The sequence below is a fragment of the Agelaius tricolor genome, unplaced genomic scaffold (genome assembly GCF_023055355.1).
Source record: "Agelaius tricolor isolate 1412-34295 unplaced genomic scaffold, bAgeTri1.0.p SCAF_4, whole genome shotgun sequence".
In the NCBI taxonomy this organism is placed as follows: domain Eukaryota; kingdom Metazoa; phylum Chordata; class Aves; order Passeriformes; family Icteridae; genus Agelaius; species Agelaius tricolor.
Window position 1 is genome coordinate 34,784,251 of NW_027269264.1, and position 144,179 is coordinate 34,928,429.

The 144,179-nt window shown below is 39.7% G+C and overlaps 2 protein-coding genes across 5 annotated transcripts; one reads left to right on the forward strand and one right to left on the reverse strand.

The window, feature by feature from the left end:
- The first annotated feature begins 17,763 nt into the window (after positions 1 to 17,763).
- PDE8B (phosphodiesterase 8B) lies at positions 17,764 to 88,889 on the forward strand. 3 transcript variants are annotated; one of them, XM_071425242.1, is made up of 22 exons: positions 17,765 to 18,196; positions 47,784 to 47,840; positions 52,495 to 52,685; positions 53,993 to 54,052; positions 55,999 to 56,056; positions 60,352 to 60,440; positions 63,102 to 63,180; positions 63,645 to 63,785; positions 65,136 to 65,224; positions 65,639 to 65,699; positions 72,011 to 72,062; positions 74,857 to 74,934; positions 75,806 to 75,882; positions 77,074 to 77,238; positions 77,994 to 78,039; positions 78,470 to 78,605; positions 79,824 to 80,022; positions 80,972 to 81,189; positions 82,168 to 82,303; positions 84,493 to 84,660; positions 86,184 to 86,313; positions 86,845 to 88,889. In XM_071425242.1, the coding sequence occupies exons 1-22, from the start codon at positions 17,885 to 17,887 to the stop codon at positions 86,958 to 86,960; spliced, it is 2,658 nt and encodes an 885-aa protein (XP_071281343.1). In that variant the 5' UTR covers positions 17,765 to 17,884; the 3' UTR covers positions 86,961 to 88,889. The 3 variants fall into 3 exon arrangements, with proteins under 3 accessions (XP_071281344.1, XP_071281343.1, XP_071281345.1); XM_071425244.1 differs by having other exon boundaries at positions 17,849 to 18,196; positions 47,781 to 47,840; XM_071425243.1 differs by lacking the exons at positions 84,493 to 84,660; positions 86,184 to 86,313; positions 86,845 to 88,889 and adding an exon at positions 82,590 to 84,240 and having other exon boundaries at positions 17,764 to 18,196; positions 47,781 to 47,840.
- A 2,199-nt stretch (positions 88,890 to 91,088) lies between these two features.
- Positions 91,089 to 116,200, reverse strand: WDR41 (WD repeat domain 41). Of its 2 annotated transcripts, XM_071425245.1 has the most exons (13): positions 116,048 to 116,200; positions 111,959 to 112,074; positions 109,040 to 109,088; positions 107,238 to 107,369; positions 106,780 to 106,842; positions 106,209 to 106,320; positions 104,807 to 104,869; positions 102,957 to 103,067; positions 101,455 to 101,639; positions 98,531 to 98,652; positions 97,461 to 97,549; positions 93,821 to 93,954; positions 91,089 to 92,005 (listed from the first exon to the last, which is right to left on the reverse strand). In XM_071425245.1, the coding sequence occupies exons 1-13, from the start codon at positions 116,096 to 116,098 to the stop codon at positions 91,853 to 91,855; spliced, it is 1,380 nt and encodes a 459-aa protein (XP_071281346.1). In that variant the 5' UTR covers positions 116,099 to 116,200; the 3' UTR covers positions 91,089 to 91,852. The 2 variants fall into 2 exon arrangements, with proteins under 2 accessions (XP_071281346.1, XP_071281347.1); XM_071425246.1 differs by lacking the exons at positions 111,959 to 112,074; positions 116,048 to 116,200 and adding an exon at positions 109,301 to 109,368.
- Between the last annotated feature and the right edge of the window lie 27,979 nt (positions 116,201 to 144,179).

Genomic DNA, 144,179 nt, shown 5'->3' on the forward strand with positions numbered 1-144,179 from the left:
AATCCTCAGCAGGTCAAAATGCTCTGGAGCATGGTTTTCTTTAAGGTTGGCCTCATTCTCCAGATCTAAATTGCTCAGTTTTGATGATTTAGCCTCCCAAGATTATTCAGTGTGAACAAATTGAACAAATGTACGTTCTAATAAAGCTACCAGGACTCATGTTGCTGAGGTCCTCCACGAATCTAATGCCTCTTCAGATTGCTTTCAGAAAATTTGGAGAAAGTGAATTCCAAGCAATTGATTAGCACCTATTGTGGCCTGATGTCTGTCACACCTACAACTCCTGGGAGCAGGTGCTGTCTTCACTTAACTGATGTGGGCTAATTAGAGTGCTGTAAGCCTAAATGCAAACTTTGCTTTGGGCTGAATGGCTTATTTCAGCATAAGCCTGTGCTTCTCTGACCCAAAACTGATGAAAATACTGGGTTTAAACTAAGGGACAACTGGTTTTTGCTGGGTTTTGCACTGAAAAAACTACAAGGTTGAAATAACTTCTTTGAAAGAAGGCACCAGAGCTCTGCATGCAGACAAGCCTTTAAGCTTCAGTTTGTTTGTGTGATATACAGACCAGAGAATACAAAGGGCATCCTTATTCTCCCACCAGTTCTGATCCACACATCTCTCTTTACTTGTTGTTCTCTGCTGGACCCATGAGGTCATCTCAGCTTCACTGTTCATTTGTGACTGCAATAATAATATTTTAGAAGATGACACGTGGTGAGAATACCTGTCCTAATACTGTTAACAGCATGGTAAAAGACAGGCTGATCACCTGGCCAGGGCTGAAAGTAGACTCTTGAAGTGCTGTTTTCCTTACCTGGGGCTGATTCCATTCTCAAGTCTGTTTGCCAGCGTAACATGCCGACATGCCATCAGATTTCCAAAATACTCAGAGGAAGGATTTGCACTGACAGCTGCACTGATGAGTGCCCCTTCTGATTCCCCTCCCCCAGCTCATTAACATGCATGTCTTCCCTTATTAGTGTTCGTCATTATGTGAACAGCTGGTAACTGTTCTGTTTTTCTTCTCATCAAAAAGAGGGCTTCACAGCCATGAGGAAAATTAGTATTAGGTACAAGCAATTTTTAATACTGACTCCAGGTTCATTAATTTTTTCATTATCATTCTCATCATCATCATGGCAAGGGTGGGCAGGTAGGCTGCAGGCCTGATTCTCATCTCACTGGGAGGAGTATGAAGGGAGAGAAAGTCTTTCAAAGGCAGCAGGCTTACACCAATGAAAACTGGGGTAAGTGCAGATCAGGGTCTGGCTCTCATTACATTTTTCATGTCTGCCTTTAAAATATGAGTAGTTTCTCTTCCAAATCCATTTTAATTGTAATTAACTGTAATGAAGTTTTTTTTTTTTCTCTGCTTGTATTTCTGAAATACATGCTCCACCAAAGGTTTTAAATGACCCCTCTGCTACATATCTTATAATCAAGGTATAAATTATTCCCCTCATGTATTTAAGAAAAAGATGAGAAACTAAAAGATAATTGGTAACTAGACACATCTGCTGGGGTTCTCACTTTGATTTTTCTCTCAGTAGATGACTGGTTGAGAGGGAATATGCATTTTTAGCGGACCTGTATTCAGGATTCCAAGCAAGGACAGTCAAAATATTTTGTGAACAGTCTGAAATACTCCAGCATTTAGATATCCAAGTTCCAGGCTCTTAATCAGTTTGGAGTGATACTTTGCCCTGGATTTTTAGATTACTTAGGAGGGTTATTGTCTTCCATGCTTTTCATCCAGCACATAAGATATTTTCCATTTTCTCTTCTCAATCCATAAGCCTGAGAAAATAGTAATTTTCCATATGAACCCAAGCAATATACGCATGATTTTTTTTTTCTGTTGTGGGAAACTTAGATAATATGTAGTAGAGGTAAGAGAGTATAAGAGATGGACTTTTGTCTGACAGCACTAGTTAAACTCTTTCTAACTACAAGTGCCTTTATTATGGCAAAGTCTCCAGGAATAATGTCTGGTGGATCTAGAAATGTGGTAAATATATGAAATTTCCATAGGAAAGAGAGGTCTCATGGTATCTCAGGTGATTTTTTTTTCTTTTAATATTGTTTTTAAGTTCAGGTGGGCTTGAAACACCATGTAGCCACTCCCTCAAGACCCTCTCCCTTCTCCTCCCACCCTGGTGGAATGAGAAGAATTGAAAAAAACTTGTATGTTAAGATAAAAACAATGTAATAATTGAAAATAAAGAAGAAAACACTAATAATAGTAAATAATAATGAGCAATAGTAATAATAAGGAAAAAAAAGTGCTGCACTCTGCAATTGCTCAACACCCAATAACGAATGCCAGACTATCCTTCCCAAACTCAGACTGGCCCCTCTTCTGAGCCACTCCCCCCAGGTTATATACTGGGCATGACCTTCTGTGATGTGGAGTACCCCTTTGGGCAGTTTGGGTTACCAGTCCCAGCTATGCTCCCTCTCAGTTTTTTGTTTTTCTTTTTTTATCTCCTCACTGGCAGAGCACGAGACAAGGGGAAAAAAAGAGTCTTTGGCTTAGGATAAACAGGACTTAGCAAAAAGCCAAAACATCAGTGTGTTATCAACACCATTCTCATCTGGAATCCAAAACACAGCACTGTCACAGCTACTGAGAAGAAATTAACTCTACCCTGGCTGAAACCAGGACAAACAGTACACTGTTTTTACACTTCTTGAACATTGCACCCAACTGATAACAGACTGTAAGCCAAATAATTGCAGAAAAGAGCAAACATGACACATATTCTATACATAGGTAAAAATACTCTCATTTGTAAAATTAAGTTTATTTTTTTCTGGAAAAATAAGGAACTACAAAGCTGTGATGTATGAACACGACAGATTAGATCACTCTCCACTATTTTTCCAGGTTAAATACAAGTGCAAAACAGTGAATAGCCTTGCATTGAAACCAAGTAAATTCAGCATGTTCTGCAATTAAATTAAAATATACTTTGATGCCATCAGTATATTGGAAAGCACTTCAAATTTGACTTCTGCTCCCTCCATATTTCCCTCCCAATATTATTATGCGGTCTTATTTTTTTCAGTTGATTCTAATCTCACATTCCAAAGAAAATTAGTTTAAAACAAATTGGTAAAATAGTTTTAAATGAACACAAGTTTTTAACCAGTCAGATGACATGAAAATTAAGGAAATGCTGGGAACAAAATACATGAAGAAAAATAATTAAATTGCATACAGTCATCAATTGTCCAAACAAAGTCGGGGACACACTACGTTCTCCTGCATCTTCCCCTTGCGGGACGGCGTTTTCGTCTCTGGAGCTGCTCATTATGGGCCACCAGAGGGTGCTCAGACAGCAGCATTAGCATTACGTCGTCCTTTCAGGGATTTGGGGCTTTTATGCAGCTAGCCTTGATTTTAATTCTCATGTTCCTACCTGTTTTGGCTGGTTTGTTCATTTGCTTGTTTGTTTTCTCTGTCTCTTTATTTAGAGCTTCTGCAAGGTGAGGGGTTCTTGCTGAATGGCTTAGTTCTTCATCATCTTGGAGTTATTTTAATTTTTAATGATCAGCACAGCACAAATATTCTTACTGCATTCCTCCTCCTATGGCCAGACATGCCTTACTACTCTGCAAATGTGAAATCAGCATTAAACAACAGCTTCCAGATGATTAAAGTAGATGTGAAGAATCCAGGAATTCAGGACCAGGATAAGCAAACCTGTAGTACATGGCTCACTCCCTTCTCTGTCCCCTTCTGAGAAATAAGCATAGATGTCTTCTCCAAACATACCAACTTCCACTTCCCATGCAAGGAGGTATTCCATGTCCTAAAACTATTCACTGTGTCACCAGTACTAAAAAGCCTATGCAAATGCACAGAACTTGCATAAGCCTCATGCATGATGAGTGTAGCCACCCTTCTGTAAGTAAATTTCACTGCATTGTATAATGTTATCCTGTGTTAAAAACTTCCAGCAGGTGGGAGCATTTGTGGTGACTTAAAATACTTTGTGTGTAGACTCTTCTATACTTTCCAGGGTCAAAGATAGGAAATTTTACATAATCAGAATATCTGAGCAGCTAGCAACCAGTCTCACAGATTAACTAGGCTTTGGCAGTAATTGAGTAATCTGTGGAACACCACATACCTAGACAGTGCCAAGAAAACCCAAAAAACATTATTTTTATTCCCCATTTTTGCTTCAGTCTACAGGATAGGTTGAGAAACTGTAAAGAACCATTATTTAATTAAAAATTGGTTTGAGAGATTATAGGTCCAAAAAAACCCAAACCAAAACCAAGCCCAAGGAGATTCCTGGAATTAATGGATTGGAAAGAAAGAGAGCATCCAAAGAGCAAGAAGAAAAGTATGTATGACTGTAGGCTATTGGCAATTTCCAAAGACAGGTGAGGAAAAGGAGATAAGGTCTCTAAAGAAAGCACTCCAGAAAAGTGCCTGACCCGCCTGTGGATACAGAATTGAGTGCCTTTACTGTATACAGCTCTGAGGCATATTGTGGATGAAATTGTTTCAGAGTAAGCCAGAGTTTTTAGTTACTTGGGTTAGAACGTAATTTTGCAGGGACAATGACAAGGAGTTTTCTTAGAGTTTCAATGAATTGACTCCTTTTGAGAACAGATTGTACTTCTGATTCTTTTTTCATTGTCCTGTGTAGAACCGGGTATCACAATTTCTTCAGAGAGGTTTTTCTGACCTGCTGAAGCAAATGTATAATTGTGGTCCTATTAAGTACTGATGCTAAACTACTCCTTGTACAAAGGAGGAGGAGAAAGTCATCCATCTGCCATCAGTATTTTTGATCTCTGTTATTTCAGAGTCATGTGAGTAAAAGAGCAGCAGTAGCTGTAGATGATGATCTTGCAATGGGCAGGAGTATGTAATGTATGCAGCTAGATTAATTTAATTTTGATCATTTTAATTTTGACTCTTGGTTATAAGACAGGATAAATACGTGGTGATGGTCACAGACAGGAGAAGGTAGAAATGCTTTGAGATAATTTTTCTCTCTTGGTTTTATTTTGATAATTTCTTTTTTGATTGATCTTTTTTGTATTTAGAATCCTACTTCTGGTTGTGCTCAATCAACTGGAAATCATGATTATCCTGTGAGTGAATGGTCACTGTCACTATTGACTCTTCCAGCAATATGGAGGACTCTGATAGAGGAGAATATGATCAGCCTTTAAAAGAACTGATTGATGGATTAGCGAGAAAGCAGAAAGCTGATTTAGGGAGTCACCACTTAATTGCAGGAAAATTAGGCAGCGATAGCAAACAGCATAATCCAAAATCTTGAAGGTGAGAGAAAGATGGTGTTAGAAGGTTTTACAAACTATTATTGCTGTGGAAAGGTTTTTTTTTTTGAATAGAAAGTGAAGGTGTGACCCTGTAGACAGGCAGGACAAAAGGGCAAAAACTGCAAGAGAGAAAAAGCTCATAGAGGTGGGGAAGGATACAGGGAAGGGAGAAGCAATGGGATGAATTTGGAATTTTGAAGGGAAACTGAGGCAGGGTACTCTCTGCAAAAGCATATTTTAATAAACACTAGGGGGTACTGTCATAAGTCTAAGGCAGCACAATTTTTTTACTGGGGTTTTTTCTTTCTTTCACTGAAGTTGTGGCATTTGTTAGTATCTGAAATAACCCACAATGGAAAAATAATCCCTCTCATACAATGCACTGAGAAACCCATTATGTTGTTTTAAAGTCAGATTTTAAAATAGATTTGAACTTGGTTTATTGATACAAGCCTGTAAACATTGCACACAGAGATTTGTAGCTGCAAATAAAGAATATTTTACCTACCTGACTTACGGATGAAAATGGTTTGGGTCAGCAAACAAGTTGCAAGGAGTTGTATATTGTTGCAAATGGTCTTGCTTCCCTAGGTTTTTCTAGGAGTGTTTTCCAGAAGTAGGTTGGACTGCCCTCTGATCTGCGATCTCATGTGTTTATTCTGCTACCAGAAATAAGCTGGGGAAGAATGGCAGTGTTCATACCTTTTGTCCTTGCACAAGAAGTTATCACTCAACTGAGTAGTACCTTTATCTATGAGTTCTGTGAGGAGTGCTTTGCTTCTGGAGATCTCACAGTCTGTGTGATGTGATTTTCCAGGCTAGGGGGCCTGTAAGAAATCAGCCTGTCTCTTAAAGAGGAGCTTGTTCAGCTGTTGTAAGCTCAAAAGCCATGCAGAGCAACCCAGCACTATGGCAAAGGTGGTAAGATAGGTAGGACCTGGTTGCCATTCCTCCAGCAATTCATCCATACCCATGTGGAGTCTACAGGCTGGATGAACTGCAGACTGGGAGTTCTTTGCTTGGCAGACAGCGTGTTGCCACTTAGTGAGTAAAACTATTGGTATGCAGCAAGCAGTTCAGTGACTCTACCCCCCAGGTTTATGAAATTTGAGGTTGCCTCCAGGAATGAGGCGCAAAGGGGTAGCTACACCTCTTTGTTGCTGCCCTTAGAGCATTATGCCTTGAACACACCACAGCTTTTTATGCTCTCATTTGCCATGTGCAAAGGACTTCTGTGCCTTTTGTGTAGGTATGTTTTTAATCCGCCTACTACCACAGCTGGGAAGAAGGTAGTGAAGACGCTGCTTGGATGCTTCTTGCAGGGCAACACAAGTCATCTTCATTGCTTGTGGAAATAAACAGATTGCAGCTGTTGTACTAAGGACTGTGCAGCTCAGAGAGAAACGTGTGGTTCTGCCACCACCAGATCCTTCACAAATTGCTATGCTTTATTATGCTCTTTATGGGGTTTTGTTGGGTTTGTTTTTTTGGTTTTTTTTTTTTTGGAAGTGTTGCTTTTGAAGTATTTACAATTCCTGCTCTGGAAATTGTTTTTGTCCAAGCCTGACATAACTACAACTAATATGTAGATACCCTGAGACTACTGTATGCAAAGGATATGCAATTTTAATGTTACATGAAATAGAATGGTTTGGTTGCTTTTTTCCCTGCCAACTGCTGGACCTAAGGAGCCTTCACTGTATTTCTAAGATTAAATCACTTTAGACATTCCTAGAGTAGCTCAGTCTTTTGTGTGCTACACTAATTCATCTAAATGTAAAATAGAAAGCAAAAATGCCAAAAAGAGAGTCAGACTTTCTAAATTGTATTTATTTGTAGAAAGCCATGACTTGCACATCTGTAAACACTATTTTTTGGTGCAATGGTTCTGCGTTAGACATTATAACATGCAACAGAAATTATTCATTTTGCTGTGTCTGTCTCATTAGTTGTTTAGAACCAATTGTATTTGTGCATGTTCATTGCATTATTGCAAAGAGATGAAAAAATTAGCTTATTTCTGCACAATGAGCTGGGTAGTGTTTTAAGCAATAACATTGAAGAGTTTTCAAATGTACCTGTTAAAATATTTGTATTCTAGCAGGTGCAGAAGCATTCATTTGTAACCATAGTATTAACACACATTTTGCACAGGTATATTGTTTTTTGCCCCAGAACTGATGAGTTTTTAAAGAGTCAGTGACTCACATGAAGTTTGTATTCATCATAGTTACCCTGGCATGAGCCCTGTGCCTGTCTATCCATGCATGGGTGTCACACAAGTACATAGTCTGTGATGTAATAATCATCTTTGACAAAGGATTGCTTACAACATGGTCCTGCTGTGGAGTGCTCTAAAATAGTGAATTCATGTTTGTGTGTTTGAAGCGTTACCCTGAGAGATTACAGGCACAGAGTGATTCATGCTGCTTCCTTCTTTTGTGCCCTAGCCAAGTAACAGGATTTTGCCAGGTATTTGTAGCTCTTGAAAGCCATGTTCATGTCTTTCCAGGATGGAAGATATTCTCAGTAAGTACACAGCCTGCCAAAATGAGAAGAAGAATTTCCCTACAATGGCTAAGATGAATACTCCTAATACTATTTTATAGCAAAATTTATGTCAGTGAATACTCAACAGCAAATTCCCAAAGCTATTACTTACTGTTCATTTGTGGGACACAGTAAAAAGTACAGAGAACTTTGCCTGAGCTAGAGAAGATTTTTTATTTTACACTACTTTTAATATGAGTTTTTTCTGCAATTCCTTTTTTTTTTTTTAAGAATACGGTGCAAGTGAGGAATTACTGAATTCCTTTAAACTGTTTCCCAATTAGAGAATGTCTCCTTCATCTGATTCTATTAGTAGTATGGCTTACTACAGAAACAGGAGTGGATCATATGATCCACCAGTGATGCTTAATGATAGAACAAAACAATGTCCTCATGCTGACCAAAGGACCTGTCCTTAGGTGTCCTAAATATACTTGAAAGTAAGAAAAGCTCATCTGAAATATGTAGTGAAATGTTTGTTCCCTATTCTAGACAAAAATATCTTAGAATACTTTATTTTGCTGGTCTGCTCCTTGAATTGGGCATTTCACTATTTGTAGTTCTTCTTCAGTGTTGTGTAGTGTTCTCTTCTGATTTGCACTAAATCTAGAGACAGGTAATATCCCTCATGAGTATTTGCCTTGTGTGATGTTTCTGGCTTTCTAGGTTGTAGTTTACAAATTTTGCTGTGCTATTTCTATACTATTTTTATATTTAATTACTTTTTTTTATTCATAAGAATGTAAAATAGTTCCATTTGACGACATGTGTAACAAAAAATGGATTGTCTATCAACCAATGAACCACTCCAGGGCAAGAAAAGAAGCTATTGTATATATTAACTGATGCAATTTATAACATCAGCTGATAGGTACTTAAAATATTATGGAATTGACTGCATACAAAGATTACACTGTGAAAGGTTAACTATGGCAAATTGAATAATTGATACATTCTGAAGCCTATAGATAAGAGGATTAGTGAAGTATGCTGTAGCCTTTCACTCTTGTTAGCAGTCCTGTCAAAGTCAAATACTATCAGGACCGTCTGAAGTCTGCTGGAAACTCTTTGAACCGACACCCTTCACTCTCAAGTGAGCAGCAGTTCTATTTCATCCCCCAAGTCCAGGCTGAAGAAGATGAACTGGGACTGCCCAAGAACCAGCCATCTAAAAAGCAGCATAAAGCCCACAGCTTTGTCACCTTCATATTTTATATAAAATGGCAGTGAATTGTCCAGGAATGTAAATCTGTAACTATTGTTGCTATTTATTAAAATTATTATTATTATTAGTAGTAGTAGTAGTAGTAGTAGTAGTAGTAGTAGTAGTAGTACTACTACTACTACTACTACTATTACTGAATGACATTTGCTCTCTGAAAAAATTGTTCCTTCTTAGCCACAAGCAATACTTTTCTGAGCATGCCTGACATGATGAATCTCTGTCAGGCAGTGTCCTGTTCATCCAGCTGTGCTCTACTGCTCTACTAGACAGTATTGTTAGATATCTGTTTACTTCTGCTCCTAACATCAACCCTTAATGATATTTTTTTCTGTTTGTTCTTGTGATGGTCTGAAAACCTATGGAGAGATTAAATTCTAGCTGGTGTATAAGGACTGCATTAAAAAATAATGAAGGAGAAATGCAAGGAAAAGACTGTGAGGAAACTGCAAAAAGTCTATGTTGCTGTATCCAAAACTTCATGCTGGGGGCCCTTGGATCCCCTGAGTCCATATGAGCACTCTGCCCTTATTGTGATGCCATGGCTGGGTAAGATACTTCTGGGTTTTTATTGCAAAGATAGCATGGCTGCACAGAATGACAAGATTAATTAATTAATCCCTAATTTGTCCACCTGGGGAAGCAGGGTACCAGGGCAGACTGTGATGCTTTCTTCCCTGACAGTTACTGGAAATAACTGAGCTAAGTTGATTCTGAGATTTCCAGTTGGCTGACTGGTACCTGGTGCTTGTGCAGAGGTTCTGAAGAAAGAAGGTTATGTCTCCTCTGAGACCACATCATGGCTCAAGTACCAAGTATCCAAGAATATGGCTGTGTGCAGCTGAGGCTGTAGCTCCCACCCAGCTCATCCGTGCAGGATAAAGACCTTGAGAGAATTTCAAGGTCTCTGTCACATGAGCTCCCAGACAACAGCTCTTGCAGATGTATGGCCACAAAAAGGGGGATGTTCTGACCTGCTTTTGAGGACATTTCAATATGTGCACTGTCTAGCATTTCTGGGGAGCTCAAAGATTGTATTTGCTGACTGTGTGTCTTTTTCACTAGAAATAGGGCAGATCTTCACAGTCCCTAGTCTTAATCTGACATAACCTGCTGATCAATGCTGGTTCTGTTTCTTCTGTCTAGAACTGATTTTCTGTACAGGTTTAGTGTGTTGGGTTTATTTTGTGTAGTAGTTGAGGGTTTTGGTGATTTTGGTTAGACAGTTGCTGTGACTTGACCACTATTTGTCCCAAAGCTCCCAGTCATCCTTAATGTTGCTCTGCTATTGTGATATGCACATGCTCTCCACTGCCTTGTATGCAAGCCTTTGACTTTTTTGGGGTAGGGATTGTTTTTATGGTGTTGTCTGAGTATCTTATAGAGTTCCCTCATTGAGGCCTTGAGTACCTTTACAAAGCATTGACTATATTAATGAACTCTGTAGAAACAGCAGTATGTCAAATGGAAAAGCAGACATTAGCATTTTTAAGGCATGGGGGGAAGAGTAATAAAGTGAAAGAGTCAAACCCAAAGATGTCATTCCCAAGATGATGCTCTCCACCTACCTCATGCATGCTGTATACTAGGGTATCTCAAAGATTAATATACATGTTTGAAATATGTTTTCAGTCCCACCTCTGGCAGTTTAGATTTGCTCCAGATCATGGCTATTCTATTCCTTCTCAACTCCAGGCAATTTGTGTCCCTTCTCCTTGAGTGTGAGGCTGAGTTTTACTGGAGAATCCTGAAGAGCACCAGCAGCGAGCTATCAGTTCTGCCCGTGGATTTACCACTCTGTCTCAAAGAGAGCTGTGTAACTCTTAGCCATGCGAATCATGCTAGCCTCAGAGCACCTGGCTGGCTATACTTTCCCCGGACGCTTTACCCCATTAGTAAATGTTCCCGATCAGGGCGAACAATGATCCAGTGTAGGGACAAGAGAGGAGGCCCGTGGGGCGGGTAACTCGGGGAAGCCTTTCTGCGCTCCTTCCTCACGGGAGGCTCGGAGGAGAATCTCGTCTTCCTGGAGCGCTTCCAGCAGAGCTGGGCCGGGCGCGGGGCGGTGGCGGGAGGTCCGGGGGCGGGCCGGCCCTGAGGAAGGTGGCAGCGGCCGCCGTGCCAGCACTGCTCACCTGGGCAGCAGCGCCAGCTCTCCGGGGTCGCTCCCTTCCGCTCCTTGGAGGATGAACGGGTCTGGGAAAAAGGTAAGGGAAAGCCGGGAGGGTCAGGGGCTGTCGGGACGACCCCAGGAGCTGCCCCCTGCTACAGGGTGCTCGAAGCTGGGGCACGACAGCGTCGAGTGCTGACACTTTCCGGGCGTTCTCCCGCTCCGGTCGGCGGGACTTGAGGAGATGTGTCCCACCGCCGAGGCCGCCGCGGCGTTTGCCCGGCTCCGCTCAGCACGGCTCAGCTTCGCCGGGAGTTGTGCTCAGAGTGCCCGGAGCCCCAAAGCCGAGGAGTCAACCTTTCCGGTGGTGCCGTGACCACCCGAGAGGGATTTTCTGTGCAGATATTCCCGGAGAGTAATAAATCAAGGGAGAAGAGTTCTGTTGTTGAAGTAATAACGAGCAAAGAACAAGCTGCTTTTGAGGAAACGACTACCAAGTGCTGCTTGGGGGAACTGTTCAGTGCTGTCAGGAGAGCTACAGCTGCATTTCTTAGCTTTTGAGTGCTGTGAAGTATTTGATTCCAGGCAACCCAAAGGCAAACCAAAGGGTCTGCTCGAGAGCAGGAGCCTAAGCCTTTTAAATGTGGTGTGATCCATCTTGTTCTAGAAAATTTGCCCATAACTAGAAGTACGTGGCCATTGTCCTGCCAGAAGTTCAGCTCCTCGGGTAAATGCTGACACCCGTTGCTACTGCTAGGGGCTGAAGACTGTTGTTGCTAAGTGTTTCTATATGTTACTCTTCCTCTTCAAAACGTTGTAGTAAAGGTTTGCTGTGTCTCTCAAAATAAAGCTGATAGTAAGGACAGTACCATTTTGGCCTATTCTAGGGAAAATGACTGCAGGTGCTTGTCCCCCGGAGGGAATCTGCATCCCTGGGGCACCTCATCACCTCTCAGCAGTGAGGAGCAAAATGCCAGGACTTCATCTTCTCCTTCCTGTAGGGAGAAACAAACAACTGCGGACAGAGAAGGGCAGGCACCAATGAACTTCCTTGCTCACACACAAAGGTAGAGAGTAAGAGAAGGCCACCTGCCCCTCTGTTGCACTCTCAGAACAATTTGCACCTGGCAACTCATACAGTGGGGCAAGAGGTGCTAGTGGAAAGGAAACCAGACTCTTTTCTCTTCAGCTTTGCTCCCTTGAAGCAGATTTCTTACTCCACTTGCAAAATATCCATAATGTCAAGTATTTTATTAACTTCTGGGCAAAACTAAGTGAAATGGCATTGTCAAAGCCCGTCAAAATCTGACTGTTAAAGGGAGATCAAAGTCAAGTTCTATAGTGAGATTTGCAAGCAATTCCAGGAACATCATTCTATTGAACAATACCTACCAGAGGGTATATTTTTTGTAGGATTTTGCAACTGGGAGACAATTATTTGCAGCAGTCACAGAGACAGTGTAACAAAATCAAGGTAAATTAAAACACAGTTTTGCTGCTGTGAGTGATTTTTCAAAGTTATGAAATTAAAGGAATTTGGGGCAGGAATTTTTTTTAAAAAGGATTCTTTTGCTTTTTGGTTGAGTTTGAGAGAGGTCATTACTGTTAGTAATGTTCCTCTTCATCTTTGTTGAGAGAATCATTGGATTTGTGGACTGAAAAGCACACTTTGCTCTTTCTCAAGCAAAAGTAACCTTCACCTGTTGTATTTAATATATTTTTTACCTTCCAAGTGGCATGATTTCTTGTATTGTTGATGAGTAAAAGCATGAAGTTAGCATTTGATAATATGTTATACATTATCAAAGTACCATAAAGACGGGGGTGTTTTAACACACAGTGGTGTACCAAGAAAAGTTCTATTCTAGCTGTCATGACTATTTTTCTCATATCTAGTTTAAGTTAAAAACAGTGCATGGAATCTGGATAATTTAAATAGTTTTTAGGTATTGACTTTGCTGCAATCTGAGTTTACAGGATGTTATTTTTTACTGTAGTTAAGAAATTTGTTGGACCAATATGAAAAGACCGAGAAACTGTTGAGCCTAAGAGCCCGTTTTTTTGGTTTTTTTTTTTTGTACAGGCTTACTTATATATTCTTAAACTGGTTTTACAGTAAATGACCCATGAATAGAGTGTAACTGGCTTCAATAGTGGGTTGTCAGGTACCAGATTTTCAAGTCCCTGTAAAATAGGACCTCTGAAGTAGTATATTCTTACTGCAATGAACTGGGATTTATAGATGATACTTCCAATAATACCAACATAAACTTTGCAATCTACTCAGAGCATAAGGCCTTAATATTGAGGTCAGAGTGAAGTCTATGACTGGCTTTGGAAGGGATATAAAGTTTTGGGGAGTATATTTTCCTCATTCTGGAGGGATTTGCTGGTGTAAACACCATAGAGAATGCATATCCACTGCTTTCTCCTGGAAAAAAACAAAAATAGAAGATGCTTCAGGGAAACCTCTGGTTTCCAAAAGCACTCATATGCTTCAATTCATCATGCTGAAATTAGTCATGTGTAAAAAACTGGTTTCCTGTGAGCATAAAATTTGTTAGGATATATATATTTTTGCAGTTAAAGCCAGCAAAAGTTCTTTAGTAGTGGAAAAACTGATACATGTGAATATTTTCCAGTGCCTGGATGCACTGACTTCATTCTGAGGCCATACTAAATATGCATTTCTGCAGGTAGATTCTGCTTCAATATAGCTGTTTCTTCTGTACATCCTTGGCTGGTGCATGCTGCTCACAGTAAAGCCTTCTGCTTAAGTTCTCATCAGTCCAGGCATACTGCAGCAAGAAGACTTCAGGAGCATGACTGGAGTGTGCTGTAAGAGGTGCTAAAAGTGTGCTATAAGTGTGCACCCTCTAAATATTCCCTCTTTCTCCTTGTTCAGTAAATCCATGGCTGTCTTCTCACAGGCAAGATGCAGAAAGAGTACTGATGGTAGGAAAAGGAGTCTTGTCTTTCCTTCAGTTCATACTTCAGTGACAGACATATTTTCCTCTGCAGCCACTCAACTCTGCTCCAGCTTCTGCTCACACTGATCATCACTTACTTGTTCTACATTCTTGTGTCTCTAAGCTCCTTCTGAGCACTGTGCTTCTGAGGAGAGGATGAGTGTTGAGACTGTTGAGCCTGGAGAAAAGCAGACTCAGGGCATATCTCATCAATGTAAAACAGAAGAAGGGTGCAAGGTGGATAGACTCTTTCAGTGGTGCACAGTGACAGGTCCAGAGACAATGGACATGAAAGAAGCTGTGAAATGAGATCCTCTCTGAACATCATCAGGGAACTGTAAGGGTGACTGAGCACTGGAATGAATAGGTAGTCCAGAGCTGTCATCTTCATACTTGGAGATACTAAAAACTGTCCAGTTCAGCTGTCTGTCTCTACCTGGACACGGGTAGGGTGGTTCTTGGGTGGCCCGCGTTTCAAAGGACGAGTCTGGACTCTTCAGTTTTTCGATCTTCAGATTGTTTATTATTTCTTATCTACAAAATTTTCTGTCCGCCCAACAGAGTCTGACTTGCAAGGCAGCCAAGGGCACTCTGACCACCCACAGGGTGGTTGTGTCTTTTTATACTAAAATCTATGTACATGATATTTACCTTTATTTCCCAATACCTTTCACCCATATTAGCAAGTGCACTTTCACCATGGACCAATCCCCAAGTGCCAACATCACCACAGAAAATTGATGACAAGAAGAAGAAAGAAGAAGGACGAGACATGCCCTGATCCCTCCATCTTGTCTCCATAACCCCCCTGTACCAAAACCCTAAAATCTATATTTCACCCTATAAATGTGTCTTTTTTACACCCTTCACTCCCAAGTGATTCTCACGTCCTCAAACTGCTGTCACTTCCGTAGATGGATCAAAATCAAGCCACCAAACACTCCTGGCAACATTCCAGGATTTCCGAGACCCCCAAGGGTTCTCTCGGTAACTCTGGACATCCGGAGTGATGTGCTGAGTTCCCACAAAAAACTACATCCAGATATACCCATCCCAAGCAACCAGCCACACACCCTTCTTGGGTATGTGGGGGATTTGACCTCATGGCCCTTTCAAACTCAACCATCCTTTGGTTCTAGGACTTTTCGATTCTGCTGTCAGGCAAAGCATTGTTACTCTTCACAGTTTCCTGTTGCTTTTCAGCAGTCCACATAGTTCCCCATCCTGCAGCAGACTTCACTCCTCTCAAGCATTCTGGCATGTTGCACAGAGAGGCTTATCCTCTTTAGTTGTGCTCTTTCACCATAAACCTAAAGTAAGCAGCATGGGGGTTGCTGCTTGAGGGCTGCATTAGCAATGCTTCTCCAGAATTGAGACTTCTATTCTTACAGCTTATTTTCTGGCATCAACTCAAATGTATACCTAAGCAAGGGAAATCCATGTGAGAATGGGCAGATTCCTGCAATGCTGCCTGAAACCAATAGCAAAGTTTTCACTGAATTCAAAGGGAGCAAGGCAGAAACTGAAATACTGGGATGTTACGGAAACCTGACTGACTGACTAACAAAATAACTTATCTGATAATTGGTATCAATTCAGAAGAAGGGACTGTGAATAGCTAGCAACACAGTTTAGGATATGACATAATATTTTCACCAAGCTCAGTCTGCAAAGTTAAAATATGGTTTTTGCCATTGATACCTGGGTAAATTCTCATGAAAAACATCTCAAACTAGATAGTCAACAAATCTTAGAGGTCTTTTCGGTAACATCGCTTACCCAAAAACAATAGGTTTTGTATGTACCCTGTAAGTGTATGTGTTCTGAGTGGCATTCCTGAGCTCCTGGCTCTCTTCCAAATCTCAGTTGTACTGTAGGGCAGGCAGCTCAAATCCCCAATTTAAGTTTCCCAACCATTAATAGAAAGGAAGAGAGACTTGAAAGTATTGTGATTAATGCATAAAACTGGCTTCTCCTGTTATTAAGTGAGGTTTTAGGACACATTCATCTGCAACTAAGTGCATTATGCTCTGGGAGGCATTGAGGTCTCATGCAGAACTGCAGTCTAAGCAGCAAAAAAGGCTGCATGGTTGAGTGATAAAGCACAGTCTCCTTCATTTACTTATACTGAGCCTATCTCCAAGGTTGTCCTCAAAGATAGCCCCCAGCAGAGCACTGTGGCAGTGGGCAGACACACAAATATGTAGCATGTGCAGGATGTAAACCACAACTTGACCTGTGAACAGGGACAACTAGTGGGGAAGACAGTTACCTAAAAAATTGTGATTACCAGGGCCGACACGGACTCACTGTGGTAACTGGAAAACTGAAAATACTTTGTCAAACAAATTGATGACCTCAGTCCAGTTTCTTGATGGACTAGTGCCTGTCTATTTGCCATAATTGCAATGATCCATGCACTGCATCAAGACAGGCAGAGGCTAAGGCTCAAAGTCTCTCTAAACTGAGGCATTTTAGCTGTGAAATCATCACTTATAAGTAAACTGAAATCTAATTCATGAAAGTGCTTCAAAAGCATTAAGAACCAAAAACAACATATTCAGACCATTTTGTTGTACATCACCACAATCCTTGCACCAGCCATGCTTCATGTTTCTAGTATTTTTACATCATTCACTAAAGCTAGGTGGACAAAGAGTGGTCAAACATCAGGTAATACTCCAAGAGGAAGAAAAGGTATATACACAAGTGTTCCTTGATGGCCGGTTTTCAGACAAATGCTTTATTAGGCAGTAAGCATACTGCTTGGATGACATTACCAATTCTTGAAGAATTTATTATGTGCCATTTAAAACAAAGGGATTTAAACTAAAATCTTGCAAAGACTTAAAACCTCCATGTTTAGCTTTACACCTCCTACACAGTTTCACTGTGGTCAATGAAACTATTCACTGTGGAAAGCTAAGAAGGTGTGTAAATCTCTGTAGCATTAAACATTTTTCTTGATTATCTCACCAGGGACTGGAAACAGGGATTGGCAGCTATCAGACACCAAGGGTAAAATGGCAACTTGTGTCACTGAATATTGGCTTAATTGAAAAGCAGCATTAAGAATTGTGAAACAATTCTAGCCTTTTTTCCCTGACTTGCAATGGATGCTGTGTGGCTCTAAACTGCTCCCTTGAGTACCCCCAAACAACTGAGATTTGCTCACTCAAGAGTAGGGCACATTTTGACTGTCAAAATAAGTATTTGTAACTTTTTTAAAAAGTATTTAGCACAACCAGGATTGCTGGGGACATATGTTCGTATGTGTATGTGTGTAATGTCCCTGCGGGAGGCTTGAAAACAGACTCTCTGCCTGGGTCATGAGGGGGCTGCACCAGGGATATCATTCTTCTCACCCTTCTTCTCATTCTTCTCTTCACCCTTCTCATGCTTCTCCTCATCCTCCTCCGCTTCCCCCCACCCTAGGTGAACACAGCTCGGTGGTCGCCGGCGCTCCGTAAGACGCTGCCGAAGAGGGGAAGGGGCTTAGCAGATCTGGGGACCCCAGAGGCAGCGCGGGGAGCGGGCGGGGTGACGGGGAGGCGCCGCAGGGGCGGGAGTGGCCGGGGCAGCGCCACCGGCGGGGGGAGGCGCCGGTGCCGGCGGCGCGGGGTGCGCGGCGCAGGGGCGGCGGCCCCGCATCCCGGGCGGGCGGCAGGTGGGAGCGGAGCGGAGCGGCGGTGCAGCGGGGCGGGGTGGCTGGGAAGGGAAGGGATGGGCTGCGCACCCAGCATTCACGTCTCGCATAGCGGTGTGATATACTGCCGGGACTCGGAGGAGTCCAACTCCCCCCACCAGACCACCACGATCTCGCAGGGCACCACCACCCTGCACGGCCTCTTCGTTAAGACAGACGCGGCCGACTCCATCCCCTCCGTCCTCGCCTACCAGAGCCAGCAGCCGCCGCCCTCCGCCGGCCCCCGCCGCAAGGAGCGCAGGGAGTCCGGCGGCGCCTCCGCCCGGTCCAGGACGCCCCACTGCTGCAGCGTCGAGGCGGACACCCAGACCAGCAGCTCCAGTGCCAAGGTAAGAGGTCGCCGCTCCGGAGGGATTTCCGGCGGTCCCGGTGCGGGTCCCCGCCGGCCGCGGCAGAGGGAGGACGGTGTGCGGACCCAGCGCCTCCCCTGCCGGAGGATGCTCGGCGGGCGGGATGCAGCTGGCAGGAGCGGTGCCCTAGTGCCCACTGACTCACCGCAGCTGCGGCGGCCGGGCCGGGCCGGGCTGGCACTGCTGCGGGGGGGCCGCCTCGCCTGGAGCTCGCCGGGGGGAGCAGCAGCCGCCGGGCCCCTCGGGCTCTCTCCGCCTTTCTCCGCCCCGAACCAGAGCCTTGGTGCGGCTCCGGGGCGCCCTGTGCTGGGATCGGCCACGCACACCCAGCGAGCGGGGAAAGGGCTTGTTTTGAGCTCTGTGGCTGATGGCAGAGAGTACTTAGTGCTAGCTTTATTTACTTCATCCCTTTTTCTTCCCGCCGTATCTGTTAAAATGAACTGTTGCTTCTAGGCGTGGGTGTTCGGCTGAGAACCGAACCACTATGATCTGCACACGTACGCTGATGCACCTTGCTGCTGTACGGCTGTGGAGATGCTCCTGGAGGAGCGGGCGGGGGCTGTGTCTGTAGGGTACCTGGAAGACTTGGTCCCCCTCTCAGTGGCTAAGGCAGGCACTGCTGCAACCTGCCTGTCAACGTCTTCACTTAAGTTTAGCACTTGCAAAGAGATCATTGCTCTGGATTTTTTTTCCATGAGGTTTGTTTGGTTTGTTGGGTTGTTTGGGTTTTTTTTAATATCAGAGTAAGTAACTTCCCTGAAAGTCTTTTAGAAATTAAAATTTGTTTTGTTGCCTCCTTCCAAAGTTTATAAATAAAAAACAAAAACAAAAACAAAAACAAAAAAAAAAAACCAAACCAAAAATCAAAACCGGTGTCATGATCTTAGCTGCATCTTAGGTTACTTTTCTGTTTTACTAAGAAAGCAGGATATCATGTCACAAAGTAATCCTAGTATTTTGTTAGAATATCAGTAAGAAATTCCAAAGTTATAAAATGTTCCTTAACTATTTAAAAAATCAGACATATTAGGAAAACTTAAGGAAAACATAAGTGGGAGAAATCACAGAAAAAAACCCCAACACCCCCATGGCCCATTGTCAGTTTGTTAGTTCAAATGCTGAGAAAATTGTAGAATTGTCTGCAGTCATGTTTACTGTTTTACTAACTCAGATGAGGAGCCTGCATCATCAACAACTGGGACAAAATTCAAGCATAGCTGGAGTAAAACAAGTCTTGTATTTCTTGGATTTATAGATTTTTAGTTTTTTTTACTAGTCAGAGTGCAATACTTCAGACAAAACATGATTTCTTTTTTTAATATGATTTCTTTTTTCTCCTGTTAAGAGGAGAACAAAATCAAAACACTTTTACAATTAAGTTGAGAATTGAAAACAAAATAGGGAGAATTGGAAAAAAAAGTTTTTTTAGAGTCATAACTTGGTTCTCAATAGTTGTTTACTATATATTATTACATTACATGCTGTTATAAACAAATATATTTCCCAACTTTCTAGTTATTTAAACTGCATGTATTTCAGATGGTTTGAACTTTCTGATCGGTATTGTAATGTTGTGGGTTCCACAAGGCCCAGTGCTGGATCCTGCCCTTGGGTCACAGCAAGCCCAGGCAGCTCCACAGGCTGGGGCAGAGTGGCTGGGAAGGACCTGGGGGTGCTGGTGACAGCAGCTGAACATGAGCCAGGCTGTGCCCAGGTGGCCAAGAAGGCCAATGGCATCCTGGCCTGGATCAGCAATGGTGTGGCCAGCAGGGCCAGGGCAGGGATTGGCCCCCTGTACTCAGAATAGGTGAGGCCACACCTGGAATCCTGTGTCCAGCTCTGGGCTCTTCACTACAAGGCATTGAGGTGCTAGAGTGAGTCTAGGGAAGGGAAACAGAGCTGTGGAACAGCTGAGGGAGCTGGGTGTGAGAGAGAAGACTGAAGAAAAGAAAGCTCAGGGGGGACCTTCCCACTCTCTACAACTGAAAGGAGTGTGCAGCCAGGTGGGGGTTGGTATCTTCTTCCAGGCAACAAGATACAGGATGAGAGGAAACAGCCTCAAACTGCTCCAGGGAAGGTTCAGGTGGTACATCAGGAAGAATTTCTTCACACAAAGGATTGTCAAGCATTGGGAGTGACTGGCCAGGAAAGTGATAAAGTCATCATCCCTGGAATTGTTCAAGAAATGACTGGATGTGGCACTCTGTGCCGTAGTGATACAGTGGTGATTGGTCAAAGATTGGATTTGAACTTGGATGTCTGTTCACAGAATCACAGCATTAACTAGGTTGGAAAAGACTTTTGAGATCATCAAGCCCAACCTATGACTTAACATCACCTTGTCAACTAGCCCATGGCACTAAGTGCCATATTCAGTCTTTTCCAACCTAAATGATTCTGTGGTTCAGAATTGTGATTATTTTTGATAGCTTCACTTCTTTTTACAAATTATGAGTTTGTTAGGTGTCTGGGGTTTTTGAAGTTATTTAACAATTATTTCAATTATATAGTAGAAATATTTTCATTCTTAAAAGAATTAGGATCTGTAATTTTATTTTTTTTTTAGTTGAGTTAGAGCTGCCATTCTTACTGCCAGTCCTGGCGTAATTTTGTACATCGCACTAAAATATTGGCTACAACAGGGTTGGGTTATTACAGAACTATCATACAGGCAAAATAGTATACTATACTTGACAGATTATAAGTGGAAAAGTGTGGAAACATGTTCCTGCAGTAGTACACGATAACAATATTTATTTCCATAAAAGCTCAAAAGAGAAGAATAATATAATTTATTTTGATATGGAAAGAGTGTCTAGAAATACCACTTGGTTTTAGCTGCTGTAGTGCTTGGTTGCATGCATTAGCAATATTGGATATTCCATACCATACGGCATCACACTTGGGGAAAGAAGGAAGAAGGCACAGGGGACATTTGGAGTGATGGTGTTTGTCCTCCTAAGTAGTCACTGCACATGATGGGCCCTGCTCTCCTGGGGATGGCTTTACACCTGCCTACCCATGGGAAATGATGACTTAATTCCTTGTTTTGCTTTGCTCATGCGTGCACCTTTTACTTTACCTAATAAAGTGTCAAATTCATGTGTTATTTCAATTTCACTCCTCAGATTCCTTCCCCATCCTCTGGGTGATTGAGTGGATGAGCAGCTGCCTGGGGCTTAGTTGCCATCTGGGGTTAAAACACCACAAAATCTCATCTAAGTGAATTAGAAGACAAAACCAATATACTAACTGTTAGCACTATTATATAATAAAATGTATATATATCTGTTCTGTAACTGCTCAAAACACTCAAACTATGTGTCTTGGTTTCAAAAGACACCATGTTGCTTGGTGTGCCTTCATTTTGTGTTCTAAACTGCTCTTTAGTTGTTTACACAATCAAGTATTGCACTTTACATTTGATCCTACTTTTTGTACAATGTTTTAAAACTCATCCACACGATAGTACGAAACTAGCCTTAAAATAAATCAACCTGTAATAATTTCAACCCTATTCAGTTCAAATAAAAAATAAAAGCCAACCAAAGAAAAAATGATCAAATGTCACTTAAAATACATGGCTTATCTAAACCTTACTTTCAAAGTATTTATCTGTATTCATTTGGTGTGAGGTCAGTGTTACAAAAGATAATTTTTTGGTTTTTTCTTTTCTTCTTCTTTCCTTAATGAAAAGTTATCAATTGTTCAGAGCATTGAGAGGTGTTGGTCCCATCCCACTGACACTGTTTATGAGTAACCAGTCAGCAATTTTGGTGGGTAGGTGTGTTTCTTTTGATCTTGAAAGCCTGGTAAACAATTATCTACAGGTTGCCTGACAAAGATCTCAAGTGGACTTGTTACAGGTTGATTTGGGAGAGGACCCACAGTTTCTGGTGCTCAGCCATACACTCTGTTCTTAAAGTACTTGGGCAGAAGCACTCAATTGAAAAAAAACAGCCATTCCCCTTGTACCTTCCTTAACAAAGCAAAACAATGTCATGAAAAGAAAGAGTATTAATATCTCAAATGTTCCATCAGCTTTCTATAAAGATACAAGACATTTAGCTTTCATCACGGAAGCATAACAATGAGCTGGGAAGATACTGACTGTACAATGGCTGCTTGACCCATTGCTCAGTTACTGCTGGTTCTGAAGTGCAGCAGTACCACCTGTTTAGCAAGAAGTAAACAGTCTTTTGGGCACTTCCTTGGGGATTTGCAAATGTAAATCCCTTATATATGTTTACATCTTTTAATTATGGCCAAGTCTTAAGCAGAAGTTGTGAAAAGTTCTGATTTTCTTGATATCTTGAGACTTCAGCATTAACAAAACTTTACAGCAACAGACAAGTTTCAAAGCTCGTGTTGCTAACATATTAGCTAGATGGAAAAAACCCTGCAAACAACTTGCAGACTTCCATTGATTACTTTATCATATTTTTCTTCTTGAAATTACAAGAACAGCAGGTGTAATGATTTGGTTCTTCTTATGCTGTCTTCTTTGTAGAAAAGAAAGACTTATTTATGAGCCTCTCTTGGTCAGTCACAGTAGCAGTAGAATTTGACCATTTTCAGGCTTTTCTGTAGCAAGAAAAGCTCAGAAATAAGCAAAAATACAATGGGACAGTATCTCTTACCAGTGTTGGCTGTGTTAAGTTCCAAGGTGGAAGTGTTGAGACATATGGGACATATCCTTCTCTTCAAAATGTCAAGGACCTAGGTTTTTTTGGTTAGGTGTTTTTTGTTTGTTTGGTTTTGGTTTTGGGGGGTTTTTGTTGTTGTTGTTTGTTTGTTTGTTTGTTTCGGTTTTAGTTTTGCTTGTTTTGTTTTGTCTTGGTTTTATGTGGGGAATAATTCTAAGACTGTAGCTGCCAAATACAAATTGGAGAACATCAAGAAATCCAGCCACTGAGAGAGTTGCATCAAGTTCATAGGTCATGTGTAAATATAGTCATAGGTATTACCTTGATTTCAAATACAATTGTCTTTCAAGCAGTATAAGAAAAGTGAGGGTACTTCTTGCACTTCTGGTTTTGTTTGAGGTGTACTACGGTTTAACTGGCTAGTAGTAAGTTCTGTGGCATGAGGAACACACTAGATGTAGTGTAAACCTAGAAAATAAACCACCCAACTCTGTAACTTAGTGTGATGAAGGTTCATTTCACAACTCAGTAGGACACCTGAGACATAAGGCACCTCTTGAACGTAGCTGAGTACTGCAGAGTTGGCATAAAAAAATTGAGCTGGCCAACAACTGTTGAAATATATTACAATACAGGACCTTGTTATTTTAGGCTAACTGCTCTCTGAGAGGTACTGGCCTGAATAGCTCTTACCCTAAAGAAAATTACTAGTATAGAGGTGTTATTCTGTGACTAAGCCCAGGTATCTTAAATGAATACAGTAAAAGGACTTTTGCTGATCTGTATCTGACCTTTCCATTCCTCCTTCAAATGATGCAGGTGAACTTTGGCAAGCACTGTTGTTATGCTCTTAAGCAATGCTTGACAGAAGAACTGTTACAAAACAGATAAAACCATTTTTTCAGAAAATATTAAACCACCTGGCAAAGAGAAGCCTGATTAATAACTTCACATTGAGTTACACAACATTCTGGACTTCCAAAATTGCTCTGGATGATATGCATTTATATCACTAAATATAAAATGAGCACACGTGTGTGTGCACACACATGTATAAGAAAAGAGAATTGCTGAAGGCTTGTAAGAGAACCATGAACCTCAACAGTTTCATCATTAGAACTCAACAGGTCCAGGACCCCTCTAAGTCCTTCAGTAAACATTTATTTTAAGACTTTGTCTTTCAGTGCCCAAAATACCAAGTGGTGTTAAACTGACCATTAGCAGCATCTGTTTTGCCCTTTTACTGTTTGATGTGCGCAGAATGAGACTGAGGTTTTATCTTCTGAAGAGCTTGGTGTGAATCTTTCAAAATTTTCTCTATTGTCCATGTAACTTTTCTAAAAGTGCCTTTAGTGAACACTGGATGTATCTGTATGGCTGCTAGAAAATAACATGTGAAGTGTTTTATGATGCAGCAGCATTTACCTTTTTTTGGTGTGTCTTGTCAAACCCAGGATTATAGCTTAAGGAAATCAGCAATCACATTTACTCATGTAAAGACCAAAGTACAGAGATAGTGAAGAGCAGCCTGTGTGTTTGAAGTGGTTGAGGGCATGAGCTTACAGCTAACTGCCTCCTGATGATCTCTTGTGTAGTACTGTCTCCCTCTGGCACAGATCAGTAGGTGCATTTCTAGCCCAGAAAGTCACCAGCAGTCACCTTACTGTAAGGCAGCAACACAACATCTGGCTGTCCCCTTGCTTTTTTGAGGGCATCTTTTCTGGGGCAGTCTCACAGACCATAAAGTAGAATGAGCTCATTGTGCAGGAGCTTCCACAGCTCCCCCAAAACACCAGTGCTTTTGGCTTATGAAGCTTGAGTCACCTTTCCCTCTACGTGAGGAAGAAGTTCTGTGCAAAAATACATTGTTAATTCTGAGTTAAGGTGATGTTCTGTACAGTTTTTTGGTGGCAGTGTCTACTCCAGGTAACTTTCTTCACTTGAGAAGACCATTAGTCCATTTGACAGTGAACTTTATTTTTCCCTTTCAGTTCAGCCACTTGTGTTAACCACAGCCCCATCCTTCAGCATCCAATTATTTATAAATGTCTTTCTCACCCTTGTTGTCAGCTGTAAAAGAACAAAATGCATTAGAGACATGATGTTCCTTTGTATTACCTCTGACTCTTTGAATAGCAAGGTACTCTGGAGAATAGTTTTAAAAAATCCATGTATATCTCTACCCTGTAAATCTTTGACTTGGCTATCCAATGCCAAATATTTCATATCTTGGATGTAGAAAGGGTAGAGTGCAGATTTATGCTGAGAAACCCCGCATCTAAATGGTGCTACTTCAGAAACTGTCTCAATATTAAACTCTTAATAACATGAGTTATTCACTTTGAAAATGCATGTCTAATTTTGATGTAGATTTACAATTAATTGACCTTTTATCCTGGATTCAGATTGCATCTGAGGAGGCAGCGTTTGGTCCAAAAGGATGGGAAAACTGGACCAGTGCAGTTGGTTTCATGGCATGGAAAAATAGAGCAGGAATTGCAGAGATCTGGGCCACCTGGATTCCAAGACACAGAATTCACAGACAATACAGCCAGGTGTGAATGTGTGTATAGATATTATTAAACCACATTTAAATAAGAATTCCAAAGGAACAATGGATATTTGAGAGACTCTGCATCAGTAGGGTCAGTAACATCCACTGATGAAATGGACAGAAGAGAGTTTTAAAGCAATATAGGTAGTAAAAATCAAGCTATTCAACATCTGTTTGTAAGCCTAGGAGAAAATGCTCACAGTCAGTTTTCATATAGAGCTGCAGCCTGTCAGATTTAATTACAATTAATTTGTTTATATTTGGAAGAGTGAGGTCTGATTCCTATCTTGTTATATGCATGTTTTCATCAAATAGTGATATAGTTACAGGTGGTATACCTTTTAGTGTTGTAAAAAAAAATCAGTGTAATTGAATGTGGAATTGAACATGAGGTCTCTGGTGTTAGCTTGGGAGCTACTTCCAGCAGTCAATTTTCCCTTTTCTCTTAGGTTAGCCATTTTGCTAGAAGAACAGTGAGAGAGGCTTTCCTCCTCCCCTGCTGCAGATTTAGAAGGCTGTCTGAGGGCACTGTGGACTTGAATGTTGTCAATGATCATTGTTCCCCTGCAGTTATCATGTCCATTATGAAATGCAATTTATCAAACCATTGTGCTAGCCTGAAAATCAAGAAACCTCTTTTAGAAAAGGAGAGAGAAAATTAGGTTTAGCTTTTTGTGTGTGTTCTTTTCCAAAGTTAATCAAATTTCTTCTGAGACCCCGGAATAGGTGTTAATGTGATGACTCAGGTGTTTTCTAGATAGACACCCAAGCTCAAGTCTCTGTTTTGAAAGTCTATAAAAAGGTCCTCCCACGTGAGTACTCTTCTCACTGGACTGTTGGCTGTTGTGGCTTTCTCTTTCTCTCGCTTTTAAGATTGCTTCCCTGAAATCCATGCATCCCAAACAGTCCTGCCTGATGAATCATTACTTCCTCCTTGTCCTAAAGACAAATCTTTCTTAAACAACTGTCTATATTGTGAAAAATCACAAGATTTCAGAAAGGGTGGTTATATTACATTCCAGAATAAATCCATTCACATGTGTTAAATGTTTAGGTCTGTGTTAATGTTCTAAGCAGTGTTGTGGCTCATGGAAGAAGTCAGTAACTGCTGTGTCAAACACCTTTGCCGTGGCCTAAACACCTTTGCCATGGCCTTGTTCAGGCTGCTGCATTTTACCTCAAACTGCAATGTGTAGACTAGGTTAGCAAGACAAAAAAGTTAAGATTTCTTGCATTCTCATGGTCATGGTGTACTGATCTGCAGCTGCTGGACAGCTCTCCTTCCCCTTGGAGCTCTGGATGGCAGCCACAGGGTGCTGGTGGAAACCTGGGAAATCTTTGGCTACTTTTGTCAAAAAGGTCAGCTGGAGTACTATGATGGTGTGGTGGGTGGTTAGAGAAGAGATGGTTGAAGTGAAGATCTGAGATGGACTAAGCAGGTGAGATATCATGGTTCAAGTAGTAAAAAAAAGATCAATCTAGCTAAGCTGGGGTGGTTGTGGATGGGTCCTTTGTTATGGGCTGGAGGAGTTCAGGGCAGAGACATACCAAAGGGAATGGAACTTAAGGGACATGTAGGTAGAGAGGTGTTTTGGGGGGAAATAAAAGTCTTTTCTTGATGGCACTGGATTCTTTGTGCTTTGAGTCTTGAGGAGATGTGATATCTGAATCTAGAGATTTCTGTCCAAATCTTAGAGCTGCACAACAAAAACATATCTTTACCACTCAATGCTGCTGCAACAGGAATTGCCTAGATGATGTTCTGTGTACAAAACTGTACCCACTGCTGCTTAAAGCCACTTGTTAGTCTGTGCTTGTCTCTGTTTTATTAATGAGCCCATCACAGTAGCAGAGGACTCCTTCTGCATCTTATAGTCAAACATTTGAAAGCAAGAAAGAAGTACCTAATATTAGTCTAGACAAACTGAAGATCACTAACCACCTGCTTTCTGAAAGAAGTTTTGACAAAAGAGAGGCAAAGATATTCTCCCCAAAACCAAAATTACAACAACAAAATAACACCAAAGCAAAACAAGTTAACACTAAGAATCATAATTGTTCCAATACGGTGATACTATTGATATAACTGGTTTTAGTATAACTTCTGTGATAACTTTGTTAAATGTCAGCAGGGACTTCTGTATTACCATCCCAATTAGGACAGAATTCACACAATATGTTAGCTCTGTGAGTCTGGTGCATGGGAATCATTTAAACTTAATGGGTTTTGGTTTTTTTTTTCTTTCAAATGTAACTGTATAAATGGTGTCATTTTGTTTGGAGCAACAGTTTCTTTGATACATTCTGGGATTTTTTTGGTTCTGTGTGACAGAGCTTTTACTACTCTAGTCCTTTAGGTGAGATTGAACTGAGCAACAGAACTGGGGTTTTTTTTCTCACACCATTAGTGGGTTAAAAACTATGTGTTTGATAGATTTATTTAAGGCTCACACTCAAGACAAGAGTTGTGCAAGTCTTAAAGACAATATGTTTTAAATGTCATAATTTTAAGTTATATTTTGTGCATCCTGGTGGTAGAGATGTCAGACTTTTTCTTTCAGGTTTATGAAAGTGAAATATAAAATTATTGAGACGAGAAAAACTAGCGGGACTGATGAGTATTACAGTCAACCAGAATGGGTGTCTGATTGCAGATACATAAGAACAGCTGATGCACATACAGATCCCTCTTGGCCCTCTGGCATTGTAGTGGCTTAGGGACTATCCGTACAGTTCAAAGAGTTCAGTAATGAACTGTCTTCAAAGAAGGGAATCTTTTTCATGGGTTCCACTGCATTTATACAAGAGGCTATTTTTAGATGAAGCATTTTTTTGCCCCTTTGGAGCTATAAGACATCTGCGACCTCACCTTAGATTTGAAAAATCTGCTGTGCTGGAAGTAACTCCTTCAAGGCCATCCTTTCATGTTTGCTTTATTGTTATTTTTCATTTAGTTGCAAATATCCACAGACCTGTAGATAGTTTTATACTGAAAAAGGTGCTGTATTTCTGTAGCTCACATGTGAATTCTTGTCAGAGAGTAGTGTTTTCCTACTTGGCTGATGCACATGATTGCCCATCAAAGGATGAACTTTAATCATCTGAATTTTTTGTGTATCATTTCCTACCACTGAAGGAAAGAGAAGCATTTTATTTCAAAATCTAATGAATGAGCTTAAAATACAATGTTTACTGTACAAAACAATGTTTAATGATGCAACATTAAAACTTGGTGCCATTTTGCACTTCCAGCTCCAGCGTAGAAATGTGAAATGCATACATATAGTCCAGCAGTACAAATTCAGAAGTCGCGACTCCATATGTTAGAATGCAAATCTTGCATCTGGAAAGAACACTGACATCAGTGAGATGATGATCTGGCTTTTTTTAGATAGGCAGTGGGCAAAAGGCTATTCAGATTTTCAGAAAATTTCCCCACATTTTATTTTTAATTCAATAGGAATAAATGTCTGGGCTGCAATACATTCTCTTGTGGCTAAAGGGCTAACAGTGATCAAAATAGCTGGCATTATACCTCCTACACAGCCCTTAGCTATTTTAACTGTAGTTGGGCTGTGCTGCTGCTCCAATTGGCTTTTTTATAACTCCCCCTGATAACTGTTCAACATTTCTTGGTAGGTGAGGGAGGTAGTGGCCAGGCATTGGTGCAGCTACAAGATTTGCATCACTTGGAGATGTCAGCAGTGCTTTCTTTCATTGATCTGCTACTCTCCTTGTCACAGGATTTTTGGTTTTCACCTGTTCTTTCAGCACAGGATCACTGAGGAAGTGATCACATAAGAAGAGGATAGTTTGCCTTCTTTGAACAATAGGAGATTTTTTATATGTTTGTGCATATACTTGCTGCATTCTTGTCTGCAGGTTGGGTGTGCCATCTGCTGGCATCTTTCCTCCAGTTTTCATTGACTTTATTCCCAAAATAAATTTTATTTATTTTATTGCCCCTCTCCTTGCCCTTTCGAATGATTGCAGAGGTATTGCCTTTACTGAAAATGGGATCAAAGCAGGATACATTTAAATGTGTGAATTTCTTTGTTCTTTTTGGTCACAGTTCACAGCCTGCTTCTACCAGCTGCCAAGTATCTTCAGTCATTCTTCCTCACTCTGAAGAAGGGTTGTTCTTTGTCTATTCCAAGTATTGACTAAAGTGATTAGTATCTGACAATACAGGTATATCTTCTTTTTTACTATCAATATGCATGCCATGGACAGGAAAAAATCATAGCATAAATGTATGACAGAAAAAAGTACCTTCATGCTGCCTGTCACAGAATTAAGTGTAAAACAGGGAAGAGCCTTCTGTACATCTTCTCTAATCTCCTTTCAAATTTTTCCTGCTTGCCTTCTTAAAAATTCACTCGGCAACTGACTTGTATCTAATGGGAAGTTAGTAAGAATTGGATTTTCTGTTTATTTGAAAATTTTGCTTCAACGAGAGATATATTTCAACCACAAAATTCTGGGAAAAATGTTTCATTTATTCATAAATTAGAACTTACTATAGTCAGTTTGAGATTCTGGTTATACTCTGATAAAAACGTTCACCTGATTCACAGCTTCTTCAAAAGGTTTTATTTCTAATACATTAATATCTTCTATTAGCTGGGAGGATCCAGCTGAAAATTTTCTCCCTGTCTGGTACTGCTAACTTCACTTCATGCTGCAGTGCGGAGGTCCAAAGGCATGTTACCATAGAGATACCCACAGTAGTTTTAAACCAACTTCAGGTTACTAAAGCTTGAGTGCTAATGATAGCTGCAACATCAGCTGCAGAATGCACACTGTCAGGATGGATACACGCTTCAGCAGCTGACTACACCTAACTAACAGCCCAGTGATGTTCCTTTCTGAGGTTGGAAGCATAGGACTGAGACCTTACAGCTCTTGCTGAGACTTAGCCACTCTTGTACTAGGGCACGTCACCAAATGCATAAGCACCTCAGCTCTGCCACTATTATAAGGGTGGTGTGACACTATTATAAGGGTAGGTGGCATTGAGCAGCTAGATCAGATCTAAAAAGGCCCAGTGTCTCCCAAATGGAATTGCAGTGCTTGCTGCTCTTCCTCTTTGCTTGGTAATGGACATGGGGGTATTTTTTTAACTTTTTGTGATGATGTATTTCACACCTTGGGTAGAGGTTGCACTGTTAGATCAATATTCAGGGTGAAAAATAAAATGAGTGATTATTTACTCATCTCACTATCAGCCATAACATCTTGTATGTTTTGGCTGTTTTGGCTCCACTGTTTTGGCTCCACTGTGTGTTTAATACTTGCAGATGTGTTCAGTGAGCACATGCTGAAATGGAAGTTCATTCCCTTTTGAAGAAAGAGATTAAATGGAGCACTAAGGTGAAGAATTTAGCAATCAATCTTTAAATAAATATGGTTTCTTATTTGCTTCTGGTCCCAAATCTGTCAAAAGAAACTAAGCAAGGTAGATGAGTTGGCTGTTGCTGGTTCTGTTGTCATTATGTTTCTTTTCGTGGAGAACCTAGTCATACGAGGCAGCACTTGGATGAAATGCTTTCCTGTTATTGCTGGCAGCAACTGAAGGGTACAGTGTATGACAGTGGGTCATGTATGTTCTGCTGTACATATAAATTCATGAAGACTGCTGTGCTACTTCATACTGTACATATTTCAGTGAGAAGTAAAAATCTCAGGTAGGAACAACTGCAACACTACCTGTCAGGAGCAACATAGAAAATCATTAAACCAAGCCATCTTAAATAAGATGGGCACTCTTGCAGCTGTTTCTTTCTCAGAATCAGTGTTTAGTAGTAAAACATGCTTATAAATATTTTCAAATTAGAGTGTATTTATCCTATTTGTACAGTCACAGCCTCTTCACTAGTCTTCCATGACAATAGAATAATTTGTCGTGGGTACCAGTGAAATTACTGTGTTCATAGTATAATCTAGTTACTTGAACGTGTGTAAAGACTGTGCGAACCTGTGTCTAAACCTTTGTAAATACTGCACTTTTTGGCAAGTGTCTCATGTAACAAAGAAAATTCAAAGTAACCGGTATGCATGAGAAATGCAGGAATAGTTCTTATTTGCTGTAAGCATCTTCATTTTCCCAATGTGGTAACATGATCAATAATGACAAAATTATTGTATTTTATTATATGCAGAAGTAGGGTAATCTCTTTCATGATCTGATATAGGAAAAGGTTGTAATATCAGTGTCCCAGGCTCTGAGATGGCCCAATGCCTTTCATGCCGTGGCTTTTGCCTCCCCAGAGAACACTGAGGAGACAGTTTCTGCTTTGGGATGAGGATTCCTGCAACACCACAGAGGTTGTCTCAGTGTGACCAAGTGGGAGCAAACTCCCTTGGCTGGAAGGGTAGTTTCAAGGCACAGATGAAGATCCCACTCCCCAAAAAGATGGGAACTGTGCCTAGCCTTGCCTTTAGCTTGCCTTTGTAGACTTCCAAATATATATTTCTTAGCTTACTCCTAGTAAGTGTTTTGAGGCAATCATATTTTGAATGTGGTAAAAGTGACTGAATAATTTAAAAAAATCTCTGCATACATCATGATTGAAATTAAAATGCAAGATTAGAGAATGACTTTTCTTTTAATTTTCATTTTTAATGGCATAGTATATTTTTGGGGTGTTTTTTCAATGAAGTGAAATATTAAAAAGCCAGTTAATACAAAGGCATTTCATTTAAACTTTTATGGGACAAACTGTATCTGCAAATGTATGTGTGTCTCTGCTAGAAGCTGCAAGGGGAATTGAAACACAAGAAACTTTGATAACATGAAATATTAAGGATAGGCCAGCACTTCAGACTTTTATGGGGAAATGGCATTTTCTCAGCATTTTGTTTGTATTCGGTACCTCTTTTCATAAAAATTGATGCTGAAATGGGTGTGCAGTGCATGCTTCTATAAACTCTCCATAGTTCTCATGATTTGCAAAATTACTTCTCACCTTCTTTCTCATCTTTCTGCTAACTTTTGTGGGGGCTCTTTTCCTGAGACCTCCTCTTGTCCTCTGGAGTACACAAGGCAAATCCCCATCTCAGAACAGATCTCTCGGCATGGTAAGTACACCATGCTGACTGTAAAATTGCCTTTAAGTCTATCAGAGCTGTTGTCTCTGACCTACTGCAGATTCATACCTACTGCAGTGGTGTGTCAAGGCCACTTGTTTTTTGGAGTACACAAGGCAAATTCCCATTTCAGAACAGATCTCTCTGCATGGTGAGTCCACCATGCTGACTGTAAAATTGCCTTTAGGACTATCAGAGCTGTTGTCTCAGACCTACTGTGGATTCAGGGTATGTTGATTCACACCACCTCTGAAAATACAGCTATATCTACCTAGAGGACTTAAAAATGTCTTTGCTTATTTTTAATGGCAGTTTTCTGAATAATCTGTGTCTGTTACATGGCGGTCTCCATGAAAAACATAATGACTGCAAATTACAGAACATGTCAGGCTGTGCTGTGCTTCTCAGCTATATATAAAAAAGGAGATAGTGTTCTATGGCGCACATAGCATGAGTTCCCAGCAACAGTACAAAAATAAGTAAAAGAGCTTTTTTTGGGAGGATTAATAAGTAAAAAATTACTCCTGTGTGTTTTGGAAATGTCTAAGGCCTTCAGTAGGGAATGGGTGTGGGAGGTGTCACATGTGCTTATGCTGGTCTGGTACAACTTATCCTGTGTTGACCATTCTCAGAGATATGATGTTAGTTTGGTGGCTTGATATGACCCTCTGCAACTGTTATGTCTTTACAATCCTGATCTTCATTGAAGCCTGACCTAGCAAAATATTTAGGGGCACAAGTAGAACCATCCAGCTCGACTGGGAAAACCAGAGCACTCATTTGACTTAACTTTTTCTCAGGGTCATTGCACCCAGAAGTCTAAATAGCCCTGGGGTGGTTATGACACATGTCTGGCAGCAAAATTTGGAGCAGTTGGTTAGGTCCATGCCATTGAGGGGTAAAATGGGATTTCTCCAAGAACTGCAAATGTGAAAATTCATTGTTTTAGTAATTTTATATGGATCTGAAGACTTGAGGTCTAAATTCTGTAAGGGATGATAATGATATATTCGCAATACCATAACTGAAAAGGTATTTGGTGCTCTTTTGTTAGTCAGTGTGAGGATCCAATCTGCATTATCAAATTCATCACAGGGTTTCTACAGGTGGGACTAGTGAGCAAGTGAGAGTGTTCTGTGTGTGCCCAGAAATGAACGTTTTATGTTCTTTGACTGTAACAATTGCAGACATTTTATTACAGAGGAGAAGGTCTCCCAGCCCAAAGTCTCTTATTTGCTTTTGGGAAAGCATTTGATCTTTAACAGCAACTTGCTATGTGAAGTAAAATGTAATTTCTGGACGCTTGGGTCAGAGAGCTGGCCCTTGCAATTGTTGGAAGCCACCTTTTGTATCTTTTTCAGTTTCATCAAAGCCTTGAAAAAGTTTATTTCTGGTCTCTGATTTACTGATGCGAGTCCTAAGTTGTCATGTCTCATGTCTGCATTTTCTATTGTACTCAGCTAAGAAACTTCTAACAGATAGCAACATAGCTCTTTGTATTGTTTGAATTTCACCTAATTTCTATGACTCTTGCAGTTAAGGCTCTCTGCTACCCTACCTATCTTGCAGTTGGTTTTTTTCTCCATTTTTTTTAATAGCTTTGCCTGTGGCATTCCAACAAACCCTTTTCAGCAGTCTTGAACAGGACTAGTTTATTATATTTCTTTCTCTTGAGAATGTATGATTTTATATGGTTTTTAATATATATTTTTATAAATATTTAAATATGGTTTTATCTGCATTCATTTTAGAGTGACCCCATATGTTTTATAAAATTATATTCTATTGCATCTTTTGTTCAATATATCTCAATATTTTTGTTCTACCATAGAACTCTGTTGCAGAGTGACACAGAGTAGTACAAGTGGCCTGAGTGCCCAGACCTCTTTAGCTGATCTCTTGGCATCTCCTTTCCCTCAGTTTATGACAATCAAATATTTCTTAACTTCTTTGAAAACTAGGTGGGACCCAGTAAGAAACTTACAGAAGTTACTGTTTCCTGTCTTGTGACATGCACTTGTAATAAGTACAATATTAACAGGGAATACAAGTTATTTCCCTACAGAGTGCCTCCAAAGATAGCTGTAAAATCAAGAGATATATGAGAGAGATATAAAACTGAAAACTCAGCAATAACTTTTTCTGTTGTAATCTCATGGACTGTAGTGTAACAGTGTGAATAATTTACACATAAGCCGTTATTCATTGGAGTTGTCCATGATACAGGGTCTAATCCACTGAAGTGAAGACATCATGCCTTATAAAATCTGTGATGGTGCAAATGTTTGTCTGTGAATTGAAACTAAAATATTTTATGGCTTTCAGGGGCTGGATTTTTTAATACAGGTGGTTGGAAAGTGTCAGGATTTTAATGTCCATGTGATCTCTTGAAGAGGAGATTGATACTCTTCCACAGTTCATGGCAGGTGTATGGCTCCTGTTGCTTAGTAAGGGCTTAATTCAGTGAAGTCCTGAACGTTTGGACTATGCTGCCTTTAACTGTACAAGAAGCCCTTCTTGTCTCCAGAAATCTTGCTCATAAAATAGAATTAAACAATTGCTGAGCTGGGTTCAACTTCCGCAGTATAAGGTGCATTGAAACTCGGCAATTGCAACTCTTCTTTGGGGAGAGAAAATTTGGCAGTTAACATTGCACACAGCAGACAGAACTTCTGCTTTTGATTCGTAAGGGTGGAAGTTCATGCTGTGGACGTGCAGAAGCCATGGGAGAAAATTGATTGGCAAGACATTTGCAAGAGGGTCGTGCTTCCCTGTGTGTACAATTTTTTTTAATCTTCCCAGTAATGTGTTGGTAGTAAGTTGCATAATTACATCCTCATAATGGACAATCCTAATGGTGGAGAAAAATGACTATATTGTGTTCAAAGAGATGTCAGTACCTAAAAACTGGAGTAGCAGTAAGAGGTCTCTGTAGAGCATTTGCATGAGTTTTGTAATGCTGGTTCTGAACCATGGCACTTAATTTAATGGCGCTTCTCTTTGGTAAGACTGGAACAAAATGTCCAAAAAAAATGCTTTTCCGGAAAACTTTTAATTTCACCCGCACACGCTGTGTAAGTAGTGGTAAGTAATACCAAAATTATTATTGCTTATTGTGTAAGTAATAATTTGCACTGGTTCAGCAGACCAGGTGAAGGTCTATTGTATGCCTTCTTTCCGTGCTTTTGCAGAGCTTATTTGGATTGCAGCTATATGCAAAAGTTAAATCCTAAAATCAGATGCTTGTCCTACCTGCCTTTATATTAATAGAATAATAGCAGTCACATTTTCATGACTGCATTCAAGTTTGTAAGACTGGGTAACTAAGTTTCATCAGAGTATTTCTTGTTTCTGTGAGGTATGAATTCTTCAGGTGCGTCTAACACCTGCTTCTCTGTTCCTCTGAGTCAGAACTTCCCTTTTCTCTACCACTTCATGTATGTCACTTATACCTACCTTGTATAAATACTCCTCCTACTCTTTCTCACTCTTCATCTCTGTTTGGGTAGCCAAACATCTCTGTTTGGGTAATCAGCCCATGTGCCCTATTAGAAAAGTCTTTTGCCTTTGAGAATTGTAAAATAGGTGAGACAACCTTTGTAAACACTTTAGTCTTGAACGACAAAACACAAAGGGTGGAAATGCTGGGTTTGGGTGACCCAGTCTATTGTGGCTTAGTTTGATGACTCACAAGTGGGCAAGGCACTGTGCATATCACAGAGTGTGATATCTGGATATCAGTCTTGGAGTATTTGAGACATGACTGCTGCTGTCTGGATTTGCTGCAGTGGCTTTGTCAAAACTAGAATAGAAACTTGAACTGAATTAAATGTGATCATGAATTATTCAGTCAGCGTAAGAGCCTTGGAGCTGTTTATTTTGATGAGAATTTGGCTTTGATTTTCATTATCTGCACAATTTTTAGTGTGAGACATGGCACAGACTTTCATGTTGATAATTTGTAGTTTCACAATAACAGACAGTGCTAAGCTGGAGGCTTTGTTACAGGAGACAGCATCACTCATGATACTTGAGATGGTAGGGTCTGCTCTGAGAATAATTCTATTTGTGGATTTCTAACTAAAGGGTCAATGGCAAAATAGTTAATTTTGACATATATTTAAATGCTGGTTTTGGATTTTAAAGTCAATGTTAGACTGTAATGGGGAAAGTGTCCATAGATGTCTGTTATCCTATAAACTTGGGAAGGTTTAATTTTTATTGGTGTTTGTACTGTGAATTTGCAATTTGGAGTGTTGTTGGGTTTTGTATTTTTGTGGAGGTTTGGGGATATTTTCAATAGAGTTCCTAGGCATAATTCTAAGACATATCTTGTGGATGCTAAAGTTTTAATCAGAAGCCAAACTAGTTGTTTTCCACTGCCTGCTCCCAAACTCAATAGTCAAGACAGAAGTGCTGCAAAACAAATGCTGTCTGACAGTGTGAAGGACCAGGGAGGAGAGAACATTATGTTTTCAAAGGACATGTATCTGTCCTTTATGCACAATGCCCTGTTCTTTACTGGAGTTTATTTTGGTTTTTTGGTAAAATGTAGATCAAAGTTCAATGCTGAGTTTGTTTTTTTTTTCCTAACTGCAAGACAATTCAGAAAACTTCAATAAATGACTCACTCTCATCAGAACATGCTTGTTCTGGGTTTTGTTGGGGTTTTTTTGGCTTTTTTTCTTCTTTGTTCCAGCAAGAGGAATATAGTGTTTTATAGAGGTTTTAGGCTGAGATAGTATGTAGGTGGCTTTCAGGAGCTGGTAAAAGAAGATAGGAACAGACCTCTTTGAACCAGGAAAAAATTCATTCCAGCAAGGCCCACCCAAGACAAGAAGTAATAGGGACTAATACAAAGCCAACACTCTGATCATACATCATACATCTCTGAAGAAGCAGCCTGGTAACCACTGCAGCCTAGGGCTGGTGTTGGAAGCTAGCAGTATCTACAGTGAATAGTGTTGGAAAAATGGTAGAACAAAACCACGTGTTGGTTTTGCACAGCCTGGTTTTTGGTAGCAGGGGAGCCACAGAGGTGCCTTCTGTGAGAAGCTTCCACCATGTCTGGCAGAACCAATCCCTGGTGGCTCTGAGGATGGACATGCTGCTGGCCAAGCCTGGACCAGTTAGAGATGTTGGTAATGTCTCTGTGATAACATATTTAAGAAGAAAAACAAAACAAAGTGGGCACAATTTTTTCTACCCAGAGAAGAGGAGGAGGTGAGACTGTGTGAGGGAAACAACATGGAGTCTCCCAGGTCAGTGCAGAAGGAGGGGCAGGAGGTGCTCCAGGCACTGGAGCTGAGATTCCTCTGCAGGCCATGGTGCAGACCATGGTGAAGCAGCTGCGCCCCTGCAGCCCATGGGGATCCATGGGGGATGCAGAGATTCACAGCTGCCCATGCTGGAGCAGGTGGATGCCTGGAGGAGGCTGTGGTCCTGTGGGAGACTCCATGGAGAGAGAGGGCCCTGCTTCCAGGCTGGAGCAGCCTTGTCCTTGGAGGACTGCACCCCGTGGAAGAGTGACCATCCCACAGCGGTTTTGGGAGGACTGCCTGCCTGTGGGAGGGACTCTCAGCAGTTTGGGAGGACTGCTGCTCATGAGATTGGAACCATGCTGGGAAAGTTCAGAGAGCTGTGTCCTGTGGGAGGGACCCCACGGCCTCACTGGGGAAGGATTCCTACCCCTGAGCAGCAGAAGAAAACCTCGGGTGATGAACTGACCAAAATCCCCACGCCCTGTCTCCCTGTGCTCCAAGGAGGGAGGGGTTGGGGGGAAAAGGTGCTCTTTAAGGGCTTGGTTTTACTTCTTATTATCCTCCTCTAATTCTGTTAGTAATAAACTCAATAAATTTAATTTTAGACTATTTTGCTCTTGGAGTGTTTTCTCCCAGTCCTTATCTCAACTCATGAAGCCTTCATGAAATTTTCTCTTTTCTGTCCAGCTGTAGCAGGGAGGGTGAGTGAGAGGTTTTTGTGGGTGCCTGGCATTTGGCCAGTGTCCAACCATGACACCACAGCACATGCCTTGAGTCGAATGTTTTTTTTCCCTTTTAAAGTTTGTAATAGAGTCCACAATTACCTACATGTGTACTTGCACACCAAGGATTTCAGGTGCTGCTTCTGACTGCTCTCAGACTGTTGAGGTGCATGATCTTAGTGATTTTGTTTACTTTCAGTAAAATGCTAAATAGTTTATTCTAAACAGTGGAAGCCAAGACAACTACATTTTTCAGGCTATCTACTACTGGAAGAGTAATGTTAATTGAGGAGGTAACTCAGGTGTATGCAGATAACCTCCAGATACTTTTTCTTAATCAGTGTTTGGAAGGCAAAGTAAATTTTGCATTTTAAAATGATTCTTTGATTGCAGACTAGCAGTATGAGTCACAAGTTATGAGTATTTACCAAGGCCAAGAGGTGATGGAAGACTATTATGACTATTTATCTAACCTCTTCCTGCAAATTATGTTCTAGCTGTTTCTGTTCATATTTCTATGATTGTATTACCTGAAATATCCAGTATCAAAACTCACTTATTGGTGTTTTTGTATCATTTTTAATAGCCATGCCCAAGAATTGATCTACTGTATTAAACCATAAGCCTGACTGCCTGTTATCCTGTCTTGGGCAAGTGTAAGGAGCCTCAGGCAACAGAGAGAAAAGAGGGCAGATGGAGAGGGATCACTCCCTGGGCCTCTCTTAACTTGTAACTGAAGGGCCTGTCAGTTGAGGTTATGTCCCTACTGATGTCTTCTGCAGCAGTACAGGGGCCTACCTTTGGTAAGTTTTGTTCAACTGCTCTTTTAACAATGCCCCTTCCAGTGGCCTGCTCTAAGTGCAAGCATCAAATTTCTTGTATTGGGAATGCTCTTGGTGAGTCATTCTTCATTCTGCTCTAGCTGCTCCTGATTTCATAGATACCTGTTCAGTTCCTTAGGAAGCTCTCTTCCTAGAGGAAGCAGCCTGAGATATCTTGAAATTTCATTATTATTCTTGTTGCTTAAATTTTTCTAGTTTTCATTAATTTATCTCAAGGAAAGGAAAAGATTATGTACAACATTGAAAGTGTTGGTTCACCATAAATTTACATGGTAGTATAAAGTTTTTTGTTTGGATCTTTGTTCCTATCCTCACACTGGTTGCTTTTTTGACTACCTCAACATACAAAGATGAAAATACAATTAACTTCTATATCTCTCTGTATCTATAATCTTGGATTTTGCTCTCTCCCAGGCACCAGTGCATGTATTTTTAAACAGCTCAGTCTCAGTTGGTGTGCTTTTCCCCAAGGTAAAGAAATTTGATCGGATTCCCCAGTAATGTGTGTGACTCATGCTTCTGCGAAGTTGAGAATGAACAGTAATGACAGATGGATTTACAGAAAGAAATCTCACCATGCCAAGATCCATAAGTCTGGACATACTCTGTTCACTTGACAGATGTTTGTAAAAGTTTGTTTTCCCTTCACCTCTTCACATTGCAAGGGCATTAACATAACTTACTTGCCAAGCATATTCAGTGAAGTGAAATTTGTGTGCTAACAAAATAAATATACTCTCAGAGAAACTTCTGTTGATAAAGTCAAAAGTATACAAAATAAGCTTGATGCATTCTGTAGTTGTTTTTCCTTCCAAAAATCTAACATAGTAGTTTGGAAATTAAAGCACTTGTCCAAAAAATGGATTTTACTTCCTGTCTTATCAGTACAGGCTGGAATGTGATTGCTGATCAGCAGCCATGATGACAAGGGATAGGTAAAGCCATGGCTGACCTAATCATGCATTGCAACAGCACCACTTGAAGGGACTAGATTCCCTTCAGGGGTCCCTTCACGACAAAAGTTTTGTGATTCTTTATTCATTGGAGTTTCAGTGAACATCTCAAGCCCTTACCGAAACCCTTCTTCTGATTCATGCTCCCAATATCTGGGGGAAGGGGAGGAGACTACCCAGTGCTGTGAGTTTTGAGACACTCTACATGGCCAGTGAAGAAAAGGATGATCTTAATTTACATGTCCTGCTGCTTTGTGAGCAGAAAAGCATAAGCTAAGACAAGCTATAAACAACAAGGTTAAGGGGTGTAAGGGACAATGTCACCCTGTGTTTGTCCTGCTTTTGCATTTTCCAGTTTTGCATCTGCTTTTGGCCACTTGTGAAGACAGGATGTTGGACCAAGATTAGGTGGTTTGACTGATTCTTTTGATTGTTCCTCACAGGTTTTTTTAGAAATGGGGATGTGTTTAGAAATCTCCTTTTTGGATTTTATTAAGGATCATCCTACCCCAATGTGTTCAACCAACTGTATCTCGAATACCAAATTTATTCTATGTTGATACCAAGAATTTTGGTAGTGATCCTAATAGTAGATCATGATCCTTGAATCCATGTAAGAAAAATCTGCATGGTGAGAAATTGTGTGTACAAACTGCATGACTGCTTCCAGATGCTGTTGAACGCCCTAATCTGCAAATTATAGGAATAAATGGGATGTGGACTACCCTCTATGGATAGAGAGTTTCTTTTGCAGCCTTGAAAGGTCTCAGAGTAGCTGCTGCTGTGAGCAGAATTGAGGACTGCTCAACAATGGTAGTTTGTATGCCAAATGTAGCACCATAATGGCTGAGCTAGTGTCTTTTCTGCTTGTTTGTTCTATTGTCCTATTATGATAATGTATTCACAAGGAAGCTGCTACCAAACTGTGAACAGAATGTAAAAAGTCCTAAAATAATATTCTTTCTTCAGTTATCATTTTATATCAGATACATGTTTATTATCTTAAACCTCATAGGATTATTTTACAAGTGTCAGCTTGCTTGTTGAAGTCATCTAAAATCTGTATCAATGGACACTGATATTAATTTCTCAATTTTCGTTTCCCTTTGGGTAATCCACTACTTGTGACCTGTTGGTGCTAACTGCCTTTTGTTTCCTTCTCTCTTCTCCATGTCTTTCAGAGGTTTACCTGCATCCCCCTAGTTTGCTTTTCTTCCCTTGAAACTGATTTTAAATTGAAACAGGAAGATTATATGAGCACTACTCACTCTAGTTGCTTAAAAATGGATGACATCTCCTGGGGACGAAAAAGGGAGTGAGAAATAGAGAAGAAACAGATCTGTGGTTTTGACTATTTATTTTTCTAATTTATTATTGGAAACACAAGCCAGGAAACCATATAGAGAGGAATGAGAATGAAGGAAGAAAGAAATCTTAATATCTGTTCCTGAAGGTGATTCTGAGACAAAACTTCTCAGCATTGCACAAAAGGAGTTTGTGCAAAGGAGAAGCAGAGTTTGAGAACAAAACACAAAAAAACCCAACCAACTTAGCCATTCATTATATTATCAACTGTGTAATTCACAGAAGTTCAATTTTTGATTGAAGCATTTGATCCTTACTTTGAAATTTTTATGAAGGCTTCTGCTTATCTCCAGAACTGGTGACCATCTTATCTCTAAAAAGATATGAATCTTGTCATATGGCTCACACTGAAGAACACATAGAGTTTGCAGAGAGAGGCATCTCTATGGCAGGTCCCCTTAGGAACCCAGGCAGGCTGGTATTAGGAGCACAGGAGAGATGCAGGGACTGCAGTGGGCTCATCTGATATGAGATATTCTATGCCTAGCCATGCTTGGTTTAAAATGCTTCACTGCTAAATTAGTGCTCTCCCTCCAGGTGAAGGCAAGATTGGTAGGGAAGAAGGAGGTGGGAAAGAAAGTTAGGGTCTAATGCTCCCTTTCAGACACAGGTCGCTGCAGAAAAGGAGCTCAAAGGTCATGGTTGAGAGTATGCAACAGGAGCTGAATTTCATCACCCAGAGGTGAAAGTCGTCATGGAAGGAAGGGCTCTTCTTCCTCTTGACTTTTCTGCTCCCTTGTAAATGTCTAATTCTCTTGTGTGCATGACATAGCTTTAACTGGGGGTATTGATATGGCCTCAACCCAATTCTGCTTGGTTTTGAGAGGCAAAAGAACCAGATGCAGGTTTGTGAATGCTACCCTTGACCTACATGCAGACCCTGCCAAACCTACAGGTTTTGGTGATTCGGGGTCCCATGCGTTGCCTGTGGACGTAATATTTTTATGCTGCATGCCTCAGTGTGTGTTGTCACAAATGTTGTTAGCAGGCCACCACTTCCAAATGCATGTGTGTATTTTTTACCTATGCATCTTAAAGGTCAGACTTCTTTTAGGAGTGCTTGCAAAGACTGCAGTGGCTGAACCAGCAGTGATAAAACTTTATTTCTTCTAAGTAGTGTGTGTGTTTGATCATTGTTTTCAGAAAATAAAATAGCGTGACCTTGCATTAACTTCAGAGTTGAGCTATCCAACTATCTAATGCTCCTCTGGACTCTGTGGAAAAGTGGCAGGCGGCTGGCAAGAGGGGAGCAGCTCATGGAGCAGAGTGAGTTGGCAGCCCTCTAGTGGGGCTGAGGAAAATGAAGGGGACCAGCAGCTCAGCAAGCAGATGTAAAAGTCACCTGGAAACCACAGCAAGGAGAATCTGACAGGGAAAAAGAAGTAGAAACAACAACTACAAAACCCAACAGAATTTGACAACAAGGTGGAAGAGAGCTGTCTTTCCTGAAAGACAGTTGCTGTAGTTACTGGGACAGTAGCTGTTCTAGTGGGTGGAGAGGACAAAGAGTCAGTCAAATGTGTGAGGCAGGGAAAGATGGTGTCTAAAAAAGCTGGGGAGGTCAGACCACAAAACCATATAGCTCAGGACCAAGCTCCAGCAGTAGGAATATGTACTGTAGGAGTGATTCATCCTACTTAGTCTCTCAGCCTTTGCCAAATTATCATTTAGGGGTTTTTAGACTCAGAGGTGAAAAGAGCTCTCCAGTTTTCTCCCATAAATCTGCCCCTTCTTTATAAACACAAATTGCTAAACAGGTCAGAGGCTGACAAAGAAAGAGGGAGAGACTCCAAACAAAGAAAGAGTGGCCGAGTGTTAAAGTATACAAAAATGACTGTGGAGTTGGATGGACCAGAAGTGAAAAAAACTAAAAGAGAAGAAAGATTGTGATATTGTTCTATTAAGGAAGACAAGACAAAGAAAAAATGGGGAAGAACAGAGGAGTGTAGCTTTGCTGAACAGCGGAAGGGGAGCTGGGCACCCTTCTCTGGTGTGCTGTAGCAGGCAGAAGTGCAGGACACCAGCTCCAGGCCAAAGGTGTTGGACAACAGCTCTTGGCCCTGTGTCTTGTAAGGGAATTCATGCAAGACTAAGGCCAGGGTTGAAGTCATACATGGTTGTGGACTGCAGTTTGGCCAGGAAAAAAAAAAAAAAAGCCAAGGGACTTGAGATTGAAAATAGTGGTACAATCAAACATGAAAATAGTAATAGCCAAGGAATAGGTTGACCCACAGTCTTCATCAGCAGTGTGGATAGAAGAAACTGAGCTGGAGGGAAGTGCAAAACAGCCCTGGCAAAGATGCAGCCAGGGGAGAACAAGGCTGAGGTGAAAGCTGGGTGAAAAAGAGATTCCTATTACTGGCTTGCAAAACCAAAGAGACAGATGTCTGAAAACACTACAAAGCTGAATGAAAGGGTGCACTAATGAAAGGGAAAGGGAAGAGGGCAGGAAGCCTTCAGGGCAAAAGGGTGTCCAAAGGGACCTTGGCATCTGTATGTTGCTTCTCAACTGGCACATCCATCCTGAGCCTTTTCAGGAGGCTGAATTCACCAACACCTTTGCTTCACTGCTTGGTTGGCTCTAGCTGCTGTTGTTGCTCTGAAGCAGCTGCTCTGTTGCAGCTCTGAAGCAGCACAGAATTATGCAAGAAGATTTTGTTGTACTAATTAGTCTACACTAATTACAGTGGTGTATTGGTAATTATTGATGATTCATAAACTGCATGGGCTGTAAGTTTTCTGCCATATTGGGGTAAAGACTTTTGTACTGGTGACTTAGAAAGGTGAAAATTCAATGAAGCAGTAATGCGTTTTGCTTAATGACACTGCTATGATAGTAAGCTAATTGGTGATCACTGGTTTGCACAAAAGCATAAGAGTTAAGAAAGTGCTATTGACTTTGTCTAATTATTTGTTTCATAGCTGATTCCTGGGGAGAATGCTTAGGAGATTACAATGATACTGAAAATAATATTGGGCAGTTAAAAATGTTAAAACAAACTTTTTTTTTCACTGGTTTTATGCTTTTATTATTTCTAGGTGGTTATTTCTTTGCTTTCAATACAGCGTCTGTTCCTCCGTTCACTGAAATTAGGGGTTTCTCACTGGCCTCTTTGGAATCAGGCTTGTCTCTGCATGTTTTACCAGAAAAGTCTATTATGAGCTACTACACTAATTGATTTAGGTTGCAGATCTATTAGCAGTCCTTCCTGGCAGTCAGTCAAATAATGAGAGCTTTATTTAAATTGGAAATCATCAGCAATGTGCTATTCACTTAAGTGAGGAAATGAACAGAGGTATGGTCATGGTATCACTAATACGCAATGTCCACATGGTCAGATTCTTCTGGGAGTTCAGAAAATGTGGAATTAGTTCCTTCAGGCAAGTGAGAGATCTGTAGGGCATTTGTGAAGGCCAGGCATACATGTCTTTATTTTTGCTGCCTCCTTTAGCTGAGTTTGACAGAGAAAAGTGAGTCAGTCACTTATACCTACAGCAGTTTGGGCATATAAATCGAAGGGTCTGATTCAGGTTGTGAAACAAGACTCAGAACTTAAAGACCAGAAAGGAGGACATCAGACATAGTTTTTGCTATATCTAATGAGAAGGTTTATTTATCCTTCCCATATTCAGGTTCATTACCAACCTTAATTTGTCCCATCTGTTTCTGTGCATTGTATAAGTAATGAAGTTGAGCATTTTAGGAACTCAAAGACAATACATAGCAATCTTTCAGGTAGAACAGCACCTATTCTGCATCCCTCCATGGTTCTGACCCCATCAAGTCTGCACTGAGCAGGACAGGGCATGTTCACCAACATCAGGAGTCTCTGATTTTCTAATTTTCACCTAACTTTCCTGCTGTTAGGAGCACCCTGAATCTGGAAGGAAGGGAGGAAGAGAAAGACCCTGATTTTTTTGTCCTTCTATTCAAGTGTTTTCTATTCATTCATGAGGCTGACACAGAAACAGCCGGGAGAAAAACTCTTGAGTCAGAGTCTGAGTGAGTGGATTATTTTGTTGCTGTTGTTTTAAAATAAACAGGATAAGAAAAGTGGCTAATCTATATAAAGTAATCTCTGTAAAGGACTTGATAGACTTGCCTGCATTGATCTGTGTCTTGGACACAGTTATTCCATTTTTGACAATACAGAGTGACTAACTCTGGATATCTTCTGAAGCAGTAGAAAGTGGAAGGCATTCATTTACAATGTGAGTTCCCTGATATTTCCCTGGCATTAGTAAATAGAAAATAAAATAAATATCTGTTTCCAAACATACATGGATGTGTCTGTATTCTTCTTTTGTACTGGTGACTTCTTTTGTTGAAGAATCTCATGCTTTTGATCCACACCTTCTGAGACAATTTGAGCTATGTATTGTCAAAAAACACGCTTTTGCTCTGAGACTGACTGAAGTCTGTTGTGTAGTCTTACAGATTTGTCTAATGAGATCACTTTGAGACTTTTTTTTTAATCAAAGTGTATGATAATAAAATATTTAAGAGTTTTCTATTGAGTATCACTGGAGTTTGAATGTACTGTTTTTCTCTTTTGGTTGGGGGGAATAGGAGCTGTGAGCTTTCAGAGAACTGTTTCTATAACTTACTCTTAACTCATGGTTGATGATGGGTGCTAACTTCCATTTCTGTTCAGATATGCTTACTGGCACTAAGCTACATTCAGCTACAGCAGGAGCTCAAGTGGGAAGTGAAGCTTTTCTGTGAGAAAAGGAGAGGTTAACTACACTTATATTGGGGGCAGTTTTTGCTTTGGAAAACAGTGGCAGGCTTTGTAGTTTAATCTTTTGGAGTACTGCCCATTACCACTTTCTGACGTAGGTTGTTGGGCTGAGAAGAATCGATGCGCACTGGTGCATGAAAGTCCAAAGTGTCAGTTGTAGCTATACATAATGCCATTGTCTCACGTGCTGACCAGGCTGTTAATGCTTAACACTGCATTGTATTCTCTAAAGAAAAGAGTAGAATACCGGGAACTTCATCTGTTTTAAATGTTTATACACATTCCTTTGAAAAATACATTTTTAAAGGATTAAGTATTGCCTGTATAAAAGGCTCAGACTAATGAGCACCACAGAGAAAAATGCCACAGAAATAAGGCTCCAGCATTCCCATGTGTCAGGGAATGGCCTTGGGAATCTGCCTACAATTAGGGTTTTGGTCAGATTACATGTCTTGCAGGATTGCTTAAACTCATCTACACCTGGGGCACCTGGGGTAACTGGTGACCATGAAAGCAAGGAGTCTGCCCTTTCGGAGGTTGGTAACTTGCAGCTAATTCTCCATATGCACGAACATTTTAAGGGTTTAAAGACTCTTCTCATTAAGTATGTGCACCTGCGTGAGGGCATATGTATTGTTCTGTTGCTTAACAACCTTCTGTAGCTAATGGTTTGAAGTGAAACAAATCAGTAGTGTACAGGAGAAGTGTACTGAAATGTATCAAGACATGAAAAGTATTAACGTAGTCCAGTTCCTAAGAAGTACAACAAACAAAGCGGCCACAGCCCACATGTACTGGCTTTCTTGCAGCAGGTTTAAATTATGGTGTGCTATCATATCTTCTGAAAATGTCATGGCTCACATGGTAGTGATATTTTTACCTGAAAACTGAAGGCTATGGTTCAGGAAAACAACTTTCAATCTACAACCCAAACAAGTTCCCTTTTCTCAAAAGTCACTTCTTTCACCATCAATCCCACTAAAACATTATTATTTAGAATATGTCACAAGACCTTTAAAAAAAGTTCTATATTACATTCTAATGAATAACTTTTGGCCAGAGATAAATAGCTTTCTAGTCTCCAGCAAAAAAAAGTCCTTCTATGTAACCTAGGTACTCTGTTGGGGAAACAGAGAAAAGAAAGTGTGTGTTTCTTACTTCCTTATTTTAAACCCTAGCATTTTTAACTTACAGGCAAGTAAAACAAAAATAGGAATTTGGTAAAGATTATCATGTGAGATGCACTTCATAGTAATGAAATTAAGGCTGCTATTCATATGCCAGTGTGCTTTTTAGCATCTTTCATGGTTCTGTTTGACCTTTAATTCTTGTATGTAAAATGCTACCTTCTTAAGAATGACAATGAAAAAAAAATCTGTATTTCTTTAGCAGGCTTCAGCTGCAGAAGTACAAGTTGGGTCCATGAGACTGACACAATACCCAATTCAGGTAAGATGCTCCTTCAGTTTCTGAGAGAGCCAATTCAGTATTGATAGATGAAAAAGTTAAGGTTCAAACTCTTTAGTTAACTATAATATTTTAATTTCACTTGTACAAGGACTGTGAGAGGGATAATGTGTGTTTTGTGTATCTGATTGCTTGAGAAGATTTAAAGTAAATTAACTCAGTAAATAAGACCCTTAGATTTCCACTAACATCCCCTCATTGCTTGTATCTGTCCTACCAGTATGAGTGTGAGTGTATGTGCATCAACCAGGGAAAGAGCTGCCTCTATGGATATTAAAACCTGTTCAGTTTTGCTATACCACAGCAGAGACCTTCATGAAATTTAGGTATATGTTCAGTTTTGCTGGGTTTTGCACAACAGGATAGAGAACTGTAACAGGACAGAGAACGATGTTTTACAGACCACCAATTCAAGAAATGTCCTCCAAGAAGACAGGTTCAAATTCAGCTAAGGAGCAACAGCTCTTATCCATACATGCTTCATTTTCTGTACATTTTGCTCCTGTGATAGTATCAGATGCCAAGTGTTATTTTTTTCAGCTTATAGTGGAAGTTGGAACTCTCGGATTATAGGAAATTAAATAGCCTTTTAGCCTTTAACATTGTTTTAGTGATACATAATTAATCTGAATTAATTTATGGGTTGGTTAATTCTGTAAAATACAGACACATTTAGTCACCAAGCACCCTTTCTGTGAAAAACCTATGTGTGGAAGAAAAGCATCATAAAGCTTTACATTTTTATGGCTTTACATTCAGTCTTGAATGTAAAGCCATATGAATGGCTTTATGAATGCAATCTCAATGATTACTCAATCTGATGAAATTACTTGTTTATATTGTAGTAAGACTGAGGAGTAGTGACTTCAACAGCAGAACAACCTTCAGTTTTGTAGGGAATTTTAACATAGAAATGTGTAACTTTTCACAGAAAAATATTTTTAGATCATGTTTAGATAATCTTCAGAAAGATTATCCAGAAGATATTTAGCAACTACAAATACTCTCAGTGCTTTTGTGAGGATATTACTTCATAGAAATTTGATTTCCCCAAGGCAAAGTTGGATTTTTGTTGTTTTCAAAAATTGACATTCTTCTTGGTATCTTTTCAGATGGGGGTGTTATTTTGTCTTTACATTTCACAACTGAGAATCTGTGTAAGAAAATAATCTGTTTTAGGCAGAAATTATTCAGTAAAATCATTAACTGAAGAATTTTCCTTAAAGATGTTGCCATACATTAACTTATTTACAGTTAAGTAAAACATTTTATGTTAACCCACCTTGTGTAAAAAGCCACATTACCTCAGATAATTTGGCAAGTAATGCACACATCCCCACATTAAAAAAATGTGTGCTAATCTTTTATTCCATCTTGACAATACAATTATGTGTTTCTCTGTGCATTGCAAACAGCTACTGAATATCACATTTTAAATGTCTGTATGTGGATGATTAATCACGTTTACAATTGCCTGACAAGTTAAGTTCCATTTGTTAAAACAATTGCCACTGAGGCTTTTCTTAGCCAACTTCATTTTATTCTGCTGTGTTTTATGCTGTTATGGGACACCTGTGCCAACCTCAAAATGGCGCATATTTTTTGTCTGAGAAGTGACCTCACTTGTGCCTGTGACCTGCCATAAAACCATTTAATAGGTTCCTCACTGGACTTCATGACCATATATGTCAGAGTAAAATTGGGTTTCATTTGTACAGAATTGTGACCCAGGTGCTCCTGGCCTTAAGAGGCAAAGGGAAGAGTTCAAAGCAAACCAGCCAGCTCCAACCCTCCAAATATCCCATATACACATTGCACAATTGCCTCGACTTTGTACCAAGGCTTGTAATATAGGAATGATTTGATTTCAGAAATGACCATGCTGAAAGTACACAAAAATGTGCTTTCTCCAGGGGACACTGGAGATGTGGTTTTTATAAACAATTAGTGCACATAAAAAGGTGCTGGATCCTCTTGCAGAAATGTTTGCTCATAAGCGTTTCAGTGTTCCTATTCAAATGCTGCATTTTCTCACCTTTTAGGACATTTATTTGCCATTATCTCTTTCACAGCGTTGACACTGTGATCTTCCCTGATGAGCTGCAAATGAAGCAAGATGATGCATAGCATTTCGCTGTTCCCTCATACCATTATAATGGGTATCTCTGTAACTTTATTCAGAGATACTATGTCTTTTCCAATCTGAAAGTCTCTTGCTAGGATATGATGATTTGAAAATGATTAAATAGCTTCTTAAGTTGCTGTAATTTTCTTTCTCCTTTTGGTAGCTTGTTTATCCTCAGCTGATGTTTCTTGTATTTCAAAATCTTTGAAGCAAATTTCTGTCCATTTTCTGTATTTGTATAATAAACTGGGAACTAGATGTGCAATAGTCATGTCAAGCGAATACTTAGAGTAAAAATTTCAGTACATCACCAAAATTGGAAAGGCCTCTACAGAGAAAGTCCATGGTATTCCTAAATTACGGCAACAATAATTGCCGTAAAATTATCTTTTTACAGTAACATTGCAAATCATGCAACAAAAAAATAACTACATGAAGTTTTTTTGGCATGGAACACAGATTGAATTTAAGCATTTCCTTGATCATGTTGTTTATATGGATTATTACATTTTTGCCTTGACTTTGACAGCATTGTTCAAATATACTTCCAGTTATATTGTGTTTTGATGATTTATAGTAAGCTCCATACAACGGTTAATGAGAAAGTGTAGTAGTAATACCTTAAACCACTTTTAAAATTAATATTCTCAGAAGGATTTGTGCACTGATAATCAGTTACCAGGGAGAGATTGTATGGTTTAATTAAGCTCCATTATTTTAAAGATGATAAATTATTGCATTTTACCATCCTTTATTTCCAAACTGGGAGTGCTGAGAGAAGGAAGATATCAAAAAACGTGCCACCCCTGCCCCCCTCAAATTTTCTTTCCCCATAACATTTCAAACTAGGAACAAAATAAAACTAATGGCAGTTGGAACCAAACAAAAGATTGTATCAGAGTAGAGACTTCACTCAGGAAGTAGAAAATCTGCAGCTTGGCCAGGTCACTGCTTTCCAACTCTTTGATGGCTGGAAAAAAAACCTCAGGGATTAAAAAGAGTGACAACAGTTACCTTGGATGTTAAGTGTCAGTAAACCAAATCTGCTTATTGATAACTGCAATCAAAAACCTCCCAATACATTGAAACTCTTACCTTCTTAATATTTACAGAAATTGTGAGCATATAATTTTCTTCCATTGTTTAATGAAACTCTGACTGTCACAGTAACAATGATTGATTTTTTTATTGTTTAGAATTCAACAATCCAGGCAGCTAAAGATAAGAAGAATGCTATTGTCACCTTTTCTAGCTTCTAGACTGATCGTGCTGAAATTCATGTGCTGACACCACAGCTGCATAAAGCAAGGTGGATAAAGGTTATTGGCCTTTCCTACAGGCATTTGGAGCAAAATTTTGCATATTTTTCTTGAGCACGTTGTTTCAGTAAAGTCAGGAGATGACTTTTATATGTGAAATGAACAGGATTTTGCTTTATACATGACTAATCTCTGGCTGCTGACTTTTTGTGCAATTTTAGTAGCTGTGGATAAAGTTTTGACTTTTTGAGGCCTTCTTTTTCACAGCATATTTGCACTAAATTAGCCCTGTTCTTCGTCTGACACAGGGTAGCACGGATAGTTATCAGTTGCTATGGTAAATACGTGCAACTGTAATGGGGAATGTCTGCATGACTTAGATTAATAAATGGACACTGATAAATTGTGTGTTATAGGGCAAGGATGAAAAATTTATTCTTTCTGAAAAACACTTCCTTTTACATGAGAGGCACAGAAATACAGCTGTTTTCAGCTTCTATTCTGTGTGTCAGCTTGCAAACAGGCTTCCTACAGCATCTCCTTGATCTTCAGAGTGGCACCTCTGTACACTTCCTACCTGATCTTGTGTGAGCAGTTCCTTAAGTGTTCAGTTGAAATTGTCTAAACTACTTTATAAGCTTAGGGACAGTTTGGCACAATTTATTGGGTAAAAAATTCTCACATTTGAATATTTTTCCTCCTCTACATACCTTCTTGCCTGTTGCTCTTTTCAGCTTTGAAATAATATTGGTTAATGCCACTTTTTGTGATTAAAGAAGACAGAACAAATAAAACTTTGTTATTGTTTGCCCATGTCTTCAGGGATGATAAGAGGTAATTAAGGCAGCTGCATTTCAGACAGTTCCTTACTATCAAAAGTGTGTGTAGCTCGGATGAGACAAGAGTGGCAATGATGTTTGATGGTTGGTTGCTGATTGAATTGGAACAGGAGCTAGGAAAAAATCATCATGTGGCAAGCTAGTTTTGTCCTAAACTTTTATACAGTCCTTGTTTAAAACCATTAACTATTTATATAGTTAACTGTTGTTAACTATTGATTGTTGATAACTGTGGTATCCATTAAGAAAGGTGTACTACTGCATTGTTTGTTTTACAACCTGTGGTTCAAGCTTCCCACTTTTAAAGCAGACTTAAAATCTTCCAAAGGGTAGAATTATTTGTTAAGACTTGCTCCATGCAGAAGACTACTTTATGTGCTTAATGTGGTGCTGCTGTTTTCCATCCTCTGCAGGTTTTGCTAATCTTTGCAAAAGAAGACAACCAAAGCAATGGTTTCTGGTGGGCTTGTGACAGAGCAGGATACAGGTGCAATGTTGCCTGGACTCTGGAATCAGCACTTGAATGTTTCCTGGATAAGCACCAGGAAATAATTGTCATAGATCACAGGAACTCCAAGTATTTTGATGCAGAAGATATCTGCAGGTAACCTAAAGCACCTTATGCTTCTCTTAAGCTTTGAAATACATTGTATGAAACCAAACCTCCTAATTTGAAACCAAACTCCTTATTTGAAAAAATAGGGAAAAAAATAAAAACAACAAACAAAAAATGAACACCTAAAATTGCAGTGGAATGGAAGCTTGGGGACTGAGGCCAGGAGGTTTGCACACATCTACAACAATATAAAAACTACATTATGCCGAAGCTGAACTGTAGAATTATCTTTAAGTCATGGGGTTTCTATCAGAGCATAAGCCAAAGCTGTTGTGAAACCATTCTCTGCTGTGGGTGCTGCTTCTTTCCTGGCTTACTGCTGCATCAAAATCTGAAGCTGCAGACTTCAAAGGAATGTGTTTGTTTGTGTGAATGTTGTGCACAAGGTCAGGCACTGCCAGTTCTTCGCAAAAGTTTGCATCACTCTTCTAGTCCACATGGTTGTACCTAAGATGCTTTAAGATTACAAGTGATCAGTATTGGGATCCTTTGCTAAAATGCGTGGTTTCAGCTGAAGCATACCATTTGCACCATACTGTGCTTCTAGTCTGCCATGAGCTGAAACTTGCCATGTTTACGACAAGGGGCATTTTAATGCTCAAATATTTGTGCTGGTCTTTCTTCTAAAAGACCAACAGATAAACATAAAGATTGTTTATTCAGAGCAATGTAATATGAGTGAAAAAAGCTTATCATTAGCCAGTAAAACACAGAGTGTTCTTCTGATAGCTGGTCATATCTTTTTTGGTTTCTCAATAATATGCAACATGGTAAAATTTTGTTTATGCAGTATTTAATGAACTGTAGTCTTTTGTAATTTGCTATGCCTTGATAGCACTTCCCACCCTCTAAACAAAATTTTGCAATGTCTAGAAGGACAGTGGTAAATCTGAGAGGGGGTAGAGATTCTTGTATAAATTAGTCAAGGGCGTTGAAGATACTTTGCATGTACTGACCTTTCTCGACTCACGCATTCAGGGCAGTCTGCCCCAGATAAGCTGAATACACAGGGGAAACCTTCGCTAGGTCATAAGAGTAGGTCTGAAAAGTGATGTTTGTCCACTGAGGTTTTGGAGCTTTTGCCTTCTTACCTCCATAGAGCAAAATGAGAAATATGGTGCCAAAATGAAAATGGTTTGTCTAAATCGGGATAGTTAGGTTTGGCAGTGCACTATCATATTGTCTAGCCTCAGTGGTGTCTTTCAGTCCTGACTTTCATTTATATTTTCAGTGGAGGTACTCAGAGCAATATTGAGAAAGCATTCAGTGTAACTGAGAAATTTTTGTTTCCTCAGGTCTATTCGTGCCACAGAGCTATCAGAGCATACTGTAATACTTGCTGTGGTTCCACGCACGTAAGTATTACTGGTTTGTGAAAGATTTTAATTTTACTTTATAAGAACAGTTACCTAGTCTATAACAGTTATTTAATAACAGAAAGTATCTTACTAGCAAATTTTACAGAGTAAATGTAGTATTTTTCATCTGAAATGGTCTAGTGATGTTCGATGTTTTATTTGAGTGTTCGACATCTTTCCTTTAGTACTGACTAGTATTTTCCTGTCACCTCATGATGGGTTTTATAGTAAGAAAGCCAGACAGATATGTGTTATTTCTAAGAGGAAAGGAAAATACAAATCCAAACTAGAAAGGTGCGCATTACTTTCTAAAGGAAATAACTAGAGAAATAACAAATTGTTGTTTATTTAACTGGGTGATGGGGCAAACTTCAATCCAGTTGATGCCAAATTCACCAGAATGTTGTCCTTACACCCTTATTTGGTAATTCATAACCCATGCATTTAGGAAGAATTCTTACTGACTTAAATATATATTTATCAAATATCTTCAAATACCCTTGTTAGAACTCCTACATACTACTGAATCCATTACCATTTTCATTTCCTAAATCAATTAGAATATTAGGAAATAGAGTGGAAGGAGAACTATTACTACCAAGATTTGAAAATCAATTAAATTTGCTGCTGAACAAGATTTTACAACTTAGCAAATACCTTTATATTAATAATATTTTTTTAGATTATTTCTCATAAGATATCACAGAATGTCTTTTTTATCTTCTTTGTACTTTTTCTTGCAATCCCCTTCTGTGTGTAGAGAGATACAGGACTTCTCTGGAGAATCTGTCAGTCAGGTTTGCTGTAGGAGTAATTATCAAGTTGTATAGAAGCTGCAAATACCTGTAATAGAAGACTATAGCACCAGCTTCTATAACAGTAAGATTTTTTGTATGTATTTAAGGAAAAACTCTTCTCACTGAGTTCGTTATGTTTAGAGAACTATGTTAGATTCATGCCATCTAATCCTCAACTGTTATGTCCCCTTATAGTAAATAATATACCAGCCCTGCTTAATATCTGTATCAATGACCTGGACAAGGGATTGAGTGCACTCTCAATCAGTTTGCAGGTGACACCAAGCTGGGTGGGATGCTGATCTGCTGGAGGGCAGGAAGGCTCTGCAGAGGGATCTGGGCAGGCTGGATCATGGCTGAGGCCAATGGTGTGAGGTTCAACAAGGCCCAGTGCTGGGTCCTGCCCTTGGGTCACAGCAACCCCAGGCAGCTCCACAGGCTGGGGCAGAGTGGCTGGAAAGGACCTGGGGGTGCTGGTGACAGCAGCTGAACATGAGCCAGGCTGTGCCCAGGTGGCCAAGAAGGCCAATGGCATCCTGGCCTGGATCAGCAATGGCCAGGGCAGGGATTGGCCCCCTGTGCTGGGCACTGGTGAGGCCACACCTGGAATCCTGTGTCCAGCTCTGGGCCCCTCACAACAGGAAGTATGTTGAGGTGCTGGAATGAGTCCAGAGAAAGGCAGTGGAGGTGGTGAAGGATCTGGAGCATGAGTCCTGAGGAGTGTGGAGTGACTGAGGGAGCTGGAGATGTCTAGCCTTGAGAAAAGGAGCCTCAGGGAGACTTTGTTTCTCTCTACAAGTACCTGAAAGGAGGATATACTCTCCATACCAGGTGGGGTCCGTTTTTTCTCCGAAGTATTAAGGGATCTGACCATAGGAAATGGCCTCAGGTTGTGCTAAGAGAAGTTTAGATTGGGCATTTGGAAAATTTTCTTCCCTGAAAGAGTTGCAAGCATTGCAACCCAGGCTACCCAGTACAGTGGAATCACCATGCCTGCAGGTATTTAAAAGATGTGTGGATGTGACACTTGGGAAGTGGTTCACTGCTGTTCAGTGCTTAGCACTGCTGGTTTAGAGGTTGGACTCGATGATCTAACAGTCATTTCCAACCTGAATAATTCTGTGGTTGTGTGATTTTGTTTTGTAGATCTGCTGACCAAGAAGAGACTTCTGTTCTCCCCCTTCTTGATGCAGGCTTTGATAGGGTATGTATAAATTGCCTATGTAATATAGAAAACATAGTAGCTTCATAAATTACAAACACTTCTGCTTCCTCAAATTGAAAAGTACACATCCTCTTCTGTTAGAAATGTATTGATAAGAAACCAGTGGCAGTTGATTTAGTTTTCCTTTCAGGAGTATTCCAGAAGCATATGAAACAAAAAGCTCTGTGATCTAGGTAGTCCTTTCAGAATAGCAGCTGTACTGACATTACCTTCTTGTGGTCTGGCTGGGTAGCGGGTGTGTTTTATGACTGCACTAAGAAACAGGGGTGGGAGGCTCTGATTAACACATCACAGCATGCTGACTCGTCACCCAGACCCCTCCATGTGTCTCAGGCTGCTAGGATTTCTCTTCTAAAGGGACTACAAACCTGGTCCAGCTCGTGAAGATTTTTTCCCCCCGTAATGTCTGAAATGTTGGTTTGCACAAATTTTTCTCAGTACAGAGTTAGAGACACTCCTGTACCAGAAACAGAAGCGAAGATAACTGTTCATACTGTTCCTCAAAGGGCTTTGTAGGAGAGAGCAGAAAGGCAGGAGTTCTCAGCTCTGAAAATCTAGGTTGCTTACCCTGTCCCAACATTTGTGTGAGTGGCTTTGGTTGGATATTAATGTTATGTTATTCTCAAATAAACCAGCTGCATTTTTTAAGTTAGCCATTCATAAGGAAGGATGTGTACTTAGGCATAAGAAGCACATCTGAAGAATTAGTTAGAATTAACTGTATATATTTTCTTTAAAATATACATATTTAGGAAAATTAACTGTAGTAAGGAAAATTGGAGAAGAGATGGAATTAACCCAGGCAAAAATCTCATTCTCCTATGCTCATGCTGAGTCCAGTGTCTTAGCCAATTCACATTCAGCCTAAGTTTGTTTATACAGCAGAACATGAACCAGAATTAACATTTTCAGATGATCTCCCAAAAATAGAGGTATAAGATCTTGCCTGTACTGCAAGAGTATTGTGGGACCAAAGCATTTCTAAAGCACTTAGATGCTCTGAAAATTGGAAATGTTAGTCTAAGAGAAAGGTCAGCCCAAGAATGCCAGTGTTTTATTAATGTAGTTTCTCTCTCTCTCTCCTTCTCTCTCTCTCTCTCTCTCTCTCTCTCTCTCTCACTCTCTCTCTCTCTCTCTCTGGCTTAAATATTTTTCAAAGAGAAGTTTATTACTTCTCAGGTCTACTGTTTCATTTGAACACAATGTAGGGCAATGTGTTTTGTAAGCTAAATTAAAACTGTAGGTGTAGTACTGAGTAAAGTCAGAGGAGACTCTGTGGCTGTGAGACATGGCTCAGTGAAACTCTCTGCCTTGGAAAAAAGAATCTTTTTGCACCTGACAGCTGTGCTACTCTCTCTTGCTGTCCCACATTTATCAGAGGGCTTGAATAATGTAATAATTGCCTATTGGAATTATTTTCAAGATTTTAAAATACATCTGATGTGACAGTTTCTTTTTTGCTGTGGGGTGGACATAGGAATTATTTTTGCTTGGATGGGGATCAGGGGACTAAATGCATTACCACACAAAGATTTAAAAATGCCTCTCTTCAAACAGAGAGGTGGTATTTGCAGGGTCTTGTCTCTTCCTCATCAGCAAAAATTAAATTTATTTTTGGAAAATTGCAATCTGTTTAAATCATATTTTTTTTTTATGCTGACTTATTTCTGGTTTTTCCTCCTTCTTCTTAAGAAAGTTCATTTTATTACATCTGATTTTCCCTCTATATCATTAACTACTCTTGTGTTTGTGTATTAATGCTGTTGCTAATCCAGGACATTAATTATGCTTTTTTTTTTCCTCTCAGCCTCATAAACCTAATAGTGGTGGCCTACTTAGGATGGGCTAATTTGAATAAGCAATTTAGCTTCCTGACTGATTTTTAGCTATGATTTAAATCAGCAAACAGGAGATCTTAATGTTTGCAGTTACTGAATTACAACCTTGTCTTGTATTTTGAACCTCTTTTCCTAAACAAATGTTGATTCTCATTGACCAGATACTATTAAAACTTACTAGATTGGAATAAAAGGAGTCTTTAATATTAAAATGAATTCTTATTGCTAAGCAAAAAGAAGAATGCATTACTGCTAGTTTATAATTCCTGTGGCTTGTACTAAGTTCTGCATAGAACAACAGTGGAATCCCATTATAATGAAGTAAGAAATAATTTAAAACTATATGTTACTTAAAATGTACTGCATAAATATGAAACTTTTAAAAAATAAAGTGTTTTGTCTGTCTTCTAATATCTGCAAGTTCAGAAATCTTCTTATTCTTGTGTCACATTAGAAGCACAGATTAGAAAAAGAAATGTTTCCTGCTATTTTCATGTCCCAGTTGATTTCTCAGTTTTGAGTCAGCCAGCGAATGACCAGCATCAGCACTATAAACTTAGATAAAGTGATTCTTTAGATCTGCAGAAGACTATACAACAGTTAAGAGCATGGTTAGCACTTTGATAAGCTGCAGTTCTTGTTTCTTAGCAAAGGATTTGTGCCAAGAATTTTGTCATTGAACAGCAGTGCCTAAATTTTTTCAGTAAAACACACTACTATAAAATTCAGTTTATAAAGACCCTTAGCATAATCTAGTAAGTCTATTTCATAAAATAGGTTGCCATCGTAGATAAATTTTATATTATTGAGAGTTGTTCTCATTCTTTTAAATTTAGCTCAAATGTATTTGAATATTTAGAAGAGTAGCCAAAACCTGAAAATCTTAGTCTACACTGCTTTAGAAGAGAAGTTTGTTAGCAGGCTGTTTGATACACAAAACCACAACATTGTTTGCTTTGTTTCTGCCAACTTTTTATGGTACCTTTTGTTTTCCCATGTGTTCTGTAGCATGGGAGGTAAAAGTTACAGAAATATTTTAAGATGTCGACATTAAGGAGTAGAACAGACCCATGCCAACAGTTGTTTTTAATGTTACTTTTGTTATATTTTACTCACAACTTGGAATTAAGCCACTGGTGTCCAAAACACAGTTTTTCATACAGGACAGAAGCACAGATTTCTTGAAAGCTATTCTTTGGTGGTTTGCATGCTCCTCTGGACTGCGCATGCAGCTGTGCTGTGAGAACTAGTGACAACACAGGGCATTTCCTATGATAACTCAAATCAGTGCATGTGATTGATCAATAAACTTTAACTGAACTCAGAGAATATACTTCTTTTGTAGCAACATAAAATTTCTGATTTCAGCAGGACCAAGCACAAGACCTTTTAGACCTAACTGAGAACATTCTCTCCTATCTGGAGTAAAAGTTTTTTTCAGTGCAGTCAGATGCTTCTTACTTTGTGTCCTTCTGAATTCACAGTGACAGCTCAGTGAATTGAGAAGAAAAGTTGCTTGATTTTTGGAAGCTTTAGCTTCAATATTTGCTTGGAAACAAATGCCAAATATATTTTTCTTTCTTTTTTTTTAGCATGTATGTTTTATGTCTCTAAGGTTTTCCATTTCCATTCTGAATTAAGGATAGACATTCAAAATAAAACATCAAGGCAATACTGGTTTTGTGTGAGACTGTGGGGGGGTGGGGGGGGGGGGGGTTGGAGTATTTGGTGGGTTGCTAAAACCAAACGGGAAAATCTAGCAAAGGAATTAGCATATTTATACTTGCTTTGTATTTAGATATTTGTATAGTCTTAAAAACTAGAAACTCATTCCCAAGGGAAAGGTTATTATTCACAACACAAAAGGTACAACAAAAACTTTTTTCTACCAGAAAAGAAAGTATGGTTGAGGTTGGAAGGAACCTCTAGAGGTCATCTTGCCCAACCTCCCTGCTCAAGTAGAGCCCCCTAAAATAAGTTTAGGACCATGCCACACAGTTTTTCAACGTCTCCAGTGATGGAGATTCTGCAGCCTCTCTGAGTAACCTGTGCCCAGGTCACCCTCCCAGTAAAAAAAAAAAAGTGTTGCCTGATGTTCAGGCTCCCTGAAACTCCTTTGTTTCTGTTTGTGCCAATTGCCTCTGGTCCTGTCACTGGGCATCACTGGAAAGAAGCTGGCTGGCTCTGTCTTCTTACAGTCTCCCTTCAGATATTTATATGCCTTGATATATTCTCCACTTCAGCGTTCTCCTTTCCAGGCTGAAAAGTCCCAGCTCTCCTGGCCTGTCTCACAGCAGAGGTGCTTTATCACCCTTGTGGGCCTTTGCTGGCCTCATGCCAGCTTTCTTTAAAAAGTTAAAGTTTTAGATGCAGAAACAGAAATAACAGTTTAAAACTATTCCAGCCTATTTCATGCACTCTTGATTTGTCTTCCAGCAATTCATGGAGAACAGCAGCGTAACTGCTTGTTACAATGAACTGGTTCAAATAGAACGTGGGGAAGTGCGATCTCAGTTCAAATTACGGTATGTAGAGGTGTGAGAAACTGCAAACATCAACTTCTTGGTCTAAACAATTGCATCATGTTACTTTCTGCTTCTTCCCAGCTAAGCATTTGTGTACCTTGCATCTGTATGTTAACTAATACGCTATTCTTTTATATTTCTTCCTTCTGTGTTTTTGTAAAGGACAAACTCAGTGCCTTAGTAACTGGTACCCTGAGAAATCTTGGTCAGTGTAGGTGGAAGCTGTGATTTTATATGATGGCAAAACTTTATAAAGTCATCCTTGATCTCATGTGTCTGAGCTTTCATATTAGGAGGCTTGAACTGAATGCAATCTTGATTCAGCTCTGAGTTTTTATTTTCTTGCTTGGCCAAGACTTGGCAGGCCAGGAGCACAGTTTTATATGTTATTGAGCACAGTTTTATATGTTATTGAGTGCATTCCCACATGCACTTTTTCCTTAATGTGACTAATTTTGTATTTAATATAGGTGCTTTTGCATGCACGTAGATATTTTTGCAATGCAACCATATGAAACAATAGGAAAGAAATGCAGAGAAAGGGCTGTTCTCTCTGTGGCATAAATTAATTTGAGTTCCATCTACAGAAATACTATCACTTTTCTACAGGTTTCAGTGTCTCTGTTTCACAAGTTGATTTTTTCTAAGATTTCTTTGCAAACTGATACCAAAGTGACTTTACATTTTGAGTGATTGCATATTCATGCACACAAACTGCAATGACAAGAGAATTCCAGGGAAAAAATTGGATTTTGGTTTACACAATTTTAATAGTTGTTTTCTAAAACTCAGCAAGAATGTCTTCCCCTTACCTCTGTCTTATTAGAGAAATGTCATTAAAAACTCATCAGAACTGATACTGGTTATGGCATTCAGGTATAACTTTTTTTTTCATTCCATAACGGGGGAAAAGAGTGCTGCACTGCACATCTGTGCTGCTAGTTGATGATCTGGGAGTCTTCTATACAGCTTTGTAAAAGTGAAAGGGAAGAGAATGGAGAAAGTTAGTTGATAGAATTCAACTCAGGATATGTCACGTGTTCAGACACAAGAGAAATGTAATGAAAAAGTAGCACCAGCCCCAGAGAGAAGTAAATGAGGTCATGTCAGTGGTCAGAAGTGGCTTTCCATTCCTAGCACAGACTCCCCTTTTCCACATAGCTGGTTCTGATTTGAAACTTGGTTGGACATCTGTGTGCTAATTAAAGGGGATATGGGCCATTTAAACTTGTAATTTTGTTGGCTTGCTTGTCAGATCAAATGGAAATACTAAGGCTTGAATAGTGCAGACATATCTGTGTGTTTTCTTACAGAAAGTCTCTGTAATTACATTTGTTAGCAGCTGATGTACCAGACAGGCATCTATCACTGAGACAAATTAGTTCCTTCACACAGCACAAAATCACACTTGGGAACCAGCTTGAATTGCTAGAAAATCACATATAAAATTACACTCCAAGCTCCTTTTATTATATGAGCAGAAACACTTCTGTCATCTTCTGCACAAAATACTTTTTTCCCACAAATCTTCATTCACATGGTTGCATGTCTGTGTTTCCGCGTATGTCTCTTTGTGTATCCTATTTTGTTTTGAGTTACTTCCACAATAAGCAGAAGTAGTAATGTCCTGTATTTCTTAATTCTCTAGTCAGTTGTACTAATTCAAACCCTGCTATGCAGCCTGGAAGCAAGAGGTTTCTTTTAGGTAATAACTGTGTACAGGAATATTTATGCATGGTGCATTTTAGTTCCCTGAAATGAGAGTCATATAGAAGATAATTAGTTTGTCTTCAGACCAAATCAAAGACAAGGCACTGACATCTATCAAAGCAAGTATGACTAAGTTGTTTCTTCCAGTTCTCACTCTTCTGGGCCATGGTAGGTCTTGGAACTACATGATCTTCATGTCCCTTCCAACCCAAATCATCCTATGATTCTATGAGATATACATATTTCCCTAGTATTAGAAGCCTATATTAATGTTAATGCCATCCTGTGTAAGTCATAATTTAAACAATTTGAATTCTGTACCAAGAAGGTAAGGCTTTTGCTTTCCTGCATTAGTTCAAGGATAGCCCTGAAAAAAAAAGGCAACAAAGATCATCTGGGTCCTGAAAGATGAGGATGTATGGAAATCAAGTCACTGCATTATTACTTGGAAGAAGGAAAATTGGTATTTTTTTTTATTAGAACTTTGAGATGGGTCAAATTGTTTCCTTTAACTGTGTTGTATGACAGTTTCTTTGATAGTGCCAACCTACTTGCTGTACTAAAACTTTGTCTATATGTGCTGTCATGATTTTTGTGCTTCCAATCTTTAATGATCACAAAACTTTCTGATGTAATAGTAATGTATTATTTTTACTGCTAATTGTTCATTCCTGCTGTTCAGAGCATGTGTGTAGATATAAAAATACTCTTAAGATGCTGCAGCACCTGTGAGCACATTTACAACGTAATCTGCAGTAAAAGCACGTTAACAACAAGGATGTCTGAGGCTGGCTGTTCTGAAAAAGTCATAATAAAGATTGTGGCATGGTCTAGTCAAAACAACTGCTATTTTGTGGTTCATCTATCAATAAGTACAATTTAATCATGTATTTATAGTGAACAAAATGTTCTAACGATAAGACTAATGTGCTAATCATTTGCTACTTGCAGGGCTTGTAATGCAGTGTTTACAGCATTAGACCATTGTCAGGAAGCTGTAGAAATAACCAGTGAAGATCATGTCATTCAGGTACGGGGGGAAATGTTAACTATTTTATAGAATTTGAAAAGAGGGAGACCCCAAAGACGTCTTGGGTCAGTAGTTCCTGTTCTATATCAATATTTTAGTTTTGTTGCCCATTAGAATGTCTTGTGCAATGAACTGCTTAATTTCTGATTGCTGCACACTGATGCCTGCTGAATTTATAAGACTTTTCCTTCTGTAACTTCATTGAAATTATAGTTTTCGGTAATGTTGTTTCTGGTAAAACCTGCATTAATTCTCTTTCTGTGCCTTCTGATAGATTACATATTGCCTTCTCTGACTTGAATAAAATGTTTCACCATTACATAGTATTTTTATATGAGAATCACTGAATTGTAGGGATATGTGGTTGTGGCTTTAGCATATAACACTTTGATAGTTATATATAACTTACTAGTTTTTAAATAATTTTTTTTTAATATTGTCCTAATGTACCTTTGTTTTGGCAGTATGTTAATCCAGCCTTTGAACGGATGATGGGGTACTGCAAGGGAGAACTTATTGGCAAGGAGCTTACTGAACTACCTAAAAGTGATAAAAACTCTGCAGATCTTTTGGACAACATAAACACATTTATTAAAAAAGGAAAAGTAAGAAAATATGACAAACTCTTGTGAAATCACTATAGAGTTCTATTCTGATTTGGTTTTATTGCTGTAGGTTTAAGAACACTAGATGTATTCTTCATGAGTACACATATAAGACTAGAATTGTGTTTCTCAGATGTCTAAGCACAACACAGACCATGCCACTGACAAGTGACTACAGATTCCATTAGCTTTGCTTTTAGGATCTAACTGAACTCCTGCTGATTTGCTGGCTTAAGATCAGTATCAGAATGTTTCCTGTGTTTCTGTTTTGCTTAGAGCCCATGGAGCTTTTCTTAGATGCAATGTAACAGTTTGTCCCTCAGTCAGTCTCTCAGGTGGCTGAATCATCCAACTAGAATGTCTAACTTCTGTCAAACAGCAGAACCTTGCTGACTGCATACTTAAAGCACCAAAATGTATTGGCACCCAGTGGGGTGCCAATTGCTTTCCTAATAACTACAGTTAGAATGTCTGCAATGCCCTGTGAACTCCCGTCCTTGAGGCAATGGGCCTGGCAATATGTTCCCCTAATACATGCAACACTCTTATCCCATCTCCCCTGGGTTGCAGAAATACCTCTTGCCCTTCCCTGTCTCACGTTCTGCTTCAAGACCTTTGGGGAGTTCGTGAATCTTTGAGTCACGTCCAGCAATGATCTGAGCTTTGTGAGTCACTGTCTGCAGGTCCTCCTTGGTTCATTAGCAATACCTACAGGCCACTCCTGCTGTGCTCCTCCTCATTTATATGGGCTGCCCTGCAGCTAGCACTGTCTGCTCAAAGGTATCTTCTACCCATTCTCCAGCTTCATCCTACCCTGCTGCCAGGTAGTTCCCTCCTTAAGATATTTCCTCTTTGAGGTTAGTTGAAGGACATATTTAGATCAAGGATTTCTGAAGTTTAGTATATATATCGCATGGCAACTGACAACTTCAAAGCTGAATGGTGTTTGGGCTTATTTCTGCTGGTGCCAGAGGATATCCTCTGGATGTGTTGCAGTCACTGCTCCTTATGGTGGCACCTAGCAAAAATGTTTGTCACCTCTTTAAGTAGATGATACCTAAAGTTCCTTGTAAAAATTGTAAAGTTCCTTGTAAAAAATACCTTCTCCCAAGAGGAACACAATTATACTCTCCTTATGTTAGTTAAAGATGTTGCTCTCCATTGGGTGAATAGTTGCTGCTCACTCTCTCTGTTATACTTGAGAGTACATTAATTTTATACAATTTTAAAAAATAAAACTATGAAATAAAAATAATTATTTAGTACATAAGAACTATGCAGTAATAAACAAATATTTGACTGCCAGCTATGTATGCTCAGATGCTGTCTCTGTTTTGTATGTTTCTTTAGGAATGGCAAGGAGTTTACTATGCAAGAAGGAAATCAGGAGATAGTATCCAGCAGCACGTGAAGATAACACCTGTGGTTGGTCAAGGAGGGTAACTAACTTGTCCAGAACATAATTGCTTTCTGGGTTTTAGGGCCTTCTCTCTGCTTTCTGCATCTGTAAGTTGGACATGAACCTCCATGTATTTAGCAACTGGGAAACCCCTGTGTTTGTGTATGTGCTTGTACGTGTTCCCACCTTCGCAGTTTAGAACAGACACGTTGCCAAATTCTACTCCCAGATTTGCAGGAGAATTCCTGGACCAACAGAAGTATCAGGTGTCCTGCAACAAAAACCTCAATGTCACGCTGAAGGACTGCTTGTCACCCAGTTGTCTTGCTGGTGTTGGGCTTGGTATCTGTTTTCCTGAGGGCTTAGAGATCTCTCCTTTAGAAAATAGTAACATATCAATTCACTTCTGTCTTTACGATGTGATGGAGTAACAAATGATAATTTCTGTTGTTAGGAAAATAAGACACTTTGTGTCCCTCAAAAGACTACATTGTACCAATGAAAACAACAAACAGGTATTGTATTTCTTTCATGTGATAATTTTCATAGCTTTTAGTGAACTGATATTTTTTGGCTTATAAATTTTTCCAAGAAGATGTGACCTATATTGTCAATGAGATTCTCGCTGATTGTTGGAGCAAGCAAGAAAATTTCAACATTTGCATGCATTAGTCTCTGTTTGTAGGACTCCTGAGGAAGACCATCTTTCATTTTCTGGAGCATGGACATGACAGTTGAGTCCATGATACGGTGGAGCAATACAGATTATAGTTCAAAGGGAGTTCAGGGCCTGTTTTGTAGGGCTGCTCTTGCCAGTCTGATCTGCTGTACTTACACCAACTAATGATCCGTGCTCAGTGGCCCCAAGGTTTGATAAGTGTGGTACTTTTATGAAGTGCAGCCCTCATGCTGGCCCTGAGGCTTCACAGACCTGCCAGAACAGGTGCTGTGGAAGGGTGCAACTCAAGCCACGACCCCAGTAAACCAGCAGCAGTGGCAGAGCTGGGACTCTGCAGTCCAGACACAAATCTACACCAGCTGCCCCTGCAAGAAACCTGGTGGTGTGGGGAGCTGTTTGCTGTCATCTTCTCCTCACTTCCTCCCTCTGATGGTTGGTGTCTGAGGCAAATGATCGTATCACATACTTTGCTCCAGAAATACTCTAGTAAGTGCCATGTTGAGTAAAGAAGTCTAGAGTTTTGTGAGCAAAGGAGTGAAGCCTGTCTTTGGCATGTGGTCTCAAGGGGTGAGACAGAGAGTGGCTGGAAACATTTTAGACCAAGCACATGCTCTGTACATAGGATATGTTTCCATGTCATTTAGGAGAGGGGTTATGTATCTTGTTTCATTTAGAATTTTTTTATGTGCTTTTATCTGTAATGTGGGTAAAGACACTAAGGCATGAAAAGTATTTAGAAAGTCACTAGTATGTCTAGTTGCCCTTTCTTCAGTAGAATAATACTGAATATTAACACATTACTGGAAAACCATTACTTCTAAAAGAATTTCATAGGGGGTAGCATTTGACTGTTGAAACCATCCTCCTTGCACAAGTTTTTGTGGAGGTAGGTAGTAACAAATCAAGAACTCTGCATAATTCTTGGAAGAAATTTGCATGTCTATCATTGAAAAATAAGATTCATAGTATTTTAAACTGACTTTCATCTTTGAACTAAAATATGTGTTTTAGTATTAGCAGCAAAATATCATTTACGGTCACAGGATGTTTCAAAATGCTCAGGCTAGAGTGCAACAGAGTTTTATAAAAGCAGTGATAAAGTTGCATATATTTTTAATTCATTGTTTAAACCTCATAACTGTTGTTTCATTTATAACTGCTTTGATGTTGATTTGCAAGTAAGACATAATCTAACGGCTTTTTCTATATTATACACATAGCTGAAAGACTGGTACAGGAAGGTGTATATATGATACTCTTAATGAAAGATAATAAGTATTACGAACTTGTACTCATATGTAAAAAATAGCAGTAGGAATATAAGAAAAAAGTAATTTTTTTTGTCCTTCTTTGCCCTGTAGATTGCACTGCTTATACCAGTAAGAATCATGCAATCATAGATTGATTTGACTTAAAGATCACCTAGTTTCAATCCCCTTGTCACAGGCAGGATCACCTTCCACTAGAATAGGTTGTTCAGAGCCCCACCCAAGCTGGCCTTGAATTTCCAGGGACAGGGCATCCACAGCTCCTCTGGGGAACCTGTTCCAGTGTCTCACACCCTCACTAAAGAATTTCTTCCTGATAGCTAGTTGAAACTTACTCTCTTTCAGTTTAAAACCATTGCCTCTTGTGCTATCACCATACACCCCTGTAAAATTTTATTTATTTTCTTGTAGGCCCCTTTAGTAATTGGAAGGTGCTAAGAGACTTCCCAGAGTCTTCTTTTCTGCAAATGGAACAACCCCAACTCTCTCATCCTTTTCACATAAGAGAGGTGCTACAGCTCTCTGGTCAGTTCTGTGGCCCTTCTCTGGATCTGCTCCTGCAGGTTCATGTCTTATGCTGGAGGCCCCTCCAGTGGTGCTGTGGCCCCTCAGGCAGCTGTGACATTGCAAAGCTGGGTGTCATCAGCCAGCCTGCTGATGGTGCACCTGGTCCCACTGGCTGTGTCCCTGACAGAGATGTGAGTAATCCTGGCCCTAGTGCAGAGCCCCAAGGAGCACCACTCGGCACTCCTCTCCACCCAGACTCCTGGCCACTGGCCACAACTCTTTCAAGCAGGAGCATTCAGGCAATTCCTTACCCACTGGGTGGTCCACCTGTCAAATCCAGGGCTCTCCACTGTAGAGTCAAGGGCATGCAAGGAAGCATCAAAAGCTTTGCACAGGTTCACTTAGATGACATTCCCTTATCCACCCAGGGTAGGAGGCCACCAAATATGTCAGGCATGATTTGCCCTTAGTGAAGCTGTGCTTGTTGTCAGCAATTATCTTCTTATTTTCCATATGCCTTAGCATAATTTCCAGTGGAATCCGCTCCATGGATTGCAGGGCACAGAGGTGAGACTGGCCTGTCATTCCCTTGGTTTTCCTTTTTCTTTTCTAATCTTTAGAAATGACAGTTAAGTAAATTTCCCCATTTCCTGGAAACTTCACTGGACTGCTATGACTTCCCAAATCTGATAGACAGCCGCTTAGCCACTTCCTCCACCAAGTCCTTCAGGACTCACAAATCCTGATCAGGTCCTGTGATCTCGTGCACCTTCAAGTTCCTTGGATGTTCCCAAACCTGATCTCTCCTACACTGGGTGGTTTTCATTTTCCCAGTCCCTGCATTTACCTCCTGTGACTAGGGAAATGCATGTAGCTGGAACACTTGCCAGTGAAGACCAAGGCAAAAGAGTCAGAGAGTACCTCAGCCTTCTATGTGTCCCAGGTAACCACATCTCCTGTTTCCTTCCAGAGAGGGACCACATTTTCCCTAATCTTTCTTTAATTCACCAAGGTACCTATAGAAGCTTTTCTTGCTGTCCTTTATGTCCCTGGCCAGATTTAATTCTATCAGGCTTTAGCTTTCCTAACATGATCCCTGGCTCGTCAAAAATTCTCTGTATTATTCCCAGGCTACCAGTCCTTGTTTCCATGCTCTGTAGGCATCCTTCTTTTGTTTGAGTTTGTCAGCAAGTTCTTTGTTCATCCACACAGGCCTTCTGGCATTTTTCTGACTTCTCTTTGTTGTGAAGCATCATTCCTGAACTTGGAAGAGGTGATCCTTGAATATTAACCAGGTTTCTTGGGCCCATCTTCCCTCCAGGGCCTTATTCCATGGCACTCTACCAAGCAGGTTCCTGAAGAGGCCCAAGTCTGTTCTCCTGAGGTCCATCGTAGTGAGTTTACTGTGTGCCCTCATCAATGCCCCGAGAAGGATCTTATATTCCTTCATGATTGCTGCAGCCCATGCTGCCCTTGAACTTCATGTGCCCCATAAGCCTCTCCTTATTAGTGAGAAAAAGGGAAATTAGGAAACAAGGACTTGTGTCCACAGCAACATTCATATTCTCCTGTACTGCTGGAAAGTATCATCCATTCCTGTCTCTTTAATACTGGTTCATGAGAAGCTACTAATAAATTAAGCACTATAGACCTGGGAAGATTTACACATTTGGTGATCCCAGGGAATATGGCCTTCAAAAGGTTCTCCACATATACAGAGGTCTGCCACAAATGTTAAAAACTGCAGCCTAACAGAAAGTATGGTCTGTGGAGATTTTAGGTCCCTTGGGAAAAAAATAAGGTGTGTTTGATAGAACTATGCAATTGTTGTTTCACTTCTGTCACAGAAATATCTCATGCCTGTAGGAGATCCTGGACAATGCAGTTTTCCTAATATCCATGCTTTAATATTTGCAGCAGTAGAACTTTTCCTTAGAGTAAAAAAATCGGGCTCCTTTTCAAGCTACAGATAAATCTTTATTGAAGGATAAAAGGAAATCAAAATAAATATACTTAAGTTACAGAGCAGTAAAAGTTGTCATAGTTCAAATTTTGATGTCAAATGTCTAATGTTTCACTAAATCAATATAATTTTAAACATCTTGATCTCAGCATTCAGACAGTATATGCTGATTTCAAAACATCCTTACATCATTACACCATTACACATTTCCACCTTAAAAAAAGTATATGTGTTTTTTGCCAGTACCAACATCCTCTGTAAGGGATATCAGAGACCACTGGAACCTTCTCAATTTCCATGCCAGATTTATCACATAGAAAAACTCAGCATGTTAAATTTATGCATGGAAAAAAAATACCTAAAAGAGCTTTAAGCATTCTTACAGTGAAGATTTATGAATGAGGATTGACTTTCATGTGACTATTCCCGTGTGCTGAGCCTAGGTAATTATTAATGCTGCCATTGTCAATTTGAGACCTGGCAGGATAGAGTCCAGTGTTTTCACATTCATAAATTTACAAGAGAGGTGTTGTTTCTTTCAAGAACATATTGACCCAAGATTAACTGTGTAACTGCCCTCATAACTTACCTTACATGGCTCTTTCAGGACATGCCTGCAGAAGGGGAAGAGAAGTATTCAGGACAGAAACGTGGTTTATTTTTTTAGTAAAGCACTTGGAGGACTGTGCCTATGTTTCTGCCAGTTGTGCAGTAGAAAGAGATATATCCATTGCCTTTGAAAGAAGCTCCAGGATGAGGCCAGAACAAGCAGTTCAGATGCCTTTTGTCACTGTACCATATTTGATGAGATTTCCTTAACCTTACTCTGTTTGGATGAGTTTATTTCTCTGAGAGTTTCTACATGGTTACAAGAAAGGTGTTCAAACTTTTGAAATTTTTTCGGATGAAGAGTCAGTTCTTACACTCCCCTGAACAAGAATTATATGGAGCATGAGCTCCATAGGGTTTCTCTTTCTTGTTTTTTTTTTTAATTCGTTACAAAAAGCCATGCCTGAATTTTGAAAGAAGGAAATTTCCATTTTCTTCTCTTCTCCTTTCACCCTCTGTCTCTCCCCCCCACAGCAGAAAGGAAGAAACCAAAGGTGTGCAAGAATGACAGAATGACAGAAAAGAGAATTTGTGTCATTCTTTTCCTGTCTTTCCTGAATAATCCCCATGAGGACCTTGCAGCATGCACAGTCACAAACTGATAGAGACCAGTAAAAGCACACAAGTACAACCTTGTCATACTCTCCTTTTAACTGACAGATAGCAACCATGGATTTCATGCTTCCATGTAATCTAGTGCTTTACTACAGGCAGATGGTGGATTTGGTCAGAGCAACCATATGACAGTAGTGGACTCCTAAATATTAAGTGTACTGAATAATTTGTAATTACAGTATCAAGCACTGACAATTATTCATCTGAAGTAAGAGGGTATGTGTATCTTCTCTAGTGACTGCAGTAAAAAAGTAAGCATTATTCCTAGTAAGCATTATTTCTAGTCTTTCTCTGTGACTCCGTCAGCTATACTTATATACATCACACACCAATTTTCAAGAAATAACTTGAGGAACTGCCATTTCTGGTCTGCTTTCCTATCAACAGCAAAACACTTTCTTGTAATCACATAACAAAGGAAAGGAGTGAGGTGATTAGCAGGTATTAAACTGTCATGAACTGGACAGTACTTTTGTTTTTGAGAAGAATGAAAAAGCAGAGGAACATTTAATCTGTGTTACTGCAGACCAGGCAATAGCTGTAAATTTTAATATATGGAAATATCCTATCTAAATTCTAAGAAAGCTTGAAATACCTACTGTTGGAGATACCTAAAATGTTTCAGAAGAACAAAGAATTAAGATTTCATGCTTAATTATTCATTAATGAGAATGATTAAAAACTACTTGAAAATAAAGGTCTGATGAACAACAACTACCTCTACCCCTTATTTCCTGGAGAACAGTTTTTAAAACTGAGTTTTTTGAAGTCCAGTTTATCAGTTATCCATGAAAGGATGCATTCAAAATTAGCTTCAATAATTCTAAGAAAAATATGTTTAAAGGACAAAAAATAATGTTGTAGGTTTTATTTTATTCTTTCAGGTTCATATGCAATTTGCACTTAAAACACTACCTAAATGAGTATCAGTTCCCTTGTAAACACAGGCATGAAACAGGAATTCAGTACATAAAAGCACTTGTATCTGTGATTTTCTGCAGGACCTATCTGTTTGCTTTCATATTATTTCTCTACATCTAATTACACCTGAAGAAGAGTTTTTGCCAAACAATTTTTTTTAGATAGCTGAATGGAAAATGCTGAATATGGACAGTGTTGAATGCAGCCTGTTTAAAGTTTTTTGTATTCTTTTTTCTTACATATATATTTTACTCTTATCTCCAGCTCTCCAAGAGTCACCGTGAGGATATGTACACTGGAGACAATTCCCAGTCAGGTTAGAGTATTACCCTTTACCTCTACATTCCTCTGTGCTGGGGGCTGTGTCAGGGTTCTCTGCTGGAATGAATTGTTATGTCTTCCCCCTGTCCAGTCAGTGGTCAGAGCTGATGGCCAAGGACAGATGCCAGCTGCCTCTGATACTACACCATGAATTGGACTTGTAATCATCAATAATTGAGTCTCCTGTGCAGACCTCTTGCTGCGCATTTGAAGTTCTGTGTTTGTTCCTGTGGCTGGTGTACCTTGGCACCTCTTTGTGTTTGAAATGTGGAATGTGCTGATTTGTGCCAGCACACCTGCCACAGTGTGTCCAAGTCTAGGACCTGTGAGCAGGCCATTGGTTTGGCCCCAGCACAGGCTAAGACAGTTGTCTCTGAGGTGTCCAGGCCTGAGCAACTCAGTTCCAGTCAGCACAGAGTTGCTACAGGATGTCTGCAACCCTTGTCTTGTGTCTTAGGTAGGTTTACTTACTCACAGACAGCGCACTCCAGCCCTCCTTGAGTTTTGCAGAGGTTTTGACTAGAAGTGTGGAGCATGAGGGAATAATTCCTTCCTCCAATGCTATGTAGGGTTGCCAGTTTTAAGCTTGTGACTCTAGTGGTCTCAGCCAGACTGATGTCTTATAATTATGAGTGAAAAGGTTCTCATGCCTTGTTACCTTCTGGCGCCTGAAGCCTTTCCTGCTATGAAAGGTGAGACAATGTTGCTGTTCAATTTCAGGCAGCTTCTGGTTTTCACATGGGAGGAGGATATAACATATTAAGAGCATGGGACATGACTGCTTGACATCCCATGCTCTTTCAAGGAGCCTAAGAATACATACAAACGTCTGAGAGCTTTGTGATGCCAAATAGCAATGGGCAGGGGGAAGAAAAGACAATATGAAATTGGCTATCTTCATTCCCATTGCTGCTGCCAGAACTGATCCACAGTATATTAGACCATTTGCTCCTGTATCCCTGTAACAAAAGCAGATTTTCTTCTCGCTGTTTCTGTCCTGCAAACAGGAAGGTGAGGAAGCCCATAAATTAAGCAGGACACTTGTTACTAACATATTTATATTAGCTTGCTAATGTTTTCAGTTTGCTGATTATTGTGACAGATTTCAGCAAGACTGGGAAGCCCCATGCTATGACACCACATTGATGACAATATTGCAGTGAAAGTAGGCAGTCTCAGAGCATGTGATGTAGTTTATCCTTCCCTGCAGTCCATGGCTGTGCTCCAAGAATAACATTTCAGAGCCATGGGCATATACCGATATGTGACGAGCATAGAAGAGTAATCCGTGTGTATCATGCTGTTTGCAGTGGTGTGAAATTTGTAACAACCTGGATGATAAGATTTTCTGCTCACCAGGTAAAGAAAAAAATTTTACGTAGGCATTTAAATATTTACAGATGAAACCACAGTACAGCAGAGAGTAGCTTTTACGCACCTGTGACTCTTTGGGTGGCACTAGGAAAGTATTTGACTTGCTAGTTGGTATTTAACACAAGGAGAGTTGTTTTGTCAGCTATAGCCACTCACAGCTATGTTTATGTGTAAATGCTTGCTCCCACTGAAGTGCCTTATGATAAAGTCATCCAAACGTTAGTGAAAGAATAAATAAAATTATTTAACATGCATTAGCTATGCCCTGCTCTTAGGTGTCAACAGAGGAAAATGCTTTCCATTTCTCCAGTTCAGACTACAACAAAGAAGACCCAAACTGTCTGTGGTAGAAAAAAAGAATTAAGACAGAAACTATTTCAGTAATTTTTAGGATGGATGAATTTTTAATTCTGGATAATTGTATGTCAACATTTTATTTTGCTAAAGAGAGGCTGCATACATCCTGTCTTGTGACATTATAATGAAAATTCATCTTTATGTTAAGAATATCAAAATCATACTTTTGACTCTTCAAATGCTTTTATTAGCTTTTGAAAGCCTGCTAGGGTCTCTGATCCTTGAGTGGTATTTCAGATACCTTGAGAACAGGTACTATCACCACTTTCCACTCTTAGAAACAGCATAGTTGCTGTTTTAAAACATAAGGGAGAGTGCAGACTTTAATGTATTGCAGAAAAATGAAATTTTACCAGATTTATTGTTTTTTAAACTCCTTCCTGTCATTTCATCCAGCTTTTGAATTTGACTGGATGTGATAATTTCTCTGGCTCTAGCAAACAGCCGTTTCAAGAATAAGTTTATTGCATAACTAATATTCAGAAGAACTAAATGGATTGTTTAAGAATTTTCAGCACATTAGATTTTCCTTAAACACAGGGTGCAAATATTTATTGCAAATAAAAGGAAAAGCTGTCAGAGTCTGAACTATGCTTTGGCTTTAAGTGTAGAGTAAGAGGAGACTCTTCTCAATTGGCTAAAATTTTAGGCAGTTAAACTCAGGCTTGTTCAGTGGTCAGAGCAGAGCAAAAAGAACTCACACAAGGGGTTCAGCCCACCTGCCTGAGACATCTCTCCTGAAGTAGGATCTCTGAAAACCTTACATGGTGGCAGCCTGCAAGACTTCTGCTTTTAGGGAGCTAAAGTTAGGTGAAGCAAGACTTCTGTTCCATAAGGCATCTTGACTTCCTTGCAAAAGACCCTGCCAGGTGACTTGAGACAAGTTGCTTTAAATTGATAGACACCAAGTTCCTTGTTCTGATGTGCAGAAATTGCAGTATTTCCCCCAGTTGTGTGATATTGTTAAGATCACTTAATTAAATTTCCAAAATTTTAGATGGATATTTTGTAGAGGTTTTACTTGATACATTTTTAAAGCTTTTGTTTTGTACTTACAGAATCTGGTTCTTACACGTGCAAGAACAGAAGGAAAGACTCAGTTGATGTTAAGTCAATAACATCTCAAAGTAGTGATGGTAAGAAAGCAAACTGTATGTACAATACTGTAAATATACATGAATATATATTTATAAATAAATAAAGAACAGACTTGGCTTGGGCAATAAAACTGCAGAACAAAAGAATAACTAGACAGATTCACAGCTGGTTAAACAGAGATTACTCCATTTTTTTATAACTCCTGTAAAATTTCTTTCTGATTTGCAAAGCAGTATCCCAGCATAAGTACCAGCATTGCTTACAATGCATGACAGTCCTGGATGCCTTCACAGGGAGGAGGAGTGACTGCGCCAAGGGACAGAAGCAGCTTATTAAAAGAGTGTGTGGTGAAGCATTAATGCCACCTCTCTTAGAAAACTGCAGCTTGTGCTCCTAAACACATATTTCAGTTTATTCATGTTTAACATGAAGGAGCCTATTGCTGCTGGTTACTTGAGAGCAGTACTTCTGACCCCATTTGTGACTGCTTACTGGGGTGGAACAATGGCAGCAGAGATTTCTTTCTGCCCCTGTGTGTAGCGAGAGAAGCACTGCTTGTGGGGAGCAGGAAGGGTTTTCTTTAGAGCAACCATACCACCAAGATGAGGGACACACACAGACTTAAAGGAGAAGCCATGTCTGACAGAGATCCATTGCATCAAAGGGCATGAAGTGTAAGTACAACTCCATTCCGAAGTGAAGGATGGATGGAAAATCTGACAGCAAAAATGAGGGGTGGCTGCCAAGGAGGCAGACAACAGTACATGAAATGAAACAATGAAGAACTTGCAGGGGGAAAGATACAGGAGAAATGGAACACAAGGCTGTATTTCATTGTGCTGTGCCCCAGCCTTCTGCACTCTTTAAATGCTGTCATCTGATTCACACTCTATGGCTCTTTAATGGCAGCTCCAAGTTTACAGACCCGACGCTACTCCTCAATGGCACGGATTCATTCTATGACAATAGAAGCTCCTATCACAAAGGTGAGTCCTGAGCACTGACTTTTCCACAAACTCCAGAGTTTCAAGTTGCACTCATAGGGAAGTATGTAGTTTCTGGAAAGACAGAGGCTTCCTGCAGTTTGTATTTAACAGAGTAATATAAGTAATTTGTTTTTATTAGCACTTTCTACATCTCATCATGGCATTCCAAATGCTAGTCATAAGGAAGAATATTAAGGAGAGAAGAATGCCCTGCTACATGCATGGCTTCTGGCAGGAAGGGGACACTGCTCTGTTGGGTCATGTGTGAGTAGGAGGATGTTCTTCCAGTCTCACCTTTGCTCTCACTATTGATATTTATAAGATACCCTGCAGAAGAGGGAGCATCTGCACCATCTTCTGTCTCCCCCAGTTTCTGCAACCTTTCTTCACTCTGCCACACAAATTGTGTGTCACAATTGGCTGTCACAAATCAGCTGCACAGTCACTTGTAACACACCAGGGTGTCAGGTATCTTCCACTTTCAAATAATTTTTTCCTCTCTCCCTATCTTTTCTTGCTATCATCAAGCTCGCTCTTCCCAGCACCACTGTGACTGTAAGAGCAACTGGCTTCTTTCCTTTTCCTTATCCTCAATCATACCCACAGGGAGGCTTGTAGTGGCTGTGCAGCAGCCTCTGGCTCCTGGAGAAGACAGCACTGGGACTTTCTTCCCTTCATTCTTGGCAGAGCCAGGAGCAGTCACTGCTGCATTTCCAGATTGTGGCTGAGGCACAGTGTGGATTTCAAAGAGCCATCCTCTTCTCCTACAGTCCAGTACCTTCTGCTCTCTGCCTTTGACTTCTACAAGAATATCATGGTATAATATCAGCATATCTGAGTCACATCCATGAGTTTGTTTGTTTGGATTTTCCTTCAGGGATTGAATAATTTGTTTCAGAGCAGACCTGGATATGCTGAAGTACCAGGACATTGCTGGTTTTTGGTCCACTCACTGGTAACTATTTCACACCGTTCTACTTCCACTTCCCAGGAGTTTGCCAGTTAAAAATAGCAGACGGATACCAGGAAATCTGAGCACAAATTTACATTTTCAGAGTTGTACTTCAAGGGTTGTGGGGAGTTACATTGCATTTGATGAGAATTAGCATAATCAAGACAAGAATAAAAATTTTGTAATAAGAAAAAGGTGCCATTCACTTTTCTTTGCCTGCCTCCTTAATCTGCCTTCAGGTTATTAACATAATTAACGCTGCCCAGGAAAACAGCCCGATCACAGTAGCAGAGGCGTTGGACAGAGTTCTGGAAATCCTGCGGACAACAGAACTTTATTCCCCTCAGTTAGGTACCAAAGACGAAGATCCTCACACAAGTGATCTTGTTGGAGGTCTGATGAACGTGAGTAAAATTAGTAAAGACAAAACTGCTGGACGAGTGTCCTACATCACAATTCACTGCTTCGCTGTGCTAAAATTTCCCAAGCAATGGGAAGGGAACTTGTAATTCATCACCATTTCAGTTAAGCATTTTGGCCTCTTTACTAGCAGTACTGCAAGATGTAGTAAGCTATGGCCACATTTCAGTCCACTGTGCACATTCATCCTCAGATACCGGTGAATAGACTTGCCACCAGAAACTATATCCAATCTCTCAGAAGATACTGAAGGAGATACTTTATAGAAACTCTAGAAGCTTATATGGGATTACAGGGATTGCTCTATAGTTAGTCCAGTGTATCATTGAGGTTGCTTTAATCAAGCTCTAATTTTGGTCCTGCAGCAGCAGGAAGAGACAAACTATCAAAATTTTGTCATGGATTTACTCATTTTTAATAGACACTGAGCTAATCCCCACCAAAATAATATAAAGAAAATGAAAAATAAATTATAATGACTGATTTGAATGATGAAGGTGCCAATGAGAGGGTCAAGGTGGGCAATACACTGTGTATTTAATATCTTTTCTGGAGATCTCATACCAGTGTTCCAGGGATCCTTTCATGTTTGTTTTGAAAGACCCTAAAACCAGGATTATGCGATAGTGCTGCAATAAGAGCACTGCTTTTAGTACCCAGGAATAGTACCTAAAATGCATGTGGTGTTTTTGAAACTAGTGATACAAAAAAACTAAGATAAACTGGCTTTCTTTTTCAGGATGGCTTGAGAAGACTGTCTGGAAATGAGTATGTGTTTTCTAAGAGTAAGCCACCATTTTAAACTTTCCTTTGCACGTGTGACTTCTTTTGTTAGTACTGCTAACATACAGCTTCAGGCTAATTTGCAGTGGAATATATGTCTGTGGAAATGGCTGTCTAAATGACTGCAGCAGAGGTGCCAGGCTGCCTCAAATTTGGTGTTGAAACAGGCTCAAACAATTAAAATAATGCATTTCAAAATGTTAGCAAAAAACCAAATTGTCACTCAAAGAAATGTCCACTGATCTGGTTTATGTTCAAATGCTCTGTAATAAACCTTTCTATTATAGGCATTTACAGACTTTTTCATGTAAGGAAAAAAAGTTGTTTTTCTTGAAAAAGAGTTGCTTTCTAAATGGAATTCTGAGGAGGGGCTGTGGTAGTGTAGAGGGAATAACCTAGAAATGTGTTAATTCCCAAATTCCATTTCAACAGATACGAACCTGAGCCATACTCACCTTCCAGTGCCAAACACCATCAATGATGTTCCACCCTGTATTGCACAGCTCCTAGATAACGAGGAAAGTTGGGACTTCAATATTTTTGAGTTGGAGGCTGTTACAAATAAAAGGTATTGGACTCCTTTCCCTGGGTGCCCAGAGAAATTTTGTTGAGGAGCTGTAGCTCTGGAAAAAATGCAGCAAGACACAGCAAATCTGTGAGAGCTGTCTTGCTTGACACAGATCCACTCTGTCCCAGTGACACTGTTCAATGTAGTCTGATGTTGCCACATGCCAGATGCCCTCCAGATGGCCCTTTTTCTTGCTCATGTGCAAATGGTCCTGCTGAAAAAGCAAACCTCTCCCCTTCCTCACCTAAATCATCCCACAATTTGGGAAGATCTAAGGCAACTGCAGCTTTTGATTATAGGGATAAAAAAATGGGATGGAGAATAAACCAGTGATAGGATCAACAACTAGGATTTTAAAGCTTATAATGAAAACAGACGTCAGTAGTTTTGAGGTCATGCAGACCGCAAAAATAAGCACGTCATCCAGACAGAAAAGTTGCTTTCATTCCAAGATGCAAAGAATCAAACAGACTACCCGTTCTTATGTACTCTCTTTGCATAAAATAGCCATTTTGGAAAATTGCATTTGCCTGGTTTTAATCTGCAGATGTTGGGGTTTGGTTATGCCTTTCTCAGCTCACAGGCTCTGTAGGACATCTTGCAGGAGGGAAAAATGTAACTGATGAATAGGACTCTCTCACAGGCAACACAGAGTAAAAGACAACCCAGAGTGGATTTGGATTTAAGAATCAAAAAGAGTAGAGGTTGTACTCTGTTTACTGTTTCACACATGGGATTCCCAGCATTGTACAAACACCCACACCCACACCCACAGAGGACTTTACAATTGAAATTTGACCTCTTTTTTGGCTTAGGACTTTTTAGCCTTTGGCATGTGCTCATGTCATTCATGCTCAAAGTCTGCTTTTTCTCCTCAGGAAAAAAATTAATGCTATTTTGTTTGATTGACAGATACACAAAATAAACACACAAAAAAAAAAGGGTTTTAAGATGTTTTTTCTGAAGCCACAGGAATTCTTGAAACTCTAATGGAATAGTACAATTTCTACAAAACATTAAAATAATGTCTGAAAGGATGATAGATGCAATCACTTGTAACCTTGGCCCAGCTTTTTAGAGGTGATAGAAATGCACCTTAAAAACTTAAACTTTACCTACCCCTCTTAAAAGTCTTGGTTTCTTAGTTCAATGCTTCACTTTTAGAACACCACAAGTTCCTATTTTACAGCAGTGCTTTTTTCTTCTTTTGTTTTTCAGGCCATTAGTGTATTTGGGCTTAAAAGTTTTTGCCCGGTTTGGGGTCTCTGAGTTTTTAAACTGTTCAGAAGCAACACTGCGGGCATGGCTGCAGGTCATTGAAGCCAACTACCATTCCTCCAACTCATACCACAACTCCACACATGCGGCAGATGTCCTGCATGCTACTGCCTTCTTTCTCGGGAAGGAGAGAGTTAAGGTAGAGCCATCACCTAGGAGTTCTTTGGGTTAGGATTTCAGCGTGTTTGGCATTTTATGTGTGTCATCCAGAAGACAGATGTTTAAATAATGGTCCTGGCTTCATAAACTCTCTCTGTCCTTGAAGTCTTCCTGTGATGCAAGCAGGCCCACACAGTTTCTCTAAAGTCTGTTTATACAAATTTACATTTTTAAGTAGCAATGATGGAGGTGGGGAGGGAACCTGGCTCTTTTCTTTCTCATGTTAAATGGCTGTAGGTAACAGCTCTTAATAAAGCTTCGAAAGAGCTTTGCAACAGCTTTGGAGAGGAAGGTGTGAGTTATTCTTCCTGGTACTCAGCTACAGGACATGTGAGAAAGATTCAAGGCTGTGCCAGGGGAGGTTCAGAGTAGACATTAGGAAACATTTATTTACTAAGTGGTTAAATACTGGAACAGGCTTCCCAGAGAGGTGGCTAATGCCCCGCACCTGTCAGTGCTTAAGCAGCATTTGGACAATGGCCATAATAACATGCTTTAACTTTTGTTCAGTCCTGAAGTGGTCAGGCAGTTTGGCCAATGATCATGTAGGTTACTTCCAAGTGAAACAATCTATCCTATCCTGTGCTAAAACATAAGGTGTGTGAAGCAGAGTCAATAAAGATACATTCAGGCAAGCATACAAAGTGGAAGGAAACCACTAGGTCATCTATCCATTGAAGAGTTCTATGCAAGGATACTGCTCAGGTGACAGCAGTGTAAAAAGCTTCATTAAAGAAAGCATATTTGGATAAGGGTAGGAGTGGAAATTTTGTGGGAGGTAATTTGTAGGCACAGTGAATGGAAAATGACTGCAAGGAGGTAGCTTGCGTGCTTAAGTTTACATTTGTGTAATTGTGGGTACCTGGAAGTTATCAGAAAATATTTATTGTAATTTTGTGCCACATTGTAATTTTTCTCTCTTCCTATAGGGAAGTCTGGACCATCTAGATGAGGTAGCTGCATTAATAGCTGCCACCATTCATGATGTTGACCATCCTGGACGGACCAACTCTTTCCTGTGCAATGCAGGAAGTGAATTAGCTGTCCTTTACAATGACACAGCTGTATTAGAGAGTCATCACACAGCACTGGCATTTCAGCTTACAACAAAAGACAGCAAATACAACATTTTCAAGAATATTGATAGGTGCGTCTGCTGGACAAGGGCAGTGTCCATGTGTGGACTGCTTATTTGGCAGTTTGGGGCAAAGTGAGAGTGTACCTTCTAAACAAGAATGCATAGTTTAAATACAGATAATAAAATTTAACCTCTTCTGGAATCCTATATAGACATGATTTATAAAAAGGTTTTCATCTCCCCCTCACCAGCTCTGTCTTCCAACTGGTAATTATTGGAAGCTTAGAGAGATGTTTAATAATCTTTTATGCATTCCATTAACTTGGTCCAGTTAACAGCCTCAAGGCTGCATCTTTGCTCACTGCCTTTTCATTGAAGGAGCCTGGGCACTACCTTTTTGGGATATGTTTTACACAACAGCAGCTAGATGCTGCTTGTTGTGTCTGCACAAGGTTCTATGCATCCCTTGTAGCATTATTGTGTAAGTATTGTGTAGTAGCATTACTACATTCATGTGGAATTGAAATGGTGGTGGCAGAGGACATGAAACTCTGGGAGAGCTGGAAGCTCCCTGTGGTTGGCTGGGCATGCAAGTAGCCCAGGTGTTCCCACTGCATGACTCCAGCTTTTGTAGGGACAAGGTGAGAGAGAAAGAGCTCTGAAAGGGAAAGAGCCTGACCCCAAAGAGATAATTGAAAAACCTGAGATTTGTGTTCCAAGCTAACACTAACATACAGCGGAACATACATGGATACATTGGTGCCATTCCTGGAGAAGTTATCTTAGTCTTACAGCATTATGAAACTGAGAGGTAAATTGTTGCTGATTTCTCAGGATTTTCATTAGGTAAAAATAACAGAGCAGGGGGGAACTTGGAGAGGCATGATCTTGTACATTCCTGCATCCTTAGACTGTTCCTAACTCTGAAGGTGCCAGCTTGTGGCTGAGTCCCTGAGCAGTGTTTTGTAGCACTATGTGGGTAGGGATAAGGAAAGGGCAGAACTCTGTCTGGCAAGCTCATGAGCAAGAACTCTTTTTCTTTCCTAGAAATCGCTACCGGACATTGCGACAGGTCATTATTGATATGGTTTTGGCAACAGAGATGACAAAGCACTTTGAGCATGTGAACAAATTTGTGAACAGTATCAACAAGCCTATGGCATCTGAGGAGAGCAGCCCACACGTAAGTGCTTGCAGGACTTTATGCCTTCAGGCATTTCAGTGAGGTTCTTTCCAGACAACCTTAAGTATCATTTTCATTCACTTTGCATTAATTTGCATTATGGCAATGCCCAAATGACACAAAGGGATTTGTGGCCTCACATAGCAAAGTGTGAAAAAATATGCTTTTTCTCTTTTCTGCTCTTAGTTCATTTAAACACTTCATTTTATAAGCCTTATGTTAAAAGCTATCTTGTATTCAGGAAATATATGAGTGGATGTTGTTTCACATGGAAAATTCTGTGCAGGTTGGCACCTGTTCCTATGGTCCTGTCTCCAAACAGTGGGATTTGTCTGAGCCTAGGGATGTAACTGAAGAACCTCCTGAACAGTTTTGTCTCTGTGTAATCTGGAGCCTTCAAGCCCTGAGGAATAACGTCCTGAGACCTCTCCATTCCAAATTGTACCAAGAGATGTCCAGGCCTTTTTGCATAACGGTTACAACTCTCATGCTCCACCAGGGTTTATTTAATAAGCTGTCTCTGAGTTTCCCATCCCCTCCTTACCTTCCCTTGCTGCCTCTCAAGGCTGAGCACCTAAGACCTGACCAGGTTCTCCAGGGCACCTGGAGAAAGACTATCTGAGGAAACTATCTGTTAGCTGAGGAAAGATTATCTTAATGCACCTTAGTGAATATAATGCTTTGTTGGAAACATGAAAAAAAAAGTCAGACAAAACTGAAGGTCAGCAATGCTAAAACCAAATAGAACTATCTTCTGTTAGATATCCAAAATAGGACTTTGTACTGTAGACTGTTGTGGGTACCGTTTACAACTTTAAAGACAGCATTCTGGCATCTGAAATTACCTGCTTCTAGGGACTGCTAAGCTCCACTCTCCCACAACATGAGCTGGAAACCACAAATGCTGCTGAACTTATCTCACAATAAACGTGAAGGACAGAACCACTTGTGCTACAGACTTCTTCTTTTCCCTCAGTATTAGGTTGTTCTGTTCTTTACTGTTAGCTGTGGCTCTTTCTGGTTTTGGTCTTGAACAGCAGTTAAGATACAGGGTTAACCTGACAGATCTTTGCTGGGCTACTCATGCTGAAAAAGGATTAACTGCTAAACATAAAGTTAGAAGATTAATGCCTGAATTGGCAAAAGTCACAGCAAAATAGTTCCCCGTAAGCCACAAAGATATTTAGTTGTGGTGGCAAAAAGTACTTACATTCAGTTTTTGACTCAAGAGTTGAATTTAGCAGTGATGGGAGGCCAAAATCCCACAAATATATTATTTTGAGAATAGCATTAATGTGAGCAGAGGTGGAGGCCTTTCATTAGTCCATAATTTACCTGTGCCTTTCTAAACTGCCCAAGACCCAGAATATGATGCCATAGCAGACTGGGAACAATACCTTGTCGCCACCACCTGGTCTCCAGAGCAGTCAGTAAGAAGTCTGGTATTTTACTGTCTAGCAAGCAGAGAATTTCTGCAGTCAATCTGCTGCTCCTGTGATTTCCTACTGTTAATCTCATAGATTAGGTAGGATTTCACCCTCACCAGGAACTGAGATCAAAGATTATTCCAGGTTGAAGGTTCAAAATCTGAGACAAAGAAAGCAGTTCCACTTGGAAACATTCTGGAACTGAATGTCAGAGACCTGCTTTTCTCTGTGTAAAAGAAATAGTTGTGACAGTTAATTCAGCCCCCTGTGCCTGCCTCAGTATTCTCATTTAGGAATAAAAATCTAACTCCAGAAACTCCCCTAAGTGAAGCAGTCCCCTACCATCACCATCCCTACATTTAAACATTCAGAAGTGAGGATTGTTTGTGAGCTTACAGTTGGTGAATGCATCCCCTGTCATGAGATGCGTCCTCTATCAAGGGATGCATTCCCAAGAGGACCAGGCTGGAATGCAAAGGTAACATCCTACCTGATAAAGAGCCTGTGGCACTTTATTTCATGAACTTTTATACTAATTTTGAGAATGACCACAACTGTAGTATGTATTTGGATTATCATTACTTACTTAGCAAGGCAGCAGTTCTCAGACATCACCTTCTTCTCCATGTTCTTGGTGCTCTGCATGAAACTGTAAGGCAGTAGACTGGGTGCCTGCTTAGTGCCTAAGTCTGGTAGAGCTGATAATGATGCCCTCGGTCCTGCTAGCAGGGCATGGCCCCTATAACCAACTCTCCTTTACAGAATGAAGGCAGCAACACTGAATGCACAACCAACATAAAGAATTTTCCAGACAACCAGACACTGATCAAGCGCATGATGATTAAATGTGCAGATGTAGCAAATCCATGTCGCCCCCTAGAGCTATGTATTGAATGGGCAGGTAGGATTTCAGAGGAGTACTTCGCACAGGTATGTATATTTTTATGACTTAACTATTACATTATATAAAGAAGTGCACATTGGCTGATCTGCTGTTCCACATAGGATCTGCCTATAGTGTCACCACAGAGTCCAGATGTATGTTTTTTGTTTGCAGTCAGAACTGGCCCCTCAATTTCATGCAGAAGAATTCACTCCAAGCAGTTAGCTAGTTTGCTTATCATGAAGCTTGTTGTCCAGAAGGGTGGAAAGGAGGTTTTACACTTTCATGATCTGACCAAAATGATTTGATTAGTCCTATTCAAGTAAACTGGCTGAAATTCAAGATGGTCAGCACTCTAGCTTCTTGTCCCAATACCTTCCCAGAAGATCAATGCCTCAGCTGAACTATTGGGATTGCCCTTTCTCTTCTAAAGTGGAACCTGAACTACTATCACAGTAGGCAGAAAAGTAGTGCAGGCATGTGGGCAGTGTAAATACTTATCACATGGCATGTGTCCAGACAGTACTGGAAGCTCAGCTTTCTTTCTTCACATTCAATTTTTCTGCCAGAAATGCAACCAGCTTCCTGAAACACTCTTTTACCTCTTTAATTAACAACTGATAAAATCTCAGCTTTTATTTCCCAGTAATGGTGTGGAAATAACAGCTATGAGTGGAGAGGAAGAAAAGTGGGCATGCCTACCCTTCATATTCGCACAGTGTGACAGTTACTCCTGAAAGAAAATTGTAGCTACTACCTGAAACATGTCTGAATTTCATTTTAATCACAGTGACTAAATTTTGTCATGTCCTAAGAAAGATCAAAGATCACTTATGTTATATCTCCCTAGCAGTCAAGGTATCATAAATTAGTTTTAAATTGCCCAAATTAAGCACTAGCCTGCTTGCAGCAATGTGAGATTCAGAGAGTTGTTCTCCTGTTTATTCACCTCTGCTAATTTTGGAGACTGCTCTGCTGCCAATTCCTGTTTTAAATGTTGCCTGTGCTACTTAAAAGGGGATGTTTTTCCAAATTACATTCTAAGAAACTGCTGAGGTGATCTGATCCTCCACCACAGCGGGTGCAAGAAAACCAGGCCTCTTCCAGTTGGGGACAGAGTTAAAGGGCATACCTATACTTTCATTCACCTGATAACCTGATACAAGCAGAGGAAGTAGCACAAGCAACAATCTCGTCTTACTTAAAAGACAAATGGTTTGTAACACCCACTGCAGATGTGGAAAAATGAGAGATCAAACCTGTTCTCTGCTAAAGGACTCTACAGCGCCATTTTCTGTATGTTTACCTGGTGTACCCTAATCACCAGATTACAGCATTCTGTCCTGTTGGAGCTAAGTGCAATCACAGGACTGCAGTAAAAAAGAGTACTTGTGAAAGGGAAGAGATGTTGATTTCAGTTCCTGTTCCAGACAAAATAACACACATGAAACTAAGGTTCTAAGGCTTGTCTCAAATCTCCTATTGCAATTAATCTAATTCCTTGACCCCTGCTATTCCAGCACAGAAGTCAGCAAAGCTCTACTTGCTAACTCGAGTTTTGTCTTCTTAGACTGATGAAGAGAAGAGACAGGGCCTGCCTGTTGTAATGCCAGTATTTGATAGAAACACCTGCAGCATCCCCAAGTCCCAGATTTCCTTCATTGATTATTTTATAACAGATATGTTCGATGCATGGGATGGTAAGTACTGATTTTTCTTCTTTCCTCTGACACAGAGATTCAGAGATTCCTACAGTCCAAAATTACTAATATCAAGGTGGCCTTGCATCCACTTTTTTCAGAGGCTGTACCCATATATAAGCAGTACAACACAAGATATTGTGCAATCATGACACTGAAGTCTGTTTCACTGCACACAATGAAGCTGTGCACTTACCAGGCAATCTATGTAGAGAAGGAGTAATGGCTTATAACTAAGCTTTTTTTATCTATGTGGTTTTTTTCCTTTAGCACTGTATTTCTTCTGAGTTGCAGATTTTAAGACCACCAATGGCTGCATGTTAGCATAATTTAATGAAGTCACCATGCATTTGGAAAGGGATTTTCTTGAAAGAGAATCACACACACAAAAAAAAAATCTTTCCCCTCTTAGTATTACTTTAAGGAATTGCAAGAACAAAAGAGAGTAGGAGAATGCAAATTTCAGATCAGGCTGGGCTGTTCTTCTACCCATTCTATAAACATGGTAAAACTCTTTTTCCTATTCTTCAGCATTTGCACATCTGCCAGTTTTGATGCAACACTTGGCTAATAACTACAAACACTGGAAAACACTGGATGATTTGAAGTGCAAGAGTCTCAGGCTCCCATCAGAAAACAACAACTGATACTCAGTCAAGAAAACCAGACCTCTTGCTCTACCAGTTTCACTGTGAATCACTTACAAAAACTCTTGGCTACAAAGGGGATTAATGTTGCTTTTCCAGTGAAATTAAGCCTGCATGACATGAAGGAAATATTTTACTCATTTTTAAGCTTCTATGAATTCTACAGAAAAATGTTTTTAGAGGCTATATAAACCACAGATGACTAAGTGCTCTTCAGAAATAATATTTTGTGGCAGAAAATGTACTTCTAAAACTAGTTTCTAATACTGAATATGCACTTGCTGAATCTTGTAGTTGATACAACTATATTCACTAACACTTCACACAACTGTTTTTCAGAGAGGGGGGTAATCTAGTCACCAAGAGAGTAAGAACAGCCTAACAAATAAGGACAGAAACTTGCCACTTATCTAGCATAAATTTGTTCTAATTCTGTCAATGTTCTTCAGCTCTATGAACCATACTTCTAAAGAGAACATGCACAGCAAAACAAGTAAATTTTAGTAAATTAGATACATAAAAAACCCAAACATGACACCTTTTAAAACACCTTCTTATTACAGAGACTCTCTCAGAGCACCACCCGTTCTTTCTTTTCTATATAAAATCTTGGTAGCAGTCAATGTTCTCTAAAACTGATCACACAATACAGGAAAATAAGCATGTTCTGTCTAGGCAGTGCCATCCACATGGTTCCCTGCCATCTTGCAGATATTATCACAAAAGTTTTCATCAAATTTTACACAAAAAACTATTGTGGCACTTGATCACCATACTTTTTTATAAAAACGGTGTTTGTAAACATGGTCATCAATTTATTAAACTGATCTAAATTTTATGCCAAGCTCATTTATTGTGCTACTTCTAGGATGAACCTATCACTTTTTAAAAGAAGTTTCCAGGCTATAATTTATAAAAGCATTATAATTTGTACTGCTTTATCTTCCTAATAAAATGCTGATTGGTTTTGTGATGTAAGAAATATGTATATCAGTTGGAAATCAAATATAGTTCTTCATTAGTTCCAAGATATGAAATTTATGCTAAGGCTTTTAAAGCACAAATGTGTATTTTTGTACATCTCATTTTAATCACATGCAGAACATGAGTTTAAATTTTAGACTATTAAATTTTAGACTATTCAGTAAATAAATACTGGCAGAACTGCTGATTTTTAACACTGTGCACTCCAGGCTGCAAGCAAGACTGTCAAAGCTGTGGCTGCAGTTAAAGAAGCAGTCCACCTACCCTGTGCTGTATCAAAAATCAAACTGGGTAAAAGAAAAGGGGGGAAAAAAAGCAAACAGCATAGATTGCTATGGAAGAATAGTGACAATGCTGTTTACTGCAGGTAGCTTACATATGTGCCAACCTTTTTTGTATGTTTTGTACCAAGTTCTGAAACAAAAGGCAACATTCATAAAATGTATGTGCAGAAGAATGTATAGAAGCTATATTTTTGTTAGAATTGTAACAGATCCTTACTTTTGTCATAGCCAAGGCAGGTTGCTGTGTATTAAAATGCCGCATTGTGTTTATTTGAAGAATGGTGTTTCTGGTGAAGCATGGTTATTCATTCTTTCCTATTATCTATGGCAACATTCTTCAGTGGATTTTTATTCAGAGAAGTTGAACCTCTTTCTTAATACTGTATACTGTTTGCTTTTACCATTTCTTTATTTAGAACTAGTGCTCTTAGTGGTTGTACCTTAACTATTCTGAACTGAACATTCACTGCAGCTTGCATTAGAAGAAAGAATTTCCCAAGATTTAAGCTTTGTTAATTTAATTTGTTAAATATAGCAATGTTGTAAGACCATATCCATGTAAAACATTTAATTCATAATTTTTGTCAAACTTCTGTCACACAGACCAAAATGTCAACAGTGGAAGGCATCAAAAAAATAAAGTTCTACTTGTGAACCAGAACTGAGGCCAAGACATTAATACAGAATCAATATATTTGTTGCAGGATCTTGTGTTTCTTCCCACAGTCAGATTAAAGAAAAAAATTTTAAAAAATAAATAAAAGAAAAAAATTGTGTGGATATCAGTCCTCTTTAATAGCAAAATAAGACAGCACAGATTCCTTATAATCTGCCAGCTGTGTCAGATCTCCTAGACTAGTCCAGTTTACTAAGAGCTGCTTGTTTCATGCTGCTGTCAGTGCACAGATGTAAAAACAGCCACCTCAGAGTTGTAGAAGTATTAAGAGTAGGTCTGACAAAGATATTTACTTCCATGATGTGAACATGTGGAGTTCAGTGTTACTGCAAGATGGAAAAATATTTAGGGCATCAGTTAGATGTAAAAAGTCTCATCAGGTCAGCATAATTCTGCTCTCTGCAGCTCCCAACAGCAGGTGACAAACTCTCATTTATTCTCTTGTTACACTCAAAGTTCATCTGTAAAACAAAGAACTCAGTACTTTTAAGTCAACCATCTTTAAAAGAAGAGACCCTTCGGAGATCTACTGCCAATGGAGTGTATCTGAGAACAATGGCACTTTTGACAAAAATAAATATTTATACCTGCATAGGACTATTTAAAGCTGAATTACATCCCTGTAAAATGCACAGCGAATTTTGTGACCAGAACTGTACAGTTAAAAAGGTCTGTTTCTCTACCAGGTATTCACTTAACGGTAGTCAAATAAAAAGGAAATAGCTGTTCTCATGCTATAAGAAGACATAATAAAAATATGACCTTCCTTCTCTCTAGTTATAACTGATGGTAACAGGAGGCTCTCCAAAAAACCTCCGTTTCATAAGCTTTCACTGCAAAGGTGTCATAACAGTGTGTACACACAAGCACTATATACAACCAAATAGTTATTTTGCAATTAAAACAATGAAAAAGATCCAAAGAGACATTTTATCTCCCCAGCTTCTCCTGGGTAAGCCAAAAATGCATCATCTGCTGAAGAAGACAAGCTGAAGCAATGTAAACTTAACATGCTTTCCTCTCTCAAGTTTAATACCATACACACAAAGGGATGTTATCCTCAGCTGTAATCCAAATGCCTTCCCTACATGAGTCAACAGAATAGCCAGCCTTAGCAAAGAACATGCAGCTCAAACTTTAACACAATTTAGGATTTAACCTCCCTGAATTGAAAGGAGATGGTAATTTAACAATTCTTGCATCTGTTTTGTGGTTTTGAAATATGTAATTTTGAGGTCTATACTCAAGTAAGATTAGCTGTACAACCTGACTAAGGTAGAGAAAAATTACAACCCAAAATCTTGCTGCCCCTCTGCCCTGCATTCCAGAGAAGATTACAGTCTCATAACAAGACTCAAGAGGCAAAGGCGGGCTGCTGGGTGGTAGGAGAAAGGAAAGTGCCCGCTGCTGCTGAGGGTAGCAAGTCTAAAAGCCTCTTTGGTTTCTCCTAGGAAGTTAGGAGCTTTCTCCTTTTGCTCTTGTGAAAATCTGCTTAGCCCTTTGTCTTAATCACACTTACTGCAACCACTGTATCTGAAGTCTGGAATTACAGCCATGTAGTTTCCTGTACTGAAAACAATTCTCACTGATTCAAAGGGAAGACATGGCACTGAAAAGTTGCACAAGACTTATTCCCACACCATTTAAGTGCTGTATCTCCTGAGTAGACCTGAGGATAGTAGCACCCTCTTCTACATAGTTTTATGACCACTAAGTTCCCAAACTTTCCCTTTTCCCTAGCTCTTCTCTGTTCAAATGGTAATGTACCACTCATTATCTTGTCCTCCCTCATGCTGTCTTTGTATCAGTTCTGGTTTAACTGTTTCATTTTTCAGGGTTTTTTTTTGTTGTTGTTGGCAGGGAGGGGGGAGAGGGGATTATTTACTTGTTTGTGTGTTGATTCCTTTTTTGCTTTTGTGTTTTTGTTGCTGTGGTTTGAACTTTGTTTTAGTTTGCATTTCTTTCCCTACTCCTGTTTAGCTGCTGTTACCACAGACTCTTAGTATCTGTGCACTTAGCTACTTATTTTTTAACCTTGAAATACTATTTACCTTACAAACTTGGTGCAGGTTTCTCAGCAGTCAGACTTCAGTTGAGAATTTAGTATTCATATGGCAAAACACAGTTTCACTACTATTGAAATATCAACTCCTACTGCTTAAGAAAGGATTCTGAAAATTCATGGTAAGGCAAATGCTTTTTATTAGATACAATTTAATTTGATGAAAGAACTATGGAAATACTAAGCTAAACTACTCACACTGCATGCTAAACTTGGTAATGGTGTAATGGTAATGCTGTATGAAGTCCAGTAACATAGGCTAAACCAAGTAAAACTGCAGCTACTACTAGTAAACAGTTTCTGTGTACCTCAGTTTGCCAAAAATTAGAACCTGAGAAACTGGCATTACCTACCTTTTTTTTTATTTTTCTTACCATTGGTGCGGGATATTAACCAAAAGTGCAAAATTTCTATTTGAGAATGCTTTCTTTCAGGGCTTTCTGTATACACACAAATCTGAGCCATCAATGAGGAAAGTTTAGCTTCTAGAAATAAATTAGAACAGAAAGCTGCAGATTTCTTCCTGTGCCTTCTTCCTGCATATAGCATTGTGGATGCCCTCAACTGCTTTAATTATGATCCATCTACTGTATTTCACAAGTCTTAATTTTGACATTCACCCATGATAATTTTAAACATTTGGAATAATATTAGAAACTATTTAATGAGTCATCATTACCTTCAGTCTTTCAAGAGAACACCATTTCTGCTGACAAAGCGTAACAAAATGCAACATCCCCCTTTGATAAGAGTAGCAACTAAGAGAAGTCCCAATATAACACATGACATTAAGTGTAAGCCCTACTAGAAGTCAGACTCCCAGATTCTTTACACTCATATTTAAAACACATCCAGTTTACATATATACAGCCTGTATTCAAACAATTTAAAGTTTGAGCTGCAAATCACCATTTTGTGCCAATTTTTTAAATAGTGTTAAACTGCGGAGGCTAGATTCTCGTTCACCATCCTTCCACAAAATAATGAGGTGGTCAGCAGAGCATGTAGCCAATCCCAGTTCACCAAAGTACAGGAACATCTGCAATGAAACAACTATTATTACCATGACGCTTGCATAAGATGGTCAACTGCTTTATTTATTTAGTGTCTAGCTGGATTAAACAAACATATGTATCTGAAATGGCTCTGCTTATAAACAGGAATACAAAATTACATACTGTATGTTAGAGATGCCATAAAACTGCTACACAGAAATAAACTCATTAGTCACTTCATACTGAAATATCTCCATCTAAAAAAAAGCCTTACAGATAGGTAAGTTAAAGGACAGAATTCTGAAGAAACTTGTTTCAAGTCAGCAGTAGAAGAGTGAATGACTTGCACAAACTCTGATCTGGTTTCTTGGGAACAGAAGTGTTCTGTTCACTGGGTACACTGTCCCCCCTCCCCCCTACAACACAGAGTTAGCAGCAGGCCTGGAAAGATCAAAGGACAAACAGCTGTGACAGACACATGCCTAGTCACACAGAGGAAGTCAAACAAGCAAGAAACATAATACTGGAGGGAAGTACAGCACCAGAGGAAGGATTTTGCAAGACCAATGGAGCTAACAAATCATGAGTTAACCCCTGACTTCTGAGATCATCACAAGACTGCCTAAAATTAACCACTAACTGCAGTCCAACAAGACAGCCAATGGAACCAGTGATGTCACTATCGCATACTCACAATGCCCTAATTCTTCAGTTTGTAAAAGGGATCTGTCTAGGGGAAGCATTCAGGCCAAAACCTACCTGCCCTGGGAAAGCTCCCTTAGCTACAGGGTTCCAGCAGACACAGTCTGCCAAGTCCTCATCTTGGCCATCACATTTCATCACTACTCGACATTTTCTTCCTCAACAGCTCCCATATTCCCAGAGTTTAAAAAATCCATTCAAAATTTTCCATATGTAGAACATTGCAGGAAATCACATCCACCATCATCTCCATTACTCCTTTGCTCTGCATCTCAGCCAAGACCCAATGTATGCCTCTCACCTTCTTTGTTTCTCTTGCTGAATTACACACTATGCCCTCTTGCTTAGAGAGCAACTTTACAAGTGGTTAAGACCCCCCCTCCAACAGTTTTTCAAAAGAAAGATGGCAGAAAGAGAAAGAGAGCCTTGAAGAAATCCCTTTAGCAGAAAGGTTCACCTTAGCTATTAAAGAAAAGCTTTCAGGTTTTAGCAGCAGCAGTCTGAAATCCAGTCTGCCTCATGAATGCCTGTGAGCAAAGCTACTCCAGAACCACACTATCCCCTTCTGGCTGCCCTTCTCCCTGCGCTTGCCAAGAACATATGTAAAAGTCCACTGTAACGAAGTGCTTTGTTACTTCAATACCTTGTGACAGGAAAGTGTGGAGGGAAAATGCCATTTAAAATGAACACCCACTATTTTAGGCAGACAGAAGCATGGAACAATACTGGTAGTACTGCTTAAGTTAAAAGACCTCCTTAATGCTCACAGCACAGAGGGCTAAGAAATAACTCTGTGTGTTTTGGTTTCAGTTTTTTTTGTAGAAGCCCTTCTTTAGATTGTGAACTTCAGATGAAATCTGTGTCATGTACACGTTCCCAGCTGTATTGCCTGCAGTCTCTAAATGAAGCAAATACTCTGTGAGATTCTCTCTAGCATTTATGTGCAAACACAGTCCTCAGGCATCAGTGAGCAAGTTGTCATTAGAATATTAAGTCAGTGTGTATACTGAGTATTTTCACACTGCACTAAAGATACCACAAAATGTGCTCCTAGCCTCCAGAGCCAGACAGTCAAAAGTTACAGCTCAAAAAACACTGTCAAATTTATGTTACTTACTAACATTCACTTTTTCTCATTCTTACTAAAGCTGACCTACCTGCACAGCTGATGAATGACCAATCAAATCACCAACCAGCTCCAAGAAATACACAGGTGTATTCTCCTGCATCTTCTTAGCAGCTTGGTTTGCCTGCTTGTTTGTCCTTCCAAATCCCCACATGTTGAAAAACCCTGAGAGGGGAAAAAAATCTCTTATTTTGATAAAAATCACAAATACAATTTATTTCTTCTAGCTAAAGAGAGAACTACAAAAGCCACATAAAATCTAAAAGCTGAACACTCTGTATGGCAAAGACAAAAGCACTGTACTGTGCAGCTCTTTAGCATCTGGATTATTCATCTTGAGGGAAGAAGGAAACATAGCTACTTGTCCCACTTAATGTAATTTAAAAAACATGCTGAATTACACACCTGGATGAGACAATATACAGATTTAGGAACAAATACAAAGACTTCCTAAAAGAATGAACTGAACAGCAAAGGTAGGTGCAGGACAAGTTTATGCAGGTGTTTATTTTTGCTCTGCCCACCTAAATTCTTACTTGTGCAAAGAGCGCAAAAATGAGGCACCAATCTCTCCTCTGTATGTTCTGCACTACAGCATCTAAGTGCTGGCTCATTGCCTCCTTCCTTCAGCAAAACCTATCAGCAAATGTGGAGTGTAAAGATAGTACTTCACATGTTCCATTTAGATTGCACAAAAGTACACAGCCACAGCCCCAGAACTGTGTAATAGTATTGACACAAGTAAGAAGGTTGGGTTCTGTTGACAACACAGTTCAGACTTTATTCCCAATCCTTCCCTCAGCCCTATCAGCACATAAAACTAGAATTGTGCTAAATCATGGTCCTGGTTCAAGGGAGATAACTGGTGAGATGAACAGCTTCTCAGGGGATCCCTAAAATAAAAAGAGTGCAAATCAATAGCAGTATCTCCCTAAGGTTTTTTCCAAACATCTTAATTCATAGAAGTTATAAATTTATAATGTGAAACCAAACACCCCTTGTCACTATGTAGATCAGCCTGTCACCAGCAATGCTGAAGATGGAATATTCCTGAAGATGTGTTTCTAAATCAACCTAGGCAGCAAAAATACATTTTCAAAAGTTACCAACAAGAGATGAATAGCTAGGTAAACAAGATACACCAGGAAAATTATTTACATATTGAATCAAAAAATTCCTACAGAAGAGCAACTGTGTTACTGCTCCCAGTCCTTGATACGAACCATACTGTCCAGAGCACCTGTCGAAGATCCCAGCTGCCAGTGTGCAGGGGAGCTTGGCCAAAGAGTAGCAAGTACTACAAAGGAACTGTCATTACTCAAGCATAAGCAGGAAATACACAGGAGATGGAAGCAGGGTCAGGCCAGTTGAAAATACAGAGAGGCTGTAAGAGTAAGTAAAAATGAGACAAGGAAGGCCAAGACCCATCTGGAATTAAAACTGACCAAGGGTGTCAAAGACAACAAGAAGGGCTTCTTCAAATACATCAAGAACAAAATGAAAACTAAGGATAATGTAGGCCTGTTCCTAAACAGAGGGAGGGACCCTGTAGACCAGAATGCAGAGAAGTCAGGTACTGTACTTCGCTTCAGTCTTCAGTGACAAGACCAGGAAGGAAGACTTTCCCTTGGTCAAGGAGGATTAGGTTAGAAGCCATCTAGGCAAACCTGACATTTCCAAGTCCATGGGCCGTGAGTGGATGCATCCACGAGTGCTCAGAGAGCTGGTGGACACCACTGCAAGGCTCCTCATGATCATCTTTAAAAGGTCATGGAGACTCGGAGAGGTGCTGAGGACTGGAAGCAAGCAAATGTCACCCTGGTCTTCAAAAGAGAAACTACCAGCCTGTCAGCCTCACCTCAATCGCTGGGAAAGTGATGGAGCACTTAATTCTGGAGACCATCTCTATCTACATGGATGACAAGATGGTGATCAGGAACAGGCAGCACAGTTTCAATAAAGGTAAGCCATGTTTGACTGACCTATTTGCCTTCTACAATGAAGCAATTACTTGGATGGATGATGGGAAAGCAGTGGATATTGTCTACTTGACTTCAGCAGGGATTTCAACACTGTCTCCCAGAACATCCTCATAGACAAACTCAGGGATGTGGGCTGGATGAGTAGACAGTGATGTGGATCAAGAACTGGCTGAACAACAGATCCCAGTGGCTCAAAATCAGTGGCACAGTTGGAGCCCTGTCACTGGCAGAGTCCTCCAAGGTTTAATACAGAACTGTTTAACTGTTTAATACGGAACTTCATTCTTGACTTGTAAAAGGTGGAATGTGTCTCCTCAGCAAATTCATTGAGAACACAATGCTGGGAGGAATGGCCAGCACTCTGGAGTGCTGTGCAGCCCTTCAGAAGGACTTTGGCAGGTTGGAGAGATGGGCAGAGAAGAGCCATCTGAAAGTCAACAAAGGCAAATGAAGGATCCTGCACCTGGGGAGAAACAGCCTCAGGTACCTGGGGCTGACCTGCTGGGGAGCAGCTCTGAGGAAAAGAACCTGGGGGTCCTGTGGAGAAGAACCTGGTGGACAAGAAGCTGTCCATGAGCCAGCAGTGTGTCCTTGTGACCAAGAATGCCAGTGGTATTCTGGGGGGCATTAGGAAGAGCATTGCAGGTCATGGAAGGTAATCCTGCCCCTGTACTCAGCCCTAGCAAGGTCTCCCCAGGAGTGCTGTGTCCAGTTCTGGACTCCTCAGGACAAGCAAGCAGGTCAAGCAGAAGGCTGCAAAAATAATGAGAGGACTGGAGCATCTGGATAGGCTGAGGACACTGAGCTTGATCAGCCTTGAGAGGCTCATCAATGTCTAACAGTATCTGAAGAGAGGTAACAAGACTATGGACCAGACTCTTCTCAGAGGCGCTGAGTAGAAGGACAAGAGGCAATGGGCAGACACTGATGCACAGGAAGTTCCACCTGAATAAGAGGAAGAACTCCTTTACTGTGTGGATGACTGAACACTGGAACAGGTTGCCAGAGGTTGTGGAGTCTCCCTCACTGGGAATACTCTAAAAGCATCTGGACACAATCCTGTGCCATGTGCTCCAGGATCACCCTGTTTGAGTAGGGAGGCTGGACCACATGACTCACTGTAGAACCTTTCAACCTTATCCATTCTGTGATTCTGTGGATGTCTTTACTTGGGGAAAATGCTCCCTGTAACACAATCAACTAGCTCTGAGGACCGCAGTGCCCAGAGGCAGTATGTGAGTTTGGATATAGCTCCAAACTATGTCCCAATATAATTCTAAGTTCAAAGAGGAGATGTGGAAAACGCTTTTTTTTTTTGCTGCCACCAGCTGGTTATCTGCAAGTTTTCATCATAAGCTCCCTACTCTTGTACGGTATAGAATTCAGTACTGTTTGGTACAAGGAGGAAAGGATCAAGGTTTGTCAGTTCTTTTTTTTTTTTTAACTGGCTCATACAACTGTAAATTTTAAGTAAGCTTTATGGCACAGAATTGCTTCAGCTGGATCTTCTATCATCCCATATCAGATCTTGGGAGTACTTGAACACCTACACTCTCTTCAGTTTCCCTCCCACACCTGTAATCAGTTGGTTAAACACAAGACATTATCTCTCTTTACAAAGCCTCTCTATTCCTATATGGTGAATACTGAGTTTTTAAATGTTCCTTTCACTCCCCACTACTAGCAAACCTGTCGGAACTGGTTCAGCTGGCAGCTGCTGCTTTTCTCTGAGTTCCCAAATGCGCACACTGCCATCTTCTGAACAGGAGATCAGCTGCCTGTAAAAACAGTTGGTAAGCAACACTAGCATGGATACTTACCTGTGCAAATCACCTTGTGATGCCTCTATGAAAGAGACAGTAAGTGCCTCAGGTTCTATACAAGTTTACTAGAACTCTTAAATGTAGAAGGGTGTACAGATGTTCCACAGAAAATAAAATTCATTAGTAGCAGAACAAAGTATAACAGATATTTAGAATAAGTGGAAAAAAATAAACCTTTTCAACTCCGTATTAAAACCATGCCACTATGTAAACCAAAACACAACCAGTCTAGACTCTGCAAACACAGTTCCTCTAACTGGTTTCTGTAAGTTTACTTTCATTAAGCAAAGCCCTATTTTTCTTACAGAAAAATAATGAAAGGAAAGGTACTCTGTTTCATTACACATTTAGAACAGCTTAGCATACATGCAGTTACAAGACCAAGTTTTTATCTTCTGGCAGATTTTGCCCCATTGAACAAGCACATAATGGGATCTAATACTATTATCTATAATATATTACAGCATATACATATATATGCAGCAACTTGTCCAAGTTGGCTGTCAAAAGTTCAAACTAGAAACTGCACTAAGAAACAAAAACTGCAAGTTATTATTTTTTGTTAAAACATTTCAAGTGTTATAAAATATTTAATGAAAAATATATGCTATATGCCTTTGCTTTCTATTAGCAAAATGCCATTAAGCTATATTTTCACAATACAAACAAAAGTGCTTCATCAAATCTGATTTTGAAAACAGCTGAGATATTTTCAGCCTGTGTACCAGCCATACTGGAATATAGGTTTTCCCACTGAATTACAATGACAAATTTTCCAAAATTAGTTCAACAAGTTCTACCTAATAAAAGCAGCTCAAACTGAAAATCAAGTCCCTGCCCTAGAAATCCAATGTAGCTTTGCAGTCTGTCTCTAGTCACCCTTCCAGGTTTTGCTTTTCTTTATTGCATTAACAAAATGTACTATGTTTTTTGTACCTGTTTGGAAGCTTCTCAATGTGCAGCACAGAGGAGTCATGAGCAGTTCTCTGGCAGGCAATCACACGCTTCATTTGAAGATTATATACGTATATGCCTTTCCCAACAGCAGCAAACACACACTGGAAAGAAAATTCAATAGAACAACTTACAGAATCAGATACTGAAGGATCACCTTGCATATAATGGATTTCCAATGATACTATGACCTAGCTTGTTTCTATCCTCATGTTATTGCTTTATCCCAAACATATGAAATTAGCAAGTTATAAAAAGAGATGGATTTTTTAAAAGCAAATGTGGGATATAATCCTATATTCTAAGCAGTAATTTTATGTCTGTATTTTTATCCTGTTCTTCAGGGTCTAAGCAGAAACTAAAGATACCAACCAATCAATACACTTCTGTAATTAAATGCTCATGTTCTTACAGTAAAATATTGTCCCATGTTTTGAAAAGCCCTTGTTTTATCAAGAAAAACTACTATTATTCTTAACTGAAGACAGAGATGGATAAAGAGACCTTGCTCAAGCATTTGAACTCTATTGAATTCAGAAAAGGTACTCTCTCATAGCAAAGCATTACACAATACTCCATTTTGCATTCAATGCTCTTCTTCAAAAGATTGCAGGCATTCCATCTCATAACCATCATGACCCTAAGACACCAGAAACAGTTTACAGATCTTTAGAACTGGACCGCTCCGTGTCTTTTGATGAACTTAAAAAGGACAAGTGTACAATCCTGTGTATGTACACATGATTAGTATTCAGTACCAGAAGAGTGCAAAAGGTTTCCATTCAGTACATATTTGCAGTTTTGAACGTGCCTTGTTTAGATGACAGTGTTCAGGAACATTTCCCTGAACAGCCAGCTTCTTTTACACAACCCAAACATTAATATCTGATATACAATTCACACTACAAGTCTGTCAACATTTTGTACAACTTGTAGCCTAGGGTCTTTTGACTAAAGTTTCCTGTATATATTCATCAATGTTTTGACATTGTTCAAAACTCTTTGTTCAGGTTTTTATTCTTTTTTTTTCCTCTTACATGTATCTGTTGTGGGAGCACTGAAGCTGAACAGATTTCTGATACCACCAATAGGAAATCAAGACAAAAAACAAACCACTAAGCCCCTTATCTTAGTTTTGCATAAGGTTCAAATGCAATGGCTTTCCACATAACTCTTCCAACTTGAGCCATACAATCTTAGAGCTTTGCAAAAGATGCTCTTCATGGAGCACTCTTCTTTTTTCACAAGCCCTGGCAAAATCCTGGTCATCTCAAAATCCAAGAAAATAAAACATATGAAGCATAAATTGTACAGTTCTATTAACAGGCAAGCTAAACACACATACCAGGACAGCAGATGTACTCCTCAGCACTGTTTCCTAGTTTTGAAAACCTTTACCATCCCATTTGTTTCTGAATCATGTTTTGCCTACAAGCCCAGTGTCAAACTAGACAAGTGTATCTTCTCCAACTACCTAACTACCAAGTCTGGAAGACAGAGAAAACATATATTTTATGCTATTTTTTAACATGAAAAGCAGTGATCTGCTTTGAGATAGCACATTACAAAATAATATGTTAGACAAATACATTTCTGCACCACACTTTAAGCTCCTTGAGGAGCTTTACAATACAGACAGCACTACCTTAAAAGCACCTCCTATTTTGGTATGTAATACTAGAACCACCTTTTCTTCCCATCATTCAAAACTCTCACAATTTAAAAAAAAAATCACACCTATTTATTTAGTTCAGTCTCATGAATGGAAGACAGCAGGCCCAGATTCCACACTGAATGTTTTGAAAACTTCTGTCCTTCCTCAAATTCTTTCCTACTCCCTTAAAACACATCATATGTAGCTTTCAAGCATGGAATCTAAGTGTTCTGAAGCTAAATTACAGAACTTATCCTAAATAAAGTTCATTTTTGGCTCATTGTAGAAATAAGCATTAACAACAAAACCACTGTTTATCCGGGCAGCCAAATCTTTTTTGGCCCCCCAACTTCTCACAGTATTTCTCACTCCAGTGTTTTAGGAAAGTTCTATTCAGAAAGAGGCAAATGTGTCACGTGACTGTTTGGTCCTTACCCTATATTCAGGCTTTTCCACAGCTTTCATGTTTTTACAGCTTATATATCTGAATCCATTTCCAAGAATCTCTTTCTTAATCATTCTCAATAATGAACCTACAATGCCTCAAACAAAATCCCAGTGTACCTCAACATTGAAAGATCTTTTATTTTGCCACATTTAATTTTGTGAAATGTTGGTAACATTTCACAAAATTAAATATCAACCTGAGTATTTTTAGTGTTTGCTGTATGATAACTGAGTTCTAACTGAGTATTCTGACCAAGAATTTATCTCTAAAGCATGACTATAGTAGACAGGATCTTGGAAACATTTGAGAATACAATTCTGTATAGTCCCCCTGAACAGAAAGAGGAATACTGATTTACTATTAAGCATAGACATACGCCTACTCTTAAATAGTACCCCATAGTATTCTCACAGTAACCTCAGCTGTAACTGCTCAAACAGGTGGATTACTGGGAAAACTGTATTTCCAGAAGCTGGACTACAAAAGATGATGCCATCAAAACACACATCCATTTTTACTTTTCTCTAGTGGTAGTTTAAACAAGTAATAAATCTTTATTAGTCAAAAAGAAATGCTGTTGTGACAGTCCATTATGTTAGTTTCCATACCATCAACATATTAAACCCTTCATATAGGTCAACAGCAAATATTTTATATAAAAACCACTGACCATATAAAATAGCTGTGGACATTTAAAAAAAGTCTCTCATATTATAACAAGGAAACTGAAAATATAAACCACTCAGTCTTCTGTGGTAAGATCATCCTAGCTTACTTAAAGCAATTTACTCTGAAGCTTTTTACCTCCTCATCAGATGTTAAGTGTTGAACTGAAGTTTCATGTGGGCTTTGGGATAACTTTATTTCTGGTTGTACATCTGGATGGACAGAGGAGTCCCAGAAGTTGCACTCAGATGCCTGCTTTGTCCAGTCAAGCGAATCCCAAACTATTAACTCACCTATATGAGAACCTGTCACAAAAGTCAAATCTGAAGGGGAAAAAAAACACACATAGAAATCACATGATATTAAAAAAATAAATTTCACACAAAGCTACAACCCTAGAAAGACAGCCCATTTATGTATAAAGCTATGTACACTGTGCAGTGCATAACTGACTGGACAAAAATCTCTCTCTTTGAGTAAATACTCATCAAATTACCTAACATAGCTCAGACAAGTGCTCATGTAAAATTAGAATTAGGAAGAAGAATATTCACTGGCCACAGAGCACAGCACAGAGTTGCAAAGGCAAGGAACACCACCAGAAGTGTGTACAAATATTTGAACTTCATTTCTACATAAAAAGCCCTTCTATTCCTTGGGGAAACATCCCCCAACATCCCCCAGACACAACAAAGTACATCTTTGCCCTAAATAGAAATACTGATCACAAATTAAATGAATGAGTTAATGGCAATATTGAAGTAACTGCTCATGACTTTATCACACATGGAAAGGAACTTCTACAACAGTACTTAATGCAGGTAGCATCTTGTCTTTTTAAGCCAAACACTGCTTGCCTTTCATAATCAAAAAGAAGAAAATAATGGCAACAGTTAAGCTCAGAAACATGTACCACAGAACCCAAGTTTTCTTTTTTCCAGCCTGTTGTTACCTCTGTAACACAACCTCTTTGTGCCAGCCAGGCAGACAGAGATACAGCCAAGGATAAATAAACACTCTCTATCCCACCAGTAATACCTTTTCCTGGCTGTGGGGTTGCTCCATAAAAAAAAAAAAAAAAAAAAAAAAAAAAAAAAAAAAAAAAAAAAAAAAAAAATGGAAGAAGAAGAGTAGAAAGGGCTGATGCTTGCAGCAGAGCAGACAGAATTTCAGGTATTATTTCAGTATTACCCTAATGAGCAGCATAGATCATATCAGCTTCCAGACCCTCTCTATAGAGGCTCTACATGCAGGCTCACATCTGCACACTCAGAATCTCCAGTTACCTTAGGACTACAGCTGCAAGGGATATGGCATTGCATATCCCATTTTAAGAATAAGAAGGAACAAGACAAAAAAAGTAGCATTTTTAACTTTCACAATAGAAAGACCAAGAGTTCCATTTCCATCAATGACATTGACTCTTCTACATTACAACTCGTCTGGTTTCATTTCACTGTTAATCCATAAACAAAGAAAGTGTACTTTGTCACATCACTACCTTTGCAGCTACACAAAAAGGTACATCCACTAGTTACTAAGTTTCACTCCAGTTAAAACTTTGGTTCAAATAAAAACTCCATGGGTGAAATATCCACTGGTAACTAACAAAACTAGTAATATTATAAAATTATTCTTACCATTAACACTGACTAATGATGAAATGTTATCCTGGTGGTCAACAAGGCGCTTTACTTCAAGAATATTCCAACCTTCATACCCATTGTTAGAAGCACTCAGCCTAAAAATAACTTCAAAGATAGAAAAATTGTCTAAATAAGCTTTTTCATTTGGAATAAGATGGAGCTATGTTTAAATAAAACAACATTTTCAGAGACACAAATTAAACATTGTGAGACCATATAAGAGCCACTTATAATCAAAAAACAGGAAGCCCTTACTTCAGTGTTACCATTAAGGCCTCAGCAAATATAGGATAAAACACTTCAGCCTAGTAACTCTGAAATTCAGAGAATTGGTCAACACCAGAAGTGAAAAGTATCAGACACCTTTATGGATAAGTTAGTACAAGTGAAATATGTTTTCTTGAGGACTCATCTATGTGAAACAATAACATTCAAAAACAATTAATATTAATATCCTCTAGTAAAGCAACCAATATTGCCAGAAATTAAGACTTTATTTTAATCGGTCTTGGAATTTCTTTTCTATCTCAAGGGTACTATAAAGCTACTCATTATAGCCTTGGATAGTTAGAGATCATCAATACCTCATACTTCAGATCCCAGGATAAGGAAGCTCTAGAGAATCTGAATATCTTGACAACTCAGATAAGCAATTCCAGACCTTCTCCAGAAGAACAAATGTCAATTGCCATAATCAGATCTGGACAGGTGGCACTGAGGGAGCTGACAGAAGAGCTCACCAAGCCAATCTCTGTCATTTATCAGGAAGGTCCCAGTCAAATAGAGGTTGGTTAATGTGATGCCCATCTACACGCCTGGTTGTAGGAGGACTGAAGGAACCACAGGCCTGTCAGCCTAACGCCAGTGCCAGGTAAAGTGATGAAACAAATTATCTTGAGTGTAATCACACAGCACATACAGGACAACCAGGGAATCAGGCCCAGACAGGATGGGTTTAAGAAAGGCAGGTCCTGCTTGACCAACGTGAGCCAGTGGGTGCCAAGGTGGCCAAGAAGGCCAGTGGCATCCTGGCCTGCATCAGCAACAGTGTGGCCAGCAGGACCAGGGCAGCAACTGTCCCCTTGTACTCCACACTGGTGAGGCCACGACAACCACTTCAGGTGACACCTCAAGTTCTGTGCTCAGTTCTGGGTCCCTCATGTCAAGAAAGATATTGAGGTGCTGGAGTCTGTTCACAGAACACCAACAGAGTTGGTGAAGAGTCTGGAGTACAAGTCTTATGAGAAGAGAGCTTGGGTTGTTTAGCATGGAGTAAAAGAAGACCTTATCACTTCCTACAACTACCTGAGAGGAGGTCATGCCAAAGTGGGCATTGGCCTCTTCCCACAGGCCACAAGTCACAGGAGAAAAGGAAGTGGCCTCAAGCTATTCAAGGGGAGGTTCAGGTTGGACATCAGGAAGAATCTCTTCACTGAAAGAATAATTAGACATTGGAATGGGTTGCCCAGGGATGTGGAGCAGTCAGCACCCCTAAAGGTGTCCAAGAAATGACTGGATATGGTACTTAGTTCTATGGTAGTTGACATGGTGGTAACTGGTCAAACCTTAGACTCAATGATCTTGGAGGTCTTTCCCAATCTTACTAATTCTATAATTCTAAATGCAGAAACATTTTGTTTTGTATATGATGCATATTTCCAAAAATTCTTGAGTAAGATTAGTATAATCTCCTCTTTGTCAATGGTCAAAGAGAAAACATTGCTGACTACACCCTAATACCATTTACTTCTCCTATAAAATTTCAGCAGAGTGGTCTTCAAACATATCTCTGATGAGCAGCTCTTATGGAAGAGCATGAACACTGGAAAATGCAAGATACTCACTTAGCTCTTTGCCAACAGCTGCTGCAACACAATTTTTGGGCAATTCAACCAAAGCACTGATGCCTTTGAAAAAAGGGGGAAAAGAATATTGATCACAAGAAAACACAACAAACTGCTATTTATTAATAAAATTCTTAACAATCTGCTTTCCACTTATCAAAACCAAAGTCTACTGACTTAAGTTAAATGACATCAGACATGAATAGTTTATCTCAAACAGAGGTAAGGTCTGGAGTTTTGGTCTGAATCAAGCAGAATTCTGAACATCAAAATTGTGGTGAAGCTGAAATTAAATGATCTTTTTATTTTACATACAATTAAGATATTTGTGTTCTAATGCTGGACAGTATTAAAAACACCATGACAATTATTGCGGCTCTAAACACAAGCACTACCAAAATCAGATACTGATACTATCTCAAGTGTGCACAATTCTAAAATAACGTGCAGAGCAAGACAAAGAAGAATAAAGCATATGATAAAATGCCCAGCTTGCTATCATCTGTTTTCATTCTGCACAAAATTTCCCCACCCTCTGACAAAGCACCATTAGAGGAAAATTCCTCAAGGAATAAGCAACCTCTTTCCCCACAAAGGAAGTCAGAGATTAGGACAGAAGAGAGGGCCCATGCCACACATTCCGTTGATTCCTTGTACCAAAGTTTCAACAGCAGTCCATACTAAGCACCACAGTCCAAATGGTATTTAGCATGATATTTCACATTGAACCAAAAGAACTATTAATACCCTCAAGGACTTAGGAGGCTTTGCCTACCAGTACTTTATTCTATGACAAAAATAAGGCCAATATCAGTTCCACCTTTGAATGTGATTCACAGCTTCGTAAGCATCTTGGTAAAGTACAGCAATAACATGAAAAATTTTCTTCACATGGACAGATAATACAGAAGTTCACTAACAGAAAAGCATGATTGACAGTGATTTCTGATTATTATATTCCTATCGAAACATGCATTTTCTACATCAAAAGTACTGATTCTTAACAATAAAAAAATAGTCTTTACTGTCCTGCTATTACAAATTTTCACTCTAGAAATATAATAAAACTCCCACTCAATCAGACAAAAAGCCAGTCAAAGGATCTGGTACATGTTACAGCAAACACATAAATCAGTATCTGAGTTCTAGCCCTGTAGTTCAAGATAATGTACTGTACTAGTTACTGAGATCTGAGATATTCTAAAATTCACACAGCACAGAACATTAAAAGAGGTCTTAGTTCAGAAACTATTAAATTTGACATTTAAAGAAATAAAGAGTGGCTCTAATACATAATGTTATCATTAGAATTAAAATGAATTTGCCAAGTTGGTTTTGCATCATTATACAGATCAATTTTACTTGCACTTTAACAACTATAATGAGTAATTTCCATTTTTACCTGCATCAGTAAGATGACTGGTCTTACACAAGAGATCTAATTTTTGGTTCCAAACACATAGATCACTCCCTCCAGACAACCATACATTCAGTCTTTGAAGAACTGTCAAACACTGCAGAACAAAAACCAGATATATGTCTCCTGCAAAAGTTCTTCAGGGAATTTTTCAGTGAAACGATCATGAGCTTTAGTTAGATAAATCTGTAAGTACTATGAAATACAGTATCAAGGTCTCTGAGAAATACATATTTCATTACACACTAATATGTTAAATTTTTCATCAACAGTGCAAAAACTTTAAATGTTGTAGGCTGCCTTTTCCAACACAGTAATAAAACCAAGTCACACCACTACCTTTGATCTACCTCCTCTCAAAAAGAAAACTAAGGTATTAAGAGATCCAAAACCAAATTAAGAATTATGCCCACTTCTCAGCCATTATGTACCAATTCTTAAATAAAGCAATGCCATTCATTCTAACAAACCTGCCCACATGACTCATGATCCAGACATAATAGCTTAATGTATAAAACAAAACAACAGACATTCATAGGGATTCATTCTTCAGTACCTTTACAGTGGACTGGAAACATGACACTTTTTGAACCTGTCTGCCACTAGTGCAGTCCCAAACCTGTCTTTATTCATTAAGGAAACTGAAAGGTTTCTATGTATCATAAATGAAAATGCTGTTTTGGTAACTAAATGACAGATTAGGAGAGAGGTATGCAGATTCAGTCTCCCAAACCCTGACAGTCTTCTCAGTATTTGGCCTAAATGATATATTCATAAAGGCCAAATATTTATATTCATAAAAAGGCCTGTTAGGGATTCATTTTTTTTGTGGCAAGGGATGTATCTACATGTGAACAATAACTAGTGAAACCCCTGTGTAATCCAATTACACCTAGTGGGTATGGGTAGCCTTAAAGTTTTGAGATGGGCTGTAGCCTGTGTCAGTGCTATCTTTAGAAGTAAAAGCCACAAAAAGTCCATAGAATTTTAAATTCTCTCCAGATCAAAGGATACAATAACTGTTCTATCAGCTGATGCTGTTACAATCAAGTTAGTTTTTTCTTCAGCAACATCTGATGAAGAAAACGGTGCTATAGCTGTAATTTTGTGTGTGTGGCCATGAAGTTCATGAAGTTTTTCTCCAGTCTGAAAAATAAAAACATGGAAAACTAAGGTTAAAATAGGAAAATGCCTACAATAGCAGAAAATATAGGTATTAAATTACTTTTTAAAGCAAGAATTACTATGAGTTTAAAACTGCCCTTTCTTAAGAAATGTAAGGATTTTCTACTTACTACCTTCAGTACTGTTCAAGATCTTAAATTAAATAACACACTATGAGTAAGTTTAAAGAAGTAGTACATAATGGAAATTATTCTCTGAGTAAAAAACCTCTAAAAGCCCTTAAGAATACAATTCTGTATTAAACTCATTTAATTTTAAGGCAAATATTGGCTAATCATCCTTCTTAATAAATCCTACACCAATTCAGATTTGTTGACAAACCCTTAATTGAAAATGTATTTTTTTTTAATTTTAACTATTGGAAAAACCTGACATATATTTATGGCCAACCTCCTGCCAGACTTACTTACTATGCTCATTGTCTATAGATTCAAGTGGGTGCTTTAGACAACTACAGCTATTTCTACTAACATTTTAAGTAAATGGAAAAACCCTACAAACAAACAAGCAGAAACAAATTGGCATTTCAAAAATACAGCTAAAATACAGGGTAATTTTAACTGCAAACTTCTTGACAAATGTGGATTAATGTTTTAAATTAAAAGTGCAAAGATTTGCTTTAACAAACACAATAGAATTCCCACAAAAATAGAAAATGGAACTCAGTTCATAAAGCTGGATATCCAAATGAGTTTTATGTTTACAAGCTGCTCAGAATACTGCGCATATAAATTCACACACGTGGGTTTTAATACTAAAATCCCTTTACTTTTACAAATTATAGAATTATAAAAAGCTTTCAAAACCAGCAAAGCACTAGCAGAAACTGCTCAAAAGTTTCAAGTCTCTCCTTCCGACCATTATAAATGTCACAGAAATTTTTCAGAATTAGTAGCTCTGCAACAATTCTTATTTATATTTAAAAGAATATTTTAAGTCTGCTATTTTTTCTTCCTCAATTGAATGACTGATACATTGCAGAACCTTCATACTTCTTACTAAACAATGTAACTCATATACTAGACTTCCTTAACCTAGGTCTAATGCTCATCGGTTCTCTACAGTGCTGTCAATGATACAGAGAAACAGAGCAGTAGAGCAAAACAGCAGGTGTCACACTTACAGAGCACTATTTGTATGATAAAACGAATGTCTTATTAAGGTTTTCAAAAGTTGTAAGAAGATTTTTTATCACAGCAAGCAATTAAGGGCATGTTCATGCATGGCGTGAAATGTTTAATTCCTACTGACTTTGGAATCTTTTAAATACAATTTTGTGATAGCTCTCCATTAATCAGTCATACTAAAGAGGAATTACTAATAGAGTGACTGAAATGTATTTAAATCTTAAATGTATATAAAAATCCTGGCAAGTTTGGGATCTTGCTACATATTTGTTGAGTTACTAGTCAGCATTTCAGCATTTACAGCAAACACAGAACATACTTTCAAAGAGTAACTAAAGTCACAACTTCACACTTCTGCTTTTAAACAGAAAAACATTTTCAAACAGTAGATCTGCAGCAATTCTTATTTATTCCGCTTTTTTTGCTCCTAGACATTTCCACCTCCTCTCTACAACATCTACCCTGTCCAGAGCAGACAAGCCACCCCTAAAAAAGACAGCTAACCTGAGCATTCCACAGAAATATGATTCCATCATCTCCTGCAGATGCAAACCTGGAAAAAAACCAAACCAAACAAAGAACCATAACAAACTGAAAACTTCATTATAGCATAATGTAATGGAAAAGCAGTAAATACTTACAGAAGTAAAAATATTTACAAGATATATCAGATTCAGTCTTTAAAGAAAAAACATGCATTTTAAATCCTAATTACAGTTTCTAAGCTGAAATAGTGTATTTAAATAGGTGATTATCAACATATACCTAATATAAGAACAAGACTTAAGAATTCCAATAGTGTTATAAAATGTCTTCATGGGTCACCTCGGTCTTTTTCAGTCATGATCACCATCATCTATAACCTTGTCTGTTTCCTGAAGGAGCAAAGAATGGTCAAATGATCAAAAAAAAATCTATTCTTAAAATGTGTTATGAACTCTGTTTAATTTAATGTGTCAAAGGCTAGAGTATTACTTGCAATTTTATCTCAGTCCAGTTTTTGGAAGACTCTTGCTGAGACTTAGCCTTCTTTAGTGATCTTCCAATCAATATGAGCCTTACTTCATGTTTAAAAAGTACAAGAGCAAAGAAGAAAAAACCCCAAAAAACCAACCAGCTTTCTGTTACATTCATAGAGGATTTATTTAGTATCTTCAAAAACCAATATGAGAAAATTTTCCACTCACTGGTTTTAGCTGAGCCACTGAGAAAACAAGAAAATCCTTCTGTAAAATTCTCACTAAGATGATATTATCTAAAGACCTGAAGCGTGAAACTTGGCTTACAATAGTTGACAAAAAGCTCACAATGGAATAGCTGCAGAAACTAAACAAAAACATTTCAGAAGCTTGAGTAACAATAGTAGTCTTACGGAAAAGAATTAAGTGAAAAATATTATCATGTGTTTAACAATATAGAAAATACCATATTCTTGATAAATAAAATTTAGAATTACTGCCAGTAACAACTGAAACAACTCTATTAAACTCCTCAAACTCTCAGAATACTAACCAGCTACACAATTCACTCATTATCCATATACTATTTCACAACCTATCTTAAACATCACCACTAAGGCTTTAGTTTTACAATGATTATTATTATTTTAGCTTTAGTCATTTACCTGCCACCAAATAACAAAGCCCAAAATGGAAAAAGACTTCTTTTTATAAGACTGCATGTGCAAGCTAAGAATATTGTGGTGTTTCTACAAAGATGAATTACACATATTCAGTTTACATTTGAGAAAAACGTACTTTGATAAAGGGTTATTTTACTAAGTTGTCTGGGGAAAAAAAAGACTGAAGAAACCATAGAAGATTCTTCCCTTTTTATATGAATCTTCTGGTGGACTACTACACAGAAAAATAAATGTTATAAAAATGCATGTAACTTTCCTGACTATATATATATAGTCAGGAAAGTTACATGCATTTATATATATATAACATTTAAAATAAAAACTGGCAAGCTAAAAATCCTCCATGGAGTCTTCTGTGAAATTTTATTTATGTATATATATAGATATATATAATATTAGAAAATAAGATTCTGTGGGCATTTCTGAACTGGAAGAGACCACTAGCAAGGTCTCTTCCAATCAATGTGCATGGGGAGGAAGAGAATCTTCAGAATCTTCCATCACGAAACACCTATAGGATATAAAACAAACTCTAGGCCATGTTAACTTCATGCAGTGTATTGATGACTATATTAGAATTTCCCTTCTCTATATCTAATCGGTAAAAGATATAAATTACTACATCTCCTTAACAGAGCTAATCTTGCCTATTACTTATGTTCTTAGTCACTAACATTTTCTATTTAATTCTCCACATCAGTCAAGAGTCACTACATTTTATGACTAAATAAAGACTCCGCAACCTTACTTTTAAAGCAGAAAATGAATCCTTCTCTCATAGAATTATGTTAAATTAAAGAACATGCAAGGTAAATTTAGAAAAAACTAGAATAGAAACTAGTTTGTAATGTACAACTATCATAATTCATTCTCTCAGTCACACTTCCTAAGTGACAAAGGTAAATACAATTATTTCATCTTCTTAACCAGTTTTCCAGTTTTTAGATAACTCTGTCCTCAGAAGATAGATAACTCAGTCTTCAGAAGTTACAGACAGAGATTGTTAGGAAACATACAGAAAGGTGCATATAGCTGAAACCTGAAGGAGAGAAACAAAGGAACTATCAGTTTCAAAGAAGTATAGCAAGTTGAACCAGATCAAACTGGAAGAGACACGTAACGCAGAGGTCAGGCATACAGTGACTTTTGCTAAGCAGTCATTCTGAATAAAGTAGCTAAAACTTTAAATCTTGCAAAGCTAAAAAAATTGCATTAACCAAAGCTCAAGTGAATTTAGCACTATAGCATCAAAAGAAGTGCAACAAAAGATCAGAAAGAAAGGAAAAGCAACACCCATTGTTGAAGATGTCATGTCCAATTCTACAGCACATCTGTAGGAGTCTATTACATTCCTTCGTAGAACCAGAAGGTAAAACAACAGCTATCCTCAATTCAGAAACACAGGACACATGCATCCTGTCAGAACAGCAGCAGACTGCATATTGTCCTGTAAGAATCTATGCATGTACAGAAGGCAGCACTCAGACCAGGAATAGACTGAAAAAGAACAGATGAATTAGCTAAAGGCAATTCTTACAACAAATGAATCTGTACTGAGAAACATAACATAATGACCATTATTTTCTCATTAAAGTTTGACTTAAAAGAGAAGCCAAAAGATACATAACATAGGAAGAAAAGGGAGTATTCATCCCTTGACTTAACACCAGTTTTTCAAGCTCTCACCCCCAAAAGTAAAAACACAGGATTAAAATGTTACTACATTTTTACAAACATATTGCCAAGGACACTGTGAAACAATTTGAAATGGCATTTCATACCTGAAATCATCTATTTGCACTAGAAATCGTACTATATCTTGATGACCTTTCAACACAAGGAGCTCCGTGTAAGGATTCTGTATTTGCTCTTCACCAATTGTCTGTACAGAGGATTTCTAAAATTCATAAAAAAGGAAGTAAATTTATTTTGTACTAACATAATTATTTTCATCAGGTCTTTGTAATGTCTAACAGTCTACATACAGACCCATGTGTAAAGTTTCTGAAATACCATTTTGCTTTAATGAAAATCATAAAAAAATATAATTTCCTGTTATTTCATATAAATAATAGCTTTCTGTAGAATGTATTTTAAATTACAATATAGCATTTTCTTCTCAACAAAAATATTCTGTACCGATTTAATTGCTGATACAGTGAGATGAAAACCAGCTCAGTTATAAGCTGTCATGTGAAGCCAGCTTCATGACTCAATTCACCATACATTCAGTCTGTCATTAAATTACACCTCTTATGAGATGGCTGTGAACCTCTCATATCTTTCATCTACTGTTCAATGTTAAAATCCTATATAAAGACAACATATTTAAAACAAACAAGAACAAATGCTGTTTTGTTGCATAATACGTAAATCACCCACTGGTACTCTATTCACAAAATACCACAGCAAACTGCTTAAAAAAATATAGAGAATGATGAATCATTTTATAGAACAGCATCTGCAATTACCCCCAACTAGACTATTAATTAAAAGAACAATTGATCACTTGGAGCAAGCTGATCACTAGGTAGGGTCAATAAAATACTGCATAGAGCTGCATTTTTAAGGCAGAATAGTTCTGCCAATCTCAATCGTCATTTTATTTCAGGACAACCTTTTTGTAATTAAGATCTTAAACATTCTGAAACAACTTGCCAGACTTTTTCTTTAACCATCTAAATAGTGACAGCACTCTCTCCCTTCTAGATTTATTTTACACAACAGTCAACATCATACTATTTCCAAGATTGTCCTTTCTTTGAGAACTTCAACAGAATGTACATTGTAAAAACAGCAACTACAGAACACTGTGCAATATCCATCACATGACACATGAAAGACAAACATGTCATCCTCAGAAACTTGAACTTTTTCTTGCTGGAAAAGTTTTTTTCTATTCTAAAAGTAATTTTCTATTACTTTGATATTGGTACTACGATATTATTCCTCAGGAACTACGAACAACATAGTTAATAAATATGGATGGAAAGAAGCCTGTTGTTATTTTAAAAATGAAGAGTTTTTAATTTTTAAATGAAGCTCTTGTGATTTTATATTGCTTTTGTGCTACCTGATGCAATTCACGAAGCAACTGTTCCTCATTTTGTGCAATCACATGAGAACAGCAGCTCCCCTTTAAGATAATGCAAGTAGAATCTGCATGGCTGTAATAACAAATTAAATAACTTGGAGTTCATTCATTATAAGCTAATCAAAACCACTCCTTTTAAAAAATTAGAGTTCTAAAAATCCTAAGGAAATTTCAATATACCAATACTACAATCAGAAAACATACATTCAGAAAACAATTTTAACACCATTCTGAAAAACTCAGAATTTGTATCATTAACATCCCAATTTTACAGTCTGATGTTGCTTCCTATTCAATACAAGATGGTGTTATTTCTTTTGAACAATATGTCTAATCTTAATTCTAACAATGCCTGTGAATACTGAAAGGTACAGGGCTGGTAAGGTACTTATATATGAGAACAAAATAACATCTTTTTCCCCAGAAATGTCATACAACAAGTTATGCTCTCTTCAGATCTTCATTAATATTTACCCAAGTGTTGGGTTACATGAATGTTCTTTCTCTGAAGAAATCTATTTTTTATACAAACTACTAACTGGATTCTCCTGTACCAACACCAAATTTCTGGAGGTAAAATCTGGATACTGATGTTAATGGAATCTATTCCCAACATGCATACTTTTATGTATGACCTGCAAGCAACATTACAGTAATCAGGAAAAAAAAATTCATCTCAACCTAAAAACTTCCCAAGATGTGAAGCATTTAAAAAGTGGGATTTTCAAAAGCTATTCATGAAAAACACAGATACAACAGTACACAGGAATACTGATGTATGGATCATAGAGCATGACAGATTAGCTCCTATAGACCACGATGATCCTGCACTGAAGTGCTCCCACCACAGAGCCACCATGACTAAGATAACACCATGACTAAGCTGGCCACCAACTGAAGAGATTCTGATTCCACAGATAAAAAAAAAAAAAAAAAAGAAACAAGTAAGGAGAAATTTCCATTTCACAAACTTAGGACAGCTTTGCCAGAGGCTCCTTCTATTCACCCAGTGCAATGCCACTCTAACACATCTGCCTGAAGTCACAGCACAGGAAACAAGCACCTTAAGTCCACAGCCCACACACTGCTGTGGGCTTTCTTACCTATTGAAGAACTAATGGTGATGAAGATTATTAAATGAAACAATATTACACCATGCAGGATGGAAAAGTCTAGGGACTAACCCTCAGGAATACTTGTTCTTCAGATTTTCAGCTGAGAAGCAAAATTAGTACTATTGTTCCACAACTCTGTGAGAGCAAAACAATGAGAACAAAAGTCCCCTGGACTGGATTTAACCGAGGCATTAATGGCAGAATGGAAGAAGTGGGCCACACCTTGATTTATGCTCATGCTTTATTAAATCACAGTATATAAACCAAAGCTGAAGTCAAACTTTGGAGAGGGACACACAATAATGTGGTTTTCTAGCACATCTTAGAAAACTGCATCGTATTTCCCTATCCTCCTTTTAAAAACAACTGCACACAAACCTGCAAATGTGACTGCAATCCAACTGGCATTTTGACTGATGACAAAAGTCAGAGGTATTTCCACACATCATCATTCCAACCTGGTGCAGACCCAAATTAAGTACTGACCCTTAAAGTCAAGCATAATATTGGCATAACTTGCTCATGAGCAGCAACTGAAAAACAATTATTTCCTCATACATGCCTAGATTACAAAAGCACTAAGTGCATGGAGTGCAGCGATACTTTTAATTAACTCTTGTTAAATCCATGCTGAGAACTTCAGCAGACTCTTAGAGACACAAAAATTCCAGAAATTTCTCCGTCTAATCTAGTAACATTACTCTTAATCTGAGCAGCAGCAAGGATGTCAGTGTATAGTACACTCCACAACAAAGCATATTTAATGGATGAGGTACTAAGAAGAAATGCTGGTAAGCTGCTACAAACTACTGTGACACATAAATAACAACTTACTGCCTATAACTTACATTATCGACCTCAGAGTCCTGAAAGCAGGACTTGCAAGAACTGCACGAAAGCTACACACCAAACTCCCACAAAGCAGGAGCTTAGCTCGGTCGTTCTGCTGTTCACAGAATCAACTAGGTTTGAAAAGATGCCTGAGAACGAGCCCAGCCTATGATAAACACCACCCTGTCAATTAGACCACGGCACTGAGTGCCACGTCCAGTCCTTAAACACCTCGAAGGATGGTGATTACACTACCTCCCTGAGCACTCCATTCCAATATCCAATCACTCTTTCTGTGAAGAAATTATTTCTGATGCTCAGCCTGGATCTCCCCTGGTGCGGCTTCAGACTGTGTCCTCATCCTGTCACGGGTTGCTTGGGACAAGACACCAACTCCCAGGGCTACCCTCTCTTTTCAGGTAGCTGGAGAGAGCGACAAGATCTCCCCTGACCGTCCTTGTCCCCACGATAAAACCAACGGAGCTCCCTCAACTACTCCACACAGGACCTGTGGTCCAAACCCGGCACCATCTCTGTTCCCCTTCTCCCGACACGTCCCAGCACCTCAATGCCCTCCTTGAACTGAAGTGCCCAGACCTAGTCGCAGGCCTTGAGGTTCGCCTCTGTGCTTTCCCAGCTCCCCTGTTTCTCTTCGAGGACGCTCCTAATCCGTTCGATCAGTCCGACTACCTCGCAGGCCGAGACCCGGCTCGGAGCACGGCCCATCCCGGGGCCAAGACCCACCCAGCGGCAAAGGCCATAGCCCAGCGCATCCCGACCTCACGGCATCACCAGCCCCAAGCGCAGGGCTCCGCAGGGAGCCGTCTCACCTCGGCCAAGCCCTGCGGCTCCCGGCCGCCGCCGATCAGCCAGCGCAGCATGGAAAGTGGACCCAGGGCCGCGTCCGGGCCCTCCTGCGGCACCGGCGGGGCGGCAGCTGAGGGACAGGCTGCTCAATCGAGCTCCGCGCGGACACCCGCCCGCCGGCGGGCGGGGCCGGGCGCGGCCGGAGCAGTCGATGGCCGAGCGGGTGCGCCGGAGGGTCGCGCCGGTGTTACTGCGCGGCCTCGTACGGCGGGCAAGTGAAAATATTTACTGGCCTTTTACCTCGCTGTCTTCCGACGTCAGAGAAGATTTATGCTATTACCTTTTGCCATATTACCATATTGCGTATTACCACATTACAGTTATCTTATTGCCATTTTGTTGTGACGGTCGTAAACTGTTTCTTGAAGCGGAATGAGCACCAAAATATTTTCTAAGTAACAGATTTCCCTTGGCTGGGGCTGTTTCCATCCTCCTTCGCTGAGGTATGTGATGCTTCTGACAGAATGAAGTGACAAACATGGGTAAACTCACCTTATTCACTGTCCTGCTCCTCTGCTGCCCTTCAGGGAATCCCAGAGCGCCGGGATGGGTCGGGTTGGAAGGGACCAGAGTCAGTCATCTGGTCCAACCTCCCTGCTCAAGCAGGGTCATCCCAGAGCACACGGCACAGGATTTTGTCCAGGCAGCTCTTGAGTATCCCCAGGGAGGGAGACTCCACACCCTCTCTGGGCAATCTGTTCCAGTGCTCAGTCACTGCACAATAAAGTTCTTCCTCATGTTCAGGTGGAACTTCCTGGGCATCCGTGTCTGCCCATTGCCCCTTGTTCTACTGCTTGGCGCCACTAGGAAGAGTCTGGATCCATCCCCTTCACACTCTTTAGACAGCTATAGACATTGATGAGGTGATGCATTAATCTTGGAGGTCTTTTGAGTTTTAGATGAATGTGTGGCAAAATCACAAAACCCTTCCCAAAAGGCCACACAAACCCTGTTCTTGAGCAGACACAAGAAACCGTGGAGGTGTACAGATGTGTCCAACAGGCACCGCTCTCAGCATCTGAATATACACAGGTCACTTGCCCTGGTGGCTTTTTGCCAACATTTTTTCAGGTAACTCCAGACAATGCCTGAGATTTCCCATAGGGAAGGAGATTATGGTGCTTTTCTAAATCACAGAATCATTGAGTGGTTTGGGTTGGATGGGACCTTAGGGTTCATCTAGTTCCAACTTCTCTACCATGGGCAGGACCATCTTCCACCAGACCAGGTTGCTCAAATCCCCATCCAGCCTGGCCTTGAACACTCCTGGGGTGGGGCATCCACAACTTCTCTGGGCAACCTGTGTTGTGGCAACCTCACATTAAAGAATTCCTTCCTAATACCCAATCTAAATCTGCCCTCTATCAATTCAAAGGCATTCCCCTCTGGTCCTGTCACTTCATGCCCTTATAAAAAGATCCTCTCCATGTTTCTTGCGGGCTCCCTTTAGGAACTAGAAGGCCACCAGAGGTTTGACTCAGAGCTTTCTCTTCTCCAGTCTCAACAATCTCAATATTTTCAGCCTTTCTTCACAGGAGAGGTGTTCCACCCCTCCTGAACATCTGCTATTGACCAGTCTGTGTATATAAAGCATGGGATGCGAGGATGAAATGATACAGAAGTAACATAAGTTCAACAAATATTTGTGGTGTGTAACCTGAGTTTTGCCATTTGTTAACTGCTGTGATCTCCTTGCAGCTTTGTAACCAGCTGAAGTTGATAACAGTGATAAACCACTCTTAAAGTAGTTGTTTAGCAAACAAACTTTAGCAGACTTCTGCTTTTTCATTTCAGTTCAGTCATGCTGACTTCCATCTTAGAGATGCAGTTCCTGCAGGCTAAGGGCACAGCCAGTGGAATTACTTGGTGCATGTGGATACACCTGCCAGGGTTTCCATGGTAATCAGCAGTTTTGTCATCAGCAATCTGGTCCCTGGCAGTGTCCCTAAATAATTTGGTATATTCTCCAAACTGGCAAGTGTTGAGTCATTTTGTCACATTTTATTTATTGGAAGGAATGACTGCGCAGCATGACACTACTTACAGTTTTATGATCTATATGACCACTGAGATGAATTGACCACAACCTCCTTCCACCATCCTCCTGTGCATCTGCAGGAGGAAGACAATTTTTGAGTAAAGTTGAGCCCAGAAAGAAGGAAGACACGGAGAGAAGGTGTTCTAAAATGTTTTTCCCTTACTTCTGATTATCCTACTTACTCTGATTTGATTGACAAGAAATTAAATTAAATTTTTCCCAAGTCAAGTCTGTTTACTCTTGATGGTGTATGGTGGCTGATGTCTCCACGTCCTTATCCTGACCCATGAGATTGTTATCATACTTTCTCTCCCCTGTCCAGCTGAGAAGGGGAGTGATTAAGCAGCTTGATGGGCACCTGGCATCCAGCCAGGGTCAACCCACTGCAGATGGACTTCAGGAGAGTGCTTTTTGTCTCTTTAATTAGAAATTACTTCAGAATTCTGCTTCTGAGCATCTTTTTATTCCTTCCTTAAACTAACAATTCTGTCTGCTTCCAGAATTTTTCTCCATTTTCCATTTCTCTGCCTTTGTATGTTGTATAAATTTCTGTACAGTTCTTTTCTGAATTCTTCTTGCAATCTTAAAAAACCAGTTTTGTTGTAACCATTTCAAGCTTTTGATGTATTGTACACTTCCAGGAAGAAGAAGAAACTTCTCAGTTTCCCAGTGTGGTTGGTACAGGTGCTGTGTTTGTTGTGGTGCCTAGGTAAAGAGTGCAGTTGATCACAGCACTGCATTTGCTAGGCCAAGATGCAGTGTTGTCTGCAATTTATGGCTTGTTGCTGTCAACCATTGGCAAAGGATTGTGCTCAGGCTCTTAAACTATGCAAAAATGATGGAGTGTTGGAGGATAACACTCACTGCAGGAAATGTGCAGCACATGTGATTGCAAGAGCACACTTTCCACCAATGTGACATTTCTTGTCCCCAGGCCTTAGTATCTAAATAGAAGCATACTTTTTCTTCCCACCTTCTAGTACAATAGCTTCCCTTTTTACTTGCTCCAGTGGCCTCTGCAGTAGTGACTAGGCATAGAAAGTGTAACTAAGTTATCTCTTGCTCAATTAACTAACATTTCCAGTATGTCACATTATTTGTATGTGTCTTATAAACTGCTGAAGCCTATTACGGTTTCGTCAAGTTACACAGTTCAAACTTTTCTGTAGAATTTATTAATTGGATAAAGTTCCTAGGAACAGGTGAACAATTTACAATCAGCCTTACTCTAAGAATTACTTGGAGGGATTTTTACAAAGGAAGTACTAGAAAACATTATTTTAAAGGTGAGTTCTTTAAATCAGACCATATAACTTTGAGATATAATTGTGATTCAGTTTCAAAATTCATGCCTAATCCACACAGTATTTTCCTTTATGTCTAATAAATAGATCAGTTGAAAAGTGCATGCAAGGATTTCACACCCTGTCAAGATCAAATAGAGTCAAAGCACTTTACATATCAAAGAAACAGAGTTAGAAGCAGCCAACAGATGCTATTTCAATGGACAGCATACGCTACAGTCCTCCACAACCAGTATATATGTCTTAAAAATCCATGCTGCTGTTCCTTGTATTCAATGGTGGTTAAATACACCCCCATAGGAAACGGCTAACTTTGCAGTCCCAGCTCAGGTGAGTGATACAGAAGTTCAGAGATCTGTTATTCTTACAGAGAAATTATCCATTTCAATTCTGCACTCCCTGTTAGAAGTGCAGCGTGGCCCTGGATGATGTAGGATAACACAGATTACTATCATTTGCATTTTTCTGGTACTTAAGGTCATGCTGTCTAACCAGTTCACTTTGTGACTGAAGGTGATTAAAAGTGCTGAGAAAAAATGGACCTTGTGTCTCCTGCTAGTTCAAGGGCACTGTTTTAGATAGGCAGTGTGCCACCAGAGCACCCTCGTGGCATTCCTTGCAGGATTCAATCCATTTTGTCACATGACTACCTATCTTCCAGCTAATCACCAGCATTTAGAGGTTTAGGAGAAGGGTAGGAGATCAACCAGCAATACCACCTGAACACATTGAGTTCCTCCTCTTGGCTGAATCCCCGTGGCACGAGACCTGGCCTAAGGACATTAGCTTGATTTAGGTGAGCCTGAATCTAAACTCCAGGAACTTCTGAGGGAATGGAAGTTCAACCACGGGCGGTAATTAACTTGACCCCATTTATCCTAAGGGGATTTCTGCAGCTCCAGCGATGGTGTCGTGTCTGAGAGAAATGTTGTACCTTGACGAAAGATTCAACGGCTTCCATCATGAAATTCTGGAGTTGCTTACAGGCCAAATAAATGTATGGGTTCAGATTCATAGATTAAAATAAATAGTTTTGTATTTTTCTAGATTTTTGTGGCTGCAAGAAAAGGCTTTGTCACCCCTTCTAGTCAATGGCTTCAGCTACCCTTGAAGCTGCAGCAGAAATTCACATGTTACCCAATTATATGGGGTCACCTTTGGATGGTGTCTTTTTTCTCCATTGATCAAATGACCCATGATGGGTCAATGACCCAAACACAAGTAACTCAGCCCCTAAATATAGGCATCCTTCCCGGTCCACAGGGACACTCAAGTTCCCAAATCCTTGACCCTAGAACAGCTCACTAGATGGAAGGAGGAATCAACAGGTACCTGAGTGCTTCAGAGTGTTAGGACTGTGATGCAGCTCATCATACAAGCCAAGTTGTGCAGTGCTCCTGTCCACCCCTTCATGGAGAATTTTCAGCAGACTGGAGAGAATTGAGGAAGGGTATCACACTGCTTCTGGGCAAGGGAAAACTAAATGGTGACTTGATTAAATAATTAAGAAAATCTCCTTTCTCCCCTTGGCCTTAGATTTAACATCTAAGTGTGTGAAATATGTATTAATTTCTCCTGTCTGGTCAGATTGAGAAAAGTTCACCAAAAATGCAGATGAATACTAGTAGTGTGGGGATGCTATCCTAGCTACATACTGACAACCTTCATTTGTGTTAAGTTGTAATATCTGACAAAGATACAAAAGATTCTTATCAGCTTCCATTTTCATCATTCTGGCCCAATCCATGAAAATAAAGTCGAGGAAAGTCTTATTTTTAACACTATTTTAACAGATTAAAGTTATTGTCTGTGTATTTCCATTTTTAGTACTTTGATGTTGCAGTTATCTGTGCTTGAACAATCCCTTTTCTGCCTCCACAAACTGTCACCTCCATCTGATGCAATCTAGTCTTTTATATGTGTTGTCAATAAATAAACTTATTTTTGTGTTTCTTGTGTTTGGTTTACATTTATCTGTGAAAAATAGATTACCTCATACAGTGCATAATGCTGTGTTTCTCTTCACAAAGAAAATTGGTTTGCCTCTTCAGTGCCTATTTCTTGTATTATGCTCTTGCTGAAGGTCTAAGGAAGCAAGTGCCATAAAATGGAATAACACCTGCATGAATTCCTCAAAGTCTGACTGTACTTTGTGAAGAAAATGGAGTGAACTTTTTTTTTTTTTATCTCACACTACAAATTGCATGCTGCTCTTATCTAAAGTGGAGTGTGATGGCAATATAAGCCCCCAGGTGGCATTCTAACCTTGTTTTTCTAAATCATTTGTTTTCATAAGGAGTGGATCTGATTCTTTTGTTTAAAAAGAAATTTTCTTCACCCTCATGGTAGATATGAACAAAGAAATTAAAGCCATAAGCTGATCCTTTTTTTGTTGTTTTTTGAGGTTTCCAATTTGTACATGTTTTGTAGATTCAAATGCAGTAGCCTCAAACCCAGCTTGAAATCTGATTTGATGGAATGATGTAAATTATACTATATTTGAGATACTAAGGTTCGTAACATGATGATGTCCTGCAACAGCTATTCAATAAAAAAATACCATTTGAATTTTGAAAATCACAATTGCAGTAAAACACTTTGCAACAAATTTATGAGAAAATCATAAATCCAATTGTGACTAATACCTTACAACACATGGATGTTAACTGATGCTGAGTTACAATGAAATCCAGGCAGAATTCAATACTATGACTGCATGAACCCAGTGTGATTCTGGTTGGATTTCTATTTCTTTCCAGGAGTACCAGGTAGGCAAAGGCTTGTACCTTGTACCTTAGGCACCCTGTTTATGTACCAAGGGTGCTGATGGTCCTTCTTGAGGTCCCTCATTCACTACAGGCAGGATGGCTCCCACAGAGATTTATTTAGACTACCTCACACAACTCCTCAGCTGAGTTGCTCCCTGCTGAAGCATTTCTTTCCCCACCAGGTTCTCAGTTCAAAGCTGGGTCTAGTGTTGCTTTCACAGTATTTATTCCCTTTCAACTCTCTCACACCCAGATCTTACTCTGCTAGTGAATACTTACGTGCTTTCTTCCATACTGTCTGGTACATGTGGAGGAGTGCCCACAAAAAAAACTTCACAATCACCCCTAAAATTCTTTCTTCCAACTTTTCTCTGCAACAAAACCCACAACTTCCTTAGAAACCACTGGGCTGATGTGCTGCAAGATGTCCTTACAGCTCTGACCAAAACTGTCACCTAGTCATGTGCACCATGGGCTGCCCCACCTGCAGCTCTTTGCAACCTCTGCTGATATTTGGATTGCAACCTCTTTGAAAGGCAGACCGGTTTAGCTTGTATTTGTGCAACACTTGGGCAAAAGGAATCTTTGTCCCTCTTTAGGATTCCAGTGGGATACGGAGCACAAATACACAGTAATCATATTTAATAAAGCAAATGGAGCTAATTTAAATTACTGCTTAAAATATATTGGTATGTATTAGGTCATAAATAAAAATCGACCTACATGCTGCCCTGAATATCTTTCAGAGTGGGAGGAGTCACTAAGTCAGAGTATCATCAATCACAGTTCCTAAAGCAGAAAAACCCAAATTGCTGCCGCACTGTAAGACTCTAAGTAGCCAGAAGGCACAGACGGAATGTTTGAAATTCAAACTTCATCTGTCTTTATTGTGTTTCAGTCCTAAAGCTCTCAACAATCCTTCTGAAAAGTCATTCCTGTATATTTTTCAGTATAAGGACCAAGCCTTAATTTGTAGCAAACTCTTGCAGGTGGTATCTCTGGGCTTTGGACTGGACAAATGTAAAACTTCTTGAGTTTAAATGGATTTTGAAACAAAGTCATGTATGTTTGTTCACAAAGGCTTAAGAGTAACCCTTTGAGCTAGCTGTCTTGCACTATGCACATTATACATTTCTGTTTAGTTATTTTCACATTCATCAAACACATTTTTTCATCCTAAGTTTTCTAGCAACATTTAGTTATTAATATGTTTAAGTACTATGGATAAACATAAAATTGTAACCCCCTGTCCCCTTTATAGTAAGTCTGAAATTTATCACAGGGTATTCTCTTCTTCCCTAATTCAGAAAATGCTTGAGAGAATCCTTTGCCCTTACAAAAATTCCTCTTGAGAAATAAATACAGCTATACAGTAAAGGAAACATAAGTTAAACAGTAAAGTTTTATACATGTAGCAAAGAGGTCCAAAATGGAAGAAGCCTCACTGTCTTAGCTGTAGTGAATATTCTGGCAGCTACAGCAAAATATCTTCAATACCTACAGCACATTAAGTAATCACAATGAGAGGATGGGTAACTTCTTACCTTGCCAAAGAAGAAGCTGTTGAATGTCCTCTACTGTTGATTTTTTGATTCCCTTGGGGGTGACACTTAGTTTGTGGCCATATGAGTACACTGGCAGTGTGATGCAAATGTACAGCTAATCTCTGCTGCTACAATGGTGAGATACTGCTAGTACAGATTTATAAGGACCAGCATACAGGATGCTAGACAAGACCTGATGCACCATGTCAGCTGAAGTCTGGTTCTCCACTCAGAGAACACCAATTCACATCCACGCACGAGAACAGAGCAGCCACCTTAACCTCAAGGCTCATCATATCATATGACACCAGAAATTCAGCTCAACCAAACATAAGTGAAAAGGGGACAACAGCACTCCTTTGTGTATCATAGAGACAGCAGAGGAGGCTGGGAATTGGGAAGGGTTTTTAGTCCAAAGCAAGGTCTTGGTCAGAGAAGCTCTTCTGGGGCTGCACAATGGCACACAGGCAGCCTCAGAAAGGCCCTATATGGACAGAAGTCCTGGAAAATCCCTTCCTGTGTTCCCATCACCATGCACGAGGCTGGCAGAAGGCCATTAAATACCTAGCAGGGACATATAATTAGATGGGTATCAAAGATATATATACCTTGCTCTGATCTCTGAACTGAGCGTGGTGGTAATAGGGAAATTTCAACATGCATTTAACAAGACCCAATCTAGCAAAATATTTCCATCACATTTGCTATGTACACTGTCTGAATTATCACTGATTTTTTTCACCAAAATATTAAAAGGCAAGTCTGTGTGTAGAAGTGTTGCCTGAACACTGTGGGCCACATAACTGGATAAATAGATTTCATGCCCTTTCTGTTATTGAAGAGAAATCTTCCTGCTCAGATTAACAGAATAAAGCCAAATCCTTGCACATATTATTTTAATAATTTATTCCAAGTAACTTACTGGGAATTAGGCAACTAAATATCTGAAGGAGTAAAGGCTCAGTCATGAAAGACAAAGCATGGTCTGACTGCAAAGTCCAGCCTCCAGTTAAGAAATACACTGAAGTACAGGTTACATGAGCACCAGATATTGAGGGGTTTTTTCTTTCAAATTTCAGTCTACAAAGTTTGCAATAAAATCTCATCCAAGTTTACATAATAAGTTAAAACAAAAATTATAATTGATGAGCCATCATGATTTAGACGATTAGCTAGGAAAAGTTCCTTTCTATGCATACCATGGTTAAAAAAGATTACTATGTGAATTTATACTGTGTCAATAAGTATAATGATTTTCCAATTCTGACTCCCTTCTCTGTATGAAGCTACTGAAATGCTGCAAGAAGGCACTGGTATTATAGGCCATATTCTTTGCTGCCTTTTCATACAAATTCCCCCTTGAAGTAATGTGTAAGGTTCAGTCAGGAGAGGTCCCCATTTTCTTTGGCTTTGATCTCTTAAATCCTTGCACAGTGTACAGTTGGAAACTTAGAAATGCTGTTCTCAAGGCTAATTTTGTGACAGAAGAGTCTGGATGATGTTGCATTGAGTGTGTGACTGTCAGCTAACCAGCTGTGTCATTCGTCCTGTTGCTGTGTGGCTTTCCTTGCCTCCTTCCTGATGAAACTTGCTGTGGTTGTTTTCCAGAGCAAGTACAAGCAAATGCTGCATCTAGACTACAAGAAAATTTAGGTGAGACCTGCAATCTTCCGTTAAGTGTGTAAATGATTCACAAGAGCCTGTTCTCTTATACTTTTCATTACAAAAAGGGTAAAAAAGGGGCACAAAAGCTGTTCAAATGGGTGACTAATGATAGTGGGAACCTTTGTCAACAGAACAAGCTGGTGTAAAAGCAACATGGATTTCAGGAGAATTAGATTCTCTGACTTAACAATTCTCTGACTCAAAATTACACTACACTTCCCGTCTCCTCCTCCTCTTAGAATAGGAGAGGCTGTGTTGATACCAACATTTGGCAAGGTTATCTCTTCTTTTTCAATACGGCTTTCTTGAGTAGTGCATTGTCTCTGCTGTATCCTGGCTTGAGAGGCATTTTAATAAGCTTTCAGACCTTTCTAAACATTTTCTCTTCTTTTCTCCCAGGCATTCTTCCAAACAAGTCAGTGACTTCAGAAATAAATAAGCCAGAAAGAGCTACGTACTTTGTTTGGTAAGTCATATCTTCCATGTAACACAAATCAAAACACTTCACCCAACCATTTCTATGGGAAGCTTCCACACAAGCTGCAGCATATCTTCATAAAGGCAGATGTTCTCCATGTAGGGATTTCACACGACTGAATCTGGCACACATGTTGTCCAGCCACTTCAGGGCTTGATTCACCTCACTCTTTAAAAATGTTTAAAAACATCTTGAATTTTTTTCTGACTCTCTCATCCAATGACAAGGATCATGGTATGTATTTTTATGCCAGATTTCAATAGGTAATCTCAGACAAGTCAGCAAAGTGAAAATCCAAGTATTCCTATGTATTTTTCTGTGCTTCTGAACTGTTCTTTTTCCTTCCTTCCCAGACATAATCTTGCTCTCCACCTCGGTATCTGGGGTCTCCTTCCTGACCTCCTTATTATACTAGTGTGAGGTTGCAAACCCGTTCATGCCTCATCTTTGGTTCACAGACTTGTGAGACTACAAAATCTGTGGCATAGTCTCACCTTCTCTCACTACTCATCTTCAATTAAATAAAGAATCAGAGAATTCTACCAGAGACCATGTGTAATTTTGTGAGAGGATTGTACTTGAGGAAACCTACATAAGTAAAAACTGAAATTTGATATGACTGAAATGTAGACTTTGAGGACAGATGGTTTTAGCATTTTGTCATTCAGCATTCAGTTGAAGAGAAAAAAAGCCCAGTTATTGCTTTTCACATGCAAGAGCTGCTTCTTACAAGAAACCACCAGGTAGGCACCCTCAGCATGTCTGAAAAAATTAGGGGACAAAAATATATGTTTCTGCCCAGGGACTAACAGCTCCTGCCTTATGTGAGGGAATGGGGAAACACTACATCCATTGCTCCTCTCCTGTCCCTGAGTACTTTCAAAAATGATGGAGAAGGAGCCAGTGCTCTTGAATAGATAAAAATGTTGTGGTGCCATGACCCAGCAGTGTTGACAATGGCAGGCTCAAGAATAACCTCCTGAGTAAGAACTGGGGAAGGGTGGAGATGAGACAGAATTGGCAAGGACTCACTCTGTCAAGAGTTGAAAAAGGGAAATCTTTGGTCTCTTGCTCTTCTCATCTGGAGACACATTAAACACATTTCCCATCAAGAACTACCTAGGGTCTAAATGCCAGAGGACCTTTGAAGAATAAATCTCATACTTTTCATCTGAATGACCACACTTTGGGGTCTTTTGTTATGGAGTGCCAGGATTAAGGTCCATTTTCAGAAGTGCTGAGTGCTGGTCACCAAAGGAAGGCTTCCTGCATCTGCCAGTGCTCACTGCCTCTGGGAAACACAACTCAAGGGGTTCTAAACAGCCAAAAATGAGGAACAGCTTTTGAAATGTGTAAACTTCCAAAGCAGCTGAAGCAGCTGTGCCACTAATCAGGCAGCTCGCTACACTGCCATGCAGGTCTTCCCCAGAACCGGCTTTTAAAAACAGACTTGACTGTTGAATAAATAGCATGACCATTTCTGCAAGTGCTTTTTTGTGAATATGGGCTTGGAACCACCACCCCCTTTTTCCTTGTAGCTGTGATTATATCCAAATGGTACTGTATCATCAATTCTGGACTCAAGTGAGAATTCAAGAGATGTAAAGGAAAAGGATGAGATTATTAAAGGAGAAGCCACAGCCCAAGAATTCTCTCACCATTCAAGGAGCATCACACACACCACTCAGGCCTTCCTGGCTAGGACTGGAGTCTGTTCTCAGTGGGGCTGATGGGCTCCCTTCCAAATGCTTGCACACACACTCATTCTCAGGTGCACTTCCTTCTTCAGGGTCTGTCCTGGGTTTTCTGCAGCAGAATCTAAGGTGTCAGATTTATGAAAAATAAATATTTTAATAGAGTGATACAGCAAGAGATAAGCTTAAGCTGACCCAGAAGCAAAAAACCCCATGATTTATGCATCTGCCCTCACACACTCTTCACGTTCAAGTCCAATAGTGATTTTTGGGCTGGGATCTTCTAACACCTTATTGGATTCTTTCTCTGTCTCCCCATAGTCAGGCTGTTACTGCTCTTATCATGTTGAACTGTAGATTCTGCTGATGCCTGCAGCCTCCTTGTCTTCTGGTTTGTGTTTCTTGTGCGCTAATCAGTCAGGACCTAGGAATGAAAAAAGGCCTAGACTTAGGGACAAAAACCACTTTGCAACAACTAAACGTCAGTGTGTTATTAATATTCTTCCCTAACTAAAGGTAAAACACAACACTGTACCAGCTAGCAAGCAAACCAACTCTGTTCCAACATATCTGGGTGGAAGTTCACAGCTTACAGCTCAGGGCTGAAGTAAATCCAGCTGCTCATACTGAGCAACTAGAGCCAAGCAAACAGCGTATTAAATCACACATTATTGTAATTCTGAGTGATGCATTCTGTTCAAAAATCACTTATTTAAGCTGAAGAAAAGGTATGTCTCAACAGAAAAGGTTTTTTTTCTTCATAGCCAAAGATATCCATCTGGATTTCTGTGCATATCTTCCTGTGTATGCAGCCGGATATCCATTTTAGGATTATCTGAAGGAGATGACATGGATTTTGTTTGTGTGTTTGTTTGTTTTAGGGTTTTTTGTTTGGTTGGGGTTTTGTTGTTGTTGTTGTTTTCATTTTAGTGGGCCTCAAACTTCACTCAGAATCTTCATAGAGTCAAGGAAAATTGTGTATACAGCCTTGGAGACAGAGCTCTGCTTCCTTATGCAAGATTCTAGAGCTCCTAAGGGTCAGTGTGTGCAGAAAAGACTGGTTCCTAGCCATGGTCGTTGTGAAGATCAACTCTGCCTTCAGACCACACCCATGAGTTGCTGCAGCTGATACCAGCGCTGCAGCTGATACCAGCACTGCTGCCACCCACACTCCAGTGTCCACTCAGCCTGTGAGTGAGATGTGGCCTCGGGGTATAGTGGGTATAGTGGATACCTTTTTGCTTTCTCAGTCTGGATTAGAGACAATTTTTGTGATTTTCTCAGCCCAAGGTTACCCACTTGAGAACAGGTGAGAACAGGTGTGAAACAGAACAAAGTTACTGAGTCTGTGATTTGAGCCTCACATTGTGTCATACTCCCTGACAGTGACTGAGACTCCTGCTGCTTTCTCCCCTTAGCTGCCGGCAAGGGGAAGTGTTTTCCCTGGACTCAGGCAGCCAAGAGATACCAAAAACTGAGTGAAGACAAAATGAAAAATACATAATGCTTGTAAGCAGACATTCCCATCTTTGCCAGGTGCCTCAGCTCCTCTCGTCATCTCCCATGTTAGACAAAGAGCCTGTCAAAGCCAAACAGATTGGTAGATTACAAAAGCCCCTCTGACCCACTCTCTTCTCCCAAGAGGATTCACTTCCTTTCAGCTTTCACATCATTAGCACTCTCATGGCAGGCACGGGGTCATTTCTAATTTGTGAATGCCCTTGTACCACAAGCTGGGATTTTAAATTTGTTTACCTTGCATATTAAACAGTACTTTCAAAGGTACTGTCAATAAATCCTCTATGAATCAGAATCTTCAGTCCAGACCTTGTTGCTGCTTTCACTTTTTGATTTGACTAGATGAGATTAAAAACATTCCATAAGGGCAATCTCAGTCACCAAACACAGTGCCATCGCCAAAAACCCCAGAGTGCTGAGGGCAAAACTCTAGGGCTTTGTGACACGAGGGAAGAGCACGACTTTGCAAAGGAGAAGTCAAACCAAGCTGCTACGTCAGATCCTCAAGTGGGGACTCAATTCCAGGGGTTGTGGCAGTGAAAAATGCCTCCTGGGATAAGCTCAAACAGAGCCTCCAGCCATCAAGAGGGATGAAGGGTGCTGTATCACCTTACCCAGGGTACCTTTGGGAGTACCTAGACCTGTGTTAGCAATCCCCCAAGCACCACACACGAGGAACCAACAGGGAAATCTCAATTAGTTCATCAGCTTAGCCTTCCCTCAGAGATCCATGCTATGAAGACAAGTATAGTACTTAACAATAGCTGTTACAGTCTTACATCTTCATGAAACCTTGCTTGTAACCTTGTCCCTCCTATCTCTTCTCCAGGGTAAAAGAGGGAGTTTTATTTCTTTTTCACATTTTGAATTCACTAAACAGTTCTATTAAGTTTATATGGCAAAAAAGGAAATGTTTGCATATGTTTGAATGTAAATGCATGATAGTGCCTCAGTAGTGTTCACACTTTCTCCCTCACTTTGGCTGATAGGTGGTATTCCAGGGCTATTGAACTCTGGCGCTGATCACAAATAGACCCATGAGGAATTCAGCAGTTTCAGTTTACAGGGTAGCTCCCTGCTACTAACCTTGCTCCCACTTTTAGCTCTTGGGAGGTTTGCTCACACATATAGACCAGGTCTGAGTTTCAGGATATCCAAGATGTTAGAGTAAAACTTAGTTCAACTTCTCATGGAAACGGTGGCAAAGCCATCTGATTTAATATGTAATCAAATGGTCATTTGAAAGAGGCACAGTCAAAACTGTCCCATATTTGGTCCTTTTTATTCTAAAATTTTGGCCCATTTTCCAAAGGTGTGTAAATTAGAGCAAATATGTAAGGACACAAGAAATCCCCATTGAGCCCAGATAAGTTTAGTCATAGGTTAGTTTCCTGGTCCTTTTACTCTGGTACATTTCAGTAAATTTCACTGGATGCTTCACAGGAAGCTGCAATAGAAAAAAGAAATAAAAGAAGAATATAAAAGAAAAACAAACCACTAACCACCTCTCAAGCAAACCACAAACCACCTTGACCTTCTCCAGGGCAAGGGAGATAATAATTTGAAATATAATAATCTTTGAAATAATTCTGTTTAGAGCTTGCTTTACATCCTGAAGCATCAAGGATATTCCATAACCCAGCATGGGAAAAGAAAGGGGTGTTGTGAAGCTAAACACACACTTGAGAAAACACTGTCAGCCAAGGCGCACTATCTCAAAAGATAGTTTGCATTTTCTTCACCACCTGGGCTTCCCCTCCACTTCATCATGAGCAACTGCTGCAGTTGTCACAGCTTCCTCTTCTACCCACCCTTGCCCGTGGTACCTGGGTCCTCCAGGTAGGGCTGCTCCATCATGGATAGGAGTTGGTTACATCATGCAATCCATCCAGAGGGTAGCAGGAGTGTGAACAAAAAAACAAAGTAAAAAAGAGGCAAGAGGGGCAGTGGGTAACCTCGGGCTGAGAACACAAAGAGCCACCTCTGTTTGCAGAATGTCTCAGCTTTTATCTTCCTAGCTGGATATTCTCTCCAACACTGCTCACTAGTACTTTCTTTCCTGTTCAGTGCCATGATTCAGGAGTCATGTCCTGCTTATAGTGTTTTTGCACATGCTTTTCCACTGCTCCGTGGAAAGTCAACAAGTATAAATGACCCTCCATGTCTACTAAGACAGTGGCACAAGAAATGCCACAGGACCTCTGTGAGCTGGGGTGCGGAGCCACACTGCTGATGGGAGCAGCACCACAAGGGTCCTCCCTGCACAGGACCCTCCTGCAAAGTGGTGCACTGGAGTGGAGGGACCATGGCCACACCAACAGGGACAGCCAGCATCATAGACTGAGCCCCCTGGAAAGGAGAATGAGAGGCCAGAAGAGCCCCTTAGACAATGAATTATCTAAATCAGGCAGTAAGATGTAACACTGATTGAAAAGCTTGTTCAAATTGCTTTCACTGTGATTCATAAACTCTTCATGTAAATTCATATGTTAGGATGAGCACAAAAATTAGAAAGCTGGAATAAGATTGCTTTAATTTAAATAAGAGACATGGTTGTGAATATTAGGCCTTTACACTGTTAGCAGTAACCCATCAGATGTTAACAAAATCTGATATGCAACAGTTTTACATATCCCCTTGTGGGAGAAAGATCAACTTGCAAACCGCTTTATAAATCAGCCACACTGTTAGAGTTAGGCTACTGTATCTAAATGGCTTTTAGATATGCTTCCTGTTTTCAGCTACCATATTTACAAATGAAAGCTTTTTCAAACCACGTCTTTTAATATAATTTGCATATTTAGTAATACATTGATTAACATTAAACACGGATTATTGCAATTTATTTCAGAAACAGATGGGATACATTAAGTGAAAAGCCAGAGCATTTAAACAGAGCACACTCCCAGGCTGACTCCTGATGATTGATGAATACAAAAACTTTATTAACTAAAAGAAAGAAAAAGAAAAAGAAAAAGAAAAAGAAAAAGAAAAAGAAAAAGAAAAAGAAAAAGAAAAAGAAAAAGAAAAAGAAAAAGAAAAAGAAAAAGAAAAAGAAAAAGAAAAAGAAAAAGGACACTTGATGCTGAGTCCTTTTCAAGCACTTCTCTCACTTAAGAGTATACAAAACTGCCATTAAGGAGAATTTAAATAAAATAATGCCACTTAGATGTGTCCATGGATATACAGAAAGCTCTGGCACAAGGAAGACAAAATTCTGAACCTGGGTGTCTGCTGAAAGGAGGGAAAAGGAGCCGAGGGCTAGTCCCCCACCGCGGGCTCGTCCCCGGTGCCAGTAGATGGCAGCCGCCCACAACGCACATTTCCAAGGCATCTTTAGGGCTGGGGTTTTGCTTTTTTTTTCTTTCAGCGTTCGCGGAAAACTTCTCCGGCTGGGAGAAAGCTCTGTCGGGTTTCCTTCTCTTCGCAAGGGCCTCTTAGCACCTGGCTTTCAAATACTGCCTTCAGTTGGCACCTGATAGTAGGAATACCCTGCAATATGTTGTGGTGCTCTTGTGTTTGTGTGTGCAAGTATACAGGTGTAATTTTAACACAAAATCAAGATGCACATAAACTATATAAAATTATCTATGAAGAGTCACATGTACAAGGATATGCATGGTTTTTTAATAGCAAAATGAGTATTTAGAACAGCAATACAAAAAAAAAAATTGTAAACCTGCTATTCATGTTTACAAATATTCTCCTCAAAGAAAAACTTCATGTCCCAAAAACAAGTTGGCAAGTCTTTCATCTTTATTTAGGAATATACATTACAATAGTCAAGAAAGGAATAGGCAGTGTCATTGAAAGGTAGGTCTGTTGGTGGTATTAAAACATGACAGTTCATGAGCCATGGAAGTGTGGTATGGAGGGGATTACTTCTGTATGTGCCCTGCTTCTTACACTCTTATAAGAAAATGTATCCACTGCTGGGCACTGATTAACCCATAGCCTGACCCAGTGCATTGGTTTGTATCTTATTTAAATAAGCTTTCTGTATAATTAATGATGCAGCCAATTAGTCTGACAGAGCCTGGATACCAGAGCTAAAATAAGCTTTGACACTTCAATAGATCTTTTGAGTAGATTACATAAATGTTATTTCTATACTACCCATTCAGAGCCCTTCCTTTTGTCTTATATCTCTAACAGGAATGGTCCTTCTCAAAGCAGGAGGTGGAGATCTCCAAAGGGAAGCAGTTTTACCTTCCCCCTTCAGGTTATTTTATTTCCAATGAGCCTTGTTTTCCTCTCATGCAGTTGCACGTGGCCTTTGCCATTTAGTATAGTGAAGAAATGGAAGGAGGACATTCTGTGCTCCACACAAATACAAACTCACGGGCTCAGTTGTATTCTTTTCTTTCTGGATGGAGAACATTAGTCACTCTAGAGCTGGGAAAATAAGACTCCATGAATCAGAGCACATCATGATCTTGGGGGAGTAAGAATGGCTCCTCTTGAGCAAAGTCTGAGGGAAGAGACCTAGGAAATGAAAGGCAATTTTATCTAAGGTTCACCTCGGGGGGTCTACTCCAAAATTTGTCCCAAGAGAAGGTGCAAAATCACCTGGGACTGATTGTACTGATGCTGGAATTAAACTCCCAAATTCTCAATTTTTTCGGAGTTCTCGGTGAACCCAGGGGAAACTAGCAGAAGGAGCCTGTGTGCTCAGTCCTGTGTGAGTCAACCCAGTACCCCTGCAATCAGGTGTCTGTGAGATGAGAGGACACTCCTAACTCCAGGTCTGGGGCTGGGCAGGGAGAACAGCCACTGGTGGACATAGGGGAAGAAACTATGTCTTTTTTTATCTTTCACTGCTGTTCCTCCCTCTCTGGCTTTTTGATCCTAAGGACTCTTGTAGTGGGAACTCATTTTCAACACCTCCACTTTCTGTGAAGGGAAGGAGAGCTGTGTGTGACACAGGCATCTCCTGCACTGAGCCCAGCAGGAAGATGAGCCTGTACACACCCATAGTTCGGGTGCTTGTAGGTAGCATGGCTAGACACCCAATGTGGCTGAGAGATGGCACATGGCTTGGCCAGTTTATAGCCTACTGTCCCCTCATCTCCTTTCAACTTTGTCAGTAGATCATGTCTTGACTGCCCTATTTAAACGCCTTAATGTACAATCCCTCTAATTTCTGTTCATTTAGCTTTGTGCTGCTGTAAGAGTATGCAACTCTGGACATTTAGGTCACAATTTCAGCAAAGGTGTTGTGTACAACTCTATCCTCACTTAAATCTCTTTCAGATTAATCCACTGTTTAAGGTTACTTGAGTAAGTTTCTTTACATTAACTAGAATAGGGAGAATCTATTTAGGGGTAAAATAATAGAGGGTATTAATTCATGAGCTTGTTAATACATATGAGCTCTCCCAGCTCTGGGAAAGAAATTCTTTGTTAATATTTTGGGTTGCTGTGGCACAGAGCCAATGTTTCAGTTATACTACAAAAAGCACCCAAAAAATTACCATTACCTCTTTTCCCTGTCTTCAAACTTTTATTAAATACTCAAAAGTATTTAAAAGGTCAGTTACCCATTTTGCTGCTATCAGGAGATTACTCTAACATGATGTGTTTGTCTCCTATTGTGAGTAGTGAAAATCCCCCTGTATCCAGTGTGTTTTGTTTGGATTGAGATGGCATGCAGCTGATGGCTGTGACCTTCATGGTGGCTTAGATCCCTGGCTGGCACTGATTTTTGATTTAGTGCCGATCTGCTGCGCTTGTCACAGGCTGCAAGGTGCTTTCCATGCACTAATGGAACAGCTCAAGGGCAGAGGGGCCCTGTAAATGTCTATCTTTCACCAACACTGTGCTAAATAGAGAGCTGAGTTTTCTACATGTGAATGACAGAACCTGAGATTATATACAGGAATGAATGGGAGTTCTTTCACCTGGGCTGATGTTCAGCAGTAAATAAATGTCACTGTAAAATGGGAAGTTTTTGTTATTCTGAGTGGTAATGAGTATAAGTGTACCGTATTAAACAGCATACTTAATATTGCCTATATATCCACATCTGAAGACAGGAACTCGCTCTATACAGCCCATATCTTCCTGAGCAGTTATTTCCTTTGAATACCAGAGGATTTGTACCCGAGTTCAGTTTGACTCTGTCTGCATTAATAAGTCATTAATAAATCCTCTTCCTTAATGACATATTCAGCTGAAAATGAATTCACCCTGAGCTCTCCCTCTCAGGAAACCAGCACACTGGATTGCAAATGGCAAAGGATTCCAGGTTAACTCTTTGCTTATTCACTGAAGTTAGGAATTGATGAAGGGCCAAGGCAATGCTATCCACATAGGAAAAATCTCCTACTGATGGAGGCTTCTTTGACTATGAGTGTGGGGAAAGGGTATCAGATTTGCTTCATCATCCCCCTTATAAGGAATAATGCAAGTCTCATAATTTTATTAATTTATTTACTTACTTACTTACTTACTCACTTAGTCTCATATTAATCTTATAGTTTATTTTTAACAAAATAGGTCTTAACAGGAAAAATGTTCTTCTTACTCAGGACTTCCTGGGGAGCTCCATTGTAGTTTCCACATACTAGATACAAGCTAGAATATTCAGATAACATAAACAAATGGAATAATAAATGCATGCCCTCTTAAGTATAATGAACAAGATCATACCATAAGATTCTGCAAAGGAATCCTGAGTGAAATCAAAATTAAGAACTATGCATGGACTTTAGGTGGAATGAGGAATTCTGCTTACAAGCCAGAACTGTCTCCCTCTCTCTCAGCTGATCACCTCTCTCCTTATAATTGGAAAATTATCTAGGTTTTAACTACTTAACTGCTTTTTAAAGTTGTTGGTTTAATCAGTAAGGTTGCCATCACTAATTTATAAGGTGGGAGATGAAAGGAAGAGGCCACTGCTTCCCTGTTCCTCCTCTTGACAGCTAAGGGTATTCTCAAGACTACTCAAAACAGCCTTTTGCTGCTCATTGCCCCATGGAGTAGCAAGGGGTAATTGTAACCTGGGAGCACTTTGACTGTGGAATGATGCTCAGGACAAGCTTTGCTGACTTCAGTATATGTCCTGGGTAAAACCATTAAAACAATTTTCTGGCCAAAGGGGTAAAAAAATGCCATAGCAAAACAAAGTTATTCAGGTAATTTTTCAAACCAGTTTCCTTGCTTATGAAAAAAAAAACCTCAAAAACCAAGCAAAGCTATGATATTGAATTAATGTATTATGAGTATATAAATTATTAAATCAACCAGGGAGTTTTTATGGGAAAAGTAGAGGGAGTAACATCCACTCTAGAATTTTGTTATACAGGAATTTATTATAATTTTCTCCAAGCCCTTCTTTTTTTCCAGCAGTAATGAGTACTCTGTGAGTTTTGTCTATAGGGGAAGACCCATAGGAGAGGACCCACAATCCTCTCATTTAGCCCATGAATGTACTTTCACTGGTTTTGGCAGTCAGACACCAAGAAGGATCAGGCTATAGGCTACTGAGCCTCAGTTTCCTCATCTGTGACTGAGAAATTCTATTTGTAAAGGTCTTTTTGGGCTAATTAATTGCCATTATCAGACCACAAAAAAGCCTTACCCAGACAAGAGTGGGAGGCTAGCAGTCCCACCTAGGGCTGAGCTCTTTCTTGGTCTTCAGCCTGAGCCTTGGCTCAGAGGGAGGTGACTTGGAGGGACGTGGGTGACACAGTACAGTTCTAGGCTGTGGAGAACAGGGCTTCCCCTCCAGCACCTGCTGCTGCCTGGGATTCATTTGAGCACTGTGGTGGTTTGGAAGACCTTGAGAGGGACACCTGGAGCTGTCAAATCATACACTGCCCAGAGCTGCCAGGCTGGCCCCCTGCCTACGTCCAGATTGCAGCTCAGCACACAGCTCCCTCCACCACCCGTAAGGGAGCCAGTGTCTGGCAACCCCACACCACTGCATTCCTCCCCTCTGCAGAAACTCAGACACCCAAGAAGTTCAGTACCTCAATACAGTCTTGTCTGACATGAGTGGAGGGCTTAGGATGCAGTTCAAGTACATTGAAGTGCACTGTTGTGTTGTGTCCAGGCCAAAGTCTGGATCTCAGTTGCGAAGACACAAGTGCCACCTCCCCTGCACCTTGCACCTTGCCCTGGGGCTGTCCCCATCGTCCCAAGAACCTGACACCCAAATTTCTGGACATGTCTGTTTAAACGGTGCTGGGACAAGGCTTGTCCTGGTGGTAAAATTGGGATCCTGGAAATGCTGCTGCAAGAAAGGCTTGGACATCAGTAGTCAAGATCTGGGGTGGAATATCATAGCTGCTGACAGGCTGATGGGAGACTGCAGGCAGGCATGTGTATTGATGGTCATACTTAAAAGACAATATTTGCTTTGCTGTGCCCATGATGGTTTTACACAAATTAATATCCCTAGATACTCATATATTCCCTAGCATGGAACTAAGTTAGGGGAGAACAATGAAATTACTCCATTCACCTTTTCACTTCTTATAATATAAGAAGATAACAGATCTAAGATGTAAATGCTTTTTGCCCCAGCCACAATAAAACTATCATTGGAAATTCAAGACCTATATCCACAGCATGTGAGAGCGTAGATTTACCTAACATGTAAATGACATTATTTGAGAATGCTTCACCTTTACATTAACTTTTTCCTATAAAGCTGTGAAGGTCAGTGAGACCTTGGTTCATCTGCTGCATAAGTGCCAGTTGTTTAAGGCAGAGCTGCTGTGGAACAAGACTCCTGAAATATTCTCACCTCCTAAATTTGAGAATCAGTAGAGAATCTCACATGTGTGTGTCAGAGCCTTTACCAGCCCTCTTTCTTCCCAACTGCCATTTAGGCTTACTAATGCAGCACCTTTCCAAGTGTTTCTCTGAATACATCTGCCCTCTGGTATTTTGAGAAAATTGGGTATTATCTAAAAACTTGCTTTGCAAAACTTACAGAAAGAGTTCAATATGCTCTTTCTTGTCCAAATTAACAATTTACAACAAATTAACGTTATGTACTGACAGGTACAGTATATAATGCATGTGAACCCTAGGTTCCTATGGACGATCCTCTCTGCAGAGCTGTCAATAGATGGATAATGCAGTCATCACATCCTGTGAAACACCTTTTTCTTCTTCTTAATATTTTCACCAATGAATTTTTGAAATTTTTAACTGGGTCTTACATGCATAAGACCAAATTCTCAGGGAGTTTCTGGGCCCACTCCTGATCTGTCTTTTTGTGTGCATGAGGCTGAACACTCAGTCGCTCAAATGTCTGGAGAGTCCCAAAGTGAAGGATATTAAAACCTAATTTTCAGACTTAATTTTAGAAAAAGCTGCTTCAGTGTTATGTGGTACAGAGATATCTCATTAGCTCTTACTAGATCCCTGCCTTTGGAGGGCTCTTTCACTGTGCTAATGGCACTTTGACATTTTGTGGATTATTCTTTCAGGTTCCATAATCAATTTAACATTAACATTCATGTAAACTATTAATGAAATAATATTAAAAAAGAAAAATGTTCCTACAATACTGCAACATTTTAATGCCTCATTAAAATCATTAGTAATGCTAATATTAAAGAACTTACTTCATCTTTCAGAGAACCCCAAAATAAATCATAATCAAATGTTTGCTAACGTACAGCCAGAGAAATAATTTATACATTGCTGGCATATAGGCATCACGTACGCTAAAGATGACACTATAAGGTCACATTATTAAGTACTCACAACTAGTTCTGGCTTTGGAAACTCATTGTACACAGTATTATTTTATAATTATCATTAAACATACTGAATATTGTTTGTGGGTTTTATTTATGAGGGAAAAAAAAGGATATAGTGTGCCTCTCAGCTAGCCAGTGCTTTCATGGAATTCAAGTTGCAAACAATGACATGCTTCACTGACCTCAATGACTTACAAAGGCCATTTATATTCAGTACTCTCATTTACTCTATCTTTAAAAATGAGTAAGAGACATATATTAATAGCAAGAAACTGGGAGAATGATTGCATCACTACCCATCTCCAGACTTATTGCAACACTTCATTCTCCAGGAGTAGAACTGGCATGGGAATGTAAATGTCATCGATAATATTTATATAAATTTTTCCTAAATGTGCAAGGCTAGGCCTGCGGTCCTCCCTTTGCTGGCCAACTTCTGCATATCATCCTGAAGAGCTGTAGCCACAGGAGTAGCCTTAATTCAGCGAATTGTAAGAGTGAATACCAGAGGAAAGTTCTGATTTGGGGCACAGCAGATCTTTATAACAGGATGTAACGGGGACATCTTTAGCAGTGGGCTGGGAGGAAAGCTGGCTCCAGGTGGTCAGCACTGCGTCACACCAGCACTTCCTAGGGAGTGGTCCAGAGGAGCAACAAGGCAGGTGCCAGGGCTGAGCTGGAAAGAGTTCTCAAATGAGTCTATCATTTGGTTTAAACCACTGTGGACATCCATTTACACCAACAAGCCACCCATTCCCAGACCAGCAGTCCTGTAATGTAAAGTGGCAAACAGGCAGGTAAATGAGCATTCAAACCCACTGCAAGGAACCAAAGAAAGAATCCCTTCAGCCTTTCCCTAGGAGCCCCACACTTTCAACCAGTTTGGCAGCACAGGTACCAGGACTGGCTCCCAGCCCCTCTCAGGGTGAGCCCATGGACACAAGCTGCCTCTTGGGTGAGGGCTGCCCCCTCCAGCACAGGCTGGACAAGTCAGGGCTGCTCCAAGGGCAACTGCAGCTTTCCCTGCCATGAGCCAAGCTCATTAGGTTAGGCTGGAGACATGCCATGCTGCTCCACTCAAAAGGGAGTTAGCTGGGTTTGGATGTTCTCCCTATTTAGCCACAGTATTCAGTTCATCCCTCATTCTGGAGCAAAACATACACAACTTTTAAAAAATCACCTCCTCACTGTTGGGTTTTGCTGGTTGCTGTGCCAGATATTGGAGACCAGATCCACGGGATTAAAGAGGAGCTTTGGTCTCAATTTGCAAAAATGTAATTCCAAACCTTTCCCAGACAGTGTCTCAATCCACTCACTGAACACCACTCTCCTTTATAGCAAAGACAGTGTTGCATGTCTTCCCTTTATTTCCAGGATGAGCTGGAAATGACCCAAGCCCTCATTGCTGGACAGATTTTGCTTTGCAAAACCTCCTTGAGGAAGCTCAGCAAATAAATCCATTGGCATAGCCTCCTGAATTCAAAATCAGAGGACTGATTCTGGTATGGTTTACATTTTCTTTTTTAATTTGTCATTTGGTTTAGATGAAAGGTTAATTGCGTTTTCTCTTAATATATTTAATATATTGTAGTAACAAGCAAGCTCTAGAAATGATAAAGTAATTTGTTAAAAAACTCAGCTACATCATCTTTAGCCATTCATGTTCCCTTCAGAGAGAAAATTAATTGTTCCAATCTAGTAAGCTACAAAAGAAATACAGCCGACAAAGGGTGAAATATGAACATCAATGGTAAGTTTCAAATTTACCCTATTTATTTTGAATGTAAGATCTCGTGACCCACTAAAATTCAGTTCACAGTGTTTTATGAAAAATAATGGCTGAAATTGAATGTCTTAATTTACATTTAATGCAATTAAGAATGGTTTAAATTATGACTGATGAACAGCACACACAGATGTCAGTCAGTTTCATCAGAATAAATTGAAGTCAGTGTCAATGAATGCTCCACTGATAAATCCCACTTTACATAAAATTAATAAAAATAAGGAAATATAATCCTTAGCTAATTGCAAAATGTTCTGGAATTCCCCTGAATTTTGGAGGGGGTGGGGGAGTGTAAGTAGAGAAAGCCACAAAGCAGAGTATGAAGAGTGATTTATTGTTAACGGTGTCCTGTCTGAAATTGTGCAATGGTCTGAAAGTTTACTACAAAGAGTGGTTTTGTGCAGAAATACCTTGCTTTGCTGAAATGAGTTGTGGAAGAGTGAGGAAGACGCCTGTAATGTGCAGCTGTGCATGACCACAAAAGAGCTGTCCTCCTTGCATATTCCTAGGAAGTGCTGTGCCTCCACCCAGGGTGCTGCACCTGAATTGGTATTTCCCCTGCTTTTGCAGCTTGTTGGGGACCTGACCTACCTTTGCCAAACCTGGTGCTAGCAAGAATTAGCCCAGAGTTTTCAACCCTGTGCAGTAAACGCAATGTAAATATTGTTTAGCACTCTCACACGTAAGGAGTATCGACTCTTCCATACAGGCATAATTTTCCAGCTCTCTATTGGCATGGGGGCTGGCACTGCAGCATCATGGCTCATTGTGGGTCCCCTAAACACTTCCACAGTTAGGAGGGTAATTTTCATAAAATCAATATAAATTCAGACTGATTTATAGAATGGTTTTGAGGTAAAGCAATATACACTGGAATTTCACCAAACTTTTGATAAATGTTTTTCATGCTAACACATGAGGGCAGCTTTCATTCTGCCTTCTGCATTGAAGAGATACTGATGTTTTCTAAACAAATACAGAATATTTTTCAGTCTCCCTTCCTGGAGCGAACATCAGATGTAGGGAGTGCTGTAAGCTTGGCATTTGGCTTACAAAGTAGTTATGGAGTGGTCCTGCAGTCCTAGTGCAGGAAAGAGAGATCCAACCAATGTTGAAGTCAGGAGGCTTTTGAGCATTTCTACTGTTTCTCTAAAGAATGCAGAGGCTGATTTTAACAAATATAAATTCTCAGGATAAACAAAAATTCTTTCGGTGGAAGACCAGGGCAATGCTGGAAAGCATTGAGCTTCTTCATCACAAATGACTACACATGCTTGTGGTGATCACTGTCACCAAGAAAGCTCTGGAGAACAGGGTTATCTGACACACAGGAACTCCTTCCTGTGACTTCACAGGTAATCATTAACACTTTTATTTGTAGAGGCTATAAGTTATCAACCATTTGTTCGTGAACACATAAAGGCAAACATGTCTGAGATAATCCCCTTTTCACATCAAATTATTTTCAGCCACTTGGAGAAGTTTTATGTGAAGGAAAAACCATAATCTTTGAAGACCAAGCACCACACCTTCTAAAATCTGGGAAAAGACAAATTATGATGTTACTGTAACTAAACCTCCCAAGAGTATTTTACAGTTACAAGCTTACATTTTCATGTGGCAGTTGTAGAACAAGTGACAATAGAGCAAGCTGAAGTTGGCACTTAAATGTACGTGGTGTATATATTACATAAGTAGGAAATTACTCCTTACCTCTTTCAGGATATGCCTACTCCCTGTTGTATGTCTGTTCTGTGATAGCAGATTAATCAGGATGCCTTAATTGTGTATTCTCTCTGGGTGCAGGTGTTCATTATCTGTATGTTAAAGAGTTGAGTGTCCTACCTGTCCTTATACAATATGGCAACTGGGCCAGTGTGTGCCCTAGATAGGTCAGATGGAAAACATATCAAACTAAGGGAACTGGCATGATTTATGCAGCTCCTTTCTTGTGCCCAAAAGCAAAAGGACACAAGTTTAGGTCACTGCAGTGTCCTGCACTCCCACCTACCTTTTCCTGTGAAATGTTTTCCTGCCATGCCAAGCTCAAGTTGCTGGGCTTGCATTTCCATATCCCTGTGCAAAACCAGATAACGACCCAAAAACCATGGGAAGCATTTGCCACCAACAGAAGCTGAGCACCACCTCTCCCTTCTCAAACCCCTGGGAGCTGTGGGTGCTCCACACCTGGCGTTAGCCAAGTCACTCATTTCACCTATGGACGGTATGGTGTCAAACACAGCTCATTTAATCCTTGCCAGAGACTGCAAAGGCACCAATTTAAGCACTTACCTAGGGCCAAACTTTTAAACTGGAGGTGCCCAAGACTGCAAACCAAAAAATGAGGATGTTCAGAAGTGCACTCAGAATTGCATGCAGTATTTTAGTACAACGTGTCTTTGCTGTGCCCTTATTATCTTGTAGATACATAGTGTAATTTATGCTAATAGACTGACTCCCAAATTTACCCTTGCTGTGTTAGTCACTTTTCTAGAAAGTGCAAATGGCACATTGTTATCAAAGGACCAGAAAAAAATGGAAACAGAGGGCAGGGGAGCAGCCCCTGGTGATCCATGCCAGACTCCAGCGCACAGAAAAGTGTCTTATATTTTATTCTCCTTATATTTTCTCATGCTTTTTCAATTTAGTTTTAAATTCATAGGGCTTCATGTGATGGAGCTTCTCTGGTTCCCGTGAGAGATTGCTCCAGAGCTGTATTATATATTTTGCTCTCAGGAAGCTTTTCCTGATTCTTCTGCATAAATGTTTCGTTTGTTAACTTAATTGTATTAGTCCTACTTATATCTCTCTTTTTGGCCTAAATAACTTTCCCCCTTTCATTTGATAGCTGTACCCTTCAAACATTTGTAGCATGCCATCCTATCCTCCCCTTGTGTAGTCGAGCTACAGATATTTGGGGGGTTTAACCCTTTTTTCCAGCCATTCTTTCCATTCCCTTACCCACATTTGTTGCTCTTCTCCACACAATTTGCTCTTTTGTTCAGACAAGAAAGCAAAGGATATTCTAAATGCATGTTTCTCTTGAAAATAAATGCAATGCTTTTGTTTGCTTGCCTCCTTCAGCCACAAATTTTCCCTCTTGTAGGCTAAGCATGCAGAGGGGAGCACAAATGAAGGAGGCAGGATTTGCATAGGCATGTAGACAGCCTTGGAGTGACACAGAATGCTAATAAAACTGGTTTAAGGGGTTTTTCTATGAACATTTTTTTTCCATTTGACTTTAAGAGATCATCACTCAATGTTATTTCTTAAACTGAAGAATCTAAGGCGAATGCTTTGACTTGATTTTAAAGACATTGAATTTTTTCTGCTGGTATAAATAGTATGGACACAGTAAAAGTACTTGAGAGAGCCTAATGAACCATTTCTTACACCCCATTACCTTTAGTCTGATATGACTGAGAGTACAGGCACTAATTATCCTCTCTTTCACAGGCACCGACATAGATCTACAGTAGGTCTTAAAACACAATATTCCATACAACTCTTAGCAGTATCTCATGTAATACATTTCTGTATTTTTTTCTAATCGAAATTTAAATTAGAGGCATGCCACTTTC

Coding starts and splice junctions, on each gene's coding strand:
- WDR41 (XM_071425245.1), bottom strand. CDS start 116,098: ATGCTGCGCTGGCTGATCGGCGGCGGCCGGGAGCCGCAGGGCTTGGCC. Junction 109,089..111,958: donor GTGCAAATAGATGATTTCAG/GTATGAAATGCC, acceptor GTTTTTTTCCAG/GTTTGCATCTGCAGGAGATG. Junction 98,653..101,454: donor ACTTAACATCTGATGAGGAG/GTAAAAAGCTTC, acceptor TTTTCTTTCCAG/TGTGTGTTTGCTGCTGTTGG.
- PDE8B (XM_071425244.1), top strand. CDS start 17,885: ATGGGCTGCGCACCCAGCATTCACGTCTCGCATAGCGGTGTGATATAC. Junction 72,063..74,856: donor TGGAGACAATTCCCAGTCAG/GTTAGAGTATTA, acceptor TTGTACTTACAG/AATCTGGTTCTTACACGTGC. Junction 75,883..77,073: donor TAGAAGCTCCTATCACAAAG/GTGAGTCCTGAG, acceptor ATCTGCCTTCAG/GTTATTAACATAATTAACGC.